At 42.3% G+C, this 130,128-nt stretch overlaps 1 protein-coding gene across 1 annotated transcript; it reads left to right on the plus strand.

Annotated features, from left to right (window-relative positions):
• Positions 1 to 50,781: 50,781 nt before the first annotated feature.
• LOC124711686 (phosphoglycerate kinase) lies at positions 50,782 to 110,711 on the plus strand. The gene is made up of 8 exons (XM_047241884.1): positions 50,782 to 50,955; positions 51,034 to 51,237; positions 51,312 to 51,456; positions 71,692 to 71,891; positions 71,984 to 72,122; positions 89,548 to 89,804; positions 90,457 to 90,656; positions 110,420 to 110,711. The coding sequence occupies exons 1-8, from the start codon at positions 50,894 to 50,896 to the stop codon at positions 110,458 to 110,460; spliced, it is 1,248 nt and encodes a 415-aa protein (XP_047097840.1). The 5' UTR covers positions 50,782 to 50,893; the 3' UTR covers positions 110,461 to 110,711.
• Positions 110,712 to 130,128: the final 19,417 nt, after the last annotated feature.

The raw sequence follows: 130,128 nt of genomic DNA on the forward strand, positions 1-130,128 counted from the left end.
GGATGGGTGGCCATCCGAGCCGCCATGCACTGTTGCCGTTTCTCGGGGTGCACTCAGCCTCGTGATGCCAACTGAGGAACTACTCGACCGAATAGTAGCGGCTCCGGTCAAAGAAAACCATCATAACGACCGGGAGTGCGGTGTGCTGACCACACACCCCTCCTAACCGCATCCTCATCTGAGGATGAAACGGCGGTCGGATGGTCCCGAAGGGCCACTTGTAGCCTGAAGACGGAGTGCAGTACTGCATGTAATATAACACAAAAAGGCTCTCAATGGCTAAGTGCAAATACTCGTGAGTAAACTTCATAGTACATAGCAAATGCAATTTACAACAACTGTCGCCACGCGGGATTAGCCGAGCGGTCTAGGGCGCTGCAGTCATGGGCTGTGCGGCTGGTCCCGGCGGAGGTTCGAGTCCTCTCTCGGGCATAGGTGTGTGTGTGTGTTTGTCCTTAGGATAATTTAGGTTAACTAGTGCGTAAGCTTAGGGGCTGATGACCTTAGCAGTTAAGTCCCATAAGATTTCACACACACACACACACACACACACACACAACAACTGTCTGTTCACTTCTCAGAGTTCACTAAACGATGTTCCCTGTCTATGCCAGCCCTGGACAAAGATCTACAACCACGTGGCTTAGAGCTGCTCTTCCCTCTCCCAATTAGGCTTCTGTCTGTTGTCGTCTGGTCATTGGCAGATTGTACTCGGCCGACAATTGGCCGAGGTGAAGTCGATATCTTCGTCCTCAGCACCGTCTGTTGGGTTGGCTTAGGTTGTTTGGGGGAAGAGACCAAACAGTGAGGTCATCGGTCGCATCGAATTAGGAAAGGATGGAGAAGGAAGTCAGACATGCCCTTTCAAAGGAACCATCCCGGCATTTGCCTGGAGCGATTTAGGGAAATCACGGAAAACCTAAATCAGGATGGCCGGACGCGGGACTGAACCGTCGTCCTCCCGAATGCGAGTCCAGTGCGCTGACCACTGCGCCACCCCGCTCGGTCTACAGCGCCATCTGAAGCCTTGGTGTAACTCGCACAAGTGGTGAGTCGCTATGGCACTGGCCCCAGCTCGCATCTTTCCTTCTTGGCTGTGTCTTGTTTGGATGACACAGCAATAAACACATGTACTCTTACGGCTATCTGGTTCCACACTTAAGACACGCTATACTGTCAGAGAGGTGCGGTTTTCGACCTATTAGTCGTGTGGAATGCAGTGCTGTTAAAATTCCAATGTAAGAAATATATTTCGAGTGCATGAGATACATTCTCCTTGGAGGTTTCTCTATGACAAACTATGGTGACAAACTGTAAAATGAAGAAACTACTACCTTAAAACATTGATTCTTTGTGACACAAGTGCATTATAACTTTCCAGAGGTGTATAGCACCCATTGTTCACATCCAGTCACGGTTCAGAAATTATAATATTCTCGCATTAGTCCTATAAAAAAAAAAAAAGATCGTTAGTAACAGAGAATACCTCTTACAAGGAAACAGACAAACCCTTAGCAGCAGTCATACTGCCACTAACTACATAAACATGACATCTGTCAAGCAGATTTATACACAGGGATTGCAGTACCTCACAAACATCTCTCACTAACTTAGAATCACCGTAGTTATGAAAGTGAAGATTAGATTTTATGCTCAAGATGAGGCAGGGGAATGGAGTACGTCACATAAATCTTCATTCGTCTAGAGCAGGGTACCGAAACAGGATGGACATGTTTCATCATCACCGCGCTTAAGTTGGAGGTCCTCTGATGACTGGGAGGTTTGGTGTTGACCATCGCAGGTAGATAGTCCCCTAAGTCACACTTAGAATGCAGGTCATGCCAAACATCTGATTCATCCTGACAAAACAATGGAAAAAATGGTTAAATGACTTGCAGCAACATCTCCCTCTCTCTAGAATGATTCATTAGTCTGCCGTTAAATCACACCTCGTTACAAACCCATCACAACCGATCACTCCATCCATTTTCTGTCATCCTTTAAGGCAGATGCAAGTCAAATTAGAGGCAGATGGTCCTCTTTCTTCCAAATCAAGTCGGATGTGTAACTATTACCTCAATAGACATACAGTAGAATGCTGCCATACAGCAACTGTTTGTTAGCCAACACCGCAAGGTTATGACTCGCAGTGAGTACAGAGAAGAACATTGTAAATACTGTTTGTTATGGTTTAAAACACCTCATCAGAGAGGGTGGGGCAGAGACTGTGTGCCAGCTACAAGATGTACAGGGGATACCTAAAAAACCGCATTGGAATTTTATTTCAGCAGATAGGTTCGAAAACGTGACAGATTTCAAGATAAGAGAGTGTCACGAATATGATTCACTAGTGGCTGTAATCATTAAAAGACATCTCCATAGGACCCAACCCAGATTTGTGGGTAAATGGAAAGACTTTATCCCAAATTGCAGACAGCGTTTCTACCAGAAAGGGTAACACTATAAATCTGAAAAGCCAGTACATTGGCCAGAGGATTTTGTACATTTCTAGCGTTGCATTTTTTAATTCATTCGTTACATAGCACACCATCTGCTGTATGTGATCATTCTCAATCAGCCATCATCCTTTCTTGACTATAAGCCAGTGGATATTTCGCAGAATCTGTACATGGCTTTGAGATAGAATGTGTTAGAAATACTGGAGATATATCTAGTGGCGGCATGAGGGAGGTGCAAATATCAGCTTCATACCACGTTCCTAAGCCGAATCACTTTCTAAATTCGCTGATTTTATTACGAACTTACACCACTGGCGCCGTGACCCGCACTTTCGGTCTGTTATTACAAACCCCAGCGATCACAATCTATATTCAATGTAACATTATTTGTGTGGAAAACCACTTCTTCGGAAGCAATACCATACCTCGATTTCTGAAGCTTGTATAGTTTGTAACATGGATGTTTGTGTGCTCCGGCAGAACCAAGACCACTTGTGGGAGTAACATAGTCGGAGCGATCGTGTTTTTCAATAGCTGGTCGCTTTTAAGACGATTACATCTCTCTTCCTAAGACTTATTGATACCACTCGCAAGAAATAACAAATGAGACATATCCATCCATCGCCGATTTTGATCAGTATTGTTAAGCCTTACCAGCATTCGGTTACTGGGGAAGTGTTATTGTCAGTGGGGGATATGTGATAGGTTCGCTGTGATCAGCAGACTTATAAAGTATGTGTGTGTTCCTAAATGTGCAAAGAAAATAGCTGTCTCCTGTCGTAAGGAAGGTATGGATTTGACGTGGAAAAATGCGATAGCCATAAGGGGATGAAAGATTTTTTTTACATGGCAAATTAGCCTATGTCCAGTCATAAGACTCCTACATATTTTGCTATTTCCAGAGCCACCGTCGTCAGGAGGCGGTACTTCCGATACTTCGCTCATTGCTGAATGTTATCAGTATGAGGCTTTAATCGCAATATTTAATTGTAAGTACAGTGATAAAACGCATGTGGCTGGTTTCCTAGAACGATTCTGTCTGGGAACGAGAGCGCGCGTTGCAGCGGTAGCCTGTGACTGGAACGATTGACATTTCTAGCTATTTCCAGCTTACGGCGGGAGCCATCCGAATTGGATGGCTGGAGTACAGGAATGTTGCTGAGCTAACCGTATCTACATCTACATCCATACTCCGCAAGCCACCTGACGGTGTGTGGCGGAGGGTACCCTGAGTACCTCTATCGGTTCTCCCTTCTATTCCAGTCTCGTATCGTTCGTGGAGAGAAGGATTGTCGGTATGCTTCTGTGTGGGCTCTAATCTCTCTGATTTTACCCTCATGGTCTCTTCGCGAGATGTACGTAGTAGGGAGCAATATACTGCTTGACTCTTCGGTGAAGGTATGTTCTCGAAACTTTGACAAAAGCCCGTACCGAGCTACTGAGCGGCTCTCCCGCAGAGTCTTCCACTGGAGTTTATCTATCATCTCCGTAACGCTTTCGCGATTATTAAATGATCCTGTAACGAAGCGCGCTGCTCTCCGTTGGATCTTCTCTATCTCTTCTATCAACCCTATCTGGTACGGATCCCACACTGCTGAGCAGTATTCAAGGAGTGGGCGAACAAGCGTACTGTAACCTACTTCCTTTGTTTTCGGATTGCATTTCCTTAGGATTCTTCCAATGAATCTCAGTCTGGCATCTGCTTTACCGACGATCAACTTTATATGATCATTCCATTTTAAATCATTCCTAATTCGTACTCCCAGATAATTTATGGAATTAACTGCTTCCAGTTGCTGACCTGCTATTTTGTAGCCAAATGATAAGGGATCTATCTTTCTATGTATTCGCAGCACATTACACTTGTCTACATTGAGATTCAATTGCCATTCCCTGCACCATGCGTCAATTCGCTGCAGATCCTCCTGCATTTCAGTACAATTTTCCATTGTTACAACCTCTCTATACACCACAGCATCATCTGCAAAAAGCCTCAGTGAACTTCCGATGTCATCCACAAGCTCTAGACAGCTGAATAGCAAATTGATACTCAGTAATTGTGAGGCAGCCTTTGAGATCGCGTGTGTTCTTTGAGAAGATTCAATGTGGGCGTGCCTTTGCGCTGGACAGTTATTCCCTCCAATGTAAATTGTCCAGTCGACTGCTTCTGCCATTTCCCCGTCTTAATTTGCTTGAGAGAGCATTGGTTGTGGTGTGTGTTGTGTGCAGCTAGATAGGGAACAAAGCTGGAAGAGACGTCGTTTGCAGGTTCTCTAGAAATGAGATACACCTTAGTTGAGCGTGTATAGTACAAGGATGATTTGGAATCTGTTATGTCACTGACACTGGTATTCGTTAAAAAAATACGAATGGGACAACCAGTTTCCTCTATATTTTTTCGAGTTTTTACGTAAAGATCTTCACAGACAAAATAAGTTTTTTGTTACTCAGTGCTTTGCATTACTTTCCATCCCGCTGGACCTCGCTAAAGTTTTGGGTTTCTAGAGATATAATTTTCAGTCTTTATCTTCGGAATTATACTGTCAGCAAAGGGTAGCATACTGCTGTGCGATTTTTACCGAGAATTATCGCATAAATGGTATGATATTCTGGCAAACCATGTGAAAATACATATGTTCTTGTAATCACAGAGTCTGGAGATGGCTGTCGAAAGTATGGCAGCAACCACACAAGTAGGTCTGGGCCGGAAACACTAAAATCTCTGTGCCGACGGGAACCAGACCAGTCTTTGTACACCAGTTTTGAGAATGACTGCGGTCCACTGAGGGCGCTCTGATCACTTGTCGGGTCAGCGTATTAGCGGGGTATTTGACTCATGACTACCACAGTTGGTGACCGACAGAGCTCGCAAGAAATATTTAGTGCTGCAAGGACTATATACGGTGCAAGCATTTATGTTTTTTGTGATCTGTCTGTCCTTGCAGTCTATGTACGAGTGACTGGTAGACGATAGCTATATGCAAGATGCAGAAGTGATGATTCTGTATGGTGGAGGAAACGAATAGTGTTTAATATATCGATATGGTATGTTTTGATAGAGCCCGATTGGAGATCGGTTTCACGCTGAAAAATTTAAGCTTTCCTCGACCGTAGAATAGCAGTGTAACTGAAGAATGTGTTTGGTGTTAGTTCCCGTATTTGACTGGACCCCTTTTGTACGGTTTAACTGTCAGTACGATATGACTGCTGTATGTTGTTTTCGATCTGGACAATATATGTTTGCCACTGAAAGTCTCGTAATTTGTCTGTCTGCAGAAAAAAAATGGCGGTTAGTGCTCCCACACGGGCAGCAGCAGCAGTTTGTCAGGTAAATTCAGAAAGAGCCAATCAGAATGCTCTGTTCATCTATCTACGGAAAGTTCTGTGGCGTCTGAGAGTCACATTCTCGTCTGTAAGACATTGCTTCGAATTGTTCTGATTTTCACATCTGTGCTTAGACACCAGTGTGCACTTCGAGAATTGTGTAAAATAACATCCCTGACTACAACAGTAGCAAATATAAACTAAGTTCATTCACAGATTCAGTAATGTGATAAACACCACAGAAGCAGTAGGACTCAGAAATTTCGCTCTCTCTGGCAGTGCCTTCAAACAAGCAGCTAAGACTCGAAAAGCAGTGTACATTGTGTTTAGAGTTACAATTTGTTTCTACTTCCTAATATCATCGATTTGGTGTGTAAAATCAGATATTCCAGCTGCTACAGTTTTCGGGATCTGTTACTTACAAAAGCATATGAAGTGTCTCAGGCAGGTTTCACAAGTATTGTGATGTTGTTTTAGTATCTGTGTTCAAGTGTGGCGGTATACACCGCAAAATTGAATCAAACTACTGTGCAGTGATGTCTTTGACAGTGATTTTAGAGACATATTCGATTGGATTTAGTAACTCTTGAAGCAGATTGTGCTCAAAGACAAGAATATTTCCCACAAAAGCGTGCAAAGTGTTTCAGGAACGGATTCGCAAGTGTGTCGAGAACTTTTTAGAGTCTGTGTTCAAGTGTGGCGGTGGTGGTATTTCTCGGAATAAAAAACGTGTAATTCTTTAAATTCTCTCACACCATCTGCAAAGCTCTCACTCTTTGGCTGTTTGTACATTTAGTCCCTTTGACAACTTCAAGTTATGTATGTGACAATATTCCGCAATACCATATGTAACAACTCCTGAAGCAGTCTGTGGTCAATGACAGAGGGTATCCATGCACTAGGGATGGGAAAGAGGAGGAGAGCTGCAGGTATTTCCTATGCCACAGGAAGTGCGTTGCACTGCGGCTACCGCATGGCTGTGCCGTAAGCCAGTGCGCTCCCTGCCTCTTAGAAGAGGCCACACACTGAAGTGGGTGAATGTCTTGCCTCTTGTGCTTCAAAACACTGACTAGACTTTCATGAACGATCTACGGCTACAGCTCACGCATTTATCAGCATGAGTCGTGAAATATAGCTTAGCCCCATCCTGCTGCATCTTCATTATTTCGTGAAACATCATTGCTATCAACACATTCCTCACATGCATGGCAACAGCTAATTTACTCCTCCTCCTCCAGCACAGACATCTCATCCACTGAACACAGTAAACAATTAGGTCCGTCCTCCCAGTCCAGCAGCTAGACAAGGACTGAGTCCTTTTCCCGCCATTTTTCCCACAGACCGCTACTTTGGATTGCGTCACGATAGGGGAGAGTGGGAGGGGCGACACTGCCCTCTGGTAGCTGTGTTGTGAATTAGGTCAGTTGAACTCTGGACCTCATGGTGAACACAGTTGATGGAGCTACTGCCTATAACAATCCGAACTGTTTAAATAAACAATGCATACAAAATAAAGACTGACATCCATCCTAACTGACAGCCCAGCACAAACTGAGTCCTTCTCTCACCTATTGCGAGATGGGAGAGGGTGGGGGCAGGGGAGGGGGGCAATGCATACAAAATAAAGACTTATGTCCATCCTATGCAGCAGCTCAGCACTGACTGAGTCCTTTTCTCATCAGTTTCCAGATGGAGGAGGGAGGGGAGATGAGGGGAGGGGAGGGGAGGGGTTGACGGTAGTTAGGTTAGTGGAGGTAATCCAGTTGTCCTATCTGCCTAGTAAAATTTGAATTCCCACCATGATGTCACTGCTATGTTGCAACATCTGTGACCACAATCTTGGATCCGCCATCTCGAATAAATTTGGGAACAACGCAGAGTTGGGTTGTGCCCCCATTGTCCTACTACTGGTGCCTCCTTACAGTCCTTCAGGCTTCACGAGGAAGACCTGACTGCAGTCTGAAGTGGTTGCTGGTCAGTGCTAGACATGAAGACACCAGTGGTCTATCAACTGGCGGAGGGGACAGAGTTACTCCAAAGGCGAAAACGAGAAGCTGTGAGAACAACTATTTATTGGTGCCCTTCACGAAAAATACAATCAATGGTGAAGAGAGTCCGCATTGTGTAATTTGTTTAACCGTTACAGCTCCTGCTAGCATAAGGCCTAACAAGTTATAAAGACATCTTGAAACCCAACATCCTGAATTAACGGGAAAACCAAAAGAATTTGTTGTCAGGAAACTAAATGCTTTATTCACTGCCCCAAAGAACGAATACGACTTCTAAGTCCCTTTTAGACTCTTACCAGATTTATCATAGGATTGCTAAACTCAAGAAACCACACACTGTTCCAGAAATTCTGGTTTTACCAGCAGCGATTGATATAACACCGACAATGTTTGATGACTCATTTGCTCAACGGCTGAAAAGTACTCCTATCTTTAACTACACAGTACATAGAAGAATTTCGGACGTTTCCAACGACTCACTCGAGCAGTTAACCTACAGAATGCGCAACAACTGTTTCCACTTCAAGTGGACAAAGCAACCGATATTCATAAATACGCTGATTTGATTGCTTATGTTTGTTTCGTTGATGAGCTTAACATTCGAGAGGATTTTTTTTCCTATGAGCCAGTACTGAAAACAGCTACAGCTCAAAGCCTTTCTCACATGATCAATACCTTTTTTAATTAAAACAGGATATCATGCAATAAATGCTTAGGAGTATGCAGACGAAGCTCTTTCATTGTCTCAAATTCATGGTCGGCTGCAAGGGAAAGTTAAGAACTGTATCTCCTAATGCACTATTGACTCACTGCATATGTTGGGAGGCTCTGGCCGCCAAAGAACTTATCTCTCCCATACATGAAGTGCTCCAAAGGGTTTTAGAAACATTTCATATTATTAAGGAAAATTTTATAAATTCAATTACTCTTAAAATGCTATGTGAGGAGATGTATGCTGAAGACACTCAGTTGCTCTTTCTTTTAGTAATGCTCGATGTCTTTCAAGAAGTAAAATACTAAAAAGAATGTTTGAACTGAGGAATGAAGAATTCTGTTTCTTAAACGAGAAAAGTCACTCTCTGGGAGACTTACAGCAACGGAGGTTTTCTGCTGAATATGGTTTACCTCAGTGACATTTTTGAGAAACTAAATATTGTTAACACATCATTTCAAAGTAATCAGGCAACTGAACTATCTCGAAATGAAAAAGTCAACGGGTCAATAAAGAAATCAGTTCTGTGGCAAAACCGAATGGAAAGTGAAAAGCTAGATATATTCCCCACTCTGTCTCACTGTTAGAGGACACAGATAATCCGATCCTTCCAAAGCAGAGTGAAAGCCTACTTCTTCATCATTTTGCAACACCAAAACCTCATTTCGAAAAGTACCTCAGAGACGATTTTGATAAATTTAATTGGATTAAAAATCCGTTCAAAAATGTTCCTGGACCATCTATACCTAAATATAAAAGAGAAAGAAAAACTTATTGATCTCACTTGTGAGACTTTACTGAAGAGTACATTTAACGAAATGTCTTTGTTGGGGTTGGGGTTTTAGATACATATTAGGGAGGAATTCTCAACACTCAGCCAAAATGCCATGAAGATACAGATTCCTTTTGCAGCAAACATACTTGTGCAAGACTAGCTTTCGGCTTTGGCAGCTATAAAGTCAATTCAGATTGTAAGCAAAGAATTTTGAGTGGCTGTTTTAACTATTACACAGCATCTTCAGAAACTGTATTCTCATAAGCAATCTCAAGCATCACGTTAAATTATGTAATTTAAATTTTTGTTTTGCTCTTGTTAACCTTGTTTGCTGAATTGTAAATTTTGTTCATTTCGTATATTTTGAATAAATGAAAATGTGACAAAAATAAACAATTTGTTCCGCATTTTTGTTATAACAATTCATGTAGTTTTGTTTCTGTAGCGTAAAGTCCTTTTAAACTGAATTTGGTAATACAGACAATATGTGAAGAATATATGAAAATTACTATTTTTATTAATAAAATAGGCTGGCGGGGGGGGGCGGGGGGAGGGGTTCCCGACACTATTTTTCATCGTGAATGGAGGCCCAGAGGAAAAAAGTTTGAGAATCACTGCTCGAAGACAAACAGTTCGTAGTACTGACACATCCACATACCAGTTGGCGAGTATGTTGGCAACAGCAACTACACTGACTTTGTACATCACGTCAGTCAGCTAGTATTCAGGGATAGTGACACTGAGTTCAGTTTCGATGTAGTCTCCCTCTTTTTTAGAGTTCCACTTTCTGATTCCTTGGAACTAATCACAGAAAAGTTCGAAGATTGTTTCACAGAAGTTTTAAGGCACAGACGGCCCTCATCAAATTTTCCCTTCGATGGAAATTATTATGAACAAACCGATGGCGAAGCAAATCGTAGTCCATTATCGCATATCGTGACGAACAAGTGGAAAAGTTGGACGCAAATGCACTAAATTCCGTCAATTTGAAACAAACGTGTTTCTATAGCTACGTGGACGACAAGTTTGTGGTGTGGCCACATGAAGCGGAAAAATTTTGAAGAGTCCCTGAAACATTTAATCTCTGTCTATAGTAATATAAAATTTGCTATGAGATTTAAAAAGAGGGCCAGTTCCCTTACCTCGATGCGTTAGTTAAGAGGAGAATGGACAGATTCCTGGGTCACAGTGTATATAGAAAATCTATGCATACTGACATCAATCTCGATGCCTTCACCCCAGATCACGTAAGAAACGTGATCTGGGCCTTCACCCTCCACAGTCTGTCATAAAAAAATTTGGGGCGAATGACTCTGGCCCATAAAGCTCAAACACGCGCAGACAAGGAGAAAATCCCCCAAGGACTTGAAACGCTTATGAATAGTGTTCCGAAAGAATACATACTAAAACCGTCATGCTTAATGGGCATTGCAGTCAGAATCAAGGACTCTTGAGAAAGAGACTGAGACTCAAACACTCAAACTGAGGGAGAGAAGCCAGGAATCGCTCCTTGATCTACCTTACGCTGGCCCTGTATGCAGAAAAATCGGAAGACTCTTGCGGAGACGTAGTATACAGTGTATTTCGCTCGCTTCAACAAAGATAAAAAATCTGACAATGAAATTTTCTCTTTGTAGTGGAATGTGCACTGGTATGAAACTTCCTGGCAGATCAAAACTGCGGCCCAGACCGAGACCCGAACTACCAAATTTTAATCTGCCAGTACGTTACATCAAAAGTCTTCTTTGCAATGTTAAAAGTGATCCAGATCTCTGAAATCCGGGTGTGAATCGCATACTATGCGAATACGGCATGTCTTATATGGGGGGGGGGGGGCATATATCAGAGTACGCATCTACATACCAGCTGCCGAACATGTGAAGAACTGCAACTATGCTGACTTTTTACATTACATCAGTCAACTACTACTCAGGGGTACTCTGATACGTGGTTCTGAGGACACAACAGGGGTTGCTGACGCAACTACTTAGATCTGCAGATGATCCAAAGTGATCGAAACCTTTAATCTAATTAACAATGTGCAGCTGAGATGGAACAATAAATGAGAATTATGTTTAACGATCAGTTGTCTTAGAGTGCTGCCTTGAATATAACTATGAAATGAAACACATTGAAACCAATATTGTGGTGTAAAGGTCAAATTTATGGAACAGCATGATTAAGGAGTCTAATAAAATAAAGCTGTCAGAAGACCTAAAAGACTGGGACAGAGATTTCGTTGAAACAAGAGTTGGGTCCTGGCTATCACATCCACCAGAGACGGATAACGCTGAGGGAATTTTTGTACCACGGGGTATCAGTGTGGGCTCAGAAGAATAAAAGAGAACCTAAGAGCATCGTGGGCATCGGGAATCGAACTCAGAAGGGTGGTGCAGCTGCCATGACGATGATAGTGAAGATACTGAAGAAGAAGAAGAAATGATGACGCGACTGTCGCTAGTGATGAAGTTGTAGTATTAGTGTCTAAAAGAATGAAGTGCTAATGGCTGTAATAACAAAACGTGAAACTTGTTGTTGTTGTTGGTATCTTCACTCCAGAGACTGATTTGATGCAGCTCTCCATGCTACTCTATCCTGTGCAAGCTTTTGCATCTCCGACTAACGAATGCAACCTACATCCTTCTTAATCTGCTTAGTGTGTTCATCTCTTGGTCTAGCTCTACGATTTTTACCCTCCACGATTCCCTCCAGTACTAAATTGGTGATCCTTTGATGCCTCAGAACATGTCCTACTAACTGGGCCCTTCTTTTTGTCACGTTGTGCCACATGCTCCTCTTCTCCCCAATTCTATTCAATATTTCATCATTAGTTATGTGATCTACCCATCTGATCTTCAGCCTTCTTCTGTAGCACCACATTTCGAAAGCTTCTATTCTCTTCTTGTCTAAACTATTTATCGTCCATGTTTCACTTCCATACATGGCTACACTCCATACAAATACTTCCAGAAAAGACTTCCTGACACTTAAATTTATACTCGATATTAACAAATTTCTCTTCTTCAGAAACGGTTTCCTTGCCATAGCAAGTCTACATTTTATATCCTCTCTACTTCGACCATCATCTGTTATTTTGCTCCCCAAATAGCAAAACTCATCTACTACTTTAAGTGTCTCATTTCCTAATCTAATTCCCTCAGCATCACCCGACTTCATTCGACTACATTCCCTTATCCTCGATTTGCTTTTATTGATGTTCATCTTATTCCCTCCTCTCGAGACAATCTCCATTCCGTTCACCTGCTCTTCCAGGTCCTTTGCTGTCTCTGACAGAATTACAATGTCATCGGCTAACCTCAACATCTTTATTTCTCCTCCATAGATTTTAATTCCTACTCCCAATTTTTATTTTGTTTCCTTTACTGCTTCTCAATATACAGATTGAATAATGTCAGTGATAGAATACAACCCTGTCTCACTCCCTTCTCAATCACTGCTTCCCTTTCATGCCCCTCTACTTTTATAACTGCCACCTGGTTTATGTACAAATTGTGAATAGCCTTTCGCTCTCTGTATTTTACCCCTGCCACCTTCAAAATTTTAAAGAGAGTATTCCAGTCAACATTGACAAAAGCTTTTTCCAAGTCTACAAATGCTAGAAACCTAGTTTTGTCTTTCCTTAATCTATCTTCTAAGATATGTCATAGAGTCAGTATTGCCTCGCGTGTTCCAACATTTCTACGGAATCCAAACTGATCTTCCCCACGTTCTACTTCTACCAGTTTTTCCATTAGCCTGTAAGTAATTCCTGTTAGTATTTTGCAGACATGACTTATTAAACTGATAGTTCGGTAATTTTCACATCTGTCGACACCTGCTTTCTTTGGGATTGGAATTATTATATTCTTTTTGAAGTCTCATACATTTTGCTCACCAGATGGTAGAGTTTTGTCAAGGCTGGCTCTCCCAAGGCTATCAGTAGCTCTAATGAAATGTTGTCTATTCCTGGGGCCTTTCTTGACTTAGGTCTTTCAGTGCTCTGTCAAATTCTTCATGCAGTATCATATCTCCCATCTCATCTTCATCTACGTCCTCTTTCATTTGCTATAATATTGCCCTCAAGTACATCGCCCCTGTATAGACCCTCAATATACTCCTTCCATCTTTCTGCTTTCCCATCTTTGCTTATGACTGGTTTTCCATCTGAGCTTTTGCTACTCATACAAGTGGTTCTCTTTTCTCCAAATGTCTCTTTAATTTTTCTGTAGGCAGTATCAATCTTACCCCTAGTGACCTCCTTACATTTGTCCTCTAGCCATCCTTGCTTAACCATTTTGCACTTCCTGTCGATCTCATTTTTGAGACGTTTGTATTCCTTTTCGCCTGCTTCATTACTGCATTTTTATAATTTATCCTTTCATCAATTAAATTCAATAACTCTTTTGTTACCCAAGGATTTCTACTAGCTCTCGTCTATTTACCTACTTGATCCTCTGCGGCCTTCACTATTTCATCTCTCAAAGCTACCCATTCTTCTTCTACTGTATTTCTTCCCCCTGTATTTGTCAATCATTCCCTAATGCTCTCTCTGAAACTCTGTACAACCTCTGGTTCTTTCAGTTTATCCAGGTACCATCTCCTTAAATTCCTACCTTTTTGCAGTTTCTTCAGTTTTAATCTACGGTTCATGACCAATAAATTGTGGTCAAGGTCCACATGTGTCCCTGGAAATGTCTTACAGTTTAAGACCTGTTTCCTAAATCTCCGTCTTACCATTACATAATCTATCTGAAGCCTTCCAGTGTTTCCAGGCCCCTTCCACATATAAAACCTTCTTTCACGATTCTTAAACCAAGTGATAGCCATGATTAAGTTATGCTCTGCGCAAAATTCTACCAGGCGCCTTCCTCTTTCATTCCTTACCCTCAGTCCATATTCACATATTACTTTTCCTTCTTTTCCCTACTATCGAATTCCGGTCCCCCATGACTACTAAATTTTCGCCTTCCTTTATTTAAATGAATAATTTCTTTTATCGCATCATACATTTCTGCAATTTCTTCATAATCTGCGGAGCTGCTTGGCATTTAAGCTTGTTCTACTGTGGTAGGCGTGGGCTTCATGTCTATCTTGGCTACAATAATGCGTTCACTAAGCTGTTCGTAGTAGCTTCCTGTGCTCTTATTTTTTTATTGATTACTAAACCTACTCCTGCATTACTGTTATTTGATTTTGTATTTATAGCCCCATATTCATCTGCCCAGAAGTCTTGTTCCATTTTCTAACCTACCTGCCCGATTAAGAGATCTGACATTCGACACTCCGATCTGTACAACGCCAATTTTGTTTCTCCTGGACAGCCTCCTGAGTAGTTGCCACCCAGAGATCTGAATAGGGGACTATTTTACCTCCGGAATATTTTACCCAAGAAGATGTTATTTCCTTTATAACCAATTCTGTGTCATTCACTGGTCATGGCACGACAGAAAATGTCAAGTTTACATTAATATTGCTGCAATAAAATACAATATTGCAGTCTAACTAATAATATTAAAACGAATACCATAAAACATTAAGTTAAAAACTAGATAACAAATTACTTTACAATAATAAGACAATCAATATCAGAACACAGTGTAGTAAAACAGCAGAGCTGCAGCTCTTTTCGTTGGCATTGCGTTGCAGCCCAGATGCAGACTGTTCTGTTAACAGAGAAGTGTCCTTAAATACTGTGCAAAGGTTGCTCTATTCCTATACACACAAGTTTAGTTCCAAAATGTTCGCTTGGTAAAGACTCAATATCCTTAGGTAAAGTATTAAATGACTTTAGGGCCACCACAGTGAAGCTGTTCTGTGCCTTAGTTAATCGACATCCTAGCCTGTCTATACTGTCTTTATATCGAGTGCTGTGTTGATGAACTTCATTTCTCTTTTTCTAGGTCTCATGATTTGTGAAACTTCCTGGCATATTAATACTGTGTGTCGGACCGAGACTCAAACTCAGGACCTCTGACTTTTGCAGACAAGTGCCTTACCATCTGAGATACCCAAGCAAGACTCACGACCTCTCCTCACAGCTTTACTTCCGCCAGTACCTCGTCTCCAACTTTCCAAACTTCACAGAAACTCTCCTGCGAAACTTGCAAGACAACCTCTTCTGGAAGAAAGGATATTTACACAGCCTGGGGGATGTTTCCATAATGAAATTTTCACTCTGCAATGAAGTGAAGATTGGAAGGTAGGAGACGAGGTACTGGTGGAAGTAAAGCTGTGAGGGCGGCTCGTGAGTCATGCGTGGGTGGCTAAGATGGTAGAGCACTTGCCTGCGAAAGGCACAGATCCTGAGTTCGAGTCCGGCACAGTTTTAATCTGCCAGGAGGTTTCATGTCAGTGTACACTCCGCTGCAGAGTGAACATTTAATTCTCATGATTTGTCTTTGTGTGAACAAGGCAACTGAGCATATGTTGGCTGAGAAAAATCAGAACTGCTAATCTGGAAAAATTGGTTTACAATGGTCAGTTTTTTTTTTTTTTTTTTTTTTTTTGCTTGAAGTAATGATCCTCATTGGTTTCTTTTGCAATAAAAGCCCATACTTGTAGCTTGCAAAATGGCCCCACAGTAACACAGTAATAGTCCATAGCTGATGTGGCTATGAAACATTGCAAAGTATATTGTTAGTAAGTACTATTGTGATTTTGTAAGGTGCAATATTTTTGTGGTTCACTTATTCTAGGATTGAAGACAAATGTGTAAATTGAAATGACATGTTTGATGACGCAATATTAGCACAAAAATACACGCTTTTACACAGTTTTCAATGTGACAACAAAAAACAGTTGTCAGGATAACATATCTCGACAGCATCAAAAAGTGAAATAATACTAAACACAACAATATTAAGTATTAACTCTCAGACGGTTAAATTATCCTAAACACGACAATATTGAAGTTTAACTAGAAGTTGCTTTGCAAAATTGTTCCTACACTTGTGTTATTTTGTTGGTCAGTACTGCGAAAATCGTCCAATTCCGGTTCAAAGTTGGGTACTATTTTTAGGATGCCAATCAAGTCTATGGTGGATGGTTAGTTATGTGATAAATTGAGCAAAAGATTTCCCAAGGTCGTTCGAGTTTACAGTGGACGCAAGCTGGAGAACCAACAAGTTTCCACCTCTGCTTGCGGTATTTACCTTAAGCTGTGATGAGCTGTCGTCTGCTAGGCCGCTCTCTTCCATTGAAATTCCTATGAAATTAATTACACCTTTGCTGAATTTTCCAGCAGAAACTTTCCCTATGTTTCTTGTTATGCAAGAGAACATGTACTCATCCATAGTCTTAGAATGTAGCGATATTCATACACATGGTTGGAGCAGCGTGCATATTATAATGCCCTCTCAGTTCTCGCAAAAACAATTAACTAATTGGCTGGTTCGTTTCTCCACATTTCGAGCTAAACGATGCTACATCTAATTTCTAGCTGGATATCAGCTGCTGTGAACGCAGTGTTCACATTAATTACTCCTTTCCATCGTACAGAGCGTTATGTGCTTCATTCTGCACTTGACCCCGGTTCAGATAAGAGTCACCGAAAATTTCCGTCTTGTCTTCATCATAGCCGAACTGTCCCCCCACCTGGGTTCTTACGTTCTTCATGTCACGGCTTTTTTCGACCAATAGGAGCGTTCCTCTAATTTTGTGGAAACTCTATCTACCAATCGCATGGTTCCTACCATTAAACTGCGTCAAAACTTTGGCTCTTTTCTCCTTCCTAGCGCGTTTCCACCAATCGGACGTTTTGTGCCCGTTTGAGACGCCTAAATGCGTACATTGACTCTCTCACATGTGTACCACTCGCTGGACACGTGATCTAAAATGCGCCACTGGTCTCGTTTTGTATCCATTTGGAATTCCGAAATGCAGTTTTCAAAAAGCTTTCTTTCCTGTCCTCCCTCATATGGGCCGTTATACTCACTCTCCCCTTCTGAGTCACCTGGTCGGTCGTTACTTTCTGCTTGGGACACCCCTTTAAGTGGTTTCCATTGTACCCCTCGTAGCGCGGCCTAGCCTCTGCGTCGTCCCTCTGAATTCCAAACTGAAACGCCTCTCGCTGCTTGTTTCACCTTCCACTCAAACATATATTATAGGAACAGTGTGTTAATTACCGTCAATTGAATGTCATCCCTTTTTGCATTACATATTGCTAGGCAAATTTGCACATTACCGCCGAATTAAGTTAGGTGCCATATTCACCTTCCCGTTGTGATGTATGAAGCTCTCATGTAAGGTGTAAATCTGACCTTCATTTATTCAGCCACCTTACAGTATTACACTTTTTAATTTCCTCAAGAAGTATAGAACCTGTGGGGGTTTGGAACATACATGTTTAGTGTGCTGCTGCCAGGTTAGATTCATATCAATGAAAAAGTTCAGAAGCTTAACAGCTGCTTTGTCAACCAGTGGATCAGTATCACTAAGGCTACATGGTCTGTTTTGTCTCCATTAATTTTCGTCTTGTTCGTGATCAACCAGGCCTTGGTGTCACTGAATGCTTCTGCTTGCTGAACAGCCTGAACTACACTACTGGCCATTAAAATTGCTTCACGAAGAAGAAATGCAGATGATAAACGGGTATTCATTGGACAAATATATTACACTAGAACTGACAAGTGATTACATTTTCACGCAATTTGGGTGCATAGATCCTGAGAAATCAGTACACAGAACTACCACCTCTGGCCGTGATAACGGCCTTGATACGCCTGGGCATTGAGTCAAACAGAGCTTGTATGGCGTGTACAGGTACAGCTGCCCATGCAGATTCAACACGATACCACAGTTCATCAAGAGTAGTGACTGGTGTATTGTGATGAGCCAGTTGCTCGGCCACCATCGACCAGACGTTTTCACTTGGTGAGAGATCTGGAGAATGTGCTGGCCAGGGCAGCGGTCGAACATTTTCTGTATCCAGAAAGGCCCGTACAGGTCCTGCAACATGCGGTCGTGCATTACCTGCTGAAATGTAGGGTTTCGCAGGGATCGAATGAAGGGTAGAGCCTCAGGTCGTAACACATCTGAAATGTAACGTCCACTGTTCAAAGTGCCGTCAATGCGAACAAGAGGTGACCGAGATATGTAACCAATGTCACCCCATACCATCACGCCGGGTGATAGGCCAGTATGGCGATGATGAATACATGCTTCCAATGTGCGTTCACTGCGATGTCGCCAAACACGGATGCGACCGTCATGATGCTGTAAACAGAACCTGGATTCATCAGAAAAAATGACGTTTTGCCATTCGTGCACCCAGGTTCGTTGTTGAGTACACCATCGCAGGCGCTCCTGTCTGTGATGCAGCGTCAAGGGTAACCACAGCCATGGTCTCCGAGCTGATAATCGATGGTGCTGCAAACGTCGTCGAACTGTTCGTGCAGATGGTTGTTGTGTTGCAAACGGCCCCATCTGTTGACTCAGGGATCGAGATGTCGCTGCACGATCCGTTACACCCATGCGGATAAGATGCCTGTCATCTCGACTGTTAGTGATACGAGACCGTTGGAATCCAGCACGGCGTTCCGTATCACCCTCCTGAACCGACCGATTCCATATTCTGCTAACAGTCATTGGATCTCCACCAACGCGAGCAGCAATGTCGCGATACGATAAACCGCAATCGCGATGGACTACAATCCGACCTTTATCAAAGTCGGAAACGTGATGGTACGCATTTCTCCTCCTTACACGAGGCATCACAACTACGTCTCACCAGGCAACGCCGGTCAACTGCTGTTTGTGTATGAGAAATCGGTTGGAAACTTTCCTCTTGTCAGCACGTTGTAGGTGTCGCCAGCGGCGCCAACCTTGTGTGAATGCTCTGAAAAGCTAATCATTTGCATATCACAGCATCTTCTTCCTGTCGGTTAAATTTCACGTCTGTAGCACGTCATCTTCGTGGTGTAGCAATTTTAATGGCCAGTAGTATACCTTCTCCCATTCTGAGGACAAAAGCTGTATCAGCTGCAAACTGCTTCATGTGCCCATTGAAGCGTATGTCATTAAAAAAATTAAGGACTACAGAGGCCCTGTTAAGGGTTCCTGTTACTCGACGCATTTTAACCTCATTTCGCCTGAGTCTGCTCCTTGTACTGTACAATCTTTCGTCTGTTATTTACTTAGGATTTGAGAGTTCATAGAACAGTTCCCTCAACACCATATGATCTTAGTTTGATGAGCAAGGCCTTACGTGGGATAAAACGGATGACTTTCTAAGGTCACAGAGAACCGGTGCTACAGACTCCTTGCCTTTAAAACCCTGACTTCCATTTGAAAGTAAGTCAAGTTCTGAACTGTAGTGGACTTATCCTTCTGCAAGCTGTGCTGCGTGTAATAAAAGACGTTATTTACTTCAAAATAACTTAATAACTGATCTTCCATTATGAGCTCCACAACCTGGTATGGATTCAAACGCACGGTTAAATGAAAGAAACATACCTAAGTCACGTTTTTGCTTAATAGCACCGACCCTTGTGGAACCTCTTCTCCTAATGGCGGGATAATGGATTACATCGCTGTTACCTTGACACTAATTGATTTACTTCCATACATATTCTGCCGCTGAAGATCTCTCAGAAGCTCCTTTCAGTCCCCACAGAAAAAAGTATATGGTTCTATTAGGAAAAAACAAAGTCGGTGTTGTAATTCGGTGATTATAAACGGTAAAAATTACTTGCGGACCTCTTGAAATCCGCCAAACTATCGGCTATAGCGTGACGGAAACCGCACCTCAATATACAGGGTGTTACAGAAAGGTACGGCCAAACTTTCAGGAAACATTCCTCACACAGAAATAAAGAAAAGATGTTATGTGGACATGTGTCCGGAAACGCTTAATTTCCATGTTAGAGCTCATTTTGTATGTACTGTACTTCCTCGATTCACTGCCAGTTGGCCCAATTGAAGGAAGGTAATGTTGACTTCGGTGCTTGTGTTGACATGCGACTCATTGCTCTACAGTACTAGCGTCAAGCACATCAGTACGTAGCATCAACAGGTTAGTGTTCATCACGAACGTGGTTTTGCAGTCAGTGCAATGTTTACAAATGCGGGGTTGGCAGATGTCCATTTGATGTACGGATTAGCACGGGGCTATAGCCGTGGCGCGGTACGTTGTATCGAGACAGATTTCCAGAACGAAGGTGTCCCGACAGGAAGACGATCGAAGCAATTGATCGGCGTCTTAGGGAGCACGGAACATTCCAGCCTATGACTCGCGACTGGGGAAGACCTAGAACGACGAGGACACCTGCAATGGACGAGGCAATTCTTCGTGCAGTTGACGATAACCCTAATGTCAGCGTCAGAGAAGTTGCAGCTGTACAAGGTAACGTTGACCACGTCACTGTATGGAGAGTGCTACGGGAGAACCAGTTGTTTCCGTACCATGTACAGCATGTGCAGGCACTATCAGCAGCTGATTGGCCTCCACGGGCACACTTCTGCGAATGGTTCAACCAACAATGTGTCAATCCTCATTTCAGTGCAAATGTTCTCTTTACGGACGGGGCTTCATTTCAACGTGACCAAATTGTAAATTTTCACAATCAGCATGTGTGGGCTGACGAGAATCCGCACGCACTTGTGCAATCACGTCATCAACACAGATTTTCTGTGAACGTTTGGGCAGGCATTGTTGGTGATGTCTTGATTGGCACCATGTTCTTCCACCTACGCTCAATGGAGCACGTTATCATGATTTCATACGGGATACTCTACCTGTGCTGCTAGAACATGTGCCTTTACAAGCACGACACAACATGTGGTTCATGCACGATTGAGCTCATGCACATTTCAGTCGAAGTGTTCGTACGCTTCTCAACAACAGATTCGGTGACCGATGGATTGGTAGAGGCGGATCAATTCCATGGCCTCCACGCTCTCCTGACCTCAACCCTCTTGACTTTCATTTATGGGGGCATTTGAAAGCTCTTGTCTACGCAACCCTGGTACCAAATGTAGAGACTCTTCGTGTTCGTATTGTGGACGGCTGTGATACAATATGCCATTCTCTAGGGCTGCATCAGCGCATCAGGGATTCCATGCGACGGAGGGTGGATGCATGTATCCTCGCTAACGGAGGACATTTTGAACATTTCCTGTAACAAAGTGTTTGAAGTCACGTTGGTACGTTCTGTTGCTGTGTGTTTCCATTCCATGACTAATGTGATTTGAAGAGAAGTAATAAAATGAGCTCTAGCATGGAAAGTAAGCGTTTCCGGACACATGTCCACATAACATATTTTCTTTCTTTGTGTGTGAGGAATGTTTCCTGAAAGTTTGACCGTACCTTTTTGTAACACCCTGTATATTGCACAACGAAATTAAAAGATCACTTTTTCGAAACCTCGTAATTCCCACCCATTGCGACCCTTAATTTTGAAATTCGGCTCGAAGGTGCATACAAACTCGACGACGCTTAAAACAACAGGGTGCCTACAATTGCAAAATATTCCCACAGCTCAGTAGTTCATGAGACGTGTAAGGTGCGTTAATAATGTCACATAGGCACCAAATTTCACCAAAATGCTGCCCAGTGCCACCGTGGAGGTGTCACACGATCGGAAGGTCGTAATTCTCCTTTTCACCCACGTTTAACCCCTTCTTTTGACTCTGCGATGGAAGACAGAACAGCGAAGCCCACATGGTTTTCTTATGAGTAGCCAAAGAAAACATTCCAAACTCTCCGCCACTCAGAATCGGCACGAAAAGGCCGCAAGTGGTGGCACGAAGGACGTCAATGAAACCACACCTTTCCCTGGGGCGTCGATTTCCACACTCTCCGCGGTCGAAAAGGAAAGTTCGCAGTGCTATGAGCAAGAAGAAGACGTTCTTCATAACCTTTGACACTGCTGACACCCTCGGGCATATAAACCCTTCTCTAAGGAAATTGTGGGACTGCTTCCCCAATGAACGTGGTCGTGCCCATTAGGATCCCAGCACCACCGCCATTTTCGCTCCCGTATGCAAGTTGTTTAGAATTTGTACAAAAACCAGATGGAAGTTATAAGAGTCTAGGGGCATGAAAGGGAAGCAGTGGTTGGGAAGGGAGTGAGACAGGCTTGTAGCCTCTCCCCGATGTTATTCAATCTGTATATTGAGCAAGCAGTGAAGGAAACAAAAGAAAAATTCGGAGTAGGTATTAAAATCCATGGAGAAGAAATGAAAGGTTTGACGTTCGCTGATGACATTGTAATTCTGTCAGAGACAGCAAAGGACCTAGAAGAGCAGTTGAACGGAATGGACAGTGTCTTGAAAGGAGGATATAAGATGAACATCAACAAAAGCAAAACGAGGATAATGGAATGTAGTCGAATTAAGTCGGGTGATGCTGAGGGAATTAGAATAGGAAATGAGACACTTAAAATAGTAAAGGAGTTTTGCTATTTGGGGAGCAAAATAACTGATGATGGTCGAAGTAGAGAGGATATAAAATGTAGACTGGCAATGGCAAGGAAACCGTTTCTGAAGAAGAGAAATTTGTTAACATCGAGTATAGATTTAAGTGTCAGGAAGTCGTTTCTGAAAGTATTTGTATGGAGCGTAGCCATGTATAGAAGTGAAACATGGACAATAACTAGTTTGGACAAGAAGAGAATAGAAGCTTTCGAAATGTGGTGCTACAGAAGAAGGCTAAAGATTAGATGGGTAGATCACATAACTAATGATGAAATATTGAATAGAATTGGGGAGAAGAGGAGTATGTGGCACAACGTGACAAAAAGAAGGGACCAGTTAGTAGGACATGTTCTGAGGCATCAAAGGATCACCAATTTGGTATTGGAGGGCAGCGTGGAGGGTAAAAATCGTAGAGAGAGACCAAGAGATGAATACACTAAACAGATTTAGAAGGATGTAGGTTGCAGTAGGTACTTGGAGATGATGAAGCTTGCACAGGATAGAGTACCGTGGAGAGCTACATCAAATCAGTCTCAGGACTGAAGACAACAACAACAACATGCAAGTTGTAGCCACTAGGGACCGTTCAAAACCATTCGACGGAATTTGAAAGTGATCAAAAGCAGCTAAAATTGCTCATACGTTTTCAGAGCTCCTGTTCTATGTCCTCCAGTGGCGTGATCGCGGGGGAATGCTACATGGACAAATGTGTCAGTAAAACGGCAAAGGGTCCCTCTAGCACACCCTAGTTTGACAAATCCCTTGGTCACACCCCCCACCTAAATCAAGAATTTTAAAAATGCACCTGTACAGACAGCATCTGTGACGATGTCCTAGGTGATGCAGACAAGCAGTCCGCTTGACACTTTCCGGTTCCAAACGGCCTACCATCAGGTGCACGAGCAGGGTTGTAGTGGCGAAAGAGCAGCAGTGTAGCCTGCCTGCACGTAATTTTTTGCGAATTTGTGGTAAGTTCCTATGGAACCAAATTGCTGAGGTCATCGGTCCCTAGGCTTACACACTACTTAATCTAACTTAAATTAACTTACGCTAAGGACAACAGCTACACCCATTCCTGAGGGACTCGAACCTCCCCCCTGGGGGAACCGTGCAAACCGTTACAAGGCGCCATAAAACGCGCGGCTTGCCTTCAGGTGCTCTTGTCAAGGGTTCTGTTTGTACAGGTACGTTTCTAAAATTCTCAATAAAGGCGGGCAAGTGGCACCGAGGGTTTTGCCGAACAGTAGGTCTTAAGATGGACCCTTTGCCATTTTATTCATGCGTGCGACAGCGCTGCAGCTTTGTGATAACGCCACAGGAGGGGACAAAATAGCTCTGACAGAGCATAAATTCAAATTTCGTTGAATAGTTTTGAATGGTCCCAAGTGGTTCCAACATGAACATGAGAGCAAAAGGCATGGCCGCACTGTCATCCAAACGGGCGCGATCACGTTCGATGGGGATGCAGCCCCACGGTGTCCTTAGAGAATGGTTAACATTCCCGAGAGTCTCAGCAGTATCAAAGATTGTGACTAACATCTTCCTCATGCTCATCGTACTGTGAACTGTCGTTTTCGATCGCGAGATGTTTTGAAAATCAATGCCCCAAGGAAAGGGGCAGTTTCCAGAAAGACATTATCACTTTGCGGCGGAGTGTGCGCTGATATGAAACTTCCTGCCACATTAAAAATGTGTGCCGGACCGAGACTCGAATCCAGAACCTATGCCTTGCCCACGAAAGGCAAAGGTCCCTGTACTGTCTGCCATAGGGTTCCCCTAAATGGCAGGCAGCACCGCATAACAGCCACGCTATGAGGGAAACAAACCAACAGCCAAACAGGCGAAGACATCAGGTAAACACGCCGAAGATTCCAGTCGATTAATAGCAACCTTTCGTTGCAGAGGTCGCCGCGATATATCCGGCCACGGATTTCTACGCCGGGTTTCTATTGGCTCCAGCTCACTATATAGGCTCGGCCGGTCGATGGCACACCAGTCTTCGTCCGCTGCTAAGGGCAACCGCTATAGCAGAGTCTCCAAGAAGATATCACCGAAGCCGCTGTACTGCACCACCGATCGAAGTACCAGCCAACCGAGAGGAACCATATCTCCGGCTAGATCGACGGACGTCTACATCTATTGTACAGCCAGCTATTGTATTGTAGAAGAAGTTACGTTGAATAAACTGTTGGAGAACACAACAGTCCCTATTTCAAGTCTCGGTCCGGCACACAGTTTTAATCTGCCAGGAAGTTTCAAAGGGTTAGTTTAATTGACGCCGTTGATGCCACCCCCTGCTACCTTCCCGCGCCGCTTCTGAGCGACGGTGTGTATGGAATGTTTTCCTTGGCTACTCATAAGAAAACTGCGTGATTTCAACACTGGCTTTCTTGTTTCTGACCTCTGTTGTAGAAGCACCAAAAAGAGGGGTGAAATGTGGTTAAGAGCGACTGTGACGGCCTTCTGAACGTGTCGCGCGTGTGAGGTGGAATTGGGCAGAAACCTGATCAAATCTGATGCCAACGTGACATCATTAAACCACATTACACGTCACATGAACTTCTGAGCTGTGGCCTTGTTTTCTCGCAAGTGTCGAGACTTAGCTGCTTGAAGCATCATTGAAACCGAGGATGAGATCGCAGGGCGATGTGCTTTTGCACCGTTACAAAGGATGGTTTTGCGCACCTTTGAGCCAGATATTAAACTTAAGCGTCTCAGTGGGTGACAATTATGGAGTTTCAAGAAAGTGACTCTTTAATTCTGTTGCGTAGTGTATTTATTCATTCTAGATACACTACTGGCCATTAAAATTGCTACACCAATAAGAAATGCAGATGATAAATGGGTATTCATTGGACAAATATATTACACTAGAACTGACATGTGATTACATTTTCACGCAATTTGGGTGCATAGATCCTGAGAAATCAGTACCCAGAACAACCACCCCTGACTGTAATAACGGCCTTGGTACGCCTGGCCATTGAGTCAAACAGAGTTTGGATGGCGTGTACAGGTACAGCTGCCCATGCAACTTCAACACGATACCACAGTTCATCAAGAATAGTGACTGGCGTATTGTGACGAGCCAGTTGCTCGGCCACCATTGACCAGACGTTTTCAATTGGTGAGAGATCTGGAGAATGTCCTGGCCAGGGCAGCAGAAGAACATTTTCTGTATCCAAAAAGGCCCGTACAGGTCCTGCAACACGCGGTCGTGCATTATCCTGATGAAATGTAGTGTTTCGCAGGGATCGGATGAAGGGTAGAGCCACTGGCCATAACCACCTGAAATGTAACGCCCACTGTTTACAGTGCCGTCTATGCCAACAAGAGGTGACCGAGACGTGTAACCGATGACACCCCATACCATCACGCCGGGTGATACGCCAGTATGGCGATGACGAATACACGCTTCCAATGTGCGTTCACCGCGATGTCGCCAAACACGGATGCGACCATCATGATGCTGTAAACAGAACCTGGATTCATCAGAAAAAATGACGTTTTGCCATTCGTGCACCCAGGTCCGTCGTTGAGTACACCATCGCAGGCGTTCCTGTCTTTGATGCAGCGTCAAGGTTAACCACAGCCATGGTCTCCGAGCTGATAGTCCATGCTGCTACAAACGTCGTCGAACTGTTCGTGCAGATGGTTGTTGTCTTGCAAACGTCCCCATCTGTTGAATCAGAGATCGAGACGTGGCTGCACGATCCGTTACAGCCATACGGATAAGATGCCTGCCAAGTCGACTGCTAGTGATACGAGGCTGTTGGGATCCACCGCGGCGTTCCCTATTACCCTCCTGAACCGACCGATTCCATATTCTGCTAACAGTCATTGGATCTCGACCAACGCGAGGAGCAATGTCACTATACGATAAACCGCAATCGCGATAGGCTACAATCCGACCTTTATCGAAGTCGGAAACGTGATGGTACTCTTTTCTCCTCCTTACACGAGGCATCACAACAACGTTTCACCAGGCAACGCCGATCAACTGCTGTTTGTGTATGAGAAATCGGTTGGAAACTTTCCTCATGTCAGCACGTTGTAGGTGTCGCCAGCGGCGCCAACCTTGTGTGAATGCTCTGAAAAGCTAATCATTTGCGTATCACAGCATCTTCTTCCTGCTGGTTAAATTTCGCGTCTGTAACACGTCATCTTCGTCGTGTAGCAATTTTAATGGCCAGTAGTGTATATTTGGGGTGGCGTGTCTTAGCTTTCTCGCCCAGTATATACACATATAGGGTGTTAGGGGTATAGGTAAAAATGCTGTGATCATTGGCACCTTAGTATGTACCCAATAAAATGTGTTAATTGTTTTTTTCTCTGTGTCTAACATCTTCCCATAACCACGTCACATAATTCACTACCTGATGTTTTCTGCAGAGTCGTAACAGCACCGCGAAGTGGGCTACACCTGTCACTATAGATTATCCATTTTCCATCACAGTACTTGATCAGCTGCCCAGAGGAAAATGAACATTGTGCCAGGTGTGCTTGGAGATGCTAACCCACCAAAAACATACTGCTCATAATGGCTATAATTATGAAACGTCTCCTTAGAAAAATTTATGAATGACTGTGCTGGGAAACCTCTTACGTTATTTGCTTTTCAAAGAGCTGAGCAGAACTGAACGTACTCAGACATTTCTTTCTTTACTTATTCTAATCAACACTAAACTGACACACAATATTTTTAGCGCAACGCAATCTGACTTTCAACAATCCCTACAAAAGAATGGCCCTGACTAACAATAACCTATACCTTTCATGAATCACTTACCTCACAAAAATCTTCGTTACCCGAACTACTGCAATACAGCGAGCGCCAATACTGCCAGCTAAATAAAAGATATTAACTACTGAAGGCACTAACTACTGATAGGCATAGTTAGCAAATGAAAGATTTTGATAGAGAACAAACAATGTATTTACCTTAATAATGTTCCAAAGTCATCATATATATATATATATATCAGTTCATGACATCCAGTCTTACAAATTCACTGTCTCTGATGGACACACGTACAGATCATCCGCTCTCAAAACTCCGCCATCTCTCTCTCCACATCCACCACTGCTGGCGGCTCACCTCCAACTGCGCAACGCTACGTGCTGTTAACAGCCAACTGCCCAACACTACAATAGCAAATTCCAACAATGCAAAGCAGCCACAGACTGCACACAGCACAGCAAGTGATTTTCATACAGAGCGCTACGTGGTGTTACCAATATAAAAACCTAAACAGCCTACTTCCAATTATTAGCCTGCAAATGATGTAAACACTAGTGTAATTTTGTTCAATGCATGGTCCTCAGTTATCAAACGAGTTATGGCTCGTTAAGTCTTTGATGCAACGCCCAGTGACAACAGAAAGCATCGGTTTGTTTCCTATTACCATCAAAATTATTTTTAATCGGAGCTTTACATGCCCATGCGACAGAGCGCTCCCAACTAGTCTAATGCGATATTCGCTTTATCGATATGTATTAACAAGGACAGTAAAACATGAAGAATAAACTGCAGTCAGGTACCGACTCAGTAGCGCTGGATACATGGCAGTAGAAGTCAGCATGGACTAGGGCACTGCTTCGCTTCGGGATTACTGGATGTTTTACATGTTTAACTTCCCTGTTAACACATATCGATGAAAAGAATATCGGACTAAACAAGTCTGGGACCATTCTAACGAATCGGCGCATGAAATTTTAGTTGATAACTCATTTTGTTTTTAACAGCAAACAAAATGACGTTTCCCCTAGACAATGGACGTCACACGAAAAATGTGGTGAGCACTATTTGATAGGCCTGAATCCAGCAGCACAAAGCAAAAACTAAATTGCAAATATCTGCTGAAACACCAGAGAAAACGCTTTTGACGACTCTTACGACAGACACTGATTTAACTGCTATTAGGTGTTATCAACTCGCTTCCCTCCCTCTGCAACAATTTCGAAAGGACAACGGCCTGCCCTGTGATGCACAGTTTGGCTTCCCGGGGATTCACTCCACACATTATCGATTCCTATGGCTGATGAAGCTGGCGACGTGGCCAATGGGGCACTATGAGTACCTAGTGGCGGAGCTGCTTCACTTCTCTAGAGCTTTCGATAACCTGCAGTACAATGACCGCCGGCCGGAGTGGCCTAGCGGTTCTAGGCGCTTCAGTCTGGAACCCCGCGACCGCTACAGTCGCAGGTTCGAATCCTGCCTTGGGCATGGATGTGTGTGATGTCCTTAGGTTAGGTTAGGTTTAAGTAGTTCTAAGTTCTAGGGGACTGAAGACCTCCACTGTTAAGTCCCACAGTGCTCAGAGCCATTTGAACCATTTTTATGAGTACAACGACCTCATGCACAGGCTACTTGTGCAGGGAATATCTGTGTCATAAGACTGCTTGCCGCAGTACTACTTGAATGGATGCGGAATCTCAACAGCATGCCATATCAGAACAGGAGTGCCATAGCAGCCAGCTGTTGGGCCCGTCAGGTATTTCCCTCTTCACCATCGACATCACAAACATGCTGAGAGATCAGTTGCATTATACACTATAGCACGTTGCACTGTTTACAAGAAGCTTCAATATGCAGTCGCTGCCCCACCGAATGCAGCCGGCCTGCAACGAGCTTGGAGTCTCGGGCACAAATGGCGGGTCAAGTTCAGCACAGGTACAAGCCAGGCAATGATCATCTCCAAGAAGAGACTGCCAGATGATCTACAGCCCTGTGTATCATGTGTGGCCCTATCCCTTGGTCTCACACTGATAGATATCATGGAGTCAGTCTGAACTGGCAGTAGTATGGCAAAGGGGGTATGAGTGCACTTTTGATATCAAATTGCTATCAAATTAATTATGCAAATTAATTAATTAATCAATGAATTACCCCCATCTCTGATGATATCATAGGGCTGGCCAAAGTGGCTGAGCGGTTCTAGGCGCTACAGTCTGGAGCCGTGCGACCGCTACGGTCGCAGGTTCGAATACTGCCTCAGGCATGGATGTGTGTGATGTCATTAGGTTAGTTAGGTTTAAGTAGTTCTAAGTTCTAGGGGACTGATGACCGCAGACGTTAAGTCCCATAGTGCTCAGAGCCATTTGAATTTGATATCATAGGTTTTCCCCAGCTGGTATGTGACCCCTTCCCCCTCCCCCCTCCCCCTCCCCTTCCCTACCCTCCCCCGACACCTCCACACCCAGAAAAATGGTGGTAAGTTTAAATTTTGGAGAGAAATTCAAGAAAATGGCGGTAGATTCAAAACTTATTGATAAATTCGTATATTAGTGGGAAATTCAAATTTATTGGCAGGGATATTAAATTATTTATGTATATCTTGAGATTCGGAGACCAGCTAACCTAATTCATAACACTGCTGGCCCTCCCCACTCCACTCTATTCCACTCCCCCCCCCCCCCCCATTCCACCTCTACCTCTACTCCTCCATTTGTGTTGGAGCTCCAGTCTGTGCTGAGCTGCTGGATAGGATGGACATTAGTCTTTTTTTGTATGCAGTGTACAGTATTATTTATTTAATCAATTTGAGTTGGGCACAGGTAGCGGCCATTGATTGAGCACTAGACGATAGCTCTGTCCAGTTTCGTGAATTACTGCTGGATGTGGAGAGGATATTTCTACTGTTTGTCTAGCAGTAGAGAGTTGCTCCAGCCAGTCCAGCCAATAGCCCTATATGGGAAGGGCGGGAAATAATAATAAGTCAGCAACCTGTCACTCAAATACAGGGGAGTAGCCTCCTGGCTATCTACATGTGTGTAGCTGCTGGGAGGAACATAAGGATGGATAATAGCTTTAGAACTGCAATCCTCTGTCCCAGTATGGCTATAAATCCCTGCCCCCGTATACAAGGCTCATGTAGCAACATCTTTTGGGAATGAAATACACTTATACCTATTTACAAGTCGCAAATCACATTGCCGGCCGGGGTGGCCGAGCGTTTCTAGGTGCTACAGTCTGGAGCCGAGCGACCGCGACGGTCACAGGTTCGAATCCTGCCTCGGGCATGGGTGTGTGTGATGTCCTTAGGTTAGTTAGGTTTAAGTAGTTCTAAGTTCTAGGGGACTGATGGCCTCAGAAGTTAAGTCCCATAGTGCTCAGAGCCTAGTCACATCCCAGCCAACAGAAATGTGGGAAATATATTGTGTAATATTTCTTCTGAATGTAGAGCTCATCATTTTACTACTACACACTGTCTCAAGACAATAAAAAAAGATGAATCACCTCCAGTATAGTCCAGTGCCATATACTGAGCATATTGTGTAGCTGAAAAGCCAGCCAGATGAGAAGCTGCCTTTCGCAACAGCCTTAAGATGCATCTCCCAGCTGCCCAACACCCTCATGATCTCTCTTGCTACTGGCTGTGGCACAATGTGGCGAAATGCATTTCCAAACCAGACATAGACTCCTCAGTGTAAAAAATCCACTTTACATAATCTGAAATGGGGAGGTTGTTTAGTCAATACATCTCGAGTTCCTCACGTGATGTGTAGTTTCCTCATGTTTATACGAGTTATTTTCGAAGACAGAAGACCTCGTAACATACATGCGTTTTCACGTCGGTAAAGTATCGTTACTTGTTGTGAAGGTCTTGTACAACACTATGGTATACAGCATATTTCCTCTAAGTTTTTCCTCATCAGGTAAAAAAAATATATTTTCTTTTCAGCTTAATATCAGCTACATCCTGCATCACAGGACTAGAATATTAAACTCACTTTTGGCTCATGACAAAGTGCTAATAGCATGCTTACCTCTGTCACAGGATGCCTCCTCACTTTCGAAATCTCTTAACGTAAACAAATGCCTCGTCACGTACGAAGTGTCTCAAGGTACAGCACACAGAATTTGTAAATATCAGGTTAATACTACTAAAAAAAATGTTCAAATGTGTGTGAAATATTATGGGACTTAACTGCCAAGGTCATCAGTCCCTAAGCTTACACACTACTTAACCTAAATTATCCTAAGGACAAACACACACACACACGCATGCCCGAGGGAGGACTCGAACCTCCGCTGGGACCAGCCGCACAGTCCATGACTGCAGCGCCTCAGACCGCTCGGCTAATCCCGCACGGCGTTTATACTACGTATCATTTTATAAATTCGATAATATAGCTGATTTTATTACGATGGTCATCTCTCCCTGCATAGATGGAAGATTGAAATTCTGTTAAGAGATCTCACTGCGACGAAAAAACGCCTGATTTCCGCTCCAGCTCTTGAATCATATCCATGGTACTCTGGCCCTCGCTGTAACCTGCACGATACCACATCACTGACATAAAATTGATGGGCTAGTTAATTAAATTGATCATGAGTGTGCCTTTGCATAGTGAGAAATTTTTATTGCAGGCGGATTACACTCGCCAGGTAACCATTACAGACGCTTCCATGATGTTGCTGGAGGCTTCGCACTGGCTAGGTAGTCACTTCCACCGATACCACAATGAGTGGTAACCATCGTCAGATATCTGAAGACAAACAACGCTAATTGCGTTCTGTCTCACAGTTGCCTCGTCATGCTGCTGGAAGTAAGTCACTTAGAATCATTGTGGTATACTGCTCCTGAAATAATCCTGCGAGACCTGGCAGTCTATGGAGGCAGCAGGGTGTTTCATTCTCTTCTCCACATCTGCGACGCACCCGCCCATCCCCACCCCACCACTGAGTCGCTTGTGAACACCTGCCACCACTGCCTCCGTGTCGCGAAGCTCCACATTCACGTCAAAGCTGTACCGCACCCGTCCGATAACCCACTGCTCGCCATGCTGGACTGCTGTTAATGATTCTAGATTCGTAAAAGTTGTCCTAACCTTCTGAGAAGGACTGGGCACTTAAATGTCGCCAGGGTAAACACCAGGATGTCGAATAATATGCTCCCATTCATCCCTCCTGCAAACCGAAACGTTGTGAGATGTGTGTTCGAAATGTCCCGTAAAGGCTGACGCAGTGAATAATTACAAAATACCTGTCTACTGACCGCCACATCCAAAACATATACGAGTCTACAGACCCAGGTTTCCCTCAGAATACAGCCCTATAGAAGCGTTCCTATTGGCTCCCGCCAAATTAGTGGGTAAACAGTTCGAGAACTCAAATGGAAATCCCTGGAGGGAATGTGACTTTTTTTTTTTCAAGGAACACTATTGAGAATCAACATTTGAAGCTGACTGCAGAAGGACTCTACTGTCGCCAACATGCATTTCTCGTATGGACCACGAAGATAAGAAAAAATAAATTTGCGCTCATATGGAGACATATAGATAGTCTTTTTCTCCCTTGCTCTATTTGCGAGTGGAATATGAAAGGAAATGACTAGTAGTGATTCAGGGTACCCTCCGCCTGTGAGGTATTCATATAGATGTGGATGTCAACTTAGTTTACCTATCAAAGTGTCAGTCCCTCCAGTTATAGGCACACAAAACTCACGGAAGACTGTTGTCTCTTATTTATCGGGAAAAAAAAGATGGAACTTCTGATGCTGATTGTCTCTCTGTAGAAACCTTCGTATTAGCCCCTGATTTTCTCACTACAGTCACTTCAAGAGACGTATGTAAGAGGCTGTAACATGTTTGCACAAAATACTTAGAAGAAACGATATAGAGATCACCTCTCAGCTCCCCTTTCGTCAGAGTCCGCTTACCTGCCGTAATAATATTTGAATCCACCTGATTACGACAAGTAAGAGACGTTCCCGCCAAGTTACAGACCCTGCAAATTATCTCGAAATCCCATCTCGTTCCGACAGCACTGTTCTATTAGTTAGAAGACCGTCTAGTGCTCCAACCATCACTGTAGAAAGCTATCAAAATGAGAAAAATAGGACACTAATTCACAGGAGGAAATTCATAACCGTGCAGAGTATACATGGACTGCCCAAAGAAATTCAGAACTAGAACACCTACAATTCGTTGATCTCGAATGACTGTCTACAAATATCCAGTTGTAATGCTGTCCGAATCTTCATTGACAGCACTCCCCCCCCTCTCTCTCTCTCTCTCTCTCTCTCTCTCTCTCTCTCTCTCTCTCTCTGCTTCTCTCTCTCTCTCTGCTCGCTATTTTTGTGACATCCACCGGAGTAAAACTTCGAACTATAAAAACTTCCAGAATGAGATTTTCACTCCGCTCCGGGATGTGCTCTGATTTGAAACTTACTGGCAGATTAAAACTGTGTGCCGGACCGCGACTCGAACTCGGGACCTTTGCCTTTCGCGGGAAAGTGCTCTACCACTCTACCTTTGCCGCGAAAGGCAAAGGTCCCGAGTTTGAGTCTCAGTCCAACACATAGCTTTAATCTGCCAGGAAGTTTCTTATAAAAACTTCGCTAACGTTAGCTGGGAGAGAACTCAATAATATTTTACCATATCTCTCTCCTTCGATATATCTGAAAACAAATACCGTCTGCATGTTGACATCGACCACATGTCGTGATCCTATTAAATATACATGTATTGGTCCACTGGAAAGGCGACCAGTGATCTAAGTCGTTTCCACGGACATGGGTAAAGTTTTGTCGCCTATACATGGACTTTGCCGTTGGTGATGAGGCTTGCATGCCTCAACGATACAGGTAGCCGAACCGTAAGTGCAACTACAACGGAGGGGTATCTGTTGAGAGGCCAGACAAACGTGTGGTTCCTGAAGAGGGGCAGCAGCCTTTTCAGTAGTTGTAGGGGCACCAGTCTGGATGATTGACTGATCTGGCTTGTAACACTAACTAAAAACGGCCTTGCTGTGCTGGTACTGCGAACAGCTGAAATCAAGGTGAAACTACAGTCGTAATTTTTCCCGAGGGCATGCAGCTTTATGGTCGAAGTAGAGAGGATATAAAATGTAGACTGGCAATGGCAAGGAAAGCGTTTCTGAAGAAGAGAAATTTGTTAACATCGAGTATAGATTTAAGCGTCAGGAAGTCTTTTCTGAAAGTATTTGTATGGAGTGTAGCCATGTATGGAAGTGAAACGTGGACAATAAACAGTTAAGACAAAACGAGAATACAAGCTTTCGAAATGTGGTGCTACAGAAGGATGCTGAAGATTAGATGGGTAGACCACATAACTAATGAGGAAGTACTGAACAGGACTGGGGAGAAGAGAAATTTGTGGCACAACTTGACTAGAAGAAGGGATCGATTGGTAGGACATATTCTCAGGCATCAAGGGATCACCAATTTAGTATTGGAGGGCAGTGCGGAGGGTAAAAATCGTAGAGGGAGAACGAGAGATGAATACACTAAACAGATTCAGAAGGATGTAGGTTGCAGTAGGTACTGGGTGATGAAGCAGCTTGCACAGGATAGAGTAGCATGGAGAGCTGCATCAAACCAGTCTCTGAACTGAAGACCACAACAACAACAACTGGAGGAAAATTATACTGATTATCAGTTATAAAGAGAGGGTTCTTATACTGTTTTTTCATAAGCAGTTTGATACACTGTTTTTGCTGTAACACATCGAAGCGGAGTATGTTTAAAGCTGTGTACACAGCCACACTTTTTTTTCTACCATGACTTCGAGGTCTGAGTCAAGTGTTAAACTGATATTGAGACGTTTCTATCCATTGGTTCTTACAGAAAGCTAGGCATCGCACAGTGTTAACTATGTTGCTCCCACAACACATGTGATGGTTGAAATAAAGGACAGAGGTCGTGTTTCTTATTGACGAAAATGTAGAAGACATCGCAACATATGGAAACCGGGAGCGTTTTCGGCATTGTGGAGCGTTTCCGTACAGCTATACCTCTACATTTAGTCTCATCTTTCACAGTGACAGGCTAGCAGATTTCTTGGTGTTCCATTGCGAAGAGACCGAGGGCATTGATTCCTCATATTGCAGCCATGTACACGACCACTGTTTGGGTGCTGGCCATCCCTGGAAGGTGTTGCTCCCACCATGACTCTCTCCACCTCAAACAAGCGGTGTCAGTCAATCATTATGTGGTAATCAACAGCGTACCAGTGAACAGATGGCATGGAAAAGACACCGTCGATATGGGACAATGTATTGCAATAAGCACCACAGTTGATAGTGCGATCAATTTTAGCAGTTTTTCCGTAATTTCAATGCCAACCAATGACATGGCAGCATGCTTCCCAATTTCTGTATCTCTCCAAAACATCCCTCCACTTCTTTGCGAGTACCATATGCTAGATTGCGAATGTAGATAGATGACTGTGCAGTACGTCCATTCATGGTTCATTATTGGACATATACACCAAAGTATCCCAGACAGCGTCCTATACTGATGCAGTTAGGTTATCTACATATTTCTAGCACTTCGATCACAGTGCGGAATTTGTGATTACGATTGGCCATCTTTTCCATACATGGATGTGAGTCAAGAATATTCTCGCATTCATAGGATAAAGTTGGAAACTGAAAGATATCCCCACTTGTCTTTGATCAACCCTCTCTGCGACACTCACCGATTTAATTTGCAACTGACCAGAAGTAGAAGGTACTGTAGTCACCACAACCCATGTCTTGTGAAGGAACAGAGCAAACTGAATCTGTAACTGCTGTTCAGCATAGACTGTTCCGCACCAATCTTACTCATGGCACAAATCAAACAAATCAAAGTGCCCAAGATCTTTCCAGATGTGCGCATGTTGAGTTAGCACCCTTTATGGGTGTATAGTGGATATGAGAGTGCTGTGTTGATGTAACAAATGGTTGAGAAGAAATAGGTGGTTTATGCGTGCTGAAACTCCAGGTGGACAGAGTTTGAAGGATATCATGTAAATCAACTGTGTTATCAATTCTGAAGTATTGTTCTGGTGTCTGGGGTCAGTAGCAAGAAGATGCCAGCCAAGAGAGAAATGATCGTAGAACATAAACACATACTCTCCTAAGACTACACGGTTCTGCACTTAAACACACTATAATGTTAAAGCCATGTGGTTTCCAAATTTTAGTCATGCAGAGTGCAACACTCTTAATACTCTAATACAGGACATATATGTCCAACATCTGACATGCATCTACCCTGCAAGTTTTCTATCCCACTCACTATGGTGATAAATTTTAAGACGATAAAACTACTTCCTTCTACACCAAAGAAAAACATATATTCTCTGTGATACATTCATAAAATAGTTTTCCAGAGGTGTATTACACCTGCTGTTCACGAATGTCAAGCCCAATTATGGTTCAGAAATTATGGTATGTTCATGACAGTCCTAAAAAATGATCGTTGGCAACTGAAAATGAGTACAAAGAAACAATGACATCTTACGAGGAAATAACACCATAGTCAGTAGCCAGAGGAGGTGTAGCAGTCTTATCACAGGTTTTCACCGCCCCTGGTGACCTTACTCTTCCACACACAAGTCATGGTCTAATGTTACGTTGTATTGCTCATGTGCGGGATAATATGACCGTTTTGCCTTGACACCAAGTCTCTAGAATGCCTCCTCTTTCCACTGTTAAGATGTGTGTATGTAGTATCAGTCCACTCTCCTCCAGTACACGCAATTTTATTGATTTCGGTCAGTACCCATTTCATGGTATTTTTTTCTATAATTTTATGCATTTTCAATCAGTTCCCAAAATTTTGTTAGGTTTTCGCGATTTTACATATTTCATCGTATTCCCCTCAATTTTACGTATTTCACAGCAATTTTTCGTGATTATACCGAGTTTTCCTCGAATTTTACCGATTTTGTGTCACTGTTCACATTTTTTGACAGTTTTCCTTATGTAAATGTTCAGATTGCTGGCATATACCTATGTGTTGTTTGAGTGTCTACGAGAATATTTGCACGTCTTATAACCCAACTTACTAAAAAGTTCTAAGACTTCCTCTCTCCCCAATGAGCCACAGGCATGCATTTTGAATAGGTAGATCATGAAAATTATACTAACCTTCGCTTCATACCTACACTCCTGGAAATTGAAATAAGAACACCGTGAATTCATTGTCCCAGGAAGGGGAAACTTTATTGACACATTCCTGGGGTCAGATACATCACATGATCACACTGACAGAACCACAGGCACATAGACACAGGCAACAGAGCATGCACAATGTCGGCACTAGTACAGTGTATATCCACCTTTCGCAGCAATGCAGGCTGCTATTCTCCCATGGAGACGATCGTAGAGATGCTGGATGTAGTCCTGTGAAACGGCTTGCCATGCCATTTCCACCTGGCGCCTCAGTTGGACCAGCGTTCGTGCTGGACGTGCAGACCGCGTGAGACGACGCTTCATCCAGTCCCAAACATGCTCAATGGGGGACAGATCCGGAGATCTTGCTGGCCAGGGTAGTTGACTTACACCTTCTAGAGCACGTTGGGTGGCACGGGATACATGCGGACGTGCATTGTCCTGTTGGAACAGCAAGTTCCCTTGCCGGTCTAGGAATGGTAGAACGATGGGTTCGATGACGGTTTGGATGTACCGTGCACTATTCAGTGTCCCCTCGACGATCACCAGTGGTGTACGGCCAGTGTAGGAGATCGCTCCCCACACCATGATGCCGGGTGTTGGCCCTGTGTGCCTCGGTCGTATGCAGTCCTGATTGTGGCGCTCACCTGCACGGCGCCAAACACGCATACGACCATCATTGGCACCAAGGCAGAAGCGACTCTCATCGCTGAAGACGACACGTCTCCATTCGTCCCTCCATTCACGCCTGTCGCGACACCACTGGAGGCGGGCTGCACGATGTTGGGGCGTGAGCGGAAGACGGCCTAACGGTGTGCGGGACCATAGCCCAGCTTCATGGAGACGGTTGCGAATGGTCCTCGCCGATACCCCAGGAGCAACAGTGTCCCTAATTTGCTGGGAAGTGGCGGTGCGGTCCCCTACGGCACTGCGTAGGATCCTACGGTCTTGGCGTGCATCCGTGCGTCGCTGCGGTCCGGTCCCAGGTCGACGGGCACGTGCACCTTCCGCCGACCACTGGCGACAACATCGATGTACTGTGGAGACCTCACGCCCCACGTGTTGAGCAATTCGGCGGTACGTCCACCCGGCCTCCCGCATGCCCACTACACGCCCTCGCTCAAAGTCCGTCAACTGCACATACGGTTCACGTCCACGCTGTCGCGGCATGCTACCAGTGTTAAAGACTGCGATGGAGCTCCGTATGCCACGGCAAACTGGCTGACACTGACGGCGGCGGTGCACAAATGCTGCGCAGCTAGCGCCATTCGACGGCCAACACCGCGGTTCCTGGTGTGTCCGCTGTGCCGTGCGTGTGATCATTGCTTGTACAGCCCTCTCGCAGTGTCCGGAGCAAGTATGGTGGGTCTGACACGCCGGTGTCAATGTGTTCTTTTTTCCATTTCCAGGAGTGTATATGAGGCTCAATGAGTGATATCAGATGATGGATGTATTGGAAACTCGAAGCCTGGAAATAATTCGGTGTACTGCTCTGACCCATCAGAGAGCTTGTCATCAGACTCATGTAGTGCTGCATTTGATGGAAACTCAAAGTCTGGGAACTGTTCTACATGTTCATTTCGCTTCCACTCCATCATGTGGCGATCTGCAACAGGAAGTTGACATGTGTACAAAGTTGATCTCTGTTGTAGCTCAGATTTTATTTTTGTCATAAGACGCCACAGTAGCATCTGTAACAGATACCTGACGAGTGTAAACTGACTACAGGAAAAATTACTCACCAAGCAAAGGGACTCTCATGATCAATTTAACTAATTAGCCTATCAATTTGATACTAGTGACGTGGTGCTTCAAATGGTTCAAATGGCTCTGATCGCTATGGGACTTAGCATCTGAGGTCATCAGTCCCCTAGAACTTAGAACTACTTAAACCTAACTAACCTAAGGCCATCACACACATCCATGCCCGAGGCAGGATTCGAACCTGGAACCGTAGCGGTCGCGCGGTTCCAGACTGAAGTGCCTAGAACCGTTCGGCCACCCCGGCTGGCCTGACGTAGTGGCAAGCAGATGGAAGTGAGGGGCAGGGTACCATGGATATGATTCAAAAGTTGGAGCTGCAATCAGCCGTTTTTTCGTTGCAGCGAGATCTTTTGATGAAATTGCTATCTTCCACCTACTCAGGGACAGATGATCATTGCAATAAAATCAGTTATATTACCGAATTTATTAAGTGATTCACGGTATAAAACTGATATTTGCACTTTTCCGCCATGTGTACAAGAAAAAGCTTTATTTCCATCCTATCTGGCAGCTTTGCACAGACTGAAACCCACTCTCAAGTGTGGAGAGGAGGGGGTGTGGGGGGAGGGGAGTGGAGTGGAGTGGAGTGGAGTGGGGAGGGTCAACAGCGCCCTCTGGTGGTGATGTTGTGAACTATGTCAGCTGGTCTCTGAACCTCAAGGTAACACACAAAATTTGATTTTCCCTCCAATAAATTTGAATTTACGGCCAAAATTCGAATTTACCATGAAATTTTGAATCTCCTGCCATTGTTTGAATTTCCCACCAAAATTTGAATTTCATTCCATTTTTCTAGGTGTAAGGGGTGGGTGGTGAAGGAGGGGTGGGGAGGGGAGGGGAGGCGTGGGGAGGGGAGGGGAAGGGGACACGTGCTGGCTGAGAAAACAAATGATGTTATCAAGAGGTGAGAGTAATGAATTGATCCATTAATTAATTTGCATAATTAATTTGATATCAATTTGGTATCAAAAGTGGGCTCATTCTCCCTTTGCCTTTCTACTGCTGGCACTTGTGGAAGATGCACATATGGAGGGTGAGAGGTGAAGTGCTGGACCCCACGACGACGCTGCCCTCAGATTGTGTCATCATGTTGTTACCAGAGCAGTGCTCGAGTATGCTGCCATGGTGTAGGAGAAACAATTGTGACACATAATAATGGTCCTGAAGCCGATGCAGAAAAAGGGCTTAGGCTGACGCTGCACCTTCCCGCCAGAATTCCGACACACGAAGATAGATTCCAGCAATTTGCAAGAAGATTCTATGCAGGAGAGTGGGAACTGACTCATCAGTGCAATGGGCAACCAAATGTACTGGCGACAAGACATGAGATGGCTGGACCTGTTGTGTGACTAGTCCTGCCACACAGCAAAAAGGGAGAAGAAAGACAATGTGACAACAACAGAAAGCAACCATCACTGTGAGGCATCAAAATTCAACCCAAGTTAGAAGCAGGAACAGCAGCAACTTTTAACCTGCAATAAAACGAGGCAGGAAGCCCATGGAAGTCACATGTGAGTGAGTGAGTGAGACCCCTCATAATACCTGCCATCGCTGATGTTATAATAGCCTAGTGGACTCTGTTTCCTTCCTCTAGCTTCAGCAATTCTAAAAGTTCTCGTCTGTTAGTTACTAAGAGATCTATGATGTTGTACTCATGAACTGGTTTGTTAACAAACTGCTTGAAGCAGTTTTTCAGAAATGATGTTCAGAAGACTCCCACGTGCATCACTGTCTCTCTTTTGATATCATGGTTTTATGATTCTGTAGTTGAGACGTTGAAACCTCTCCCTATTACATCAATGTCATCAGGAAATAGCATACATTCACGGCATTCTCCAAGTTTTCTCTGAAATGTTCAGTCACTGTTGCACCTGAGGTAGATGATCTATGAAAGCACTCGGTGGCTGGTATCATATTTGAGGGACCAGTAATACTTGCCTTCACCCACATTATTCCGCATTCGAAATTGTAATAACCTTTATTTATATATTTATTTGTCCATATAAATCTCTTTTTCAGTACATATACCGTAACATATATTGTACACAGGATATTGGACAGGAAACTTTTTTATGTAATGGTTTTGGAAACATCGAACAAACATTGTTTAAATTTTTATAACACATTGGATCTTGTTGTGACTGACAATTTGCAATTTTTCACAAACACAACTTTTATTGATGTAAGTTCACAAGGTTGATGACTGAACAGCAAACGAAAGGTAATAATAACGATGCCAGTAAAAGTCTCCCAATTGAGGCAAACAAAACTTCACTTCTAATTTTCCACAAAGGTTCATGGTAACACACACACACACTAGTAAGAGTCCAATTCAGAGACGAAGATGTAATCGTGAGCTGTCGAAGTACACAAGGTCGGCATCTGGAGTGAACTGAACTTCACGGCTGGTTCTAGCCCCTAATTAGCTGTCTCCAGCCAATCAGGTTTTGGTGTAATGATACTTCCTGCAGGCCATGGCTCGAGCTCCCCCTGCAGGAAGTAGTGCTCAGAATGTCTGTTTCCATTATTTTGTATGTAAATAGCCAGTGTTTACCATGGTGCTTTTGGTAAGCCTTGGACATAGACAACCTCATCCTCTGTGGTGTAATTCGGGTTGCCGGTCCTCAGGGGCTACCGTGGCTCCAGCATAACACGCCTCCCCCATTGGAAAAGTTGGTGTGGCATGGGCGACCATGGGGAGAAAGTACCAATACAGCCCGGTGCCATAGGCTGATCTGCAGCTAAGTCCTCCTGAAGGAGGCGGTGGAACCCGGCCCCCAGAGAGCAGGGCGCCACCTTCCGTGTGAGGAGGCTGGAACGCTGCAGCAGTGGCAGTTGCGAGGTGCCATTGGGCTGAGCATGTGGCATGGGGACGTCTGCGTCATCCAACCGTGGTGGCGCCAAAGAGGGGCTGGGAAGTGGGTTCAGGGGAAGGTCCTGGAGCTGTCCTGGGTCCAGAGAATGTGGCGGTGCAGGGCTAGCAGCTGGCATCTGCTGGCTACCTCCGGGAAGATAATCCACCAACTGAGGAGACGGCATCAACATAGGCCCCAGAGAAGGGACCGGCGATGGTAGAGAGAGAGGAGCCGGTGTTTGGGGCTGCGGCTGCTCAAGGAAACAAGGACGCAATTGGTTGTGGTGACGCAAAACCACCCTGTCGTCCAGGCATACATCGAACAGTTGTCAACCACAGGGCCAGATAAGGACGCCTGGAAGCCAGCTGGGCTGGGGCCCAAAACCGTGAGCACACACCTTGGAGCTGGATGAATATCGGGAAGTGCCTGGCAGAGTACGAGGTCCAACATGTGGCAGGAGGAGATGGAGAGTGTGCGAGGCTGGCGACCATGGAGCAGTTCAGCTGGACTCTTGACACCCACTGGTGTGGCCCTGTAGGTACTGAGGAATAATGTAACAGCTTCTTCTGGAGAATGGTCATCCATGTACTTCTTCATCTGAGTTTCAAAAGTGCGAACAAGGTGCTCCACCTCTCCATTGAATTGGGGATGGAGAGGAGGGGTAAAGATGTGGTGGATGCCATTATCATGGCAGAATTTGGCGAACTCTTGATTGCGAAATTGCAGGCCGTTGTCTGATACGAAGGTGACAGGAAGGCCTTCAATGGAAAATATTTTTTGACAGGGTCATGATGGTATTCTCTGTGGTGATAGAGGAGCATCGGATAATGAAAGGGAAGTGGGAGTAGGTATCCGTGATGAGTAACCAGTATGCGCCGAGGAAGGGTCCCACAAAATCCACATGGATGCATCCCATGGGAGGGAAGTGGCTGGCCAGGTTGGAAGGTCTGGGGTAGTGTGGGAAGGGCCTGGGTACACTGCTGACAACCCTGGACCATGCACTCCATGTCCAATCATGCCTACCCAGAAGACATGGCGACGTGCGAGGGTTTTCGTCCAGGCAATACCCTAGTGACCTTGATGTAAGATGTGGAGAATCCAGGACCACAGGGAAGTTGGTATAATGACTCGTGGATTGACGTCATTTTCTGCATGGAGGAGCACCCCATTGACAGCCACCAGTTGATGGTAGATGGAGAAGAAGAATCAGAGGTCAGACTGGGCATGAGGAGGAGGAAGTGTTGGCCAGCTACAGAGAACATAGCGGCGCAACAGTTGGAGGAGCAGATCTGTGGTCATCGCTGCAGCCACCCTGTCAGCTGTGACTGGGAATGCAGCTAACGCATCCTGTATGTCGTCATCGACCTTAAGAATTAGGAGGTCCAACGAATTCAATGCTGAATCCTGGCCAGAGGGGAGCCGAGACAAGGCATCGGCATTGGCATGCTGGGAGGTGTGCCAGAAATGGATGGTGTACCAAAAACTTGAAAGGAATAGGGCCCATCGCTGCAAGCGGTGGGAAGTCTTTGTGGATACGGGGAAAATAAGGCCATGAGGGGCTTATGGTCTGTGATTAAGCGAAAAGACATACCATAAAGATACGGGAGGAATTTGGTAAAGGCAAAGGCTAGGGCCTCCTTCTCAATTTGAGAATATTTGCACTGGGTATCTGTAAGGGATTTAGATTTGTATGCCACTAGGAGTTCTGATACATCCGGTAGACAGTGCAAAAGGACAGCCCCAACACCACAGTCTGAGGCGTCCATAGCCAAGAGGAGAGGAAGAGAGGGGTTATATGGCATGAGACACACTGCAGAGTGCAACCTCCGCTTTAAGGTTTGAGGACGACCAAGGGTGTCGCCCACGAACTGTAACGGACCAGATTGACAACTCCCTCCATGGTGAGATGGTCCATTTCTTGTTGAAGAGGCTGCCTGTGGGGAACCTGCCGGGCCTGGAAGTACTTTGAGAGGGCAGATGGTTTCAGCTGGAGTGATGCATGAAAATCTTGAGCACAGCCGACGCCCAGCAAGAAGAGGTCCTGAAATTGCATGCACAAGGTATCAACTGCCAGGAACAGAACCTGGAAAGACACCAGATGAACATTGTCGTTAATGGCGAAGCTAAAGGCCCGAAAGGCATCCAACCTGAAGAGATCCGCCGCTGCTGCATTGGTGACCACAAGGAAGGTACCTTCGCGGGGAACCGATTTATACATGACAGAAGCCGTGAACTGACCCGAGAGTGTGATCGCTTGCTTATTATAAGCAAGGAGGCGCTGAGGTGTGGGTGCCAGGTGGGGTGGGGGCGCACCAATGTTCGCATAAGAGGAATAGTTGATCAGTAAGACTGCTTCTCCGGTATCCACCTGCATCTGCAGCGGCCGACCGTTGACCTGAACGTCGATCATCAACTTGTAAGATCCCAAAGCATGTACCTGGTTGATATCCATGGGTATAGGGCCCCGACGGCCATTGGCAGGATGAGGAGGGGGCTGCCGAGATCGGCAGACTGAACTGACAAGTCCGCTACGGGTACACACTGCCCAATATGCCCACCTGTCAGGGCAGTCTGCCCATGCATAGTTCTTAAGGCATCCCAGGCAGGACGCAGCCGGAGGAGCTGGCAGTGCTGGCGAGGGCGCGGGGGCGTCCGTGCACCGATGATCTGCGCCAGACTCGCGGAGCTGTTCGAGGGCGCGAATTCCTGGACAGGGAGACTGCCCTGTCGACGCTGTGCAGAACAGGAAGGTCGGCGCCGGTCATCGGAATGGACGGCGGCAACATCTTCGACCTCTGCCAGCAATGCGATGGACTCTGAGGCGTCGTGGACGCGGAGGGCCACCACTTCCGCCCAGGATTCCAAACGCATGTCAGCCACCATAGAGACTTCGTAATTGAATGCTAGATCAATGATCTGGTCCAGAGTAGGATCATTGAATCAGAGGGCGTCGCGCTGGAAAGGCTCATTAGGGCTGTCCTGGATGAGGTCGTCGTGGACCATCTCGTCTGCGTAGGTTTGTTTGGAGACTCGCGTGTTGAAGTGACATTTCTGGCTGAGACCTTGCAGTTCCGCTGCCCACTGGCGATAGGATTGGCCAGATTTCTTGCAACACTGGTAACATTCGACACGGGCAGCCAACACGTGGAACCATCGTCAGTAGTAAGCCCCGAGAACCTCACAAATCTGGGAGAAAGTCAAAGAATCAGGAGGTCGAGGTTGGAGTTTCATCAAGAGAACATAAACTATGGACTGGTTCCAGGACATAAAGTAGGAACGACGAGCAGCCTCTTGGACAACCTGATGGATCTGAAAATGCTGCTGGAGCCGCTTCTCGTATGTTTCCCAGTCTTCAGCATCCTCGTAGAAAGCGGGAAACGGCGGGGGCGGCGGAACTGGGCGGTTTTGCAAGAGTTCCGTAAGTAAATGTTCCTGTGTATCCTGAGATTTCTTGCAAAACTGTTGGAAACCTTGTAGTAAGTCGTGCACACTTTGGATCAGCTGCTGAAGTACAACTTCCGCCATGAGGAAGACACATGCAAGCACCAATTCGTCGCCACTTGTGTTGTGACTGACAATTCGGTAATTTTCACAAACACAACTTTTATTGATGTAAGTTCACAAGGTTGATGACTGAACAACGAACGAAAGGTAATAATAACGATGCCAGTAAAAGTCTCCTAATTGAGGCAAACAAAAGTTCGCTTCTAATTTTCCAAAAAGGTTCATGGTAACACACACAGAGTCCAATTCAGAGACGAAGACGTAATCGTGAGCGGTCGAAGTACACAAGGTTGGCATCCGAACTTTGGGGCTGGTTCTAGCCCCTAAATAGCTGTCTTCAGCCAATCAGGTTTTGGTGTAGTGACACTTTCTGCAGGCCATGGCTCGAGCTCCTCCTGCAGGAAGAAGTGCTCAGACTGTTTCCATTATCTTGTACATAAATAGCTGGTGTTTACCATAGTGCTTTTGGTACGCCTTGGACATAGACAATCTCGTCCTCTGTGGTGTAATATGGGTTGTCGTACCTCAGGGGCTACCTTGGCTCTGGCATAACAGATCTATACAGTTAATAATTACTTTTTTTTAAATACTGTATATTTATAACTTATTTCTACAACTAAAGATACAAATTACATTTTTTCTTGCATAAGCTACTGTGAGATTGGATAGTAGCAGTTTTTCAGAAAGTAGGCTGTCACAAACTTTGTGAAGGTCTGTACTGCAGGAAGAGATTTTATGGGTCTTGCTAATCTGTTGTATAGTTTTGCTCTTGAACGATATAAACCTTTTTGGCATAATGTGGTGTTACAATGACTAACATGCATGTCACAGTCTGACCTGGTACTGTAATAATGGACACTTTTGTTTTGAGAAAAACAATATAATGGAAGTAGTCATGCGCGTCAAAAAAAGTATACTGAGAAAAGAACTCTCAGTATACTTTTTTTGACATACATGACTACTTCCATTATATAAATGCAGGGAAGGGGTAATATCTTCAGATCTTTAATCAAAGTTTTGCGTGGTTTTCTGCTGCTCACTTGTTTCATTATTCTTATAATTGCCTTTTGTTTCGTGAACACTGTTATTTCCCCAGAAAATGATACCGTACTTCAGTATTAAATGTACACGAGCAAAGCATGCAGCCCTAACTGTTTCTTGACTAGTATTTTTGCAAAGAATTCTTACTGCATACCTCATTTTTGCTAGTTTTGAATTTAGGGATGTGGTATGAGTGCTCCACATAAGATTTTTCTGGATATTAAACTCAAAAAATTTAATTTCAGTGACAGCAGTAATGTTTTACTTATCTATACATATTATGGGTTGTACCGCATTTTTATTTTGATCTGTGTGTAAATTAATGAGAACTGTTTTTTTGGGGGGGGGGGGATAGCTATGAGTTCGTTTCTGGTAAACCATTCAGACACTTCTTTTGTAATATATTTTGCAGATGCAGTAACATTTTCTTCTTTATTTCCTTCAGTCAATAGACTTGTGTCATCTGCAAAGAGTACTGATTCAGTATCCCTAATGTGATGAGAAATCATTAATGTACACAAAAAAGAAAGGGACCTAAAATAAAGCCCTATGGAACACCATAACTTAGTCCACATGATTCTTAAATGTGTACCTGGAGTTAATTTCCTTCCATGTATTCAGTTTCAGTTACATGAGAGCGATTTTGCAAATATGATTTAATCCACTGATTTGGCACACCTCTTACACCATACTGTTCAAGTTTTCTTGGGAGCACAGAATAATCAATTTCCATCAAAAGCTTTTGTTAGGTCCAAGAATAAACTTGAGATTTTTCTGTGGTTGTCCACTGTATTTAAGACATGGTTTATAAGGTTGAAAGTAGCTGTTTCAGTTGATTGCTGTGGTCTGAAGCCTTGTTGACATCCAGAAATAATGTTATTCTTGTCGAAAAATGTAGTTAGTTGTGAAAGGAGAACTTTTTCAATAATTTTCGAAAACCATAACAGTAGTGACACAGGCCCATAATTACTCCTACATTGCTGATCACCTTTTTTATATTGGAGTATTACTTCTGCCATTTTCAGTAGCTGTGGGAAGACACCACATGATTAGGATGAATTTCATATGCTTAATACAGGAGAGAGTATGTGTCTTGCTGCTATTTTTATAATATAATCTGGAATATCATCAATACCAATTGAATAATTACTCTTCAGTGGATTAATGGCATTTAGGAGCTCTGTTGGGCCTATTAGACTGACGATCATGGATATATTACTTATTTCAATAAATGACAATTCTTTCAATTTTGTATTAGATGGATTACCAAATTTTTCCTTCACTAATTTTCCAGCAACAGTTGCATAAAAAGGATTGAAGTTGTTTGCAACTGCCCTAATGACAGTGACATTCTTGCCATCATGCAGTATCACAATATTTTTGTGAGTTATCTTCTTCTCTGTAAGATCCTGCACAGCTTTCCACACGGACTTAGTTTTATTGGATGACTTCATAATATATTTGTCATTTTCCATACTTTTTGCCTCTTTTGTGGCATGTTTCAAAACTAACTTGTATTGTTTTAAATAACTAAGAAATTCTGGTAACAGAGATATCATGTACTCCTCTCCAAGATTATTTGCTGATTAGATACTCAAGGTATTCAATAGCTTTCTGACTATAATTCCTTTTATGAATAATATTTTGTACACTGGCCGAAATGTGATTTACAGTTATGGTTAGTAATTGCGAAAGGTGATACTACAGCCAGTATCAAAGTTTTCTGATGTACACTTGTCCCTGTTAGGATCAAAGAGAGTGACACTAGTTTTTGTTGCATGAGTTGGAGAGCTAATAGTCAGACTGATTGTAGGCTTTTATAATATTTAAGAACTCTTCCCTGAGAGGGCTATGGCTCAGAAAGTCAATATTAAAATCTCCACACAGTGCCATTGTTTTCCCAGTTGCCTTGATTTTGCTTAAGCAAGGTCCAGTTGTTTTGAAAAAAACCACTAATATTGCTAACAGGAGATCTATACACACATGAAATAACAGTTTTTTCAGACTTTAACTCAACAGTTGAGATTTCAAAGTCTCTTTCACAGCCTAGATTGCAAACAGAGCCTATACTCTTATAATCTACATTTTCTTTTACATATATAAGACTCCCACATCTTTTGATTCCATTCTACAAAATCAGTTTCCAAGGTTAAAATGAAATATTTTTAAGTACTGAAAATACTCTTTTTGTAAGCAGTGCTCACAAAAACATAAAACAGAAACATCTTTCCATTCAATATTGAGGAGTATATTTATTTCATCAACTTTGTTTGTTAATGACTGTACATTCTGGTGTATAATCTACAGTGTGTATTTAACAGTTTAGTTCTGCATCACATATTTTTTGGTGCAGTCTACTTCCCTAAAAATGTCTTTGCCCTTTTTATAAAACAGTGTATCTTTCTTTATGACCCATTTGTCCAAAGTACTTTGGGCTGCTTCTATACTATGCCTATTCTGACTCAAATTTGCTAAATGACAGATTTCTTCAACCAAAAATTGTTTCCCATTGTGATTTAAATGAAGGCTATGGCTGGTACACATGGATGTGCCCAACATGCTTACAGTTATTAAGTTCACACACAGAAATTTTTTATGTACTTCATCTATCTCTTTGTTTACTCTTCCTAATAATTTATTTACACATGACCCAGGAGGTAGATCGTATCTGTGTGGTTGATTTACAACAGCTCCATGTGTGTTGCTTAATTTGGGTAGCACTCTTTCAAGAACAGTGATGAATTTACTACTTCACTAGATATTGTGAAGTTATGCATGGCATGCCGTCCAGCGTGTCATATAGCCTTTCCTTGTGATGTATAATCTAATCACGAGTAAAGATTCGCTGCTGTTCTGCCTTGGCTTCAGCCAGCTTTCCGTTTTTAGCGTTTTATGGTTATTATTACCTTTAGATATGTTATATTAATCTATAGTTTAATTAAGAAATGGTAACTAATGTATTGCTCAGACCCGCCATCGGATTTATTTTAGTTACATGTGCTTTCGCAAGTTCTATAAGTTGAAGGCCGTTGTCACGCAGCTGTTCCTCTGCGCAAATGACTATTTATTCAGAATTGGAGGAAATTCTGTAACTGTCTGTGGTGGAAACTTCTTCACAAGTTGTGGGACGACAGTTGTAATTATTTGCGGAGGCATTGGGAAAAGTATAATTATCTTTTGAACTTCACAACTCCTCCTATAATGCGGAAAAATACTTATATGCAGATAGAAATTCGTTCACATGAGTACCTGATGGTGGTGTTAACGTTCCTGGCAACAGGAAGGAGCTACAATGATCTAAAAGTTTCTACTGCAGTTTCGAAACAAGCATTGCGTACATACTCGGCAACGAAATAATTTTTTTCATTGCCGTATCTCTTGTTTGCCATAAAGTCAACCGCTCGTAATTTCTCTATTAAAAAATTACAAACATCTGCTTTCTTGTCTCTATCGCAGTATACTTTGCTCTTAATTTTCGACGAACATGTATAATTCGTATATATTTCGGTAAATTCGGCAATGAACTCTCTAAAGGACTGACGTGCTCTACTATTTTAAAATTCACTGTGCACACACAGGCGAGAAACTCTAGAAACTTCTGACTCAAACATGTTTCGCGCGCCAGATTTGCGTAAGTTTCCTGTCCACGTGCTGCACCTTGTCTACACAGATATGATTTGAACCCTCAGATTGAGTAATTTCGCTCAAACCTCCAACTTCCCTGTTTCCGCACATCTCATACATGCGCAAATCTCCTGTTCACACTTGATGATCTGTCTGTGCCGATGCGATGTGTGTTTGGACGGGCCTTTACATTTGGTTTGAAACACATTTCTGGATTATCATTTATAGCGTTAATGGGTAGACCCTAAGTCACTTTAACGTTGCAGAGAAACTTACTTCTGTTTGTTGTTCACTTCAGAATATTAAAATTTTTTCAACTGTAAAGGGAAATGAGAAAACAAATCAAAGGTCATCTTTACCAGAAGAGAAGTTGGCAGCGCTGAAATAGGAAATGCTGTTCGCAGTTGTTGACCTTCTGAAGGTTGTCGTAGGATTTTGCTTGAAACCGGCGTTCCGCGTGTGTACAACTTTTCGTCAGAGTATTTATTATCTGGAACACAATAACATGTCTTTGAATAAATTGAGCATTGATAAGGTAGACCTGGCGGGTAAACGAGTTTTAATGAGGTAAATTCTGATAATATATAAACTGTGTTACATGTAAGTAGTGTCTTCAGGGAATGACAATTTACGGCATTATTTCAGGGTGGATTTCAATGTCCCTTTAAAAGAAGGGAAGATTACCAACAATCAGCGTATAGTGGCTGCGTTGGACACAATAAAGTATGCCCTTGATAACAAGGCAAAGTCAGTTGTTCTCATGTCACATCTTGGACGGCCAGATGGACACAAAGATTTGAAGTACACATTACAGCCGGTAGCAGAAGAGTTGAAGAAACTTCTAGATAGGTATATCAGCCTTGTCACATTTGTAGTGTTAGATGTTGTTCGTTAGACTTCATTCCTGACGATGTTTTCTGCAGGGATGTACAGTTCCTTAATGACTGTGTGGGGCCCGAGGTTGAAGCGGCCTGTGCGTCGCCTCCAGATGGATCTGTTATTCTTTTAGAAAATTTGCGATTTTATGTTGAGGAGGAGGGAAAAGGCGTAGACGAAGCAGGAAACAAGGTATTAAGAACCTAATTTTCTGTAATTAGGTTTCGAATTTATTTAGCTTGTTTTGTTTTAGATATTCCACAAAGTAGTTTTTAGTGGCTACAGTTAATGAGCCCTTAAATTGTAGTATAGTACAGTAATGTGAAGCAAATAGTGGGAAACAGTTGTCGGTGATGAATAGGTTGTTCAAAGTAGTCATTATCAACAGTTGCTCTATAGTGGGATGAAACTGTGAGAAGTAGGAAAACGACAGTCAGTGATAAACAAGAACCTTAACACTGCTGTATACAAGTAACCTGTGTTGCAGATACGAATTTTAATGTGGCTGTTCAAAATGAAATTGTAAAGAAATCTTTCCCATTCATTATTAGTTAATGCAGATTGACCATCATACTTCTATGTGATTGAAAGAACATTCGTAGTTAGAAAAAGTGTATTGGTTATAGATCATAAAGTAGACCTGATCAAAATGGAAGGGCTCTGTTTGTGTGAGATATGTCAAAGGGTTAATTTTAACTCGGTTATCTATTAATGTGGTTTTATCAGTTTTGAAACTAACATTAATAGCACATTAGTCCCAAAGACTATTTCTCTGACAGTTGCTGAGTCTTAGAGCTATAACCTATCATTCTATGCATAAACAGGATGTCCAAACTAGCAAGCAGAAAATCAGTAGTAATGTTACACTTACAGTATTATTGTTGTGCATCATTGTGCAAAGTTATTATAGACTATAACTTCCAACAAGCCTTGGGTATTGGAAATCACGCCCTCACTGTGAGCGATGTACATCAGATACTATACTGTAGAGGCAGGATTTTGGGATGTTGTGTGTATTGACAAATGAATGTGGTATAACATCCTTAATGGTTATGCATTTTTAATTAAATCGTGGGGATAAGGTAGGTGGATCAATGTTTATGAATGAATTGAATGTGCAGCTGTTATAAATAAAGATCAAATCTTGGACCTTCTCCCACGATATAATTATAAAACATCGCTCCACATATTAAGTGTGCTTCAACAGTCAGACGTTAGATATATATCATTCGTATTGAGGGCGTGACTTCGATACCCAAGACTTCTTGTAAATTACCTACACTACAGATCCAAGTTCCATTTGCAGTTGGCAAGAATAAACTGCCAGCAGGTATTCTGACAACAAAAGAATTTGTGTGGTTTAAGAAGAGTTCTGCACTAGGCGTTGAGCAAGTGTGTGATACAAGAGGTGCACTCCCTCTGTATCTGTGTTGAGATAACACCAATCTTTAATGTAGCTGAAAGTTGTAAGTTATGTTGAAAGGTAGTGGTCGGCTGTTGAAGCAAAGTACAAGTAGTGGTAAGATATAATAGTATCGTAGTGTAATGTTTACAGTTATTTGCGTTTTGACAAATTTTAACATGTACAGACACTATGCATGCATAAATTTACTCATATATGTAACAGGTCATATACTTAGTGTATATGGCAAAGAATACAATATGATGCACCAGCTGTGACTAGTGACCAACTGTTCAACTATTCATCCACAGTGTTGTTATTATTAGGACAATGATGTTGCATAATCTGGTAGGTATGTTGTAATGAAGAAAGTCTCAGGGACCCCTCCCCCCTCTGCCACCACGGGAATATATGGAATTTATTATTATCTTCAAACATATCAAAAACTTGATATCAGACCACAGTAGGAAGACAGGGGTTTTCACTAGGACAATATAACCAGGGTTGCCACAAGCTCTGGAAATCAGGGAATTTCCAACATGTCAGGGAAATATAAGGAAAATTTGAAAAAAAAAAAACTGGAAAAATCTTGTTTTTGTCTCAGTAGATGAAATGGTTTGTTTACTGAGATGTCATGCATCATTACTGACTGGGCATAGCTGAGTATGTGCACCACTTCCTACACTCTTTCTTACTACTTCTCCCCTTCCTACTACCCCCTCAGCTTGCAGGCAGTGCTGCCACCACTTCTTGCCACTAGCCTAGCAGCTGCCGACAAGAGACAGGGAGGTGTGAGGAATCGTTTGATTGTATCTGATTCTCAGAGATTGTTGAAGGAATAGCTGGGGCAGTAGTCATATGTGCATGAGTTGTCTCAGTGATTTGTGTGTGTGTGTGTGTGTGTGTGTGTGTGTGTGTGTGTGTGTGTGTGTGTGTGTGTGTGTGTACGTGCGTACGTACTCATATTTTCTGGCAATCAAAAATTTAGTTAAGAGAGTGAGGTCGTCTTTCCTACATACCTGTCTGTGGCTCAGGTCGTCTTTTCTACATACCTGTCTGTGGCTCAGGTCGTCTTTTCTACGTACCTGTCTGTGGCTCAGTGATTGTTTCTATGGTGAGTTGCTACCTATCCTCATTAGTATTGATTCTCAGAGTATTTGTGCGAGTTATCTGCTGCATGGATTGATCACTGCGGTCTCACTTCATGAACATGGTGTCTGTGACATGTGAATAGCTGGGCACATGACTGGACTTCCACGACAGGCCAAAACTGCATGCGATTTCTGCAGATATCTCTAACGGATCAGGCCTGCCAGTCTGAAGCCTATCAGTTCCCCCTAATGTGCAGGCCCTGCCTGTCAGATCTAGTGTCACCGATCTGCCTACAGGTCGGGTCTGTTTGTGTGTGGCATAATGCGGTGGATTTTCATGGTTTATCTAAGGACTCATGACCGCTATGCTCCTTAGCAGGCCAGAGGCCACAGACGATTGTTTTTAGGAATTGTGACACAGTCATCGCAAATACATTGTACAGTGCAGTGTTTTATAATCATTTTGTTTATTCTAGTACATTTTGGCACTTCGATATATTTGTATATTAAGTGTGGATGATAACAAGAAGAAACTTGTGGCCATCATTGGCGGTTTGTGTGCTATGTACTCACATACTTCTCGAAAGAAAATTCACACAATACTTGTAAAATAATAAACACAACACAGTGGGTAACAGCCAACAATAACGAACATAGTAGAACCAACATTTTATTGGTGATCAAATATAGTTTTGGTTTACGCAACTCTTCACTGCGTTATACGCTTCTTTCAAGAGGCCTACTTTTTTCTGAAATCAGTGAAGGTATTTTAAACCTGTCTTGCAACTCCAAGGAAACGTATATTTTTGTCACCAAACTTGTTTTGTTTTATTGAAATAACAGGTGGTCTTAATGAAACACTCATACCAATTGACTTGCTTTCACCATCTAAAAACAGTTAGTTACAAAATATGTTGATGTTAGTACTTAAGATTGTTGCTGACATTGGAGAGAAATACAGAAGTGCTACATTTTTTGTCAACTTATGTCATTGCTTACCCTTGATATCTCAAAATTTATCACGGAAAAATGCTAAAACTTGTCTGGAATTCAGGAAAATTTCAGAGAGTTTCACTTGGCCAAACTTGTGGCAACCTTGATATTGGTGGGATGTGCAGTGGATAGATTCTCGTAATCCATTCGTTAGCTTCACTGACTTTCAACCGAACTATTGCTTTCAAAACTAATTTAGATATCGGGCCATGTTATAGTTCAGCCTGTCATCATACCCTTCATTTCAAGAAAATTGCCAACAATAATGTCCCTGGTCAAAGCAGTTACAGTATTGCCAACTTCTTTACATCATAATTACTGTATTGCAGAACACCAAAATTCTACTTGGAAATATTGTATGTATTGTTTGTTGGTTTTATAATGAAATCCCAATAACTGACTACATGTCATTGTATTAATCCTTCAAATTTCCTCATTGACCATACTGTGTAGTGTACCCTTTTTTCTGGATGTATTCAGTATGTTAAGATAGCTTTTGTGGTCAGAAAAACTCTAATTCACTGAATGCAGGTGACAGTGAGGAGACAGGAGTCAAAATAAAGGTGCCAGGCTCCTGCTGGCACTCCAGCTCCTGCTGGCACTCCAGCTTACACCCTGGGCCCACCTTGGAACATTAGTTGAAAACCCAGGCACAGGGTGCACACCCACATCCAGAACTGGAGCAGCAAACAAAGACAGATGCATCACCATGACTGCAAAGGGACTCGAGGCAGCATGAGGGGCAACTGCTGAGAAGAGAGCCCCATCCCCAGATGATGGCGGCTGTCGAGGCAGCAACAAAAGTGAAAGGATGTCGGACTTCCACTGGCTCCGGAACCAGCACCGACGATACAGGGGGAGGAGGGGGGGGGTTGCTGGGTCCAGGCAGGCATGGAATGTGGAAGCACAAAGTCTGTGGCAAGTTCATACAATTACGTAGATGAATTTGATTCTAGTGGTGTCTCAGCAATCCTCTCGGTCCTCACAGTAAAAAGAGACTATCCAAACAAACGTACAATGGTGTCTCACTCCCTTCTCCTCCATCTGCCATACAATCTGTAAAAGACTGTCATTAGTCTGATGCTCTGCCTTTCTGGGCAGAGTGGGTGCCACCCACTGTGGCGGGTGCAGCAACTGAAGCAAGGTGCAGTGGTGCCATCCATCTAACAACTCCACTGGTAATGGTCCTTTGTGGCAGAGAGGCATGTAAGACAAGATCATCAACAGAGCTTGAGCTCATATATGTGTATGTGGCACAAAGATTGTCCATCTGTTGCTTAAATGTTTGTTCAAAGGATTCAGCTTCACCATTGGATTGCAGATGGAATGGTCCACTCTTGATGTGCTTCAGGCTGGAGGCAGTGCAAAACTGTTCAAACTTGGCAGCAACAGATTGAGGTCAGTTGAGTCACAATCATTTCAGGCAGTGCCTTGAACCAAAAGACCAACGAGAAGACCTGGATTATGGAATGGGCTATAGTAGAGTGCATAGGAACCACTGAGGGAAAATTGCTGAAAGTATCAATGACAACAAGCCAGTGTGTATTCCACTAAGGACCCGTGAAACTCAGATGCAATTGTTGCAAATCTGCTTGCGGTTTGGGCTATTCAGAGAACTGCTGAGGTGGGGCTGACTGATGTTCAGTCAACTGTTTAGTTTGTGCATCCAGAACATGTTGTAGCAATCGAAGCACTTCAGGCTGGAGACACGGGGGACCACAACACATGACGGGTCCTTATCGGTGTGAAGCAAAAAGACACCTTATTATACGTGCTGAAAGGCAAAATATTGACAAATCACAGAGCTACAAATCTGTCTGGCTGAACATGGCCAATCTGTGTGGATGTAGTGCAGCAGAATCTGTTGTGGCATGGGCAACTTTCCAGAGATCAGTGAAAAACTATTTAAAGTGTCTGTCTTCTGCACCAGTGTAGAAACAATAAGCAGAGGACTTGTTGAGTGTTGAGTCTGGACCAACAAGGAGGCAAGAGAGAGCATCTTCATCCATGCTTCAAAGTGAACCGTCACCCAATCTCGTATTGCTAATTTGGCCAAAGAGGAGTCCATCACTGCAGCTTCTGTGCTATCAGAGTTGGGACTGACTGAGAAGGGCTAAAACAAAAGGGTAGGGGGTTATACTCTGTCATAAATCAAAAGTTCCTGCCAAATGACACAGGTGGAACTTAGTGACACTGTAGACAATGGTGGCCGCATCCTTTTGAATTTGTGAATAATTACATTGAGCTCTTTTCAACAATTTTGAAGCAGAGGCAGTCAGCCTGTCAATAGCACCAAATTTATACGACAAGACTACACCAATGGTGTAAGAGGAAGCATCCACAGCCAAGACCACAGGTTTGGCTGGATCAGAAAAACAAGGCATCAATCACTAAGCAAAGCATCTTTCAACTTCTAGAAAGCAGACTGACAGTCTTGCATCCAAACAAAAGGAACATTCTTCCTGCACAAGCAGTGCAAGGAAATTGTGATATGAGTGGCGTTAGGTATAAATCGGATATAATAAACAAGTTTACATAACACAAACTGCAATTACTGCACATTGTGTGGGGGTAGGAGGTCAGATAGCAAGCAGCTGTGATTGAAATGGGTGAACATCCTGGCCGTTAAAGATATGTCATAAGTTCCCAAGTTCAGTCTGAAAAAAGCTAGCATTTGTCTCTGTTCCATTTGAGACCAGCTGCAGATAACACTTGAAACAGTGCGAAGATTGCTAATGTGTTCTTCAGGAGTGTGACCTGGTTTAAGGATCATGAGTGAAGCTTGTATGCCTGGAGGAGACACCGCAAGGTCCCATAGTGATTATATAATGATAACAGGTTTTGGAACCAGATTTTTAATTGCAAGACATTACTGGGGCAGATTTGGACTCTGATCAAATTTATTGGTTATAAACGGTAGATTAAAACTGAAGAAACTGCTAAAAGGTAGGAAATTGAGGAAACAGGTCCTGGATCAGTTGAAAGAACCAAATGTTGTTGATATTTCAGAGGAATCATTATCCTTATGCAACAGTTGACTGAAACGGAGGGGGGGGGGGGGGGGGGAGAGATACAGTAGAAGATGAATTAATTGATTTGAGAGATGAAATAGTGAAAGTAGCTGAGTATGAAACAGGCTAAAATACAAGGCCTAGTAGGAATCCTTTGATATCACAAGAGATATTCAGTGTAATGGATGAAAGGTGAGAATGGAAAAATCAGCAAATGAAGCAAGTGAAAGAATATAAATGTGTAGCAAGTACAAAATGGCTAAAAAGGAATGGCTAGAGGCAGAATGTAAGGATTTGGAATCATTTATCACTAGGCAAAAGGTAGTAGATGCCACCTACAGGGAAATTAGACACATTGGAGAAAAGAGAGGCAGCTGTATGAATATCAAGAGCTCAGATGGAAAACCAATACTAAACAGAAGGGAATTGTGGAAGGTGTATAGGGAGGTGCTATACAAGGGAAATTGACTTGAAGGCAATATTGTGGAAAGGGAAGAGGAAGATGACGTGGGAGATATGATACTGTGAGAATAATTTGACAGAGTACTGAATTACCTCATTCATGTCAAGGCTGTGGAAGTAGACAACATTTTGTCAGTGCTGCTGATAGCCTTGGCAAAGCCAGCCGTGACCAAACTGTTCCATCTGGTGTGAAAGATGTTAGAGATGGGCAAAATACCTTTGGACTTCAAGAAGAATGTCACTTTAATAAGTCGTGATCACAAAGTAGTAATACAAATTCATTACACAAGAGCAGAAATACTGGTAGGAGCTGACCACAGGTGGTATCAGTTTGAATTCCATAGAAATGTCGGAACACGCAAGGCAATACTACCCTATGACTTACCTTACAAGATGGGTTAAAGCGTACATTTATAGCTTTTGTACACTTACGGAAAGTTTTTGACAATGTTGATTGGGAAACACTCTTTGAAATTCTGAAGGTAGCAGCACTAAAAACAGTGCAAGGCAATTTACAGTTTGTACAGAAACCAGATGACAGTCTTAGAGTCCAGGGGCAACAGTTCGTTGGAACAGAGAACACTTACACAATACCAAAGAAAGCCTTGGTAACAAAGAGGCTCATTACTTCCTGTGATAGAAGTGTGGATTGTGTTCCGTGTAACCCAGTTAATGTTTAGTAGTGATGACCCCAGTGGGAGAACCCTCTGCAGGTCCTGGGGCTAGATAGGCCCGAGGTATTCTGGCCTGTTGTAAGAGGCGACTAAAAGGAGTCTCTCACTTTTTGGCCCTATGAGTTCTGGTCCCATTCTATGGTTTGACTTTCCAAATTCTACAGAAGTGCGGCCCATATGGGGAAGGATGCCTTACGTGGTGCACGAGTTATCCATAGTGCCCTTAGATACGATCTCCTGAACTCCTTTCATGGCTTTGCATCTCCACCTGCGATTCAACTATTTGGGTTAGGACACTTTCCGGGGTATGTCATCTTATTCCGTTGTCTCCCGTCCTTTTGCCCCCATGACTATATTGGCTTTCTCTGCACCCAATATCCAGCACGGTAGCCAGTCCGTTGTGGTGGGGCCATCATGTACCCATTTGGTGGTAGCCCCCTGACAACACAGGGATCACACTGTTGATGCCTGAGCTGTAAACTCCTCACATATGCCAAGGAGCAGATGCTGGTCTTCCTGGGGCATCAGGACTCCCAGCAACGGTCATCATGCCAGTTACCCTTTGCTGTGGCTGGGTGGCGCCCATGGGGAGAACCCCTGATCAGAATGGGTGTCATCAGGGCGGATGACCCGCAATGAAGTGGACGAAGTCATTTCTTGCTTGTGACCGTATGGCACCAGCAGTCTCGAAGAAGGGCAAGATTGGATACAATGCCAACAGGTATGGCCCTAAATTGTTTCCCTCCCTCACTACACCATGGGAGGAACGTAGGGCTACAGCACGGAGAGAGCCATATTCGCCTTGGTTTTTAGTCTGTAGCAGAACTGATGTGGACTCCTTTCTACCTACAAAGCCTCAATTTTTCGTTGAGCACCCTGAGGATAAGTTTGGAGAACTGACAGCGCTGTCCAAGATGCGAAATGGTGCAGTCTTGATTCAGACAGCACGCCAGCCCAATCCTGAGCGTTACTCGCCTGTGAAAGCTGGGTGATATTTCATAAAAGCCTGAACATGGTTCAGGGGATCATTATCATCTACATCTACATCTGCACTCCACAAGCCACCTGACTGTGTGTGTCAGAGGGTACCTTGAGTACCTCTATCAGTTCTCCCTTCTATTCCAGTCTCATATTGTTCGTGCAAAGAAAGATTGTTGGTATGCCTTTGTGTGGGCTCTAATCTCTCTAATTTTATCCTCGTGGTCTCTTCGTGATATACATGTAGGAGGGAGGAATATACTGCTTGACTCCTCGGTGAAGGTATGTTCTCAAAACTTCAACAAAAGCCCGTACCGAACTGCTGAGCGTCTCTCTTGGAGAACCTTCCACTGGAGTTTATGTATCACCTCCGTAACGCTTTCATGATTACTAAATGATCCTGTAATGAAGTGCGCTGCTCCCCGTTGGATCTTCTCTATCTCCTCTATCAACCCTATCTGGCACAGATCCCACACCGGTGAGCAATATTCAAGCAGTGGGCAAACAAGTGTACTGTAACCTACTTCCTTTGTTTTCGGACTGCATTTCCTTAGGATTCTTCCAATGAATCTGTATGGAATCTGCTTTATTGATGATAAATTTTATTTGGTCGTTCCATTTAGATCACTCCTAATGCCTACTCCCAGATAATTTATGGAATTAACTGCTTCCAGTTGCTAACCTGCTATATTGTAGCTAAATGATAAAGGATCTTTCTTTCTGTGTATTTGCAGCACATTGCACTTGTCTATATTAAGATTCAATTGCCATTCCCTGCACCATGCGTCAATTCGCTGCAGATCCTCCTGCATTTCAGTACAATTTTCCATTGTTGCAACCTCTAGATATACTACAGCATCATCCGCAAAAAGCCTCAGTGAATTTCCGATGTTATCCACAAGGTCATTTATGTATATTGTGAATAGCAACGGCCCTACGACACTCCCCTGCGGCACACCTGAAATCACTCTTACTTCAGAAAGACTTCTCTCCATTGAGAATGACAAGCTGCGTTCTGTTATCTAGGAACTCTTCAATCCAATCACACAATTGGTCTGATAGTCCATATGCTCTTACTTTGTTCCTTAAACGACTGTGGGGAAGTGTATCAAATGCCTTGCGGAAGTCAAGAAACACAGTATCTACCTGGGAACCCGTGTCTATGGCCCTCTGAGTCTCTGGGACGAATAGTGCGGGCTGGGTTTCACACGATCGTGTTTCTCGAATTCAATGCTGATTCCTACAGAGTAGATTTCTAGTCTCCAGAAAAGTCATTATTCTCGAACATAATACGTGTTCCAAAATTCTACAACTGATCGACGTTAGAGATATAGATCTATAGTTCTGCACATATGTTCGACGTCGCTTCTTGAAAACGGGGATGACCTGTGCCCTTTTCCAATCCTCTGGAACGCTACGCTCTTCTAGAGACCTACGGTACACCGCTGCAAGAAGGGGGGGAAAGCTCCTTCGCGTACTCTGTGTAAAATCGAACTGGTATCCAATCAGGTCCAGTTGCCTTCCTCTTTGGAGCGTTTTAATTGTTTTTCTATCCCTCTGCCATCCATTTCGATACCTACCATTTTGTCATCTGTGTGACAATCTAGAGAAGGAACTACAGCGCAGTCTTCCTCTGTGAAACAGCTTTGGAAAAAGACATTTAGTATTTCAGCCTTTAATCTGTCATCCTCTGTTTCAGTACCATTTTGGTCACAGTGAGTCTGGATACTTTGTTTTGATCCACTTACCGCTTTGACATAAGACCAAAATTACTTAGGATTTTCTGCCAAATCAGAACATAGAACTGTACTTTTTAATTCATTGAACGCCTCTCGCATAGCCCTCCTCACACTACATTTCGCTTCGTGTAATTTTTGTTTGTCTATGTTTTGGCTATGTTTATGTTTGCTGTGAAGTTCCCTTTGCTTCTGTAGCAGTTTTCTAACTCAGTTGTTGTACCACAGTGGCTCTTCTCCATCTCTTACGATCTTGCTTGGCACATAATCGCCTAATGCATGTTGTGCGATGGTTTTGAACTTTGTCCACTGATCCTCAACACTATCTGTACTTGAGATAAAACTTTTGTGTTGAGCTGTCAAGTGCTCTGAAATCTGCTTTTTGTCACTTTTGCTAAACAGAAAAATCTTCCTACCTTTCTTAATATTTTTATTTACGGCTGAAATCATCGATGCTGTAACTGCTTTATGATCACTGATTCCCTGTTCTGCATTAACTGTTTCAAATAATTTGGGTCTGTTTGTCCCCAGGAAGTCTAATGTTATCGCCTCGGTTTTCTGTTTAACTGCTCAAGGTAGTTTTCAGATAATGCACTTAAAAAAATTTCACTGGATTCTTTGTCTCTGCCACCTGTTATAAGTGTTTGAGTCTCCCAGTCTATATCTGGTAAATTAAAATTTCCATCCAGAACTGTAACATGGTCGAGAAATCTACTCAAAATATTTTCCAAATTTTCCTTGATGTGTTCTGGCACAACAGCTGCTGAGCCAGGGGGCCTCTAGAGACATCCAATTATTATGTTTGAGCCTGCTTTAACCGTGACCTTCACCCAAATTATTTCACATTTCGGATCTCCATCTATTTCCTTCGATACTCTTTTTATCACTATAAAAATGCCTCTCCCTTCACAGTCCAGCCTGTCTCTGCGGTATACATTCCAATCTGAGTTAAGGATTTCATTACTGTTTACATCTCGTTTCAGCCAACTTTCTGTCCCTAGTACTATGTGGGCATTGTGACCGTTTATTAATGAGAGCAGTTCTGGGACCTTTCTATAAATGCTCCTGCAGTTTACTATTACCACATTGATATTGTCATTCCCTGTTGCGTTTTGCCTACTGCTACCTTGTCGCATCTCAGGAGGCATCTTGTCGGGCCTAGGGAGGGAATTCTGTAACCTAAAAAACCCACATGTGCACTCCACACGTACTCTGCTACCCTTGTAGCTGCTTCCTGCATGTGGTGCATGCCTGACCTATTGGGGGGGACCCTACATTTCTCCATCCGATAGCGGTGGTTGAGAAATTTGCACCCCAGATCTCCGCAGAATTGTCTGAGCCTCTGGTTTAATCCTTCCACTTGGCTCCAAACCAGCGGACCGTGATTCGTTCTGGGAACGACTCTACAAATAATTAGCTCAGATTCCATCCCGCGAGCGAGGCGTTCCGCCTTCACCAACTCCGCCAACCGCCTGTATGAACTGAGGGTGATCTCTGAACCCAAACGGCAGGAGTCATTGGTGCTGACATGAGCAAGAATTTGCAGTCGGGTGCACCCAGTGATCTCTATCGCCGCCGGCAGGGCCTCCTCCACATCTTGGATGAGACCCCCGGCAAGCAGACAGAGTGAACACTGGCCTTTTTCCCCAACCTTTCTGCTATTTCCCTAATGGGCTCCATCACCCGCTAACATTGGAGGTCCCAATCACTAATAAACCCCTCCCCCATGTGCCTGCTCGGATATTGCTGAAAGAGTGGTGACATGTCCACTAACAGGCAGAGTGGGCGATGCCACACGACCAGCCTACACGTTGACCCTCCGCCTCATGCGGCGTGAACGCCATTGAACCCGCCACTTCCCTTGGGGAGAGGGTGGCCCAACCGCACCCGTTACCCACGAAGATGTCTTGACGGCAGGGACCGTGGGTGAAGCATGTAACACCGGGGGTGTACCATACGACGCACCAGACTCCCCACTGCCGCTACACTCAGAGGCAGTAGCCTGAAGACGGCTGACCGTGGCCATCAGCACGTTCCACTGTTCGTGAACAGTGTCCAGCTCCTCCTGTGTCTGTACACAGCAGTCACATATCCTATCCATCCTAAGAAATCAACAAATTACTGTAGAGAGTTAAGTAATCAACTTTTAACTAGACTGCTAATTCACTAAAGGCAACTGATAGCTGACTAAACTGTGGTTACTAGACACTTCTTGTTGGAAACAATGAAAATAAGCACTAACTGTCTCTGGACTGTATTCAAAACACACGAAATCTACGGAATAATATTACTAGTACTCGAAAATTAAAGCTTCCTAAAAGCAAAAACACACGGAAAAAGAAGTGACAAATAAGAAAAACACAGTTAATACTTAAATTTACATAGCTTGGTGCACAGCAGATGTGAAGCAGATGGCAGTTACGACATTTTCCATCGCAATCTCCTCTTGCAGTCTGACGACGAGCTCCGCGCCAATCTAGAACGGCGGGTCTTCATTTCATCCGGTGCATTTACAGGGGACCCGGTGCCTTCATCTATGCCTTTGAAGGTGATTCATTGCCTGAAAAGGTCAAGGTGATGGTTTACCTCTGTGATGTTAAACACTACGTCCCTCCCCCTGTGCAGTGCTTTAAGTGCTGGAAGTTCGGACACGTGTCTTCCCGCTGCACTTCCAGCACCACATGTCAAGACAGCGGACATCCACTGCACCTAGGTACTCCATGTGCACCACCTCCCACTTGAATCAACTGTGGAGAGCACCACTCACCCTGCTTGCCAGACTGCCCAGTACTCCAAAGGAGTGGAAAATCATGGAGTACAAGACCCTGGACCGGTTGACTTACACAGAGGCTAAACGTAAATTTGAAAGATTACACCCCATTCGGTTGACGTCGACGTATGCTTTAGCTACGTCACCATCGCTGTCCCAAGTGCCAGTGGTTCCTCACTCTGTGCCACGAACAGTGGGCCCTCCAGGCCACCGGAATATATCCGCCCCCTTGTTGGTAGAGGACAAAGCTTCCTCTGTTGCTCCCAAAGCAACTACTTTGGGAGCAAGCCCCCCCCCCCCCCCCCCCAAAGCAGGGGAGGAGAAGCAACAGTATCCTTTCATGTGGGAGGGGTCCTTTGGAGCCATCTCTCCCAAGGTCTCCACTAATGCCTCAGTGGACAATTGTCAGTCGCTCAAGGAGCCAAAAGCTGCTGGATGAAGAGCTTCACGGTCTTCCTCCATGCCGGAAACTGCTTCAGACAAATCTTCCCAGCAAGCCTCTAAAGAGAAGCGAGCAAGTAAGCAAACTAAGTAGTAGTCTGCTAAGAAACAGGACCCTCTGGTGGCCCCAACACCACCACTCTATCAATTCTGCATCTGAGGATGCAGTGGAGATCTTAGTGTCCTCTGTGGACCTGGATCTCACTGATGCCTCATCCACCTTAGAAATGGCTACAAATACTCAATCGGTGGCAGCAGGTGACCCTAAGGCATAACACGCCTCCTTGGGTGCTTCTTGCCTTCCCAGCCTCACGATAACGCCATCCTCCAGTGGAATTGCGGCGTTTTTATCCACCACCTGGCTGAGCTACGGCAACTCTTAAGCTTTACACCTGCTTTCTGCATTGCCCTCCAGGAAATCTATTTCCCGGCAATGTGGACCCCTGCCCTTCATGGCTCTAAGGGATACTACAGGAACCGTAGTGACTATAATCGAGTGTAAGGTGGAGTTTGCATCTATGTCCTGAACTCAGTATGCAGTGAACCTGTGCCCTTTCAAACCACTCTTGAAGCTGGGGGAACACATTGGCTGCACTGATTGATCAACTCCCTAAACCTTTCCTACTTTTGGGAGATTTGAATGCCCATAACTCCTTGTGGTGTGGCACTGTGCTTAATGGCCGAGGCAGAGATGTTGAAAATTTACTGTCACAACTCGACATCTGCCTCTTAAATACAGGTGCCCCCAAACATTACAGTATGGCACATGGCACATGTTCAGCTGTTGATCTCTCGGTTTAAAGTCCTGGCCTTCTCCCATCCGTCCATTGGAGAGCACTACAAACTCCTGATGCCAAATGCAAACCATCACACTGGCACCTGCACATCCATTCTTCTAATGCAACTTTTTTGCTTCGCATGTGGCATAGGTTCAAAGGCTTCAGAAATTTTTGTGCGCTTCATAAAGATGATTCAAGAGAGCTTTGGCAACAGCTTGCGAACTGTGGTTTTTCAGATTGCAATCTGTGTAAAGGCTACATTGTGATGTCCAGTAGCTGGTCAGAAAAGAATCACACTTATAGCATGTTTGTCTGCTACCATATTATTGTGCACAATAAACAACACATGCCTATTTGTACAAGTGGAAACATTCGAACAAAAGCAAAATGATTCAGTTTTCACTCAGGCATGTGACTTCATTGTTTTCAGTGAGAGAAATAGGATACACAGATGAATGTGAGAGGGAAGCATTTACAGACAAGTACATATAGATATTGCCCTGCAACATGAAATAATCTCCACCCTCACTGGAAAACACTGACAACCCATGGGCAATATGTTGGCAACTGCTTTGAACATCAGCAATATTGCCCAGCCATCCTGCAGAAGTGCTGTCTATTGGAGCCACATTGCAGCATTGTTGACAGGATCTCTAGTACTGCGAAATACTGCCATAAAATATAGTTCATCTAAATGCACCTTTGATTTAATAGCCAGGGTGCAACAGACCTTAATGTTGGATATCAAATGTGCCCACTGTGATACTGCACAATAGTCATCCTATTGTAAAATCTGCTCAGTACCATGTACTGCTGACCCATCAGTGATTAAGTACAATCAGTGAAATGAAGAGTGACATCTGAGGGAGTAGGCAAGTTATTTATCAACTAATTGACAAATACTGTTGGCACTATGTAAATGAAAGGCCACAGAGAAATTTGTATAATGAAAGTGCTTAATTATGTCGTTGAAAAGATTCTGGAGCATAGTAGCAGATGCTTCATAGTGATGTCATTTAGATGAGGTGGTTGTCAGTAATGCATCTGAATTTTGGAGAGGAGAGATTGAGCCAAAAGCACTTGCTTGGCTTTTGGCATCCACCTATTCCCAGTGTAAAAGTTTTTTTACAAACTAGGTTCTTGCTTTTCCAGCCATGGTGCTCTTCCGTTTCATGCTTCAGTTTTCAGACTTTGTCACTGGTTTGATACAGTATATATTTTTATCTTTTTAATTTTGGCTTAGTTTCAAATCTTTCCTTTCTATGGCCTTGAGTTAATGTTTGCAGTCTTAATTTTTTTCCAGTACCTGACATGATGTTTGATCTACAAATTTTCAGTTCGTGCATTGAAATTAGTGTTTCTGCTGTTACATATTATTAATAGTTCTGAGCCATCACAAAAACACCTTAGCTATGCTGGATGGGGTACAGAATGATTCCACAGCCACTTGACCTATGGCGTATTCTTTTCTTTGGCAGTTATTTCTTATTTGTCTTTCCTTCTACTGGAATAACTGTCTTGAAAATTCCAAAACATCATGTTTATTATGTTTTCTGTTTGTTTCTGTCTGCCTTTTCTCTCTTTTGAGAGTTGTAAACTGCTCTTAATATTATGAGACTGCAGGCTTTCTCAGTGAATCTTGGTGCTAAAATATCGATTTGACAGCCGAGTCACTATGTCACTCTCCGGCAACATTTCAGCAAGTTTCTTACTTCTCATCTTCAGGCAAGGTATTGGGTTCGTGTCTCATCTGCATCTTCATAGTCGCTGGACCACGGGCTTCTCTGCATCCTCAGTGCTGATTGGGCAATCAAATGCATGCGGAATCGGCACTGCGGCACATGGTTTGGGGGGGGGGGGGACTGCGGGTCCCAGTGGCTAGTCTTGGTTTGGCCTGTTTATTCCATCAGTTGCCACTGTCCTGCCTCCATCAGTGCACACTCCTCTTATTCTTGCTAATGTTGTGTCCCATGCGGTACCGAGTTGGAAGCCACTATCCCGGTTGACCAGGTTATCGTTGACTCGTATCTCCACCACCTCTTTATAGTCCCAGAAACCTTTCTCTCTACATAGCATCTTGGTTTTTTGAAATTGAAATGTGCCTTCTCGGAGGCTGTGCTCCGCTATCGCAGATTTTTCCTTTTGTCTGAGGATAGCGCTTCTCACGTGTTCGGAGATGCGTTGTGTGGTGCAACATTGTGTCTGTCCGATATATTGTTTTCCACATTCACAGGAGATGGTGTAAACACCCAGTGTTCTTAGACCCAAGTTGTCCTTCATTGAGTCCAGCATATTCCTGACTTTTTATCTTGTTCTTCTCCAGTATCCTGGTAATCTTTGCCGTGGGCGGCCCTGCACACTGGAGGAACTCCAGGCCCTTGTCATCTTCTTCCTGGAGGTCCTCCTCCTTGCCCGTATTGAGAGCGTGTCTAATCTGTGTTTCAGTGTAGCCATTCTTCTGGAAGAGTTTCTTCATTTGCTGCATCTCAATAGGTAGACTGTCCTTATCGCACATGTCATGAGCTCTGCGGACAAGGGTAGTGAGAATAGATTTCCATTTTGGTGTGCGTGCGTGCGTGCGTGCGTGCGTGCGTGCGTGCGTGCGTGCTCTTTTGGTAGATGAGGGTCCTGATGTGCCGTCTGTTTTCTTCTTCATTAGAATATCGAGGATTGATAGGCACTCATTTTCTTCTAATTCCATTGTGAACTTGATGTTCTTGTGTATGTTGTTCAGATGGTTGAGAGGTTCTTTTGGGGTGTCCTCGCCATGTGGCCAGACTGCAAAAGTCTCATCCACTTACCAATAAGACCTTGGGTTTAATGTGTGCTGTTTCCTAAGCGATATCCTCGAAGTACTCCATGTACAGGTTCGCGATACATGGTGCCAGTGGGGATCCCACAGTGACTCTATCCACCTATTGGTAAAACTTGCCCTCAGATTGGAAATACTTGGTTGTGAGATGTGGCTGAATAATTCCACTCTGTCTTCATCAAAATGATTCTCAACCAGTTTCAAGGAGTCCTCTAACAGCACCCTCGTGAAGAAGGATGTGACGTGAAAGGTGACCGTAATATCATTTTTGTACAGACACCACTCCTTGAGTGTCTTAACTAGCTCCGTGGAGTTCTGGATGTGGTGGGGACATTTACCCACGAGAGGCTTGAATAGTCATGCCAGGTGTTTGGCTATACCATAGGTAGGAGAATTAACCAGTCTACTATCAGGTGTAGTGGTACCTCCCTCTCGTGTATCTTGGGAAGCCCATATAGCTGTTTTGGAATCGGAACTCTGGGGTGAAGCCTTTTTACCAGGCCCTGATCCAGACCTGAGATCTTGAGAAGACCGATGGTCTTTCCAATCACAGCTGTTGTAGGGTCCTTAATCACTTGTTTGTAGGCCTGGTCCTGCAACAGGGAATTAATCTTGTCCCTGTAGTCAGCCAATCTTAGCAGGAGTGTTGTGTTCCCTTTGTGTGCTGGTAGAATACCAATATCCTTATCTTCTGTGAGGTTGTGTTTCACCCTGCATTCTGCTGCCTAGATGTTGGTTTTGGGCATTCTTGGCAGCGGAAAGCAGGCCTCAGAGATGATGAGGATACTGGCATTCTACCAGCAGAGAAAGGTAAAGTGATGCTGCTCCTAAGAGTGGCTGACAACTGGGAAAAGATTTAAGTCACTGTTGCAGGGCCAGGCCTACAGACAAGTGGAGAAAGACCTTACAACAGCTGTGACTAAAAAGACCATCGGTCTTCTCAACAACTCAGGTCTGAACCAGGACCTGGTAAAAAGGCTTTACCCCAGAGCTCCCCAGATACACAAGAGGAGGTACCACTACTCCTGATAGTACACACAATAAATTCTCTTACCTATGGTACAGGCAAACATCTGACACAACTACTCAAGCCCTCACGTGTAAATGTCCCCACCACATCCAGAATTCCACGGAGTTTGTTAAGGCACTCAAGGAGTGGCTTCTTGACAAAAATGCAGTTTTGACGTCACATCTCTCTCCACAAGGGTACCACTAGAGGACTTGTTGAAACTACTTGAGAATCATTTTGATGAAGACACAGTGGAATTATTTCGCCACGTGCTCACAACCGCATATTTCCAATGTGGGGGCAAGTTTTACCAACATGTGGATGGAGTTGCTGTGGGATCCCCTCTGGCAACATGTATCGCCAATCTGTATATGGGAATACTTCGAGGAATTGCCTTGGAAACAGCACATCTTAAGCCCAAGGTCTTTTATCGGTACATGGATGATACTTTCACAGTTTGGCTGCTTGGCCAGGACACCTAAAAGAGCTTCTCAACCATCTGAATAGCATACATTAGAGCATTAAGTTCACAATGGAATTAGAAGAAAATGTGTGCTTACCTTTCCTCGATGTCCTAATAAAGAAGAAAACTGACGGCACTCAGGGACACTTGATCTACACACATGGACTTGTACCTCAACACCAACAACTGCTATCACCCAGCACAGTGGAAATCTGTGCCCACTACCCTTGTCCACAGAGCTCGTGACATATGCTACAAGGACAGTCTACCTACTGAGATGCAGTACCTGAAGCAAACCTTCCAGAGGAATGACTACACTGAAACTCAGATTAGATGCGCTCTCAAGATGTGCAAGAAGGACCTTCAGGAAGAAAAGGACAACAAGGGCCTGGTGTTCCTCCAGCATGCAGGGCCACAATGCCACAGATTACCAGGATACTGAAGAAAAAGATCAAAACCATCTCCCATCCTCCAGCAAAAACCAGGAATATGCTGGGCTCAATGAAGGGCAGCTTGGATCTAAGAACACTGTGTGTCTACGGCATCTCCTGTGAATGTGGAAAACAATATATTGGACACACATCAGCATTGCATTATACAATGCATTTCTGCATCTGTGAGAAGCATTATCCTCAGACAAAAAGAAAAATCCATGGTAGTGGAGCACAACCTCACTGAAGAACATAAGTTACAATTTGAACAAAGATGCTGTGTAGAGCAAAAGATATCTGGGACTCTGTTATTAAAGAGGCAGTGGAGGTGTGTGTTAATAACCTGGTCAACCGGGATGGTGGCTTCCAACTCAGCACCAAGTGAGACTCAAAATTACCAACAATACGACAAGAGCCTGTTGATGGAGGCAGGATGGTGGTGGCTGATGGAAGAAACAGGCTGCACTGAGACGAGATCCCAGGACCCAGCGATTGTTGCTGCCCCGCACCACGTGCCACTGCACAGATTCCACTCGCGCCTGATTAACCTGGCTGGTGCCAAGGATGCAGAGAAGCCCATTGTCTGGCAGATATAAAGACCCAGATGAGACATGAACCCCACGAACCCCACACTTCGCCTGAAGATAAGTAAGAAACATGCTGAAACATTGCTGGAGAATGATGCATTGACTCAGCTGTCAACCCGAGATTATTTTGTCATTGCTCTTAATGTATTTTATGTGGAAGTCTATTTAGTGAATGGAGACACACATTTGAAATGAATATTTTCATCTTGAAAAACAGAGCTGAGCTGACCACTGTTTCACTGAATAAGATATTGATCACAATGTAATAAGAGTGTTGTCTGATTGTTATTTTGTCTGGTCTCACATTTCATTACCTGGTGACATAAACATGATGTAATGTCCATTATGCACTAATTTAACTAAGAAAATACCTGCAGAAAATGGCATTTGCTGTGACATAAACTCATTGTATTGTTACTTCACAACCTTCTTAGTATGTGGCAACATTGCGTGGTTTCAGTACACTCACATTATGTGTGTCATTGCTGCACAGATAGTGGTTGAAATTTTTTTAAATATTTTTATTTATTATTTTTTAATATTTTTATTTATTTATTATTTTTCCCAGGATGTCATTGGTGCCATTGCATTCTGTTAAAACAATTAGAAATGCTACTAATTGCAGCATATTTTGTGAAACAATATCTTGAGATAAGAAAACTATGCTACTGCATTTTAGCGACAGTGTCCTGAGTGGAGGTTTATTTTATTATTGTGTTGGTAGATTGACTTGTTTCATGAATAAATTTTTTGATTGGAGTAATAATGATGTAATTTTTTGTTTGCAGATCAAAGCCTCCCCAGAAGATGTTGCAAAGTTCAGAGAATCTTTGAGGAAACTGGGTGATGTTTATGTAAATGATGCATTTGGAACAGCACACAGAGCGCACAGCTCTATGATGGGAGAGGGTTTCGATCAGAGAGCATCTGGCTTTCTGTTGAAGAAAGAGCTGGCGTACTTTGCTAAAGCCCTCGATAACCCAGAACGGTAACTGAAATCTGTGATTCACAAATGGTTTTTAAATATTTGCTCATAGTTGAAATTGACGAGTGTGCTTCTACATAGTTTTTCAATTTCAGCCCCTTCTTAGCAATTCTGGGAGGTGCAAAGGTAGCAGACAAAATCCAACTAATAGAAAATTTGCTTGATAAAGTAAATGAGATGATAATTGGAGGAGGTATGGCTTACACATTCCTGAAAGTCTTGAAGGGAATGCAGGTAATAATATTGATCATTTTGATTGTCACAGTAAGGCCAAAATATAAAATACTACTCTCTTACTTTGTGTTTGTGCAGTTTTCTATCTTAGCTACAACAGATTCTTTGCTCAGAGCACTTTGGCTCATTATATTGTAGTGTCTGTTCTTTGTAATACAATATAGTAAACTCTCTGCAATAGTGTGATAGACTAGAATGTCCTAGAATATTATGAGGAGAAAAACAACTTCAACCTGAAGTTTCTAGAAGAAAGTAAATTCCTAATTTTGTCATCAGCAACTCAGTATTCAAAGTCAGTGATGTACCCAAGACAGTAATGAGTATATAGCACATTAAGTAAATGAAATCAAATGAGCAAAGTGAGAGTGCAATAGAAAAATTACTTATGTTTTTCTAACTGTTACGTGACAGATATGTTGTTCAAATTCCATTATAATTTATTTCTGGATTCTCTTATCAATGTTGAGATGGATCATTTGATCATTAGTATTCCAAAAAGTAACTTTGAGGCACATTTTTTGCTGGAGTCAAACCTTTATGTATGAAAATTAAACTTCATCTACACAGTTCAGTGAATATTATCCAAATTAAGTTTGTTCTACAAGAACTCTGTTACCATGAGTTCTAACATGCAGCTACAGTACTTTACAAACATCAAATGCAGGACTCCCATCTGTTGGCTATGACTGACTAATACAGTATACACAGTGTCACACTGTTTCGTTAGTTTGTCCATGTTTTGATGATGCCGATTCTACAACTGTTGTTCAATTAACGAAAAGCCAGTCCAGTTATTTAAATAGTGCTTTATTAAGTACAAGACCAGTTTTGACCTTCGTATTAGGCTATTTCCATGAACCCTCTGCCAGTCACTTAAATGTTATTTGCAGTGTATCCATGTAGATGTAGATATTATCAAGTGTATCTGAAACTGCCAGATGTTATATAATATGATGGGTCTGTAGATGCTTATTGTATAATAGGAAATGAGATAGTACTTACATATGTACACTCAGTTCAGAAAGAATAAACAACTTACATTATTCTGTAGAGAAGCTACATAAAATGATAAAAACATTAAATCGAGTGGATTTAAAAATGTTTCATGCCTAATGAGATCACAAGAAAAATGGGCATGTTGTAATTATAAAAACTGTACAGTCAGATACATTAAAACTGTTAACATGCTTTAGCTTAAAGAGTTAAATACTGGCACGTTTCAGCATTGTAAGTGTGTATTTTTCAAATAAAAAGCTGAAAGTAATTACTTGGAATTAACAAAAATGTAATATAGTTGCAGTGAACTAGGTATCAAAGTCGAGCGTAAAGGTATGATCTCTAATGAGTAAAATTTAAACCACCAGTAACTGTTGTGGGCTGTAGTCCAGTCCAATAGTTAATGTTACAGACAAACCTAACAACTTATTTGGGAAAAATAACTCAATGAAGTACTAAAAGATCATTATACCTTCCAAAACAATTACTCTGTACAAACAACTAAGAACTTACAGAAACAATTACACACATTTGTGTAACTGCTAACACACTCTATAAGGAAGAATGCATGCTAATATTTCTGTGAACAAACAATAACTTACTAAAACTAGTTTGCTGATGCACAAGACACTTTCCTGTGGGACAATCATAGAAATTAGTTATTTGAAATCATACTACAGTACTAATCATGCTACAGTGCTATTACTTTGTTTCGAGACAAGATCTTCCTTCAAAAGATGCATTAGATATGGGATCTCTGTTGGCAGGTATACTGGCAAATATTTTTGTCAATAATGCTGAAATTAACACTTGTATAGTGTGCTACTTATGTGTTGATGACATTCTTGTCTTAGTCCATGGCTCATAATAAGAAATTGACCAGTTCGTAAATGCATTTAGTCAAACGCACAATCATATTACTTTCACGGTCGAGCACCAGTGAAATAACACTATTCATTTCTTAGATCTTTCCATCACTATGACTGAACTGACATGTTTTTGGCATTTATCATAAACCTTCATCTCCTGAAGCTGTTATTCCAGCTGCATCTTGTCGTATTGCTCAATATAAAATGGCCTTTTTTCATTCAGCAATCAACAGACTGCTTAAATTGCCTCTACATACCAAGGAAGTTAAATTAATTTGGCTGGTTGCAAAATATAGCACAGAATAATGGCTATTGTAGCATGGTTGTTAATAAATGTAAAATTTGACTAGTGTAGAAATGAATCAGTTGATCCAAAATGAGGTACTACATTAAAAAATATTGTATTGTTGCTCTTCAGTGACCAGGTCTCATAAAGACTAGGTAATTTAAAAAAAAAATATAATGTACAAATTACGCACAAATCTCAACTGTCACTTTTATGCCTTTTAATACATGTCATTAACGCATGTGGCGTATACCAAAATAGTAGCAGTGTACAAAATTCACTGCTGTGACTGTAAGGCAATTTACATCAGGCATACTGGAAGAAATTTCAAAATGTGATATGAGGAACAGGTGGCACTAAAAAGAAAAACATAGGAAGTAAATGCACGTTTGCAGCTCACCTTATACAAAATAGTCACAAGGTACACTGTATAAAAAAAAAAGCTCTTGTAATCCTTCATACAGGGAAGAGGGAGAAATTTACACTCACCTGAAAAAGCCAAGAAAAAGATGCTTAATGAGCAGTGCACATTAAAGAGCATCAATTTCTTAGATATCTTCCACCCAGTTACTGACAACTTCCTTTAAAGATTTTGTACTTGACTTGTGGTCCTTGTTCATTGCAACTACTTTACACTTTCATTAATCCCAAATAATTTTTTCAGCATTTTATTTGGAAAAACATGCAATTGTGAAACATGTCAAAATATAATACTTTTTAAGCTAAATCATGTTAACAGTTTTAATTTAGTAAGTTGTACAGTTTTCATAATAACGATATACCCATTTTTCTCATGACATCATTTGCAACAAAATGTAAGTTGTCTATTATTTCTGATGATGTACTGTACGACTGATCAACCAGAACATTATGACCACTGAACTACTATTGATATAAATCCCTCTAGTTTATGGCAGCAACGTCACCTGGCGAGGAATGGCTGCTAGCCAGACACACACACGATGCCTGTAGTATCAGTGAGTGCGCTCTCTGTGTGTAGAATAGGGAAGGCGCTTCATCTATGCGAGTTTGACTGAAGGCAGATTTTAGTGGCCCAAAGGCTTGGCACGGCATTTCAGAAGCTACATGACTTTTGGATGTTCAAGGAGTGCTGCGGTGAGTGCTTTAACACGTGCTGAAACTAAGGTGAAACCACATTCAGATGTTGTGGGATTGGGCAGCCACCTCTCATTACAGATGCTAGACAGGCTGCAAACTTTGGTGTAATTAACATCAGCCTTCAGTGGTGGGCAGAGTAATAGTGTGTCTAAACACACAGTGCACCAAACACTGTAACAATGGACTTCTGCAGCTGACTACCCATGCATGTGCCAATGTTAACACCACGACATCGATAACTATGACTGAAATGGGCCCGTGACCATTGACACTGGACAGCGTGTTGCATAGTCTGATGAATCCCGATACATTCATCATCATGCCATTGGGAGATCACGAATCTGTCATCTTCAAGGGGAACAGCTCCTCGATACATGTACTGCTGGACAGAGACAAGCTGGCGGCAGCTCCATTATGCTCTGGGGCACATTCATGTAGGCATCCATGATGGAGCTCATGCAAGATACCACGATGGCAAGGAGTATTGTACATCAGTTGCAGACCACGGACACTCTGTCATAATGATGATGTTTCCAGACAGTAGTGGCATTATTCAAAAAAATAGTGCACCATGTCACGTGGCCAGTAGTGTGAGTGGTTCAAGGAACACAGTGGTGAGTTCAAATTGATGTGCTGAGTACCCAGCTTGCCAGATTTGAACCTGATCAAACACATCTGGGATGTGACTGAATGTGGCATCAGAGCTCATCACCCCCCTCCCAATAATTTACAGGAATTAGATGACTTGTGTGTGCAGATTTGTGTATAAGTATTCTTTCTCGTCCCCTGTTAAAAAATATCTATATCCCCATGGCAGTATTTATTAACATTTTATAAGTTTCAGATACACATAATAATGGCCTGATACAAAGGTTGAAACCAGTTGTATGTACTTAACAAAGTTCTATACATTTTGTTTTGTGCCCCATTATTCTTTCAATGTATGGACCATAACAGTCCAGTTGAACAGGAAAGCAAAGGAAATGTTAAGGATCTTTAGACGTTACTATATCTTACTATATTATATGCCAAAGTTGGCTCTCAAGGATTACACATGCAGCTGAATTTTTACCAGCAAAATACATTGACTTTTATTAAATTTCAGTTATGTTTTATGAAATTGTCAGTTACTGTCTTGTTTTAAAAATGGTTCAAATGGCTCTGAGCACTATGGGACTCAACTTCTGAGGTCATTAGTCCCCTAGAACTTAGAACTAGTTAAACCTAACTAACCTAAGGACATCACACACATCCATGCCCAAGGCAGGATTCAAACCTGCGACCGTAGCGATCTCGCGGTTCCAGACTGCAGCGCCTAGAACTGCACGGCCACTTCAGCCGGCTGTCTTGTTTTAGAAAGTGATAATTTTAGTTTAACTCTGTAGACATTGATGTGATCAGTTTCATAAATATGTTTTGAACTTTATTGTAGTAATTACAATAGCTCAAAATAAATATTTAAAGTTCATCCAGTTTCCCATTTTTGAATAAAATGTGGAAAAATTGACAAATCTTCATTGCAAAACCGATTTTGATTGACAGGATCACTCACACATGAAATAATAAAGACCTCACATCTCAGCTACTGTAGTGAACCTACCAGTACTGCATGTTACAAAAAGCTGTATCAAACTGTCAAATATTCCTGATACAATATTATGAAAAGGATAGTTGCTGCCCACCATATAGCAGAGATGCTGAGTCGCAGATAGGCACAACAAAAAGACTGTCACAAAATGAGCTTTCAGTTAACAAGGCCTTTGTCGCCACACCTAATGCGTTATGAGTGGAATTCTGTCAGCATCCTCATATATCTACATCTACGTGATTACTCTGCTATTCACAATAAAGAGCCTGGCAGAGGGTTGAATGAACAACCTTCCAGCTGTCTCTCTACCATTCCACTCTCAAAGAGCACTTGGGAAAAATGAGCACTTAAATTTTTCTGTGGAAGCCATGATTTCTCTTATTTTATCGTGATGATCATTTCTCCCCTATGTAGGTGGGTGCCAAAAAAATGTTTTCGCAGTTGGAGTCGAAAACTGGTGATGGAAATTTCATGAGAAGATCCCGTCGCAACGAAAGACTCCTTTGTTTTAAAGATTGCCTCTTCAATTCACGTATCATGTCTGTGACACTATCTCCCCTATTTCACGATAATACAAAACGAGCTGCCCTTCTTTGTACTTTTTCGATGTCATCCATCAGTCCCACCTGATGCGGATCCCACACCGCACAGCAATACTCCAGAATAGGGTGGACAAGCGTGTTGTAAGCAGTTTCTTTAATAGACCTGTTGCACCTTCTGAGTGTTCTGCCAATGAATCACAGTCTTCAGTTTGCTCTACCCACAATATTATCTATGTGATTGTTCCAATTTAGGTTAATGTGCTACAATTATTAAAACATGATACTGAAAAAAAACTAAGAGAAGGGGAAAAAAGGTCTACGTAGTCTGATAGCTTTTGGATGAATCTTCTCCAAAGCTTTAAAAGGTTGCAGTTGTGTGGGATAGGGCTGTGGCACCAGTGAGCTCATTTTGTCCACAGGTAAGGGGAGGTCTGCATAGCACTCACTGACAAGGAGTAGGTTAATGGATTGGAAAGGAAAGGGTGGGGGGGGGGGGGGGTTGCACATACAACAGAAGAAAAGGGAGACTCTGAAGATGTGGTTAGGAGTGTAGGATGAGTGAAATTAGGGTAATCATGAGCCAAGTTGGCACAGATTGAGGCCAGGAGGATTACAGAACCAAATGGTGTTTTGCAACAGTAAGTCCTATCTACAGAATTCAGAGAAGTTGGTTGTTGATGAGTGGGCTTTATACTAGGTCCAGGTTGTGAAGCAGCCATTGAAATTGAGCATGGTGTTCTCAACAGCATGTTTAGCAACTGGGTTGCTAAGTGTTGGTGAGTTTGATGGTGGCCCTTCGTTCAGGTTGTCAGCTGCTTGGTGGTGATGCCCACATAAAATCCTGTGCACAATTGACAGAGTAGCTGGTGTGACATGATTGCTTTCAAGTATGGCCCTGCCTCTGGTAGAATAGGATAATCCTGTCACAAGGCTGGAGGAGGATATAGTGGGTGGGCAGGTGGATCAGACATATCTTGCTCTTGGGCCTTCCACAGAGGTTTCAACCACTGGGAAGAGATTCATAGTGGGTATGGCATAAGCATGGACAAGGATGTTGCATAGATTAGGTGGGCAGTGGATTACCACTTTCAAAGGGGTGGGAAGGACTGTGAATTGGATGTTCTTTCTGGGCATGATAACACAGTGAAAGCCCTGGCAAAAGATATGATCCAGTTGTTATAGGCTGGTAAGATACGTTGCAGAGTGCTCTTTCACAGCAGGCTTATGGAGGTTGCTACAGGATAAAGGGTGCAGGAAGTCATCTGCAGACTAGGTTTGAGGTATCGTGCTTGTCTATGAAGGCCGTAGTGAGGCCTTCAGAATACTGGGCCAAGGAATTTTTCTTGCTACAGATGCACTGGGTGGCTGACTATATGGAGTGAGTTTTTGTTGCAGAAAGGATGACAACTATCAAAGTGCAGAGGCTGTTGTGGTTAGTGGGCTTGATCTGGGCAGAGGTATGGCTGGAGTTATGAGAGAACGAGGTAAACATCCAGGAAAATAGTATGTGGGCCTGAGTAGAACCAGGTGAAACAAATGAGAGAGAGAAAGTATTAAGGGTGTGGAAGAATGAGGTCAGGGTGACTCTTTCCTGGAAGCAGATCACAAAGATATTGGCAATGAATCTGAACCATACAGAGGTTTAGGGTTTTGAGTGGTTAGGGACATTTCTTCTTGATTGCCGAGTGGTACAGGATGGTCCTCATGCCTAGCCAGCAGATTTCTTTTTATATCCTCCCCTCAAAGGAAAAGCAGTTATCGATAACTCATTAACTAATACGTAAAAGTATAAAAATAAACGTACACTTAAGAAAACAGTAGTGCCAAATGAAAGCTGAATTTAATGTATGCTTTGTGTAGATAGTAACAATTCCATCAATTTTACTGCAGTACTGTATTACTTCAATTGTGTCAAATATTCCATAACTTTCTGCAGGGTGGGCATCATTGTACCTTACCACATATGTAGATACTTTGAAAAGGTGGTGCTCACTGTGGCTAACTACAGTTTTCAATTTACCCTTCGGGGTTGGTAATGGTCTCAACTAACCAACTAATTGATGACTATTAAGTTTCACTAGATGGTAGGCAACTCACAGTGCAGTACTTTTGCCACGTTTTTATGACACGAGTTGATATTTCATGCATTGTTGGTGTTCATGGAAGTGTCATGCATTTCTCTCTGTAGTTCCTCTTTTATACAGCTGTTTTTGATAGTAATTTTAATATTTGTGTGTTGATCCTCCATAAATCTACATGCAGTACAAGGTGGAATCCAAAATTTTCGGGACTGGTGCTGCCATTTGGAAAATGGGAGTAGTAGATCTTTGCATTGCTAGGTGGCGAGAGCTGCATATTTGATGAGTCAGTTTGTGGAGTGGCATTCAGCTGGGAGGACGTGTTGCATGTCCATAGTGATTTCCGTAATACTCTGTGTCTGGTGTGTGGTGAGTTTACAATGGATCCGCGAACAGAATAGCGCTTGTGTATCAAATTCTGTGTGCATCTCGGGAAAAGTGCTACTGAGACCCTTGGAATGATTCAGCAAGTGTTTGGGGGACAGAGCATGAACCATACATGTCTGAGTGACATAGTTGGTTCAGGGTGGGCCGTACAGATGTCGAAGATGGTGCTCTCACTGGAAGGCTTGTTAGCTGCACAACGCCAGACATTGTTGCCAAACTTTAAAAATTGGTTCATATGGATCAACATCGAACCATTAAAGGCCTTGCAGGTGAAGTGAGTGTTGGTTATGTCAATAAATGTTGACTGATGAATTGGGCATGCATCGTGTTGCCGCAAAATTTGTGCCAAGGATCTTGACTGCTGATCAGAAGGTACAGCATGTTGAAGTGTGCACGGACCTTCGTCAGACTGCATATGATGATCCAACCTTCTTGTCACAGGTTATCACCGGTGACGAAAGCTGGATTTACGGTTACGACCCAGAGACAAAGCAACAATCATCCCAGTGGAAGAGCCCAGGCTCTCAAAGACCCAAAAAAGTGAGACAGGTGAAGAGCAAAGTGAAGAGCATGATCATCGTTTTCTTTGATACCAAGGGAATTGTGCACAAAGAATTTGTCCCACCCAACCAAACAGTGAATTCTGCTTACTACTGTGATGTTTTGTGACGGCGATGACAGCCCGAACTTTGGCGACAAGGGAACTGGCTGCTGCATCACAACACGCCCTGTCACACATCCTTGCTCACCATGACCTTTTTGGCAAAAAACAACATGGTGGTTGTACCCCACCCACCGCACTCGCCAGATTTGGCACCTTGAGACTTCGCACTATTCCCAAAACTGAAACTCATGTTGAAAGGCCATTGGTTCGACACTCTAGAGAGGATTCGAGAAGCATCGCTGGTGGTGTAAACACCCTCAAACAACAGGACCACCAGAAAACTTTTGACCAGTGGCAGAAGTGCTGGGACCGGTGTGTACGTGCGGATGGGAACTACTTAGAGGGTGATGGTGACCATTAGTTCAAAGGTAAGGTTTTCAACAGATGGCAGCACAAGTCCAAAAATTTTGGATAGCACCTCATATTACTTTTTATTCAAATAGAATTTTCTATACTTCAGACATATTCCTGTGTGGTTAGTGTGCTAATCTCGGTTCTTTTTCTCCGTTCAGTATGTTTCACCAAAAAAGAAAAACAGAGGAAGACTGTTACCAAATATTTCTTGATGAAATTCTTTCTAGTGACAACAGTGTTGACTTACTTAGTTCTTTCTACTCTCATGTGGCACATTTTAGAGCTCTCCATCTGACCCTGTTTGTTGCCATCTTCTTGATGTTACTCCAGGAGTGGCAAACGGCTGCCACCCCAACTTCAACAGTCCTACGCCAGGTCGACCTTGGTCTGCCTCTCCTCCTTGCTCCTTGTGGGTTCCATTCTAAAGCCTGCTTTGAAATACGCTGCTGGCCTCTTCTCAGGGTTTGTCCAGTCCATCTCCATTTCCTTTCTTTTACGGGTATCTCAGCTTTCCATAGTTGGGTGTGTTGCCATAATTCCTGGTTTGAGATAATATTTGGCCAGTGTACTTCCAGTATAGTCCTCAAACATTTGTTTATGAAGGTTTGTATTCCTGTTTTAATTTGTGCTGTCACCTTCCACGTCTCACACCAGTGAAAGAGAACAGATTTTACATGTGAGTCAAAGATTTTAAGCTTTACCTTCAACAATATTTCACAAGGTGTCCAAACTGGTTGCAGCTTTTGCCTTCTTGATCCTACTTTTGATGTCTTCTGTCGCCCCTCCAATTTTGGAAACAATATTTCCCAGATAACAAAAGCTCTCCACCTGCTCAATCTCCTTTTCTTTCACGGCTAGTACATTCTTGTTCTTACTGTTCGTCCTAAGCTCTTTACCCTTAGCCGTGTTTATTTTTAATCCAACTCTCTGAGCTTCTCTTTCCAATTCCTTAAACTTCTCACTCATATCCTTGAAAGTGTGGGACAGAAGGCAGATGTCCGCAAAGTCCAGGTCCTCCAGGCAATCATTTAGAGTCCACTGTATACTTCTCCTTTTCTCTCAGGTTACCTTCTTCATGATATCATCTAATGTCAGAAAAAACAGCAGTGGCGAAAGCAAACGACCCTGCCCTACTCCAGAATTTAAACTGACTGGTGCTGAGAGATTTCCATCATGTTTCACCTGGCAAGTATATTCTCTGTACATCATCTTAATGATAGTGATGATCTTTGGAGGTACTCTGTAACTGTGCATTGTTTTCCAGATGGCTTCATGCTGTACCCTATCAAAGGCTTTTTCAAAGTCAACAAAAGCCAGATACAAAGGAGACCAGTATTCCATAGAGTGCTTAATAACGATCCTCAAGGTGTTGATTTGGTCTGTGCATGATCTGCTTTCTCTCAAATCAGCCTGTTATTGCCTGAGCTTACTATTCATGGGCACTCTGAGACAGTTTAAAACAATCCTTGAAAATACTTTACTTGGTATTGCCAAAAGTGAGGCCACACCAGTTGTTGCACTTCTTCAGAGCTCCTTTCTTGGGCAACTTGATCAGGATTCCCTTTCTCCAATCTTTTGGGGTGGTGTCTGTATTCTAGAATTTCTTGGAACAGGGGCAGTAACATATCTGCTCTTACTTCATAGTCTGCCTTCAGGATTTGTGCCACAACACTGTCTACACCAGGTTCCTTGTTATTCTTGCAGCCTTAATGAGCCTTGATAATTTTGCTCTTGCTGAGAGGATGAGTATTGATTTGCAGTGCAGATGTTTCCTGTTGGTCTAGTTCCTCCTGCTCTTGTTCTTCTTGATGGATCAGGGTAATATTGAATACCTCATTGAAACATTCCTTCCATTGATTTAGCTCCTCCTCACTGTTGGTCAACAGTTCACCCTCTTTAGACTTCACTGGCTTACTTTCGTTAAAGCTTTTCTGGGACAGCTGTTTGGTTATGATATATAGCTCTTAAGAAATGCCCTTTCTGCTGCCTCTTGAGATTTCTGCAAGCTGTTCTACCCAATTTCTTCTATCAGTTCTTGTGCTTCTCTTCACTTGCTGATGAACTTCATTGTACCTTGCCCTCAGGCGTTGTTTTCTTAATTGCCCCTGCACTGGGATGATCAAATATCCATGGCTTCCTTCTGGTGTTCTGGAATCCTAATACCTTCTCACTGAAATTTAGGAAGGTTTTCGTGATTTTATTCCACTTCCTCTCCACTTGTGTACTAGCCTCTTCCTCACTTTGATCCTCCACCTCCAACTGACTATATGGTTTTTTTCAACTCCAGCACAAACTCTCTTTCTAACGTTCATGTTTTGAAGTTTTCTAATATTGAGTCTTTTCTGCCTGCAGTTTGCATCTTGATGACAAATAGCAGCAATCTTTAACCACTTCAGCTATTACAAGATGGTGGTCACTTCTGCAGTCAGCACCTCTTCTGTTTCACATGTCAAGAACGCCTCCACATCTGGCTAATTCCAAAATGATCGATCTGATTTTGTGTCGTGCCATCTTGTGAGAGCCATGTTATTTTATGGCAGCATTTGTGTGGGAACACCGATCCTGCAATAACCAGCCTGTTGTTTAGGCACATATCAATAAAACGCCCTGTTGTCATTTTGGACTCCAGCACCATGTTTTCCCATAACTTTCTCTAACCCTTCATTTTCACAATCAGTGTTGGCATTGAGGTCTTCCATCACAATTTTTATGTCCTTCTTTTTGATCCTGGCTAGAACTCTCCCAATTGTCCATAGAAGTTGTCCTTTTCTTGGGTGTCTGCATGTTTTGTGGGTGCATAACACTGCACAAGATATATATTTCTTACTCAGCTCTCGAATTGTACTGTAATAATATCATCTGAGATTAGCTTTCACTCTAATAAGCTTCTCCTTGCTTCTCTTGTCAGTAGTATACTCACTTCATTTTCATGGTCTTCTTTCCTCTTTCCCTGAATACGGAGGTGTCTTCCTGTCTCTCAACCCGAATTCCCCAAAACCATTCTATCACATTTCGCTCAGTCCAAGTATCACCAATTTGTATCATTCCATCTCCCTAGATACTTGTTCAAGATTTTCTTACTCAAACATCATTCTTACATTCCAAAACCTCATTCTTGTTCTTGTTTTCAAGCCAAAGGTCGTCAACAAGGTGTCCATCTGGTTTGCTCTCTTAAATGTTTCAGTAATGGTATAAAATTTTTACAAGGCAGGCTTGTTAGCCCCATGCCCAACTCACAACCTGGAGGACCAGGATTTGAATTAGATTTACTCCCCTAGGGAAGCTGGCTTCACTACACCTCAGTAGAGACCAATCTGGCTTTGGTGACCCTGCCAGTAGCTATGCTAATGCTAGCACAGCTCTCAACTTCACGGAAGCACGCAAGCCCTCCCGCCCGGCACTGAAGGTGCCTACTACAAGACAGTGTCCCCTGGGAGGGGACAACAGTGTTGACAGTGGTGAAAATGATGACAGTGACCCAACATTCACTTTTGTTGAGAGATGTAAAAACAATTGGCTCCAGTAGTAATTTCAGTGGCTGCTGCTTCATCCTTTGTATACAAATATAATTTGTCATTTCATATCAAGGCACACAAGCCATTCATAGAAGAAAATATTTGCCATGAAAGCAATAAACATCAGCTTATTCACTCGTTTAAAAAGTTTGCAGTTCAAGAAAAAACCTAGTCCAAACTGTGTGGATATGTTCAGTGTGCAAAGTACCTTCCTGCCTGAGAGCAGGCGAGAACTGCTTCGAGATACCACACAAATTAAAAGGAAGTTATACCAAAGTTGAACCACCAACTATTGAACTTGTATACTGTAATGGGGTGATGGTTAGCTGCAATGACTACATATAATGCTCATAGTTTATTGTTGTTGAGGTTGATTTTTACAAGCCTACTGTAGAAAACATACCACAATAATAAAACTAAAACTTTACAAATGGAACAAATTGGAAAAATGTAAATTATTGTTCAAGCTCCTTTAGGATAAATTTTTGTAGCGTTTACCTGCCTCTCAGAAAGTTAAGTGATAGTGTTTATAAAAAATATTTCATCATACACTGTAAATTATCTGTTCCTTAATCTAACAGTTATGCCTTTTTCATTTATGTTTCCAGCTATAATTTGTTCTTTACATACATAGAATGGGTAGTTTGGGTTTGTATATGACAAAGTTACATAGTAAAACAAAAATAAAAAATTGTCAAGAAAACTTAATTTGATCAGTGAAGCTATCAAGAATGAATTAAAGGGCAGTACACCTTCACTGTAAATTTTGAAGGTACCAGTTTCGATGTTACATTACATTGTTGTCATGCCACTCGCAAAAGTAGAGCGAATGAAATCCAATTGTGTGTGGTCATTGAAGGAGCCATAATAAGATATTCGGTGTCTACATATCTCTAATATAAACAACATGATTACTTTGTGCACTTACTGACACTTCACTGGCCCTTGCAATATTTATTCATTTTACATGCTGCAAATATGTCTTCCTCTTCTTCACTCTGCTCCACCACCAATCTCTGTGAAACTCATGTCCAATGAAAAAGTGGTTGTTGGCACCCACTGAGTTCCCAGCCAGTACTGGCATTGCTTCCTCTTCCACATGCCAGCTTCTGTCCTCAGTCTTCATCTCCTCCTCTATGGTTGCTTCTGACACTGTTACTCAGTCTCTCTATGCTGTACCTTCTGGTAAAGGCCAGGACCAGAGAGGGGTGACTGCCTGAGTTTGTACCTTCTCAGTTGCCAATTGATGACTCTACTTGGTGTCTAGGGAATGTGACCTGAGATGTGTACAATCTCCTAAGGCAGAATAGTATACCTGTGTGGAATCACCCACTCCCATCCAGAAGGCAGGAGTGCTGTATTGGAAATGCTGGCAGTCGTGGAGATCAAACTGAAATGAGTACACCAAACCTATTCAACATCCGCCCAACAAATAGAAATTGAATGAAACAAAGGAAATTATTAATTTTCCAGTTGAACTTCACTACCTAATAGTATCACACATGGAAGGCAGGTAGAGTTCAGTTAAAGTAAATCAGTTCATCATTTACCAAGGAGTGTACTCAACTGCTAGCCCAGTGATGTCATGTTCTCACATACACAATGGATCTTTACTAATAGGGGCAGTCATTGCCTTTCAGGATCAAAAATGGTTGAAATTTATACTCCTCCATGAATATATTGTTTGTGTAGAGACTTATCACGTACTAAGTTATGTGTATGGAGTTAAAACTGTCTGCCTGTCCAATACAACCTGATGTGTTGCTACTAGCAGCAACATTTCAATCATATTTGAATGTCCTGTAAAAATGCAGCCAAATGTGTAACTTTAGGCAAAGATGCACATGAGGGAGATGTGTATCACTCTCTGCAATAACTGTACAGGAGACCATGCCACTTTGTTCCGCAAATGGCCCGTGTACGTTGATGAGTGGGCTGGGTGAGGAAAAAGGTCTTCCATTCTGCTGCCCAGAAAATATTTGCTGTCAGAAAGCCTTCTGTACCATGATCGTACAGTTAAAGCTCTATTGTTGCTATGTTATGGCTAAAAAGGGGATGGCCACACAGACCTAAAGCCTCCGTTTTAGTGCTGCAGTTGTAAAATCTCGGAGTACTTAAAGTGGCATCTTTATCTACCACTACTGCACCCGCAAAACATGCTAAGAAACCTTCACTCTCATGATCCATACAAAATAATGGAAACTTAAGATGAAGTGCTCCAGAGAGAGTTTTTTTGCTTGTCTCTCACCAGTACAAGACCATTTCCCCTTCGCCCAACTTGAGATCCTTCTCGACGCAACACTGCAATGAAACATTGCCTGGCCAACCTTTACTGATCTGTGAAGAAATAATAGTGCAGGATACTCCTGCTCTGAATCCAGCAGTCCAACACATGTGAAACCAGGTTCTCTGCAGCTACCATCACTAACAAAATAGGCATCTCTCCTCCTTAAATATAAGTGTCCTCAGTCAGAATGCATGCATCAAATTGTGGAAGGCAGAACGGCAGCTGCCATTACATCACATTCCCTAGATTTACACATGCAAGAAACGAAAATATGCATTCAAGTCCACTTTGATCTTTTACACTGCAACCTGATACATTATACCCTCCTTACAGAGGAGGAAGCTCCAGCTCATGGGGGTGTGATGCTCATTCAGTACAATGTCCATACTCAGAACATTCCTTTTCATTCCTTTTAACACCCAGTTACAAGCTGTTTGTGTCAGATTTCCATTCGTGCAACCATGGCGAAGATACTGCAGCTTGTAGTTAATTTACATGTAAGACCATTTGGCACTTTCCAAAGCAGACTAGGGGCCGGCGAACAATAATTCAGCACCAGTGAGGATCAAGTAAAGTGCCTTGTGAATGTTACTGTCTCTGCCACTGAACATTCCTTATCCCGAATGTCTTCCACCAGCAATGAACCTCAATGTCCTGATGGATCAAGGAACGTCAAGATGCTGTTTGCACATGGAGACATGTTCTCCTTGTCTTTGAATGACATACCATGATAGAAAACTGTATCTGTTATAAACAAATGCAGGCAAAGGGTGTCAAATAATTGTAGGTAGTTAGCAAAAAAGTCTCTTGTATCTCTTTTGTAAATTCTTTTAACCATTTTACACCCTTGGCTGCTGTTGGAGATAAACATAGTTGTGTTGCTGGCAAGGAGGCCATCTTCCAATAGCCTGCCCAGCCACTGCAAATGATTTTGATGCTGTTGATACATCCAAACACCTTGAGTCAGTACTTCAGAGATTTTGAGTTACCATCCTGCCTTCCTTACCAGTAATTTCTACCAGCTAATGGACCAAGTGATGAAAGGGCAGCTGGTATGGTGACTTGAGTCTCAGAAATTGCAAGCAAACATCCAGTGTGACTTTTATAGGTGTATCTCTAGTTAACCATCTTGTCACCTTGTCAACCTACAGCATGGATGACTTTCTGCAGAATCGCCAGATTGTGACTGTATTTCTTTTATTTGTAAACAGTCAGAGAGACATTCTGTTGGATGGGAATCCTCTGTACAATGCGAAGATGGGCCATCTGAGAGTGCCTGCATGGTTTTATACAGAAGTTTTTCAAAGACTGGGTTTTTAATGTATGAGACAAATTGTTTCAATTGGACACTTACCAGGAGAACTGTGTACCTCTGGGCTCCACTCTGAATGTAACCTTACTTGCTGTAGCAGTCAACACCATTATCAACTGTCTCCTCTCTCTGACAGTTAAGCAATCTATTGCAGCTCTCTATGGACTTATTTGCTCAGGCAGCAACTTCAGCACAGTTTTGACCACCTCTACTCATGCAGAATAGACAAGGCTTCCACATTTCCACCCAAAAAGTTTATATGAATTTTTTACAGTGAAAGTAGTTTATTTCACACTCTCGTATCTCAGTCCTACTGCTCTTCCAGTCATCAAAACACAATATTCTTGGGTTAACACTTGATAGAAAACTTGGTCTTCCCGTACATCCTACCTGGCAGCACAGTGTGTCCATTCTTTGAATGTCAAGTGGTACCTGATTGGGAGCGGAGATGGTGTTGTGGAATTGTGGTTTATTCTTCTTGTGATGTACATTTGCTATCCATTTGGTTTGCATACGAGAACATGTCAAAAATTTATAATACAGTTACAATAATTTTTGCATTAATAAATAACAGCACTAAATAAATGACACTATAATGATATTTCTTGGGGGTATGTAACACATTGTATCCAGCTTAAATTTGCAGTTTGTTTTGCTTGAATTCATCCACTGAGTAATAACATTTCAAGGTCAGTGCCTCATATACTTTTCTGGTATTGAGGTCCATATGATTTGCATTATGTGAATCTTAGATATGTTTAAATTCAACCATTTCACTGAAACCAAGTTTCTAAGGTTCTGAGGGTACTGATCACAGATTTGAGAATTTCTTCTGAATCCAGATTTTCATCTAAGACAGAAGTAGCATCTGCAAATAGAACTGATGGGAGACTGTTTTTAATAAGTCATTAACATATAAGATATAGAACTAAGCCTAATTTGTGGCCTTTTGGTACATCCTGAGCTTTTTTTTTCCAGTCAGAATTATAATTTGCCCCATTTAAAGAGTTGCTAACTCTTTGCTTTATGTTTGATAAGTATGATTTAAGCCATTGTAGGGTAATCTGCTTATTTTTTTCTGTTGTCGTCTTCAGTCTGAAGATTGGTTTAATGCAGCTCCTTCACCTCTGAATGACTACTACAGCTTGCACCAATCTGAACATGTTTAATGTGTTCATCATAATAATTTATATACAGTGTGCAAAGTATTTGGAAACTTTAGGAAAGATGTACATGAGAAGAACTACATGGGTGGAAACAATCTCCATTGCTGCAGATCCTGTGTCCCTGCAGGTCCCCTGGTCTGAACTTCTGCTTGTTGCCTTCCCACTCCTGTATGCTTACTCCCACTTTTCCTTTTCTGTCATTTTCTGCACCATTTCGTCCCTTACAAAACCTAGTACTTACCTGTTACTTTCTGTTTCACAGATTGGGAACTCATTGTATGATGAAGATGGTGCAAACATTGTAAAAGATCTTGTAGCCAAGGCTGAGAAGAACAAAGTATTAATACACCTGCCAGTAGACTTTGTAACTGCAGATAAGTTTGCTGAAGATGCACAAGTTGGAGCTGCTACACTGGAAGAAGGCATTCCTGATGGTTGGATGGGACTAGATGTTGGTCCAAAAAGTATTGTTCTCTTCAAACAGCCTATAGGAAGGGCTAAAGTTATAGTGTGGAATGGGTGAGAACTATTTTCTTGATGAAACTGTCACTAAAGTTTTTTGTTTACACATGCATCTGTACTATACTATTTTCACTTCTGGTACTTCTAGTAGTCAGTGCTACCAGCAGATACATGTTCAGTAGTGAAACTCAGACATTGGTGAGATTTTGATGTGGAGTGAAGGGTCAGGTGTGATTTATGGGGCAGATGAACATGATATAGTGGAGATTTGGAGGGTGAAAAAGCAGTTAAGGAATGGTTCTGTAGATCCTGTATACAGGAATAAAAATATTAAAGCTAATCCATATAACATTTTTCCATAACTTTAATACACAAAACTAGAACTATGACCTTAAAACAAGAGATTTTAAACTGTGTTCAGTATTCTCTACAGCCTTCTCTCCACATTTGTTGAGACGCTTAGTACATCATTCCATTCTCCTTCTAGTTATAATTCTTCTTTCAGACCACTATAATAAACAAAATCTGACCTCTTGCTGCTCTTACCTACAGGCATTTTGCTCTCACAGCAAATACTGAATCACACAATATCTTGGCATGGATTGAAAGTAGACATATAATAAGAACATTGATTTACATTATACAAGCACTCAAATCTTGCTAATGAAAAGTAACTGAATATTGCAGTGATGTAGTGATGCTTTTTCAGCCCAGCAGGTGTGTTCGAATTTGACAACTTTTCTAAGGGAACAAAAGCAATGATGGATGCTGTTGTGGAAGCTACAGGAAGAGGCTGCATCACAATCATTGGCGGTGGTGACACTGCCACGTGTTGTGCCAAATGGGACACTGAAGACAAAGTCAGCCACGTAAGCACAGGTGGTGGTGCTAGCCTTGAGTTGCTGGAAGGTAAGTGTGAAAAAACAATAAAAGTTGTGACCCTTTCATTACCATGCTTGCTTTCAGTCATCTTTATAATCTCTGTGCGTTTTAGATGGCCACATACGTAACCTGTTTCATTCTTTTAAAAATTTAAAATCTTTTTGTCTCTTCTTTAAATCATCACTTAAATGGTTATAAACCACAGTGTGAAAGTGTACTTAAATAAGTATCGCTTCTGAATAATTGCATCAGTACGCTCAGTCCGACAAAAAACAAAATACTAAGATATTTTCTTGCAGCCAAAGTTGACTGGTTTGGACAAGAAATAAGTTCAATTAACTTTCTAAAAAAAGTTATATTCTGTTCTTAACCCAAACAGAAAGGAAATGGTGTATAATGTCATCTAAGGTTACAATTATTGTTTCAGGCAATAAAATGTAAAAAATAGGATAAATATTAAAAAATATTTGTGGGAGACTTGTCATATACTGGCAGAAGTCGCAGAGGTCGTACGTTAGTAGAATTTGCAGAGAACAACATGATGACACTTTCTTCTAGAAGAAAGCAAATATAACATGAACCTAGAAGTGACATTGACTATATTTTACCAAACAAAGAAATTGTTCAGAATGAGACTGTCCTAAATAATCAGAATGCACAGTTTTCACAGCTGGTATTTGTGTCATTACTGATATTTGTTTCATGGGCATTAGACCACAATCCAGTACACATTTCTCTGCCGAATGTTTATTTTGTCTTTCAATGCTGTGGACGTCAAAGGGTTTAATGACTCTAAAAACAGTTAAGACTTTTAAAAGCTCAGCAAGCCAAACTGTTTAAAGGAATCAACACATCACATCGGTCAATTCGTGATTTCACCAGACTGCTGCCTAAGACAAGGAGTCATACTAATGAATGCTAAGGAACTCATTGTGGGAAGAGTTGGCACTCTTTATTTCACACTAAGGCGCACAACTTCTATAATTTCAGTTCTTCTACTTGTCACAGATCAAATCAGTGAAGTACTCAGGAAACGCTGTACTGATACAGCGTTTAAATCAGCGAGAAAGGTGCACGAATATTTGGACTCTGCAAAGGCCCACCACTTGCCACATCAGGAGTATGTAAAATCCTTTACACTCACGGCCAAGTGTACATAGGAACTACAAAAATAAGCATTAATACCCCCTTTAAGGTACATGAGATCAGTTGTCACCTGGACAGGACAGATAAATCAGCAGTAAGCAGATAATAAACGAGGACCAGGAAACCACCAAATTCGTTTCTCTGACACTGTAGTTTTAGCAAGATCTAATAGTTACCACACTAGAATGTGCAGAGCGCCCATAGAAATACAGGATCATAGAAAGAATTTCAAAAGAAAAGGAGAATTGAAATTAGATGAGTTGTGTATCTTAATGCTAAATAAAACTCAGTGCCAACTCTTTCCCACTACAAGGTCCATGGCATATGTCAGTGTGACTGCGATCTTAGGCAGTGTTCTGACGATGTTATGACCCAAACATTGTGTTGTGTTGATAGCTGTAAATAGTTCAGCTTTCTAAGTTAATTACTCTTGACCTGCTTTGAGTCACTAAAGCCTGTGATGATGTCGCCAGCATTGGAAGACGAAACGTTAGGCAGATGCTTTGGACCGCAGCCTAATGCCCATAAAACGAACATCAACAGTGTCCTAAATAGTGTTTAAGTTGCAAGGGTCAGACTAGTAAGGCACAGAGTAATAGTAGATACGAAGCTAGAGTTAGTTTTCATTAGTTTTCAGCCAGAAAATCGGAAATATATGGTACGCTGACCTAAGAGTAACGGAATTAGGTAGTGTAGTGATTTTATACATTAGATTCTCATTTAGAAGGGCGGTGTACCTGTACAACCATCCACATTTAGATTTTTCATGTATTTCATAAGTCACTTTACATAAATTACGAGAGGATACCTTTGAAAAACACAAGGATGTTTCTATGTCCCATTCTTCCCCATCATTGTCAAATTGCCTGTCTGTTGATAGAACTGAAAACCTTCGTCACTTAAGTTAGAGAAGTGTACCAGATTAAATTGAGCAACAAATTAAGTATCTTGGAAAATATCAGTTACATACTTAAAGAAAGAGGTGATTAATTTATGTAGCAAACGGATTGAAAACAATAATAATATGAAAAAAAACAAAATGAAAACATTCAATAAATGTTTGTGCAGTACCAAGATAAATGTGAAATATACACTGTTAACGAGGAAAATGACATTTCTAGAAATGATGCCAGTCACTATGTCACTAGAAGTCGTTAAAGCTGGAGGCAAGTACTAAAGGAACATACAAAACTGTTTACAGAATTTCTGTGAAATCCCCAAAACGGTAACAGTGCTGTAATTGCTCTGCTGCTTTCCGAGAACAGACATGGATAAGACATAAAAATCTACAAGCTTCTGTGTAATATAGTTGTCTTCAATGAGAAGACTGGTTTTGCTGCAGCTCTCCACACTAGTCTGTCCTGTGCAACTCTCTATACATCTTTGCCTAACTACTGCAATTTGAACCTGCTTACCGGGTTCATGCATTTATTCCCCCACACTTTCCTCCATCACTAAATCAATGATTCTTTGATGCCTTGTAACAAGTTATCATTTCTCCTAATCAAGTAGTCATAAATTTTTCTTCCCAATATGATTCAGTACATCATTATTTATCTGATCTACACATTTAATCTGCAGCAGTCTTCTGCAACACCACATTTCATATTATTCTTTTCTCTTTTTGTGTGCACTTTTTATCAGCCATGTTTCACTTCCGTACAAAGGTTACACGCCTGACAAATACCTTTAGCGAAGTTTCAAAGGGAATGTTTGCCAACTGTGGAATGAAATGGGGTAGAGTAATACATTGTAAAGTGAATGGGGAGCTTTAAGGAATGAAATAGTGCAGACAACAGATGATCAAATGGGCGAAAATACAAAGACCACTAGCCATCCTTGGGAAATGCATATTGCAATTTAATTGATAAAGGGAGAGAACTTAAAATTCCAGCAAATGAAACATGCCAGAGAGAATAAAAAAAATGAGATCAACTAGAACTGCAAAATGGCAAAGCTGAAATGGCTAGAGAAGAAATGCAGAACTGTAAAAGCAGCAATGACTATGGGAAAGGTAACATTCATCCGAAGAGTTCAGAGACTGGTTTTCTTTCTGGCATAAAAATGTCAGCACAGTAACTACAGCTGCAGCTTGAGCAAACAACTGTAAAAATGGGTATACATTTGACCAATCGGTTGAGAGCTGTCAGTGTTACGTAGTGGATACGTATGGTTGTAGTATATCAGTGTTTTCGTTGTTGCAAATCACAGTGGAGTAATGGACAGAAAATCTCTAAATTAAGTGTTCCAGGCCACGACTTGATTAAAATGCAGAACATGGACAGTTCTTTGGAAAAAGGAAATCACAGATATCGAGACTGTCTTATCCATACGAATCTAACACAAAATGATGAAGCTCAGAATACATTTCTGATGGGTCACTAAGATGATGGTAGTGTGAATGTGACTTGTCAGTTGAACCTCATACCAAAGGAGGACTTTACTGAAGTTTCACATGGTTGTTTTCCAATGGAGAGAGGCTATGCAAAGCTTCTGAAGCATTAAAATCACCATCTTATCTTTTCCTCTGTTTTCCGTTAACCCAGTCTTGAAACTTTGGGGATTCACGTGTTATATATTGCCCATATGAAAATTAAAGATATATTTGGAGAGAAGGAAAATGGCTATATGAATATCAAGAGGTCAGATGGCAAGCCAGTACTAGGCAGTTGAGAGATAGCTTGAAAGATGGGAGGGAGAAGGCAATATTGCAGAAAGGAAAGAAGGAAGTAGATGAAGGTTGGATGGGGGGAGATATGACACTGCAAGAAGAATTTGCCAGTGCACTGAAAGATTAACCGAAACAAGGCACATGGAGCAGGAAATTACTCGGAATTATTGAGATCCTTCGGAGCGCCAGTCATAGCGATTACACCATCTGGTGTGCAAGGTATCTGAGACAAGTGAAATAACCTGAGAATGCTAGAAGAATGCAATAATTACAGCTCCAAAGAAGACAGCTGGTGGTAGGTGTGAATATTACTAAAATATTAGCTTAATAAGGCATGGCTGCAAAATACTGACTTGGATTATTTGTAGGAGAATGGAAAAGTTTGTAGGAACCAAGCTTGGGGAAGATCAGTCTAGGTTCCTGAGAAATTTACGAACACATGAGGTAGTACTGAGCCTGTTATTTACCTTATAGTGCACTTAAAATAAGTTGCAACTTTTGACAATTCAGTACAGAGTGAGTGCAGGGAATCGTAGTTGCCAGCGTGTGCTGAGCATGTCAGTAGGTGGAGATAATTTCACACCTACTTTAGGTCACAACCGTTAGCTGTCCGCCAGGCAAACATTCTTTGCCAGTAAAGAAACAGTACTGAACAGAGCTGTGAAATCAATCTTTTGTACAGTTATAGTGTAAGTGGAGCAATCCCAAGGGAAGAATTGTCCCTGTCCTCTTTCCCCAGACATGCAATTGGTACCAGAGCTGACTGAAATGACCATCTCTTCAATCTGTCCTTCCAGTAATCCTTCACAAATCCACGTCTCCTCAACTACCTTTTTGGTATAGCTGACAACTTCAGATCAGTCCTGTGAGGTAACATTTGCAATGGTTTTGTTGCATTTCAACCTCACTGAGTGCAAACTTTGTTTTGTTTCTTGCCACATTACCTCTCGCCTCTGCCTGATTTAAATGAGCGTGATCTGGAAGGAGCCTGATTACTCTGTGCCCTTTAGCGTTAGCCAGTTTGTCGACCTGGTAGCAGTGCTACACATTCCATTAACTCTGCCTTATTAATTCCAGGTTAAATTTGATCCAGTGGAACATATGTTTGAACCTAGAACAAAATATCTCCTTTCGTCCATTGCATTGTCATAACTTTATCCATCACTACAGAGTGGTATGGCACATTGTCCATCACTGTTGTTGAATTTGGGGAATGTTTTCCAGCAGAACATTAGAAAACCACTCCATGAAAACTTTGGTGTTTATTTCCTCATGATAGTTGCCTTGCTTCCTCGAACTGAACAGCAATAAACATTTCCGGTGAAGCCACTAGCAGAGCCAGTGTGAAGGATGATTATCCTGTAACACTTGTCTGACTGTGCTTTAGTCGTTCCTTGTGCTGTGCAGTCAGTCCACCCTTTCCTCAGCATATGGTATACATTAACAAACATCTTATCCACCTACACAATGTTAAAATAAAAAGCTCCTCATGGCATGCAGATATTGGCCTCTCCAGGCCATTATTTCACTTTTGTCAATGATAGATGTCAGAGACAAAAACTTTTCGTGCCAGAACAAACCTTCCAAAGACAATTTCAAAGGCCTGCCTACTCCCATTGAACAGCTCTGGTTGTTTGAGGCTGAAAATAATTTTACTTAAAGTGGGGTTTTCCATTCACTGATGATCTTTTCAATGCTTCCATCTTGGTTACCCGCATTTTGTAACTTCTTTTCTTGCCCAAAGTTTCAAGTAAAGAATGGCCTGGTGTTGCTCCATTATTTGCAGTACCGTGGGTCAGTGAATATTAAGCATGGCAACTGTTCTGTCCACCACTCTTGTAGCATCTACAATTGGACCACCAGTATTGCACTAGAGTTCAAAATAATTGTGCATAGAGCATACGAATTTTAAGCTTTGCTGGGGATTGTAATTCCCCTTCCAACACTAGATATCTTCGCAGCCAGTGAATGAATGTGTTCTTGGACATTTGTGAAGCTTGTGCTCAGACATGCTACTCTGTTATTAATGCAGTGCCAACACAATACACTTGTTCACAACATCTAATGACCGCAGAACACAAAATGCCATAAAATACAAACATTGATCATGACAAACATTGATATATTTAATATGTGACACAAAGCGATACTGTTTATCCATGGTGTAGCAGCATGAGTGCTTTACCAGCCAAATCGCTGGCTGTGCGATAGGGAAAGCCAGCTCACCAATGAAATCATGTCCCCTCCAGTGAGCCAAAAGTCGAGTAACAACTAATTTTAAACACATTACAGAAAGCAGACTGAGAAAACCGGAACATTTGTTCATTGGAGACTGCTGTCAACAATGTTGACAAGAATATTCTTTGAATTTCTGAAGGTATTGGGCATAAAACAGAGTTGTTCAAAACTTATACAGAAATCAGACTGCTGTTACTAGAGATGGACATGGACATGTGTAGCAGTGGTTGAGAAGTGAGTGAGAAAGGATTGAAGCCTATCTCTCATGTTATTTACTCTGCACATTGAGCAAGCAGTAAAGGAAACCAAAGAGAAACTTAGAAATAGAATTAAAGTTGGGGTAGAAGAAATGATAACTTAGGTGTTTGTAGCTGAAATTCTATTACTGGCAGATGGTGAAGGACCTGTAAGGTCAGTTGAGTGGATTGTATAGGGTATAAAAAGAGGTTATAAGCTGGATGTCAACAAAAGCAGAAACTGGTGATGAAATATAGATCTAAATCAGGTGATGCTGAGCAACTTAGCTAAGGAACTAAATAAGACAAAAGTAGTAGAAGAGTGTAGCTACTTGTGTAGCAATTTAACATGACGACAGTTAAAGTTGAGAGGATGTAAAATGCAGGGCTAAGGTTTAGATTCAGGACCATGGCAATCAGTGGTGTTTCTTTACTGCTCATAGGTTGGGACTGTTGGTTTTGTGTAGCCAGTGGGCTGGTATTTTCATGTAACCAATCACAGGTGAGAGAAGAGGCAATTTATTTCCTTCTCTTGTTTGATATTGTAAGAAATGTTTGACACATTTTTTTTCTAATATGTCATGATTTAAGAGAGGAAGTTAGATTGAGACCTAATAGCAAAATTGAAATTGCTGTGAGTGAAAAGAGCATCATTATAAATTTATAGTCTTGGTTGTGACAAATATTTGACTGTTTCTTTGACTGTATTAAGACTTACAAGGCTGTAGTGTAATGGCCTGAAAATGTGACAATGTTTCATCATCTCTTACTTCAAAACATGTCTTCTGTCACTGCTCTTTCATTGGAAGTGTAGAACCAGCAGTTGACAAACTCCCTTTCATTTCTATGATGCCTCACAGTGAGTGCTGATGATAATACTACTTGAAACACATGTGAGTGTGCCACTGGCACTGAGCTATACTTTCACCAAAATGCAGATGCAATAGCAAGAGAAGCATTTCTGAAAGAGAGAAATTTAGCATTGAATATAAATTTGTGTTAGGAAGTCTTTTCTGGTGGTATATGTCTGGTGTATAAGTGAAACATGCATGATACAATTCATACAAGAACAGAAGTAAAAAAATCCTGGCAGATTAAAACTATGTACTGGGCCAAAACTTGAAGTCGGGGGACCATTACCTTTCATGGGCAAGTGCTCCACTGACTGAGCTACCCAAGCATGACTCGCAACATGTCCTCACATCTGTACTTCTGCCAGCACCACGTCTCCTACCTTCCAAACTTCTGTTTCAAGTTCTGCAAACCTTGCAGGACAAGCACTTCTGGAAGAAATTGCAGATACTTTGCTTAGCCACAGCCAGGGGGGAGAAGAATAGAAGCTTCTGAAATGTGATACTTAATAATACTGAAGATGTAGATCCAATAACTGACAGAGGTTCTGTATTGATTTGTGTAGAAAAGAATTTACAGAAGCTGTTAGTTACAACAAAGATTTGATTGATAGTTTACATTCTGAGGTATCAAGGAATGGTCAATTTGTCCATGGAGAAAAGTGTTGGGATGATGGGAAAGGGAGGAAGTAAATTGTAGAGAGAAACAAAGACATAATTGCAGTGAGCAATAGAGGTTGAAGTAGTTCTGCAGAGGTAAAGATGCTTTCACAAGATAGATTGGCATGGAGGGCTGTTTCAAACCAGTCTTTGGACCAACAAGGAGGAGGATGACAAAGAGCAAGAGACACTGTGACAGGAAACCTAAGTTAGTCTGGCAGAAATCTTCAATTGTCATTCCTTAATTTCTTCATTGTAGGTTCATCATTGTGAATGGTTTGCACTGTTATCGTGTTTCATGATTGCTTCTTCAGATCCCATTTGTACAAAAATCTTTATTGCATTTCAGTGCATTTAATACAACTCTCGCACAGAGATTCATTACAGAAGAGTGTTTCTTTGCAACTCTGTTATTAGTGTAGGATGAGAACTACTTTCTCAGATGAGTTTTAGGACTTGACTGTGAATGTTTCAACAGTTAACTCTATTCTAATATATTCTCTCTGTGTGGGTTTTAGCAGTTGATTGGAGATAGTAGGTTGTCATCTGGGGATACCAGTACCAGAATTTCGTGTAGCGTAAGAAAACAAACTAGGACAGTATTTTGAAAAGGATAGACTGCTGCTCACCATATAGTGGAGATGTTGAGTCGCAGGTGGGCGCAACAAAAAGAATACTAAACAAGTGAGCTTTCAGCCAAAAGACCTTATTCTGACTCAGAAAAAACGCACTCTTGCACACACGCATACGCGCGTGCACCCACACACACAACCACTGCCTCTGTCTGATGAGGCCAGACTGCAAGCAACAATACTTGATGGGAGAAGCTGCAGTGTGGTTGATGAGGGTAAGGAGGAGGTTGGAGTAGGGAGGGAAAGCAGGGTAGGGGTGGAGGATGGTAAAGTGCTGGCTGTGGGAGCATGCGGGGTCGAGGTGGGGAGAGAGTAGGGAAGCTAAGCACAGCCAGGAGGTAAGATGGGGTGGGGGGGGGGAGGGGGAGGATAGAAAGACAGTAGGTGCATTGGTGGAATAGAAGGCTGTGTAGTGCTAAGAGTGGGAACAGGGAAGGGGATAGTAGATGAAGAACAGGGGCTATTGAAGGTTGAGGGCAGGAGAGTTACAGAAATGTTGGATATATTGCAGGGAGAGTTCCCACTTGTGCAATTCAGATGGCACAGGCTGTGAAGCAGTCATTGAAATGAGTAATGTTGTTTTGGGACATTGTGTTGGACAGCATGCTCAGCAACTGGGTGGTCCTGCTGTTTCTGGGCCACAGTTTGCCGGTGGCAATTCATGTGGACAGACAGCTTGTTGGTTGTTGTGCCCATGTGCAATGCAGCACTGTGGTTGCAGCTTAGCTTGTAGATCATGTGATTGGTTTCATGAGTAGTCCTGGCTTTGATAGGATAGGCAACACTTGTGACTGGATTGGAATAAGTGGTGGGAGGATGTATGGGACAGGTCTTGCAGCTAGGTTTATTACAGAAATATGTGCCATGAAGCAAAAGGTTGGGAGCAGGGGTATGCAGGAAAGAATGAGGATATTGTGTAGGCTCAGTGGGTGGTGGAATACCCCTATAGGAGGGATGGGAAGGATAGTGGGTAGGACATCCCTCATATCACGGCACAATGAGAGGTAGCTGAAACACTGGCAGTGAATGTGATTCAGTTGCTCTAGCCTTGGGTGGTACTGACTCACGGGGGGAATGCTCCTCTATGACTGGATGGTGGAAATTTGGGAGGTGGTGAGTGATTGGAGAGACAAGGCACAGGAGATCTGTTTTTGTACAAAGTTAGGAGGGTAATTGCAGTATGTGAAGGCCCCAGTGAGACACTAGGTGTATTTTGATGGCCACGTGTGGCTAGTAGGCTGTATGGAATGGGTGTGCAATGGGTGGCAACTGTTGACACAGAGAATTTGCTGGTGGTTTGTAGGTTTGATATGGATTGGTAGGTTTCATATGGGCCGAGATACTGATATAGCTGTATTTGAGGAAGAGCTAAACATCTAGGAAGGGGGCTTGTGTTGAGGAGGACCAGCTGAATTGAATGGGGAAGGTGGTGTTAAGGTTCTGGAGGAATGTGGATAGTGTGTCCTCACCCGTGATCCAGATCATGAAGATATCATCAGTTAATCTGAGCCAGGTGAAGGATTCCGGATTCTGGCTGAATAGGAAGGATTCCTCTATACCACCCATGAACAGGTTGCCATTGGGTGGTATCACGATGGTGCCCCTTGCTGCAGTACCCCAGGTTTGTTTGTAGGTGATGCTTTCGAAGGAGAAGTAAATGTGGGTGAGGATGTAGTTGATCATGGTAACCAGGAAGGAGGTTGTAGGTTTAGAATCCTTCAGGTGTTGGGCAAGGTAGTGTTCAAAAGCAGAGCTAGTTACATGGCTGCTTTCACAGTGGCCTGGCCCCTGATGGACTACGATAAGCCTGTGACAGGATTGGAATAGTAAATGCTGGGTGGGTGGATTGGGCAGGTTTTGCACCTGGGCATTCCACTGGCATATGTTCTTTGTGGTAAGGGGCTGGGATTGGGAGTGACATAGGGATGGTCTAGGATGTTGTGGAGGTTGGGTGGTCGACAGAAGATGACTTTAGGAGGGATGGGAAGTATCTCTAGTAGGATGTCCCTCATTTCAAGGCATGATGATTGGTAATCAAAGCTCTGGCAAGGATGTGGTTCACTTGTTCCAATCCAGCATGGTACTGAGTGATGGAGATACTCTTTTGTGGCTGGTTATTGGGATGGTGGTTGTGAGGGGTATACAATTTCAAACAAACAATTATGATTTGTAAACATTAATGGTCAAACACTTAAGTTAACACAGTCTAAAATTTCTTGCAGTCCAGCTGGATGAAAAATTAAAATGGAGTCAACATGTAGCTAAACTGATCAACAAGCTTAGTTCAGCTTGGTTTGTTCTTAGAAGTACCTCTCATTGTGTTGTCTAAAGAGAAGGGGCCTGCTTAATTTTGCATACTGTCGCTCCTTATTGCATTGTGGAATTGTCTTCTGGAGCGGTGCAACCAAATTAAATGAAGTATTTATCAGAAGCAGAAACAGTTATAGCATTGTGTAACGTAGATAACCAAACATCTTGTGGGTCTCTTTATCTTGGAATTCTTAGTCACTTTCCATCATAATTAACTGCTTATTGATTTTTTTGTTGCTGATAATAATCAGTTTCAGTTGAACTGTAGTTTCTGCACGGTTAAAATAAGGCACAAAAATGATTTTCATGTATGTTTTGCCTCCCTGTCTGTGGTTCACAGTGGAGTTATGTACTATGGTGCAAAGGTATTCAACAAGCTCCCATCTTCCATATTTTTCCATATTTTTCTTTCTTCTACACACACACACACACACACACACACACACACACACACAATTTGCCTGTATGTTCTGGCTAATCTCAGAAACTACTGTAGGAATTTTTATATGGTTCTCACAAATACATAGACTGCTTAATGAGGAAGGTTTTCAAATATAAACATTTCAAGCAAAAGGGCTGAACTATGATGATTGTCAATTAAGTTGTGCTTCCTGAGAACTTTCCTGCAGTGCACTGCTTTAATTGTCATGAGAGTGATGATATTCAGTTGCCTACCATTGTTCTCTGAATTTTAATAACAACTCCACACAGTGGTGTGTAAACAAACTTACCTCTATGCCAGACAAGTTGTCTGGCAGTACACACGTTGTGCTACCCTTAAAAACCTGGGATGGGTTGCTAGTCTAACATAAAGCAAGATATTAGGACTTCCAATCAGTTCAGAAGAAAATTAAAGCTGTTCTTCCTACAAATTATATGAATAAGTAGATTCAAAAATTGAAAAGTTCTGTTAGCTACAAGGCAAGTAGCATTGTTCATTGTAAATCTGCTTTACAAATAGTAATATACTGTGAACTGTACTCAACTTACATAAGTGGGTAACTATGTTCTTTGAAAAATATTAATGTAATAAAGTAAATATTCAGCTTCTAGTAGGAGATAAAGTGCAGTTATTTAGTATAAATGAGTTAACAGCTTTTTTCAAAGTAGCAGCTCCCTTGCTAAATTATTTGATCAAATTTAGCTGGCATAATCACGAATAATGTTAACCAGTGCAGTGGTAGTTTAATACAATATACAGATAGTTCCAGTAATTTGCTAGTCTTTCATTAATGTACACTCCTGGAAATTGAAATAAGAACACCGTGAATTCATTGTCCCAGGAAGGGGAAACTTTATTGACACATTCCTGGGGTCAGATACATCACATGATCACACTGACAGAACCACAGGCACATAGACACAGGCAACAGAGCATGCACAATGTCGGTACTAGTACAGTGTATATCCACCTTTCGCAGCAATGCAGGCTGCTATTCTCCCATGGAGATGATCGTAGAGATGCTGGATGTAGTCCTGTGGAACGGCTTGCCATGCCATTTCCACCTGGCGCCTCAGTTGGACCAGCGTTCGTGCTGGACGTGCAGACCGTGTGAGACGACGCTTCATCCAGTCCCAAACATGCTCAATGGGGGACAGATCCGGAGATCTTGCTGGCCAGGGTAGTTGACTTACACCTTCTAGAGCACGTTGGGTGGCACGGGATACATGCGGACGTGCATTGTCCTGTTGGAACAGCAAGTTCCCTTGCCGGTCTAGGAATGGTAGAACGATGGGTTCGATGACGGTTTGGATGTACCGTGCACTATTCAGTGTCCCCTCGACGATCACCAGTGGTGTACGGCCAGTGTAGGAGATCGCTCCCCACACCATGATGCCGGGTGTTGGCCCTGTGTGCCTCGGTCGTATGCAGTCCTGATTGTGGCGCTCACCTGCACGGCGCCAAACACGCATACGACCATCATTGGCACCAAGGCAGAAGCGACACTCATCGCTGAAGACGACACGTCTCCATTCGTCCCTCCATTCACGCCTGTCGCGACACCACTGGAGGCGGGCTGCACGATGTTGGAGCGTGAGCGGAAGACGGCCTAACGGTGTGCGAGACCGTAGCCCAGCTTCATGGAGATGGTTGCGAATGGTCCTCGCCGATACCCCAGGAGCAACAGTGTCCCTAATTTGCTGGGAAGTGGCGGTGCGGTCCCCTACGGCACTGCGTAGGATCCTACGATCTTGGCGTGCATCCGTGCGTCGCTGCGGTCCGGTCCCAGGTCGACGGGCACGTGCACCTTCCGCTGACCACTGGCGACATCGATGTACTGTGGAGACCTCACGCCCCACGTGTTGAGCAATTCGGCGGTACGTCCACCCGGCCTCCCGCATGCCCACTATACGCCCTCGCTCAAAGTCCGTCAACTGCACATACGGTTCACATCCACGCTGTCGCGGCATGCTACCAGTGTTAAAGACTGCGATGGAGCTCCGTATGCCACGGCAAACTGGCTGACACTGACGGCGGCGGTGCACAAATGCTGCGCAGCTAGCGCCATTCGACGGCCAACACCGCGGTTCCTGGTGTGTCCGCTGTGCCGTGCGTGTGATCATTGCTTGTACAGACCTCTCGCAGTGTCCGGAGCAAGTATGGTGGGTCTGACACACCGGTGTCAATGTGTTCTTTTTTCCATTTCCAGGAGTGTATATATTGACACATTCCACATCCTTGAAGACTGCCGTGCCAGCACTAATTACACAAAGCCACAGGTGTAATCCACTTGTGGCAGCCACCAAGTCTGTCATTGCTACTAAGTTTTTCATGGCAGAGTCCTTGCATAAAACTTTCTTGGTTTACTTGCCGTGTCAAATTCTGGTAAAATTCAAAGTTTTCGATGGTATCCATCATCATCTTTGTCATGGACTAAAACTGACTGTTGTGTGATGGCATTCTGATGTAATTGTGCAGTATTATTTAATTTGGCCTTGATGCATATAACCATGACATATATTATGTAGCCATTATTGGCGGTCAAGATAGTTCACGTGTGATTTGTCAAGTAATTAGGACACTCACTCATCTTATACAAAAAGTATAAAGTTAACTTGAAACTATGGGAACTGTATGCCCACTCCTTCCAAAAATGTGCATGGTTGTTGAAGTATTGTTGTAATACATGTAAGTATAGGTATTACTGCTTTTATTAATACTCTAGAAACCTGTCCTGCTGACTTCACAATCCTGAGCATCCCAGTATCATACACTCGAGACCTGAAAGTTCATCTGGGCAAGCTCCACACACCAGAGGTGCCAATCTTTTCATTCTCTAGATTTCGTGGGTCCCAACATCATGAAAGTTGTTGATGTTTAGTGTTGGACTTTTGCATAGTGTTGGCCCTTTGTTTGAAGAACTACATTTATATCCAGTACTAAGCTTCTCACTTGTTGAACGACTATAGCCTTAATTATAATGGATATTCAAAAAGAAACAAGCTGGAGGCATGATTACAGAACCCAGTACTTGTATGTTAGAAGTATTGACTCTGGCTGTTGAGACACCTGCCCCACTGTGACACAAGGCAGTAACTGGCTGTCTCATAAAATTCCCGGTGCTGCGATGTTAACCAGTTTCGCACATACAGCTGGACGTCATCGTCGGAGGTGAACTGTTTGCCCCTCAGAGGCTTTTTAAGGGAACTAAAAATGGCGTAATTACAGGGGGAGAGGTCCAGACTGTATGGAGGGTGGCCGAGAACCTTCCATTTGAATTTCTGCAGATTGCCACGACTGAGTTGGCCGTATAAGGCTTTGCATTGAATGACCCCACAGGTGAGATTGCCTGGTCGTTTTGACTTGATTGCTTGGTGAGGGGTGGTCAAGCTCTGCAAGTAACACTGTTGTCCTGTGCTGCAGGAAGTGTCAGAAGGGGGCCATCTCGGTCAAAGAAGAACAACAGCATAGGGGCAAATGATTCACCTCGGACCACAACGTCCAGCTGTATGTGTGGAACTGGTTAAAATCACAACCCCAGGAATTCTATGAGACAGCCATTCACCACCTTGTCACAGTGGGACAAGTGTCTCAACAGCCAATGTCAATACTTCTAACATTCAGGTACCGGTTTCTGAAATTATGCCTCCAGCTAGTTCCGTTTGATCGCCCCTTATATAATGTAACTGGATGAACAAAAATATCTACTTACCAAGCAGGGGCAGGAGAAAACACACACAAAAGTTAGCAAAACATGGAAGCTTTCTGAGGCAGTGGCTTCTTCTAATGAAAAGATTGAAGGGGGAGGAATAAGGATTAAGGGAAATGGCTGATGAGGTTTAGAAAATTGGGAGACTTATGGAACAGGTGCCCAGAACCATGAGTTAGAGAGACTTACTGAATGGGATGAGAAGGAAATACTAATTGTTGTGGACTTCATCAGAAGAGATTTGAAAACCTAAGAGTTTAAAGGTGGAAGATAGATTGATACGTAAGACAGAGGTTACTGATGAAATATCACGAGTTAATAAGAGCAGAAAGCTAAGTCCATAATACGTGTTAGAGGTGGAGGTGGGGAAAACACGGGTCACAAAATAAAAATACAGAATATTAAAAGGAAATGAAAAAAGAAATAGTTAATGTGAAGAAATGCTAAAACTGAAGAAATTAATGTAAATTAAGGCTAGGTGGGTTGAGAGGACTAAGGACATGTTGTAACGGCAGTTCCCACATGCAGGGTTTTGAGAAACTGGTGTCTCAGAGGAGAATCAAAATGGCATGTGTGGTGAAACATGCACCAAGTTCACGAATGTCATGTTGAGCATGCATGTTATGCAACAGGATATTGTGTGTTGCCAGTATACACCCTCTGCCCGTTCATCCTAGCTGTTAACTTGGTGATAGTCATACCAATGTAGAAGACCAAACTGGTAAACAACATGGTTTTAGTTACCAGTTAATTTTTTGTGATTTTGACTGGTAAGAACCAATACTCTAACGAAGGATATTACTGTATCCCGCTTTTGCAGAATAATACTGCAGCAACAAAACATGAAAAAAAAAAGAAAATAAGACTTGAGTCGCAAAGGAAATGCGCCATATACAACAACAAAACACTGTGCTCATACAAGCGTCTGCCAACCAAAGTGTGTCAAAGGCTTTAGGAAGAATATGCAGTGCTTCCTAACAACAAATTGCCTCCGATGAGCTTGACGTGACAGCTGTTTACATTAGATTCATTTGAGCAGTTGCGGGCGGGCTCTTGCGCGTGCGCAGTTGAGTCGCGTGTGACTAGTACCTTCTCCCGCTTCTGGCTACAGGTGTGTGGCTTGGCGTCACTGTCTAAATTGCTCCTGTTCGGAAATCGTAGATCCGGGGCTGATGCACAGAGCAGTCTGAATAGAAGTGGGGAGGTAGGTAGTCTCCACGTGACCTATATTTACGTTTAGTGATTTTGCTGTTTCCTCTTCGGTTATTGCTCTCACTTTAAGTGAAAACAAAAAGGATTTCTGTGGCCGGTAGCTATCAAATGAATTAAAATACGTTCGCATAATTACATAAGGCTAAAATATGTTGTTAGTTTCAGGTTTTATTTCCACCTTTCTGACAGTCAAGCATTAATCGCCTTGCAGAGCAATGACGTCTGTTTGCTAAAGAGATTTGGCTTTTATTAATCTTTTGCGCTGAGGCAGTCAATGTATTTGAAACGAAGTGTTAAATTTCACACTATTGGCTAGTTTCAACTGTTCGCTGCATTCCAAGTGCCCATTTTCCATCTTCTAGCTCGTATGCCATTATGCCATAATAATGAACCACACATGAGATAGTAGAGTACTGGTAGTCAAGAAAATTTACATCCGAGTCTGGACGTTCGATTGTGTACTTTAAGCCGAATTATGCATTTTAGTATGGTTCGTGAAATTCCGATGCTCTTGAAGTATCCTTTGATGTCTTGTTTCTGTTATGACATAATGCAAGATCTTTTAATGTTTTACATGTACGAACATGCGGGCTTCCTGCGTCATCGTAGCTGCGCAGGCGCAGTGACGCCTGTTATCTGGCGCTCTCTGGCAACTGCCGAAACGAACCAATTTCTAGCAGGTCACGGGAAAATTTGCAAATGATGGTTTGAAAAGCGTTACTTTCAAAGTAAATTTCCTTTTACGCAAGATGAACTATGTGCGAGAACGTACGATGAATTTCTTAAATTACAGAGCGTTTGACTCTCATTCAAAAATCAACTCTTTGAGGACGACCATTTAGAAGAATTTTGAGCCAGAAGGTGAGACATTTACGTCGTTATTAAAAATTTTACTGGCACGTTGTGTGATATTTCTTAAAGTGTAACGTGCGCAAAAAGATCAGCATTATATGTGGAAGCTTAGCTTCTCTTGCAGCTTCGTAATCTTAGAGACGAATATTATTTGTGAAAGCTTTGTTTCTCTTGTAGCAACATTGTCTATTAATTTCCACCATTAACTTTTCTTTTTTGTGTGTTCGCGCTACTTAAGAGTGATCTTGCTATTGGTTGACTACATCACGTGTCCTATGCTGTCATTAGCTGGTGAGATCACGTGACATGAGCTATGACTGGCTCACAAAAGTGCATCGCAATCTTGATTTCATTGCTTCGGAAAGTAACATGCAGTGTTTCGTGGAATTGGAATTTATACCTCCGTAACACGAAAAAATGCAGCATACATGTTGCTGCACATCAAAGATCTTTCCAAAACGTGCTTATTTCCCCCCTGGGTTTCATTTTCTAAAGTGCCGTCAAGTTCTACATCTGTGTAGAAAACCATAAACATTCTAAGGATTGATAAGTTTTACAGTGCCGAGGAAAAGTATACTGTCACTTAACATGGAAAAAGTGTATTTTCAACTGGGAGAAAGTGTATTTTCAACCGGGAAATCTGGGAGAAATTGGGGAATTTTTTTTTCCTTGTCCATGTATACACCCTGTGGTAGGAAGTGTCATAGAATGGACATCATTTCAGAACATATTTTAGGAAGTCATAGCCTTGTTGAAGTAAAACCTCAGGCATTTCACAAGCACTAACACCTCAATCCATGAACTTATTACACCACCCAAACCACACACTACCACCTCCCACATTCTACCTTGTTCCTAAGCTCCAAAAACTCAATCACCCCAGCAATCCCTGTGCATGACACTAGTTGTTTTTGCACCCTAAAACAAAGCCCTGGCAATACCATAGTTGCTGGCTTCAAAGCACGCACTGAACGTATATCTGCCTTAGTTGAGCAACACATGCAACCTATAGTACAAAGACTTCCTTCGTGCATTAAAGACGCCAACCATTTCCCAGATCATCTAAAATGTGTGCCCATCCTGCTCCCATCGCACACCTTGCTGTTCATCATTGATGCCACCTCCCTCTATACCAACATCCCCATGTACATGGTGTTTCTGCCTGCTGCTGAACATTACTTCAACCTGCACCAGCCGGATTCCAAACATGACATCCTTCCTGCTCACCTTAACCAACTTTATACTTAACAGTTTACCTTTGACTGGCACACAAACAAATCAGGAGTGCTGCCATGGGTGCCAGGATGTTTTCTTCCATTGCCACCCTTTCCATGGGTCACTTGGAGGGGGCTTTCCTTGGTTTGTGTTAGATACATTGATGACATCATTGCCATATGGACTCAAGGTGAGGCTGACCTGTTAAATTGTTTAGAATCTCTAAATACATTCTCTTGATAAAATTTCATGTGGTCCTATTCCAGGTCCCATTCCACTTTCCTTGATGTTGATCACTTCCTCACTGAGGGTCAGCTCACACTTTTGTTCAAATTAAACTTTCTAAAAAACAACATACTTACATTTTGAGAGCTGCCATCCTTCCAATGTCAAATGTCTCCTCTCCCCCAAACAACTTTAGCATTTAAAGCGAACATATTATTTGTTCAGATTCAGATGTTTTACAATAATACACCACCATTCTCACCTCAGCCTTCACTGGGCTTAATTACCCCACAAGCCTAGATCATAAGCAGATTTGCCAGGCCATCATGTGCAATACTGGTGCTGCTGATTCCTCTAAAATACAACTCAGAAACACACCTCTTGTCACTCAGTACTATCCTGGTCTTGAATGTGTTAATCAGCTTCTTCAACAGGGCTATAATTTTCTAAAATCATACCCTGAAATGACATCCATTCTGTCAGAGACTTTGTGCACCACGTAGAATAGCTTTTTGTGGTCCCCAGTCTCTGCAGTATCATGGTAAGACCCTGTGCTGCTTCTGCACCCATTTCCCCACTGTTATGGCTCCTGCCCCTGTGACTTTCCCTGCTGTAAGACTTGTCCTATGCACCATCTTACTGGCATTCATACCAGCCATGTAACTGGCAAAACATACACTATCACAAGGAGAGTAACCTGTGAAACGACACATGATGTGGTGGACCAGCTGTGTTACGTAAACACGTTTGGCCTTCTACTTTGGTATGACTACCACAGGTAGAATTAATGGACATAAGCACAGGGTGTGTACACAGGCGGCACCATATCCCGTTGCAGAGCGTGTGCTGTTGCACAGCGTGTGCCGTTTGGTTTGTCCACTACCTCGCTTTCCAGTGCTAGTTTTTGAAAGCTCTGCACATGGGAATTGGTGTTAAAACATGTTCTTGTTTCTCACCATTCACCTGGGCTTAATTTACCTTCATTTTTTCAGTCTCGGCATTTTTTCTCAGAAACTCAAGCTCTTATTAACTCTTGCACAGTGTTTTGTCAGTAGTATCTGTCTTGCTTATTACTCCATCTTCAATCTTTAAGCTCTCAGGTATTCAAATCTCGGGCTTCAGGGCGACTTTTCCATAATTTTCCCTTTTCCTGAATCTCGCCATCCTTTTTCCTCATCGCTGTTCCTTATTTTTCAACCCTTCCATCAGGAAGAGGAGCCACTGACTTCGAAAGGTTGCACATATCATTAACTTGTGTATGTGTTTTCTCCTGCTGCCATTTGATGAATAGATGTTTTTGTCTTTCCTATTATATTTTCAAAAATTTATTATTGTTGTTGATATGCTAAGCCTCAATTATGCATTTATGAGGCTTTCATTTCTCGTTACAGGTAAAGTTCTTCCTGGTGTAGCTGCTCTTTCAGATGCGTAACTTTGTAAACTGCCAGGTATTATATGGATGGATGTTAATGTCTGTGACTGACTGGATATGTCTGTCATAAAGTGAGTTACATGAGCAGTCTTAACTGTTGTCATAAATTGTTCTTCATAGGAGCATATACAATGACCTTTAAATGTTCAAAAAGAATCGTAAAAGAGAATCTTAGTGTATGTGTTGTGTTTGTGTCAAATTTTAAGTTATTAAATAAAACTGATGTTATAGAAATAAATGAAATAACTATCTTTAGAGGCACTTCAATTGCACCTTTCCCTGTATGTGTAAGTTGTTACAAGTAACTTAAAATTAGCAGAAACTGCATTTGTACTGAGTACTATAAACATTAGTTGAATATGTTGAAACCTATTATATAAGGGCAATTAATATGGATTGCTTGCATATTTTTTTTTAAATTAAAAATGAGTTGAGCTCTTTAAAATACAAACATGAATACCATATTACAACCCACAAATTGTAATAAGTTATGAATACGGAGAGGAAAAAATCTCTTTATTTTATGGCCAATTTTTGTGTTATTTTCACAGAATTTTGGTATTAGTTCCTGGTTTATTTTTGAAGAACCATATACTTTTTATTTAGTCTTATTTCATTGTTTTACAGTGTTATGCTGAAAATGATTAAAAAAGCCTATCAGTTACTTCATAATTATTTGCACTGTATCACATATGATTACATTACTGAAAAGAAAGTAAATTCATTAAGATGACAAAATCTAATCAATTAAAGAAGAACGTAATCTGCAACTGTGCACTTGAAAGTTTTTCAAAAGATAGCATTGCCATAGCACCAAAGTTATCTTCTGAGACTTTATGCTGTTGATCTGTCAATACTTAATTACGGTTTGAAAAACAGCCATAACACTCTTGACAGTGCCCACATTTTGTGCTGGCATGGACATGCTTTTCCACTAAATTGTGAAAGACTTTAGACTTGTTTAGAATATGTGGCTGAGACGTCCCATTCCAGTTTCACACAAGACTTTGCATTATCAGCATAAGAAATGGCTCTGAGCACTGTGGGACTTAACAGCTATGGTCATCAGTCTCAGCATAAGACACTTCATCATTATTGTGCTGTGATGGAAACAAGAACCTAGCGCTTTGATCATTAGGGTTGTTAGCCTAGTTTTTAAGGTGCAACCTAGTGGGTTTCAATTTTTTTTCTTTACCTCAGCCTGACATATTCATTCCTCTATGCCTCAAACTTGGTTTCATAACAACTCCTGTTTCAACAATAATGAAACAAACTAACATGGAACAGAAGTAATAGTTTTGTATGGTGATGTCACATTTCCCAATATTTTTCTGGAATAAAGTGTGCGAAAGAAGATGCATTTTTGAAAGATTTATAATGTGGTGCATCAGTTATATTTTAAAGTATGTAAACATAAATAGAAAAACCACCAAATACAGAATGTGTCCTGTGATATGAGTAGTTGACAGAAGCAAATGGAGTAGACACAATGTTCAGTTATTTATTTCCAAACCTGATTTGTCATAGTTGGTGATTGCTTTTATATGTTTACTTATGAACCATGAAAATATGGAGTTGATGGATTGTATTGCAGATGTCTGAAAAACACTTCATTTTTTGAATTATTTGTTGTGCATAAGTGTCTGGGAAACGTGACATCAATTAAAACTGATATGGGAATGGTGTTCATTATAAGTAGGGTATTTTTGCTTCAGATTACATCTAGAGCCATAGTTCTTTATGTGGTAAACTGTCATTTCAATATCACCTGTAAGCTCACATCCTTGAGAAAATGATAAAAAACCAGTCAACTGTCAATACCTATCAGTTACTAAAACTGCTGCCTTCAAATTTACAGCGCCCTTACACTAGAATGTATAACTTGGGAAATTTCACATTATTTCATAAAAAAACTGCTGATTTTTTGTTACAATGGAAAAAACTCTTGGTTTCACATTATTGCTAATGCAAAATTTTCAGCTCTAGTTATGAAGGCTGCAAGTCAGTTAACTGCATTTGTTTTGCGAAAAGCGGCTCACTAAGACGTAAAACATTTCTCTGTCCAATTATTTGTTGCCAAATAGAAACACCGAGCGAGGTGGCGCAGTGGTTAGCACACTGGACTCGCATTCGGGAGGACGACGGTTCAATCCCGTCTCCGGCCATCCTGATTTAGGTTTTCCGTGATTTCCCTAAATCATTTCAAGCGAATGCCGAGATGGTTCCTTTGAAAGGGCACGGCCGATTTCCTTCCCTAACCCGAGCTTGCGCTCTGTCTCTAATGACCTCGTTGTTGACGGGACGTTAAACACTAACCACCACCACCGCCGCCAAATGGAAAACAGTGTTCATCTTGAGCCCCCTATATGAAGACAAAGGTTGATGGTAAGAAACTTTTGTGAACAATAGCTCTGCTATACAAATAAGCAGAAATTACTGAAAAAGTAAAACATTCTTGAAAAGCAGTTGCAAAATTTGAGTAATTCTGAATTAAGACAGATTAGGAGACCTGTTATACATTTAGACAACTTTTGTGCATTTGTGACAGATAGTGTATTGTGATTTGTGGAAGAAGATTGAAAGTTCTTCCACTGTATTTTTTTTTTGTGTGTGTGTGGGGGGGGGGGGGGGGGTGTTTAACCAGTCTATTGCAGACTATGGGTTTTCACTAAGTGTATTGGTAAAAATTAAACCTGTGGCAAATCAAGAGATTATCAAAATTATATGAACTATGCAAACATCATTTATGAGGGGCTCTGACTCAAGATTCAAATGCTTGGTATGCCCCTTATCATTACATTCAACATAATCCTGAGTCACTTTGCTTCATAAAGATTTAGGCTGGTAGGCTTCATATACACGGAATTAAGGTGGTCATCACATAGAGAAATCAACATAAAGAATGGGAGCATATAATGTGGTAAAGGTGAAAGAGAATTTTATGAGAGGAGAGAATTCAAACGATTACTGAAGACTGAATACGGGAAAAAAAGAAAAAGATCAATTTTTGTCTAAAAGTAAAACCTACAAGGCATCAAGGATGCTCGTTCAAAATAGTTTGTGCACTTCTTGCAAGACATCAGTAATTACTGTAGGAAGCTGCGGCACCCTGTGGTTGTAGCAAAAGGATCATGACCAGTGTTTTGTGAGCTGCTTCAGCAGATGAGCAGAATTATGCCAAGGTGCTGTATTTAACATATTCAGTTCTCAGTTTTACGAAACCAATGTGTGTTACATTAATCCTGCATTGTACTTCCATAATATTTCCAGCCAACTTCCATTTAAATATCTTACTAGTCCTTGTGCTATTTTATCCTGCTCGCAGTAGGGAAAGTATCTTAAGAATGTGGAGTAATCCCAAGTGTACCACAGGGAGAGAGATTGGGTCCACTTTGGTTGTTGTTGTATGTAAGTGATTTGCTTCCATAGAACCAAAAAGGAAAAAAAAATTTTTTTGCTGAAAATTCAAGTATTATCAAGCCCAGTGGAAAACATCAGCACTTGGAAATGTAAATTATATTTTCTTGAAAAAATTTTTTGCTGAAAATTCAAGTATTATCAAGCCCAGTGGAAAACATCAGCACTTGGAAATGTAAATTATATTTTCTTGAAAATTAATAACTAGTTCCATACAAATGGACTGTTGCTGAACTTGCATGAAACACAGTACAGTAACTCTGTATTGCACAAGGGCTGACGACAACATTTAGAAATAATACTTGAGGGTAATCATTAAATTAGACAAAATATTTTAGTTGCGTAGGTGTTTCTGTTTGTAAGTACCGTAACTGCAACTAACATATTACACCTGAGCTCTGCAACAATATCAGATTGTTTGCAGGATCACTGTAATTGAGACACTGCAGTATGGCTGTCTCCTAGCTGAGGATATAGGGCATATTATAAAGACAGTTCCATATCTCACTTGGCTACAGCTAAGCAGTGATCAGTGGCTATGAAGCCAGCATTAAGAGTGCTTCCGTGTGTGTGTGTGTGTGTGTGTGTGTGTGTGTTTTTACTGACTAAGACTGTGGCCAAAGGCTGGATGTAAGTGTCTTTTAATCGTTCCTGTCTGCAACATGACATGTCTCCTTTACGGTAAGTAGCAATCTGTCTTTTTCTACAGTGTATTAAGAGAATTGGCTCGGTGGGTGTGATGGTTGCAGTGCACTTTTTTGCTTTCAGAGTTCATCATTCAGGATCAGTTATGGGTGGGGTACAGGGACAGTCAAAGAGCTAAAGATATTAAGCATTAATAAGAAGTAAAAAGGGTAAAAATCAAACACATACCCAGTATACATTACCTTAGTGCATTAAGTAAAACCAATATCGCAACCATATTAAGTTTTGCCTATCATGATACTGTGAAACAGTCTGCTTATTTTTGTAGTATTGTAGCACATTGATAAAATTTTGCATGAGCCACCACTGCTGCCAGCTCCAACAGTTGCATCTGTCGTTGCAAAGGTGAGTCACCCCTACAGCAATACATCAGCCAAGGTAAAACCAGAAAGCACCACAATGAAGTAATCTGATGTTCATGTAAGCACCCTCCTCAACTGGAGACACAGGCAAACACAAAAACTCAGCAAAGTCTTGTGACTGCCCCAAAATCCCCCCCTAAAAAAAAAAAGTAAATACATAGTACAAGGAAGCCAAAAGCCTGAAAAGTCTACACAGAAAACATCGTCACACCTGACTGGGGGATAACTGATGACCCAGAAGACTACTCATCAGATGATCAAATGGCCTTCAAAGTATGCTGTAATTAACAAAGAAAGCTGACAGAAATCACCATAAGTTTCTTCCATCCCAAGGGCAAAAGAAGAAAGCCCCTTGTAACAAATTTAATTTTATTTTTGTAGTCATCTGAGGCATTACAATTTTTATGTGTTACATATGAAACAAATTGTTAGTTGCTGTGACATTACATGTCAGTATTTTAATAATACCAATAGTTATAACCCATTCACAACATTAAAGGAAAGTTTAAACATTGGAAAATGCAGGAGGGAATGTTACAATATAACGAAAAGGGTAGTTGCTACTCAACATACAGCAGCCATACAATGGGGAAGGCACAACCAAAAGACTGCCACACAGTTAGCTTTTGGTCAACAAGGCCTTTGTCAAAATTAGCCAACACACACACACACACACACACACACACACACACACACAGAGAGAGGGAGAGGGGGAGAGAGAGAGAGAGAGAGAGAGAGAGAGAGAGAGAGAGAGAGAGAGAGGACAGTGTCTGGCAGCTGGAGCACTGGGTCCAGGTCGTGTGTGTGTGTGTTGTCAAAATTCGACAAAGGCCTTGTTGGCCAAAAGCTAATTGTGTGACAGTCTTTTCGTTGTTCCTTTCTGCGACTCAGCATCTCCTCTGTACAGTGAGTAGCAACTATCCTTTTCATTATACTGTTAAAGGAAAGTTTGTGTTATAGTACTGCTCACTGATGTTACCTGCTAATTCTTCAAATACAGTAATAAACAAATCACCCATGCCATATTCGAGGCCTTAATTAAAAATTCATCAGTTTCATAAAAGTAAATCAGGTAGCTCACCGATACAGAGGTGAGTCATTGAAGACTTTGATATATTTTTTAAATTCTGTATGGTATGTGGTAAAGTGGCAGACTACAACTAGGATTTTGTCACTTATCACTTTTTTCATCCCTGGCAATGTTAGTTGATGCAAAAAATGCCAAGTTGCACATTGGTTCAGAATCGGTGTTAAACTGTAGGTACTCTTATAACTGGCTGCATTAGCCAGTTCGAAGGCCATAGGAAGGCAGCAGCATACCTCCTCCAACAGGACCAGGTCTATTGAAGCTCTGTGGTGTTCAAAACAACCTTGGGATTGATGAATGCGGTGTGCATTACACACAAGAAGATATGATGATGGTAGAACATAATATTTAGTTTTCTGAATCAATGTCTACAATGGCCTCTTGGTGCCAGGCTGCAAATTATCCTCATTGCCTTACTTTGTAATTTCAGTACCTTTGTTTCCCCCTCCTTTTGTATGGTCCGCAGAATGGTACCATATGCAATGACTAAACGTGTTCTTGTCTTCAGGCTGAAGAATTAATTGCTGCAGCTCCCCTCTCTAGTCTATCCCATTCATGCCTCTTCAGCTCAGTATAACTACTGGAACTTACAGCTGTTTGAATCTCCTTACCATACTCGTGACATGTCTCCCTCTACAATTTTTATCCCCCTTCCCCATACTTCCCTCCATTCCTTGCTGCTGTCATATCAAGTGATAGTTTCTTTTAGTAAAATTATGCCACATACTGCATTTCTTTTCCCCAGTTCATTTCAGAACCACCACATTTGTTATTTGATGTACCCATATAATATTTAGTGTTTGTCTATAGAACCACATTTAAAAATCTTCTATTGTCGTCTTGCCTGAACTGATGAACATCCACATTTCACTTTCATACAAAGCCACACTTTAGACAGATATCTTCAAAAAATACTTCGCAGTGGTTAAATTGATATTAGATGTTTACAAATTCTTTTTCAGAAATGCTTTTCTTGCTGTTGTCAGTCTGTATTTAAAACCCCTCTACTTCAGAAATTCAGTTGTTCTGCTGCCAAATAGCAAAAATAATGTACTACTTTTACTGTTTCATTTTCTACCATAATTTCTTCATTATTGCTCAATTTAATTCAACTACATTCCATTACCCTTGTTTTCCTTTGTTGGCATTCATAATACAATCTATTTTCAAGACACTGCTCCATCAACTACTCTTCAGAGTTTTTTACCATCTGACAGAATTGCAGGGTCATTGGCAAACCTCAAAGTTTTTAGTTCTTTTTACTGAACTTTAATTCCCTTTTCAAATTGCTGCTTGGTTTCCATTACTGCTTGTTTGAAACATATTTCCACTGCTTCCTCTTGTATTTTGTCAATTTTCCATGGGACTTCTTAGTGCCAAGCAAAACAAAATGCATTGGTTGACAAGGAGAGAAATTAAGTGATGTCCAAAGCCTAACCAACAATGTACCGTAAACAGACTGCCTGTATCAGGAAGACCAATAGGTGTGGATGAGTCTATTGAATAGTAGACCTGCCTGTCATACTGCACATCCTTGACCTGTTAACCTTGTCTGATTTTTACGTACAGTGCAGCTGCTAGTAGATCGCATCCACATATGAACTCTCATAATGGGTAATTCTAAGACAATAACACTTACTGAGAAGTTTGTACACCTGTAAATAAATAGCAGACAAATCTGGTGAGATCGCACTACATTGTTGAGGTCCAGTGTCATTCCATCTTGTAGATGTAAATTAGTCACATCAGTTGCACAAAGTTAACAATTGTGTTTATCAGAATTCGTGCAGCCCATGTGACCATAACTCCTTCCTGTTGACATGACACCACCAATACAAACAGAAAAGTTACTCGTGCCTGACATTAAAATTCTACTCTAGCACAGTTCTGCTATGCTACATGGCATTTGAGTTATGCTTTCTGCCACCGTGCAGGAATTCAAACTGCAACTCCAGTATAGCTTAGGATATGTTGGCACTAAATAAACCTAAATTCTCCAAGAGAGACAAATATACCAAGCCTACCATTGCTACCAAGTTATCATCAATGATGATAAAATCACAGCACACACACACTGGAATAGTCGAAACATTCTACTTATAATGAGAAAAGTTGTCAGAAAATCAAGATTATATATATGACTTACCAAACGAAAGCGCTGGCAGGTTGATGCACACAAACATACACACAAAATTCAAGCTTTCGCAACCAACGGTTGCTTCATCAGGAAAGAGGGAAAGACGAAAGGATGTGGGTTTTAAGGGAGAGGGTAAGGAGTCATTCCAATCCCGGGAGCGGAAAGACTTACCTTAGGGGGAAAAAAGGACGGGTATACACTCGCGCGCACACACATATATCCATCCACACATATACAGACACAAGCAGACACATTTAAAGACAAAGAGTTTGGGCAGAGATGTCAGTCGAGGCGGAAGTGCAGAGGCAAAGATGATGTTGAATGACAGGAACTTGAAATTAGCGGAGATTGAGGCCTGGTGGGTAACGGGAAGAGAGGATATATTGAAGAGCAAGTTCCCATCTCCGGAGTTCGGATAGGTTGGTGTTGGTGGGAAGTATCCAGATAACCCGGACGGTGTAACACTGTGCCAAGATGTGCTGGCTGTGCACCAAGGCATGTTTAGCCACAGGGTGATCCTCATTACCAACAAACACTGTCTGCCTGTGTCCATTCATGCGAATGGACAGTTTGTTGCTGGTCATTTCCACATAGAATGCATCACAGTGTAGGCAGGTCAGTTGGTAAATCACGTGGGTGCTTTCACATGTGGCTCTGCCTTTGATCGTGTACACCTTCCGGGTTACAGGACTGGAGTAGGTGGTGGTGGGAGGGTGCATGGGACAGGTTTTACACCGGGGGCGGTTACAAGGATAGGAGCCAGAGGGTAGGGAAGGTGGTTTGGGGATTTCATAGGGATGAACTAACAGGTTACGAAGGCTAGGTGGACGGCAGAAAGACACTCTTGGTGGAGTGGGGAGGATTTCATGAAGGATGGATCTCATTTCAGGGCAGGATTTGAGGAAGTCTTATCCCTGCTGGAGAGCCACATTCAGAGTCTGGTCCAGTCCTGGAAAGTATCCTGTCACAAGTGGGGCACTTTTGTGGTTCTTCTGTGGGGGATTCTGGGTTTGAGGGGATGAGGAAGTGGCTCTGGTTATTTGCTTCTGTACCAGGTCGGGAGGGTAGTTGCGGGATGCGAAAGCTGTTGTCAGGTTGTTGGTGTAATGGTTCAGGGATTCCAGACTGGAGCAGATTCGTTTGCCACGAAGACCTAGGCTGTAGGGAAGGGACCGTTTGATGTGGAATGGGTGGCAGCTGTCATAATGGAGGTACTGTTGCTTGTTGGTGGGTTTGATGTGGACAGACGTGTGAAGGTGGCCATTGGACAGGTGGAGGTCAACGTCAAGGAAAGTGGCATGGGATTTGGAGTAGGACCAGGTGAATCTGATGGAACCAAAGGAGTTGAGGTTGGAGAGGAAATTCTGGAGTTCTTCTTCACTGTGAGTCCAAATCATGAAGATGTCATCAATAAATCTGTACCAAACTTTGGGTTGGCAGGCCTGGGTAACCAAGAAGGCTTCCTCTAAGCGACCCATGAATAGGTTGGCGTACGAGGGGGCCATCCTGGTACCCATGGCTGTTCCCTTTAATTGTTGGTATGTCTGGCCTTCAAAAGTGAAGAAGTTGTGGGTCAGGATGAAGCTGGCTAAGGTGATGAGGAAAGATGTTTTAGGTAGGGTGGCTGGTGATCGGCATGAAAGGAAATGCTCCATCGCAGCGAGGCCCTGGACGTGCGGGATATTTGTGTATAAGGAAGTGGCATCAATGGTTACAAGGATGGTTTCCGGGGGTAACAGATTGGGTAAGGATTCCAGGCATTCGAGAAAGTGGTTGCTGTCTTTGATGAAGGATGGGAGACTGCATGTAATGGGTTGAAGGTGTTGATCTACGTAGGCAGAGATACATTCTGTGAGGGCTTGGTAACCAGCTACAATGGGGCGGCCGGGATGATTGGGTTTGTGGATTTTAGGAAGAAGGTAGAAGGTAGGGGTGCGGGGTGTCGGTGGGGTCAGGAGGTTGATGGAGTCAGGTGAAAGGTTTTGCAGGGGGCCTAAGGTTCTGAGGATTCCTTGAAGCTCCGCCTGGACATTGGGAATGGGGTTACCTTGGCAAACTTTGTATGTGGTGTTGTCTGAAAGCTGACGCAGTCCCTCAGCCACATACTCCCGACGATCAAGTACCACGGTCGTGGAACCCTTGTCCGCCGGAAGAATGACGATGGACAGATGATGTGACTTACCGAACGAAAGTGCTGGCAGGTCGATAGACACACATACAAACACAAACATACACATGAAATTCAAGCTTTCGCAACAAACTGTTGCCTCATCAGGAAAGAGGGAAGGAGAGGGAAAGACGAAAGGATGTGGGTTTCAAGGGAGAGTGTAAGGAGTCATTCCAATCCCGGGAGCGGAAAGACTTACCTTAGGGGGGGAAAAAAGGGGATTACACTCGCACACACACACATATCCATCCGCCCACACACAGACACACAGTCTGTGTATGTGCGGATGGATATGTGTGTGTGTGCGAGTGTATACCTGTCCTTTTTCCCCCCTAAGGTAAGTCTTTCCGCTCCCGGGATTGGAATGACTCCTTACCCTCTCCCTTGAAACCCACATCCTTTCGTCTTTCCCTCTCCTTCCCTCTTTCCTGATGAGGCAACAGTTTGTTGCGAAAGCTTGAATTTTGTGTGTATGTTTGTGTGTCTGTCGACCTGCCAGCACTTTCATTTGGTAAGTCACATCATCTTTGTTTTTAGATATATTTTTCCTACGTGGAATGTTTCCCTTTATTTTATATATATATATATATATATATATATATATATATATATATATATATTGGTCTTTAAATATGTCTGCTTGTGTCTGTATGTGTGGTTGGATATGTGCGTGTGTGCGAGTGTATACCTGTCCTATTTTCCCCCTAAGGTAAGTCTTTCCGCTCCCGGGATTGGAATGACTCCTTACCCTCTCCCTTAAAACCCACTTCCTTTCGTCTTCCCCTCTCCTTCCCTCTTTCCTGATGAGGCAACAGTTTGTTGCGAAAGCTTGAATTTTGTGTGTATGTTTGTGTGTCTATCGACCTGCCAGCGCTTTTGTTCGGTAAGTCACCTCATCTTTGTTTATATATATATATATGAGAGAGATGGAAATTAACATTTTGGTCAATAAAATTCAAATCAGTGTGGAATGTTGTTACAAGGGAGACAGGAAAAGTAACCACTGGGGTTGGTAGTATTGCTATTAGAGAATGATACCATCTTAACCAACAATACACAAGTAGATGATGTTTTTAAGAACTATTTCTTAAGTGTCAGTGAAAAAATTGGTGAGAATAATTCATAAGAAAAGGCCAAGCAGTATATGGAAGAGTCTGTTGGAATAGATAACATCTCTAATAAGATATTAAAACAATGTGGAGCAGTAACAGGTTAAAATGTGCCATTGTCAAGCCTCTCTACAAAAAAAAAGGGGGACACCACAGATGTCAATTAATATCCTTGCTCACAGCATTTTCAAAACTCATTAAAGTAATGCACTTAAGAGTGGTTGGCCATCACAATTCGTCTTTCGAAAAATGCTGTTCCACTGAGACAGCAATATAAAATGTCACCAATAGGAATTTTCTGTGACTTATCAAAAGCATTTGATTGTGTGAAGCATGACATTGTTACAGAAATTGCAATTATATGGTATAAATGGAACAGCATATGAGTGGGTTATATGGTTTAAGTGATTTAAGGAAGTTTCCCATTTCATCTAAGGGGGGTGAAATTATTTTAGGTGTTTCACAGGGTTTGATCATGGGTCCCCTTCTGTTCTTGATATGTGAATGACCTCCCTTCTTATCTGAAACAAGAAGCTAAACTGACACTTTTGCTGATGCAATCATCATTATTAATCCAGTAAGAGAAACTCCAATAGAAAATGATACAAATAATGTCTTTGGAAAGTTATTGATTGGTTTTGGGCTTTCTCTGCACTTTGAAAAAACACACTACAGCCAGTTTTCTACTACAAGAAGTACAGTTCCTTCAACAAATATAACGCATCAACAGAAGTCAGCAGCCAGAGTAGAGCATACTAAGTTGTGGGTGTACATAGAGATGAGAATCTTAATTGGAAAATTCGTATTTTGGATCTCCTAAAGTGAGTAGGTTCAGAAACTTTTGCAATCATAATAATTGCCAAGTTTGATGATATAGAAATTAGTAAGCTAAAATACTTTGCATACTTTCACTCTGTTATACAGAATAATATGTTGGGGTAACTCAACACTTAGGCAGAAAGTATTCACGGCACAAAAGAAAGTGGTTACAATAATGTGTGGGGGCTCAGTCACACATCTTTTAGGCATCTGTTTAACAGGTTAGCAATTCTTACAATAGCCTCACAGTTCATTTACTCAGTAATCAAATTTGTTCTCAACAATATGGACTAGTTTAAAAACAGTGACATTTATATTATAATACTGGAAGAAAGACAGACTTACACTGTCCTCCACTTATCTTTGGCACAGAAAGGGGTAAAATGTGCTGCTGTAAAACTTTTCAATAAATTACCAGATGAAAGAAAATGTCTGATAGACAGCAGTAATAGTTTCAAAAATAAACTGAAACCATATTGCCTTGACAACTCCTATGCCACAAATGTATTCTTGAATAGAAATAAAGGGAATGGGGTAGGCAAAAAAAATTTAAATATTAAAATAAGAAAAACACCCTTGATTCAAGCATGCATTTCTTACACACTCAACACGTTCCACGTAACTGTTACCACGCGATTGATTAATGAACTAAGTAACTAACTTACGGACATCAGCTGGAGTGACAGTGTCTTGCCCGGCATAAGCTGAGCTTATTACCTAACATTGTCTAAGTCTTCATATACTGCCGCTGAACGATTGGTCAGGACTTTCAAGTCCCAGATGTTGAAGTTGAAAGAGTCGCATTCTGGGGAGGACGCGTTATTGCTCTTTTTGCCCTCGTATCGCTCTCAGCCCCGAGATGGTCGCTCGACGGCTGAGTTGCTCCACGGTCGTCCTCATCGAACCTTGATGTCTTTGCTACATCCGCCGCATCAGGTTCCTGTGCAGCGGCAGACACCTGCTTTTGCTCCAGGCGACGTTGTCTACTATCATCACTATCGAGGTTCACGGCGTTGGCTCGAAGGGCGCATTCTTCGCTGCCTCGGGCGCGCTATGTATCTGGTTTTGGGGGCCTCTGGTGAGGTGCATCGGCATCTCAATCAGCTGCGCCTCTGTCGTTGCCTGGGTTCTGCCGCTCCCCATCTGCTTTCAGCGACGGTGCCGTCCGGTCAGTGCCCTTGGGACCCACCTACTGGCTCGCCTCAGCCCCAGGTGTTACCGACGCTGCCTTCCATTTTGCCCCATGGCGACGCACCGCCGGCCGCCGCCTGTTCTCCCGCCGGCGACGCCCGCAGTGGACGCGACGCTTTAGCCGCCGGGCGCCTCCCTGGGTCACGCGCTGCCGATCGCTTCCCGTGACCAGCTGCCTTCCGACGTGGAACTCTTGCCCGCTCCGGACCATATGTCGTCTTCGCCCGTCGGGTGCCCCGACCCGATGGAGGTCGACCCTTCGGCCCCTCCTGTCTCTATACGGGCGCATACACCGCATGTTGGCGTGCACCCTGGAGTAGGTTTTCAGGCGTTTCCTAGCTCCCCTCGGACCGAATGGCAGGGTGCAGGTGGCACAGCCTCGCCTGTTGTTGGGCTCCCCACCTCGTCGCATACGTCAACATGGGGTCCTCCCCACGGCGGGCGGAAGCCTTATAACACAACCGTATGCTGATTTGCGGGGGAGGAATGTGGTGTCACTGCCAGACACCACACTTGCTAGGTGGTAGCCTTTAAATCGGCCGCGGTCCGCTAGTATACGTCGGACCCGCGTGTCGCCACTATCAGTGATTGCAGACCGAACGCCACCACACGGCAGGTCTAGAGAGACGTCCTAGCACTCGTCCCAGTTGTATAGCCGACTTTGCTAACAATGGTTCACTGACAAATTACGCTCTCATTTGCCGAGACGATAGTTAGCATAGCCTTCAGCTACGTCATTTGCTACGACCTAGCAAGGCGCCTTTATCATTTGCTATTTATCTTGTGATGCATGTACAGTCAAGAGCGATGTTCACCAATTATGGATTAAAGTTAAGTATTCCAGAAGCTACGTACCTTTTTTACTAGTCTCATTTCCGTGTCCTGTTCCAGACCTCACGCCAGCCTGCGTGAGCTTAACGCGTGCCTTTCGGCTACCGGTCATAGTGGATTGGCTGTCTGGCCAGTCTACAACAAAAGCAAAGGATATTCATGCTGATTTCCAGAATACACTGGGGGACTGCTCCTTCATATTCAACTGTTGTCAAGTGGACAAATGAACTTAAATTTGGTCGGGAGAGCTTAGATGATGATCCACACAGTGGTCGGCCAAAACTACTCCAGAAGTATTGCAAAAGTGCACAAAATGATCATGGAGGATCACTGATTGAGAGTGTTGCCAGACATCATCTGCAAGGATATATCACATTTTAACTGAAGAATTAAAAATGAAAAAAATTATCTGCAAGATGGCTGCCACAAAACTTGACACGCATCCGCACATGTGCCATCACCATGGCAAAATTACATGAACTAAGTATGAATTGTTGCCACACCCATCTCATTCACCTGATATGTCTCCTTCAAACTTCCATCTCTTTCCAAAACTGAAAATTTTTCTTGGTGGACGAAAAAATGGTAATGCCGTGTGGCTAGGGCCTCCCATCGGGTAGACCGTTCACGTGGTGCAAGTCTGCTGAGTTGACGCCACTTTGGTGACTTGCGTGTCGATGGGGATGAAATGATCATAAGGACAACACAACACCTAGTCCCTGAGTGGAGAAAATTCCGACCCAGCTGGGAATCGAACCCGGGCCATTAGGTATGACATTCTGTCGTGCTGACCACTCTGCTACCAGATTGGTGGATAAAGATTCACTTCAAACGAAGAATTGATAGCCAGAGTTGACAACTATTTTGTAGGCTGGAGGAAACTCATTTTCGAGATGGGATCAAGGCACTGGAACATCGTTGGACCAAGTGAATTAATCTACAAGGAGACTACACTGAAAAATAAAAAAAAGTTTCACTTTTTTCCTATTCCGTTACGAGAACCTGTATTGTATTGTATGTTAACCGGGGGCCCAGAAATGGCGGAGAGGCTCCATCCCCGCCACAGCTGCAGTGGTCCAGTTCACTCCTCCGCCGACCCACTCTTTCAGGGTTGTTGTGTGGTTCAGCCACCCCCCCCCCCCCCCTCTCTTACAATTTTTCTAAGACAGTCTCTGGCAATAACGGTCATGTAAACTTTTCGACAAGTATTTAGGATTACCTGGAATTCTGGGACTAATTGTGCTCATGTAGTGTGTTTGGAGGAACAGCAAGTTCTACTCAATTGTCCAAATTCCTTCATAATGCGTTCTCACGGGTTAGTTTGTGGATTGTATTTGGATGTAGTTGTGTGTCTTTTCCCTCCCCACCCCAAAAATTCCTTAAAATTATGACTGGTAAATTGTGGGCCATTAACCATTAATAGGTGTTGTGGTCTTCCCACAGCTTAAAAATAGTCTTATAAACAATGTACTACTTTACTGGTACTTGTTTGTTTATTGGGATAAAATTTAACCAACATTCAACTAACACTAACATGTAACTAACTCCTTCCCTACCTGTCCGTATCTGGCCAAAGAAATCCGCAGCAGTTAGATCATGCAAGCCTCTAGGTATTACGGGATATAGTTTATAGTGCGTATGACTGTTATCCTCTTTTATGAGCTGCAGCACAACAAAGCAACTATTTTTCAACTCGTATTTTTATAGTAGTAGAATTTACACATATGTTTAATATACCCTCTAATTCCAAAGTGACCATATCCTTTGTGTATAAACCATATCAGATTGGTTTTTATGCCATGTGGAATATATATTTTCCATCTCATCTGGTCCGACTGTGCTCTCCAGATTAATACATAGACTGCTCTATTTGATGTAACAATAGTTCTTTATATCTGTTACTCTTATCACTAAACTAATGATCTACCTTCAAGTTTTATTTTATTCTTAAAGCTAAATTCCTTATGTCATTGTTGGTATAGCCCAAACCCAAAAAAAAATATTGCAAAAATGTCTCCCAGACATTCAGTTCGGTTTTATTTACTCATCCCTAGAAGTAATTGTGATACTGCATCGAGCACTAGATTCTGTGACCCCTTTATATAGTTAATTTCTGTACGCTATTCCTGTAAGAGTAGAGCTCGACGCATGAGTCGTCAATGCAATAACCAGCTTTCCGTCAAAAATGACAATGCTTGATGGCCTGCACAAATAATAATCTGTGACCCCATAGCAATGCAATCACTAAGAGTTCTTTCTCTGTGACCATTTTAATTCATTTCATCCTTTGTTGAGCGTCTCCTAGCGAAAGCTATTGTCCTACATTCCCCCATTTCAGGATTCCATTCCCCTTGGGATAATTCTACAGTGACTCAGTATTTTGATGCATCTGTTGTCAACTTAAATGGCTTATTCATTACTGGATGCTTTAAAATGGGTTCATCTACTAGCACCTGTTTAATATTCGAAAATGCTTCAGGTGTACCTTCATTCCATGACCACACAGACAGTTATTTGAAAAAAAAAAATTAGTAACTGTGGATCATTTAAACTTGCCCTTGAATATACCAGTGGTCAAATCCTACTAATTCTGTAAATGAATGCACCTGTTTTACATTCTGAGGTTGTGGACACTCCTTGATAGCTCTTTTTCTCTCTGGATCTGATTTTATATCATTCACCCAACCAAGTGTTCTAGAAATTTTATTTCCTCCCTTGCAAAATGTGATTTTGACAGCTTAATTGTTATCCCCTTTCCATATTTTTTGTTTTGTTTTCATCAGTAAACGACAATGTTCTTACCAAGTTTTCAACACTACAAGTATGTCGTCTATGTAGATAATCAGTTCTTCTAACAGTTCGTTACCAAACGCTTCTCTAACTGCTTGTCTAAAAACTGACCCAAAAATATTTAAATCAAATGGCAACATTCAAAATTGGTAGTATTTTCCATCAAATAGAAATGCAGCATATTTTTTAGTCATCTTGTAACTTGATTTTTCAGTAACCAGCCTCTTTCCCGAATTTTTCCTTTTCACTTAGTCCAGTCAAATTGAGAAATTTTTATTTTTTAAGGTTTTTTGATACAGTTCCAGGTGTTGAGGAGCAATGAGTACTCCACAAATTATATTAGAAGTGTAACAGAGCCAAACACTCGGCGAAGTAAGGAACCAGAAAAAGAAATGTCGGGTACGCCCTTTCTGCCTTACATTCCCAGAGTGACGGACAGAATCGGCCGTATATTGCGCAAACATGGCATAAAGATGATTTTCAAACTGACAAGGAAGATCGAAGAGTGTCTTAGATTGGCGAAGGAGAAGAGAGACCCACTTGCAATGTCGGGAATATACCATATACCATGCACATGCGGAAAAGTTTATGTCGGAATGACTGGACGATCAATTAACACCAGGATCAAAGAGCATAAGCAACATTGCAGGTTGGGGCAGGTGGAGAAATTGGCCGTGGCAGAGCACGCACTGAATGAGACCGACCACGTAATAAAATTCGCTGACACGGAAGTTCTGGCTGTACAGAAGCAATATCACACGCGCTTGTTCAGAGAAGCTGTAGAAATACAAAAACACGTGAACAGTTTCAACAAGAAAGAGGAGAGCCTTAAGGTAAACGCATCATGGCTTCCCGTACTGCGGCGAACGACCGTCGCAGGTAGCAAGAGGAGAACTGCACCGAAAATGACCGTGGAGAAGCCCTCGGACGTTGGTGCGCCAGGTACATATAGCCTGCGGCCGCGAGCTCGGCTCCAGTTCACCACCGGCAATGGAGGGTGAAGCTTTGACAATGCCAGCCACTCATGCTGGCGAAACGTCAGAAAAATCATTAGATGAACGTTGGCCAAAGAACCCGAGACAGAAGCCTATAGGCAGTTTGTCAAAGTGTTTCATGTTGGTGACCTGCTAAAGAGGCCCTTTTCCAGTTGACCCTTGGAGTGAAAGTGAGATTTAGAGATTCTGGTAGATGTACTTCAAATATAAATCGAACAATGCAAGGATGTGGAATCAGGTTCACTGATTTGGCATACCTAACACTGAAAATTTTGGAACACTTGCAAAATATTTTGATCAGCTTCTTAATTGTTCAGAACCAATTCGTAAGCTCAAATACTTGCTTATGAAAATCTAGATGACGATTTACCCCCAACTATCAAAGAAAACGAAGTCATTAACACCTTATAAAACTAGTGGAGAAGACAACAGTACTTTTGAAATGGTTCCTACACACAGGGAGGTGGAGAGAGAGAGAGAGAGAGAGAGAGAGAGAGAGAGAGAGAGAGAGAAACCTCCTAGGTGAGTGGGAGGTGGCCTTGAAACATCCACTACATAACAAAGGCAATTAGCAAGATGTTAATAACAGAGCAATTTCTTTGCAGCCAGTTGCATATAACATATTTTCCAAGATTAAACAGAGTAGAAATAACAGTGGAGAGCAATTTAATCAAAGGTGAACATCAAGGTGGTTTGAGGGAGGGCAGATTATGTTCTGAACAAATATTTAATCTGAAATCAATCATCTGCCAAAAATTACTCGACTAGTAAAGTCAGTATTTTTCTTTCAAACTACATGTAGTGTATTGTTCAAGTGTAAAATATGATGGATTTTTAAAGCACCAGCCATGACTCCTCCATGGGATGAATGGTCTTAACAGAGACTGGTAATTTGTGGCTCCACGTTTGATTACTCCAGATATGAACATTTTCTTCTTCTTTTTCATTCATTTTATTTTATTCCTCACAATGTTAAACTAAACTATAAAATTTAAATATATGTAAAATTCATTATATATATGCAAAATTAATATATTCAATTTAGTTATCATTACTACCATTGTAAGTCAAAGGCTACAGTCCACCATGTTGGTATAATTTTGGATGAGTCACCACTGGTTTGAGAGATAACAAAGGTTGTCAATAGGGAAGAGTGCAACATTAAGCTAACAGTTGCCATCCAACTTGAAATCAATTAATGTGGTGTCACACAACGTTTCATCTTAGGGTCCTCACCTTATGTTTTGTATATAACTGACTTCTCATAAGTAATATCACTAGATGCCAAATTTGTTTTGTTTACAAATGAAACAAGCATTGCAATAAATAGTGAAGTTTGAGAATGATCAGTTAATGAAACTTTCATGGACATTAATAAGAAGTTCCCATCAAATTCTTTGTTGCTAAACTTTGAAAAGGCACACTACATCTAGGTCAAAACATGAAAGAAATTTTTTATGCATCTAAAATTTGATGACAAGCAGCTAGTACAGGTTGACAATATTAAATTCTTGGGATTATAAACTGATGGTAACTGGGACGGGTGGAAGGCTGACACCACAGGACCACCAAAGTGCCTAAACAAATATTTACTTGCAATGCATTTGTTGTCAGACACAGGAAATATAAAGAGAAAAAAGCTGGAATGCTTCACTTACTTTCATTCCATACTGTAATATGGAGTAATTTTCTTCAGTAACTCATCATGCCAAGGTGAAGTTTCCCGAGTCCCAATGTGTGTAATACAAATTACTAGTAGTCTGAATTCAATAATGTCCTGCATATGCCTGTTCAAGGAGCTGATTCTCAATAGATTTATACTTTAATGAAATATGCCAAACCAACAGCTCAGTTCATGGGATTAATGCTACAAATTACAATAATCTTCATAAAGATATGAAGTCACTTTGGTCCAGAAAGGTGTCCATTATTCAGGAGTAAACATTTTCAATGACTTGCCAGTAGCTACTGCCTGCTTTCTGTCTGATGATGCATGGTTACAGTACCCTTAGCTTATACACCTCAGTGTATATTCATTTACATATTTGTGACAAGTAT

This window comes from Schistocerca piceifrons, chromosome 8 (assembly GCF_021461385.2).
Source record: "Schistocerca piceifrons isolate TAMUIC-IGC-003096 chromosome 8, iqSchPice1.1, whole genome shotgun sequence".
In the NCBI taxonomy this organism is placed as follows: domain Eukaryota; kingdom Metazoa; phylum Arthropoda; class Insecta; order Orthoptera; family Acrididae; genus Schistocerca; species Schistocerca piceifrons.

Excerpts from the sequence above, each read along its gene's own strand:
- LOC124711686 (XM_047241884.1), top strand. The coding sequence starts at position 50,894 with ATGTCTTTGAATAAATTGAGCATTGATAAGGTAGACCTGGCGGGTAAA. Across the intron at positions 50,956-51,033 it reads GGTAAACGAGTTTTAATGAG|GGTGGATTTCAATGTCCCTT; the intron begins GTAAATTCTGAT and ends GCATTATTTCAG. Across the intron at positions 71,892-71,983 it reads GCCCTCGATAACCCAGAACG|CCCCTTCTTAGCAATTCTGG; the intron begins GTAACTGAAATC and ends TTTCAATTTCAG.